We start from the raw sequence: 116,749 nt of genomic DNA, 5'->3' as shown, positions 1-116,749 counted from the left end.
CTCCCAAGGCCCCTTTTCAACAATAGCCTTGCAACCACCCAGTAATTGATAGGAGCTATTAATATTGCATGAGGACGCAAATTGCTGTTCACAGGCTTAAAACTGGTGGTCTCAACGCTGACATGGTTAATAGAAGCTGGTTGGGATTGAAAAAAAATATTTATGGTGCCCTCAGGAGCAATCAATAAAAGCATTTTGTACCAAGCTTCCTCCATTACACCAACATGTACTGCTGGGGGGTGGGGGGTGGGGGGAGAACAACAAACATTAATTAGGGGGACCAGAGGCTAAAACCTACAAAAGAACAGCTGCAGGAATTGAGAATATCTAATCTTTCCTAACTGAGCAGGAGGCTGGACTAGAAGACCTCTAAGGTCCTTTCCAGCTATGATTCTATTCAATTCTTATTCTATTCTATTCTGATTTCTTATTCTATATTATTCTAATACTATACTATTCTATTCTATACTATTCTATTCTATATTATTCTATTCTATATTTTTTTTCTTCTCTTCATTCTTCTAATTTTATTCTATATTATTCTATTCTATTCCATTCTATTCCAATTTCTTATTCTATTTTAATTCTGTTCTAGTCTGTTCTGTTCTCTTCTATTGTATTCCATTCCATTCCATATTCTATTCTATTCCATTCCATTCTTATTCTATTCTATATTATTCTATTCCATTCTATTCTTTTATTTTCTTCATTCTTCTATTCTATTCCAATTCTATTCTATTTCTGTTCAATTCTAATTCTATTCCATTCCATTCCATTCCATTCTTATTCTATTCTATATTATTCTATTCTATTCCATTCTTTTCTTTTTCTTCATTCTTCTATTCTAATTCTATTCTACTTCTGTTCTGTTCTATTCTTATTCTATTCCATTCCATTCCGATTTCTTATTCTATTCTATTCTATTCTATTCTTACTCTAATTCTATTCTATTCTATTCTGATTTCTTATTCTATATTATTCTATTCTATACTATTCTATTCTATACTATTCTATATTATTCTATTCTATATTTTTTTCTTTTCTTCTCTTCATTCTTCTATTCTAATTCTATTCTATATTATTCTATTCTATTCCATTCTGTTCCAATTTCTTATTCTATTTTAATTCTGTTCTAGTTCTGTTCTCTTCTCTTCTATTGTATTCCATTCCATTCCATATTCTATTCTATTCCATTCCATTCTTATTCTATTCTATATTATTCTATTCTATTCTATATTATTCTATTCCATTCTATTCTTTTATTTTCTTCATTCTTCTATTCTATTCCAATTCTATTCTATTTCTGTTCAATTCTAATTCTATTCCATTCCATTCCATTCTTATTCTATTCTATATTATTCTATTCTATATTATTCTATTCTATTCCATTCTTTTCTTTTCTTCATTCTTCTATTCTAATTCTATTCTACTTCTGTTCTGTTCTATTCTTATTCTATTCCATTCCATTCCGATTTCTTATTCTATTCTATTCTATTCTTACTCTAATTCTATTCTATTCTATTCTTTTCTTACTCTTATTCTATTCTATTCTATTCTATTGATTACACCCGTAATTAAATGCCCCTGCATGTTGTGCCCACGTGCGCATGCATGCTCGACAACCACCACCCCTCCACGCTGCCCCTCGCACATGCGCGCATGGCTTTCGTGGAGCCTGGGGAGGAGGGAAACAGCCTCTCCACGCCCTCCGGGAGGCCTCGCATGCCCTCAGATGTGGCTTGCCATGGGTTCAGCATTCACGGGTGTAGGATGTCCTGTCTTGGGTGGGGGTGGGGGGTTGGGCTAGATGACCTACAAGGCCCCTTCCAACTCTGTTAATCTGTTAATCTGTGTGATCTTCTAGTTCCTCCTTGGATCCAAGGACGAGCGATTTGTTCTGTTCCAACCCCTTTGATAAATTATGCATGCCGATGTTTGCCTCGTCCTTCGAGCGCTTGTAAAAGCCGCATTTGACACGGGCTTCTCTGTCCTTGAAGGGGGGAGCTGAGCTATGCCCACCACGGGAACATCGAGATGAAGGGAGGAGCCGAAGAAAGTTTCAGCGAGTCCGAAGGCTCCATCGAAAATGTTGAAGGACTTTCTTAAGACCCATGAGATAAAACGGACTCTCGGCTGGCTAATTGAGTGACTCCCGTTTCTTTATTTTATTTTATTTTTCTCCCCGTGCGTTTGTTGGAAAACAAACTTTTGAAAAAGGGAAGGGGGGCAGGATTTGCTGCAAAGGGACTCGGTGGCTAGAAGAACGGGAGTTTGCAATAAATCCGTCTTTTTCAGACTTGGCGATTTTAATGTGGGTGGACATCAACTCCTAGCATGTTTTGAAGTTAGTCAGATTTCAAGTCCCCCCCCAAAACCCCAATTAGTATGCTTTAAGATGGGCAAATTCAGTTCCCAAAATTCCCCAGCCAACCTGCTTTAAGAGGGGAGGACTTCCACTCCCAGAATCCCCCAGCTGAAAGTATTTAAGATATGTGGATTTCAATTCCCAGAATCCCCCAGCCAGCCTGCTTTAAGAGGGGTGGACTCCAACTCCCAGAATCCCCCAGCCAGCAGGCTTTAAGAGGGGTGGACTTCCACTCCCAGAATTCCCCAGCCAGCAGGCTTTAAGAGGGTGGACTTCCACTCCCAGAATTCCCCAGCTGAAAGTATTTAAGATATGTGGATTTCAATTCCCAGAATCCCCCAGCCAGCCTGCTTTAAGAGGGATGGACTCCAACTCCCAGAATCCCCCAGCCAGCAGGCTTTAAGAGGGGTGGACTTCCACTCCCAGAATTCCCCAGCCAGCAGGCTTTAAGAGGGTGGACTTCCACTCCCAGAATTCCCCAGCTGAAAGTATTTAAGATATGTGGATTTCAATTCCCAGAATCCCCCAGCCAGCCTGCTTTAAGAGGGGTGGACTCCAACTCCCAGAATCCCCCAGCCAACAGGCTTTAAGAGGGGAGGACTTCCACTCCCAGAATCCCCCAGCTGAAAGTATTTAAGATACATGGATTTCAATTCCCAGAATTCCTAAGTCAGCATGCTTTTAAGAGTTGGATTTCCACTCCCAGAATTCCCCAGTTGGAAGTGTTTAAGATATGTGGACTTCAATTCCCAGAATTCTCCAGCCAGCATGCTTTAAGATGGGCAAACTTCAGTTCCCAGAATTCCCCAGCCATCCTGCTTTAAGAGGGGTGGACTTCCACTCCCAGAATTCCATCCGGCCTGCTTTAAGACAGGTGCTTAACATATATTTACGACAGTTGAGGTGTCCTGGGGGCATGTGATCATCATTTACGTCTTCCCAGGTACCAAGCAAAGTCAGTGACGGAAGTTTGATTCGCTTCATGCTTGCCTGATTCACTTAATGACCGTGGCAAAGATAAAATTGGGTGCGACTCACTTAGTGACTGCATAGCTGAGCAATAGAAGCTCTAATCCTAATTGTAGTTGTAACTCAATGACCTGCAATTTTGTGTCTAATTTAATCAGGGAATTAAATTTGTCTGTTCCCCGATTTGCTCTTCAAGGCTGAACTGTCCTCAGGCTAATGTCAAAGGCAGGGAAGATACAGGAAGTCCTCCACTTACGACCGCAATTGGGACCAGAGTTTCCATTGCTAAGCAAGGAAGTCGTTAAGTGAGTCGCACCCAATGTTTCAACCTTTTTTCCCCACGGTTCTTAAGCAAATCACTGCTAGTTGTTAAGCGAAGCAGGCCGTCATTAAGTGAATCCAGTTTTTCCCATGCTTGTAAGAAGCCCCCCGGGAAGGTCGCAAAAGGGGATCCCGTGACCCCAGGACACTGCAACGCTCATGAACGTCATACATTTTGATCACATGCTCCTTTTGGGAATGCTATGATGGTCGTACGTGTGAGGACTGGGCATAAGTAACTTTTTCAGTGCTGCGTTAACGGAATGGTCACTAAACCATCATCATTTAACGACCCCATAATCCCTTTCGGAGTGGAGTCGGGGCAACTGAATGGAGCTGAGTGTTTTACTGGCCCGATGCCCTCCCTGTCCCCATTGCGGAGTTTTGTTCAGCCGCTATATTCTCATTGTGCCCAGAGAGAGAAATATCTGCCTCTACCTAGGATCGAACTCACAGCCTACAGGGACTTCAGGCCGAGGCATTGGAATCTCTAGTTTGGGTGCATAGAAAAAATGAGGAACGACGTTCAGTAGGACAAAAAAGCGAAACCCAAGTTTTGGGAATTCAGGTTATACGAGAATTGTACATGTTAGAGGAATCCTCAGTGGTCTCCAACCTCCAAGTTGCCAAGGTTGAAGACCAGTCTAGCTTCCTTCACACTCTTTCGGTTCAAAGTTAGGTAGCCCTTGACTTACAACGGTTCCTTTAGCGACCGAAGTTACAGGGGCAGTGAAAAAAAAGCGACTTGCGATGTTTTTTCCACACCTGGAATCCTGCACCTTTGGTTTTGGTGGCCAAAATATAAAAAAAGATGTTGAAACTTTGGTATAAAGTGCAGAGAAGAGCAACCAGGATGATTAGGGGACCGGAGGTGAAAATATACGATGAATGGTGGCAGGATTTGGGGTTTGGCCAGTCGGGAGAAAAGAGAAAAGAAGGAGGGAGGGGGGGATGTGATGGTGCGAGTATTTGAGGGGCTGCCACGAAGAAGAGGGGGGTCATCTTGTTTTCCAAAGCACCAGAAGGCAGGACGAGAAAAAAGATAGATGGAAACTGATCAAGGAATAGAAGGGAAGGGAAAAGAATCTGTTGGGTATGAAGTGGAATAGAATGGAATGGAATTAGAATTAGAATTAGAATGGAATATGATGGAATGGAATAGAATAGAATAGAAATATGGAATGGAGTAGAATGGAATAGAATAGAATAGTAGCATAGAATGAATATAGAACAGAAGATAGAAAATATGATAGCAATAACAAGATAGAATAGAATAGAAATAGAATATGATGAAATAGAATAGAATAAAATAGAATAGAAAATATGGAATGGAGTGGAATGCAAGAGAATAGAAGAGAATAGAAAATAATGGAATAGAATAGAATAGAGAATGGAATAGAATTAGAATAGAATAGAAAATATGGAGTGGAATGGAATAGAATACAATAGTAGCATAGAATGAATATAGAATAGAAGATAGAAAATATGATAACAATAACAATATAGAATAGAATAGGAATAGAATCTGATAGAATAGAAAAGAAAAGACAATATGGAATGGAATGGTATACAATAGAGAATAGAATAGAAAATGTGGAATAGAATAGAATAGCATAGAATGAATATAGAATAGAAGATAGAAAATATGATAACAATAACAAGATAGAATATGATGAAATAGAATAGAATAGAAAATATGGAATGGAGTGGAATGCAAGAGAATAGAAGAGAATAGAAAATGGAATGGGAATAGAATAGAGAATGGAATAGAATTAGAATAGAATAGAAAATATGGAATGGAATAGAATATAGAATAGAATAGAAAATATGGAGTGGAATGGAATAGAATAGAATAGTAGCATAGAATAGAAGATAGAAAATATGATAACAATAACAAGATAGAATAGGAATAGAATAAGATGGATTAGAATAAATAGAATAGAAAATATGGAGTGGAATGCAAGAGAATAGAAGAGAATAGAAAATATGGAATAGAATAGAAACCCACACAGCTCACTCTACGGCCACGCCAGCCGTCACCCCAGCTCAGTTCCACCGCGCATGTGTGTGTGTGTGCCTCCTGCTGGCCAGTGTGTTTCCGGTCTCTGCCGCGCACGCGTGGGGGAAGTGGCATGCTTTTTTTTTGCATGCATGCATAGGGGCGTGGGGCGCAGGAGACTGTGCACGCATTGCATTTTGGATGTCTTGGCACTTGGCGCTGAAAAGGTGAAGCCACCCCTGGAATAGAAGACTGAAGAAGGGAAGGGAAGCAACCTGGAGCTAAGACCATGAGGACAATTAACCAGTGGAACTACTTGCCACCAGAAGTTGTGGATGCTTCCTCACTGGAGGCTTTAAGGAGAGCCTGGACTGCCCTCTGTCAGGAATGGTTGAAAACAGAGGTGTCAAACTCAAGTTCATGGAGGGGGGCATCAGGGCTGTGTTTGACCTTGGAGGGTTTCGGGAAAGGGGGGGGTCTTTGGCCGTGCTGGGCGTTTGACACAGACATTTATTTATATTCTTTTATATATGATTTATATTCTGCCTTCATTATTTTACAAATAATTCAACACTGTAAAGTAGCGTCTCCTGCTTGAGCAGGGGGCTGGACTAGAAGACCTCCAAGCTCCCTTCCAGCCCTATTCTGATTGATTGAGTGACTGATTGGTTGAAATAGTCTAGGGTCTCCTGCTTGAGCAGGGGGCTGGACTAGAAGACCTCCAAGGTCCCTTCCAGCCCTATTCTGATTGATTGAGTGACTGATTGGTTGAAATAGTCTAGGGTCTCCTGCTTGAGCAGGGGGCTGGACTAGAAGACCTCCAAGCTCCCTTCCAGCCCTATTCTGATTGATTGAGTGACTGATTGGTTGAAATAGTCTAGGGTCTCCTGCTTGAGCAGGGGGATGGACTAGAAGACCTCCAAGCTCCCTTCCAGCCCTATTCTGATTGATTGAGTGACTGATTGGTTGAAATAGTCTAGGGTCTCCTGCTTGAGCAGGGGGCTGGACTAGAAGACCTCCAAGCTCCCTTCCAGCCCTATTCTGATTGATTGAGTGACTGATTGGTTGAAATAGTCTAGGGTCTCCTGCTTGAGTAGGGGGCTGACTAGAGACCTCCAAGGTCCCTTCCAGCTCTATTCTGATTGATTCAGTGACTGATTGATTGAAATAGTCTAGGGTCTCCTGCTTGAGCAGGGGGCTGGACTAGAAGACCTCCAAGCTCCCTTCCAGCCCTATTCTGATTGATTTGAGTGACTGATTGGTTGAAATAGTCTAGGGTCTCCTGCTTGAGCAGGGGGCTGGACTAGAAGACCTCCAAGGTCCCTTCCAGCTCTATTCTGATTGATTGAGTGACTGATTGGTTGAAATAGTCTAGGGTCTCCTGCTTGAGTAGGGGGCTGGACTAGAGACCTCCAAGGTCCCTTCCAGCTCTATTCTGATTGATTCAGTGACTGATTGATTGAAATAGTCTAGGGTCTCCTGCTTGAGCAGGGGGCTGGACTAGAAGACCTCCAAGCTCCCTTCCAGCCCTATTCTGATTGATTTGAGTGACTGATTGGTTGAAATAGTCTGGGGTCTCCTGCTTGAGCAGGGGGATGGACTAGAAGACCTCCAAGGTCCCTTCCAGCTCTATTCTGATTGATTGATTGATTGACTGATTGAAATGATCTAGGGTCTCCTGCTTGAGCAGGGGGCTGGACTAGAAGACCTCCAAGGTCCTTTCCAGCCCTATTCTGATTGATTGAATGCAGCTGGGGGGGGGGGGAGGGAGGGAACCTGGCATTAGCGCCACAAGAGTAATCATATCCCCTGTAATTAGCCACAATTAATGTCCGTTAAATTTAAAACATTTAATTTGCATCTTCAGCTCTGGTCAACTCATTTGTACTGATTAAGCCGGCTTTATGGAGCATGACTGACACAAACATATGTGTGGCACACACACACACACAAACACACACACACACACCAGACTTAATACTCAAAGGCTTAAAGTTGTTTACGAGCAGGAAAACTTCTTTTTCCATCCGCCTTAAGACTAATTGCAGGTAGTCCTCGACTCACGACCACAATCCGAGCCCAACATTTCCGTGGCTAAGCAAGGCTGTTGTTAAGCGACATTTTGCAAACTTCTTTTCGTTAAGTGAATCGCGCAGTTGTTAAGCGAATCCGGCTTCACTTTCCGACTGCTTGCCGGAAGCCATCTGGAAAGTTATACAAATAAGGATGGCACGACTCCGGGGACACCAAACCGTCATAAATACGAGACAGTTGGCAAGGGTCTGTATTTGGATCACCTGACCAAGGATGCTGCTGCAGCGGTCATAAGGGTGACACCTGGTTGTAAGTCACTTTTCCCACTGCCGTCGTAACTTCAAACGGTCAATATCTCAGGGGCTGCCCCAAAGAAGAGGGAGTCAAGCTATTCTCCAAAGCACCTGAGGGCAGGACAAGAAGCAATGGGTGGAAACTAATCATGGAGAGAAACAACTTAGAACTGAGGAGGAATTTCCTGATAGTTAGAACAATGAATCAGTGGAACAGTGAAGGGAGGGAGGGAGGGAGGGAGGGAGGGATGAAGGAAGGAAGGAAGGAAGGCCAGATGGAAACTAATCAAGGAGAGAAGCAACTTAGAACTGACGAGAAATTTCCTGATAGTGAGGACAATCAGTGGAACAGAAGTTGACTCCAGAAGTTGTGAACGCCCCAACACTGGAAGTCTTTAAGAAGATACTGGATAGCCATTTGTCTGAAATGGTATAGGGTTTCCTGCCTAGGCAGGGGGTTGGACTAGAAGACCTCCAAGGTCCCTTCCAACTCTGCTATTGTATTGTACATCAAAATAAGAGTAAACTCCAATTCCCTTCAATCACTGATGATGTTACCCAGTTGGGTTATGAAATGTCTGCAAGAAAACCACCAAGCTCAGAGAATACCAATACCTCCTCCACATCCCTCCTCCGTACTAGCACTGATGATGTTACCTAGCTGGGTCATGAAATGTTTGTAAGAAAGCCACCAAGCTTGGAGAGCACCAAGGACCCCTAATCAAAGAAGATTAGGGGCCTGGAGGCTAAATACCAATAGCAATAGCAGTAGACTTATATACCGCTTCATAGGGCTTTCAGCCCTCTCTAAGCGGTTTACAGAGTCAGCATATCGCCCCCACAATCCGGGTCCTCATTTTACCCACCTCGGAAGGACGGAAGGCTGAGTCAACCCTGAGCCGGTGAGATTTGAACAGCCGAACTGCAGAACTGCAGTCAGCTGAAATAGCCTGCAGTGCTGCATTTAACCACTGCGCCACCTCGGCTAGGCAGGGGGTTGGACTAGAAGACCTCCAAGGTCCCTTCCAACCCTGCTAATGTATTGTACTGTATGGTTCAGCGAGACGGTTTTTAATTTTAACTTTCCCCCACTTTACGACCTTTTTTGCCCCAGTCGTTAAGTGAATCAGTTGTAATGCGGTTGTAAACTGAATCCAGCCTCCCCGTTGACTTGGCTTGTCAGGAGGTCGCAAAAGGGGATCACGTGACCCTGGGACCCTGCAACCGTCATAAATATGAGTCAGTTGCCACGCCTCTGAATTTTGATCATGTGACCACAAAGACGCTACAACGGTCGTTAAGTGTGAACCATAGTTGTATGTCGCTACTTTCAGTGCCGTTGTAACTTCGAACGGTCGTCCTCGACTTTCAACCGTTCATTTAGTGACCGTTCAAGGTTACGGCGACACTGAAAAAGGCGACTTATGACCATTTTTCACACTTAACGACCATTGCAGCATCCCCGTGGTCACATGATCAAAACTCAGACGCTTGGCAACTGACTTGTATTTATGACGGTTGCAATGTCCGTGTGTGTGTGTCACGCGATCCCCCTTTCTTCTGACAAGGAAAGGCGGGGGGGCAGATTCACTTAACAACCATGTGACTAACTTAACGATTGCAGAGATTCACTTAACAACGGTAGCTAGAAAGTCCAGTGGGAAACCAGTTCCACTGAACAACCTGGGTTCCTCATTGCAACCTCAGTGATTCACTTAACAACGGTGTCAAGGAAGGTCGTAAGAGTAAGACCGGGCAAGACTCACTTCACCAATGTTTCACTTAGCAACAGAAGTTTTGGGCTCAATTTTTTTGGTCGTAAGTCGAGGATGTTCTATTATTTCAATGTCAAGCTAATGAATACTTTTGATGGGGAATTTTCTTTTTTCTGGTGCCGCAGATTTTCAGCCATTCTGTCCATCCATCAAGGCGCTCAACCCTTCCTGCCATCCAACACTTTTATGAGCTCGCAAATCATATAAACCGGAGTTCAGGAATGTCAAACCGAAGTTGTTGTTGTTGTTTTGTGTGCAAAGCTGCTGTGAGAGTTTGATGTCTCCTTTGAGAATTTAAATTTAAAGATTAAAAAAAAAATCAAGCAACCAGGATTAAAGGAGCTACTTGAAGTCCAAGTGAAAATCCGGTGAATATTGGATTGCCAGCCTAGGAATTAAATTAAAAAGGGGGCTGAAAAAATATGGTTCTTATGCCACAAATCCTTTGTTTTATTTCAACAGGTTTAAAAGCTGATGCGGTGCTAGCGGATTAAGGGGCAGGCAAAGGATGAATCCCTCCCTGGGGGAGATTTCAATGGGGATTAGGGGCTTCTGTGGGAGGGGGAGAAATTGGGAAGATGCTGCAGGCAGGAAAGTCAAAACCTCATCTCTTTTCTTTTTTCCTTTCTTCTATTATTTTCTTTTATTATTTTCCTTTACTCTTTAATTCTTTTATTCTTTTATTTTCTTTTATTATTTTCTTTTTTCTATTCTTTTTTATTCTTTTATTCTTTTCTTTTTTCTATTCTTTTTTATTCTTTTATTCTTTTCTTTTTTCTATTCTTTTCTTTTTTTCTTTTATTCTTTTATTCTTTTCTTTTTTCTATTCTTTTCTTTTTTTCTTTTATTTTTTATTCTTTTTTATTCTTTTCTTTTATTCTTTTATTTTCTTTTATTCTTTTCTTTTATTCTTTTCTTTTTATTCCTTTATTCTTTTATTCTTTTATTCTTTTATTCTTTTATTCTTTTATTCTTTTCTTTTATTCTTTTATTCTTTTCTTTTTTCTATTTTCTTTTTTCTTTTTTCTTTTATTCTTTTCTTTTATTCTTTTCTTTTCTTTTTTATTCTTTTATTCTTTTATTCTGTTATTCTTTTATTCTTTTCTTTTATTCTTCTTTTCTTTTATTCTTTTCTTTTATTCTTTAATTCTTTAATTCTTTTTTATTTTATTTTATTTTATTCTGTTATTCTTTTCTTTTATTCTTTTATTTTCTTTTATTCTGTTCTTTTCTTTTATTCTTTTATTTTCTTTTATTCTTTTATTCTTTTTTTATTCTTTTATTCTTTTCGTTTGCTCTTTTATTCTTTTATTTTTTCTATTCTTTTATTCTTTTCTTTTATTCTTTTATTCTTTTCTTTTCTTTTTTTATTGTATTTTTTATTTTATTCTTTTTTATTCTTTTATTTTATTCTTTTATTCTTTTGTTTTATTTTTTATTTTATTTATTTTATTTTATTTTTTATTTTATTATTTTTTTACATTTTATTTTATTATTATTTATTTTATTTTATATTTTATTTCATTTTTTTATTATTATTATTGTCATTACTTCATTTATTTTATACTATCTGATAACCTGGCATTGTCCAGGTATTTGTTTATAGGGGGAAAATGTCCAGACCAAACATAATTTCTAATGTTGGCTTCCCCTCCCCTCCCACACCTTACCAGAGGGAGCCCCCTTATGGAGTACTGTGAAGCCATTACCATGGCAACTCCACTGCACTGCACAGTAGAAATCATTTTAGGGCCGTGCAGTAGAAGCCATTTTAAGGCACAACATGCTGTATCTTAACAGAAAACACACCCCAAGAGATGTTAGGAGTGTCCTACCCCCACAGTATTTGTCTCCAGAGAGTAAGTCATCTGTGTACCAAGTTTGACTAAAATTGCTCAAGGCATTCCAGAGTTATTCTGAAACATACACACACACACACGTTTATATAGATATTTTCTGTATAGATTCTCAATCATTCAGATCCTGGTTGTTCCAAATATGCTTTTTCAGGAGGCAACTGGACAACCAGTTTCATAGCGTCCCAAGGACCTTGCAGCTTTCTTCCCCTCCCCTCTCCTCTTCCCTGCAAACCACACACTCTTCTAGCACTGATAGTGTTACCTAGTTGGGTCATGAAACGTCTGAAAGAAAACAGCCAAACTCAGAAGGCACCAAGGACCTTGGGGGGAAAAATGATAACCAGGTTACAGCAAACCTGGGGAAAATGCTGAAGGCTTTTCATTCTGCCAATCTGGTGGTTGTGGATAAATAGTTTTTTCACTGTTCCAAATTACCGTATTTTTCAGAGAATAAGACTCACCTTTTTCCCTCAAAAAAGAGGCTGAGTGGGTGCATCTTATACACCGAATACAGCATTTTTTGCCTCCCGAAACCCTGCTCCCTTCACCAAAATGGCCGTGCATAGCTTTTAGGAGTTTTTCAGAGGACTCCTGGGGGCTGGGGAAGGCAGACTTTTGCTCAATTTTGCTCCCTCAGCCCCCAGGTGCGCTCTATAAGCCTCCTAAAGGCTATCCGTGCCCTTTTTTTTGACAAAAAACGGGCCCTTTTTTGCTCGTTTCTGCCCCCCCCCCAACCAGGAGCACTCAACAAGCATCCTAAAGGCTATTCATGTCCTTTTTTGGGCGGGGAGGAAAGGGGGGCCGTTTTTGCAAAAACCGGGCCATTTTTGGGAGGTTTGCAGAGTGCAAAAACTTTTTTTATAAAAAATTTCCTCTTCAAAACCTTAGTGCGTCTTATACTCCGAAAAATATGGCAGCTGTTTAAACCTTTGGTTCGATTACCCAAGAATTATTCATGGAATGCAAAGGGGATTAAACTTAGCATGTGGCATCTGTGAGGTTGTGTGCCAATATCTGCAAGAGGGCGAGGGGCAGAGGTGGTATTTGGCCAGTTCGGACCGGTTCATCCAAACCCACAAGAGGAAATTGTGGGCGAATTGCTCCCCCTGGCTCTACTGTCCTATTTAGGCACATTTTCAAGCCATGCATGAAATCAAAGCCCATGCACGGAACGCCGAGCGCATGTGTGAACAGGGTTGTTCACCTGGTTCTAGGGGTGGGTTGTTGCCAGCATTACTGCCGGTTCGGTGCGCAAAAATTTTTGCTCCATGCACTTGCACATGCGCAGACTTAAAAAGGTGTGCGCATGTGCACAATGATAGAAAAGGGGGAGAAATTACATTTTTGCAATGAAGATTGTTCTGCACATGCGCAGAACAGAAAATCAAGATGGTGGCGCCAAGGATAGAACCTGTTCGGGCACGTGTCTGGCCAAGTTACTACCTACTTGGCCGAACCGGTTGGAATCCACCTCTGCCTGGTTCCGTTCCAATGAGTTGAGAGGAGTTTATACCTTCTCTTGGACCTTGCCCTTGATCTTCCTGTTCCTGTGCAAGAACATGTATTCTGTTGGCTGTTGTCAGACTCCCACGGGGCCATGTAGGGGTCATAGCTGACTCTATAGACAAAGTACAAATCCTAGGTGTTTGAGCTACGTTTGGTTGAAGTTTCTGAGGGTTATGCAATGACTGAAAATATCCTTAGGATATTGTGCAAATGTAGTGAGCTGTGTGTCTTCCACCAAATGTTAGTGGGTTAATCCTATTGTGTCCTGAACGATCGGTATCCTGTCCTTCTTTATCCCATCACTAGCTGATAATCCAGCGTAACCCGGGTATGTATTTATGCCAGTTCTGTATTACAGGGAGCCCCCTTGTGGAGAACTGCTAAGCTGTTACCATAGCAACTCTGCTGTACAGTAGAAGCCATTTTAAGGCACAACAGGCTGTATCTTAACAGAACTTGAATCCAAAATGCACACTTATCACTGTCAAAAAATACTGGGACTTGACACTATAGATATAATTCAGTCCCTTTCATTTCAGCGGCTCAGGCGTTTCAGAGTTATCCTGGAACACACGCACACAGACACACACACCCGCCCCCCGAGAGGTGTTAGGGGTATCTTACCCCCAGAGTATTTTTTTTTCCAGAGAGTAAATCATCTGTGGAGCAAGTGTGGTTAGCCTCCTACACAACCGTCCCTTTAACAACCGTTCAAATTTACAGCACTAAAAAGAGTGACATGACTGGTCCTCGCACTTACGACTGTCACAGCATCGACGTGGTCATGTGATCAAAAATTGGCTCCCTTAGAACCTGGCAGATACATATGAAGATTGCAATGTCCCGAAATCACAAAATTGCAATTTGCAAGCTTCCTAGCCGGCTTCTAACAAATACAATCCAATCAGGGAAGCCAGACTCACTTAACGTCCGTAGGATTCACTTAACAACAGCAGCAATTCACGTGATCAAATTCAGATGCTTGGCAACTGACTCATAGATATGACGGTCGCAGTGTCCCGGGGTGTGCGTCATGCAGTCCCTTTTTGTGACCTTTCGCCAAGTCGGGGGGGGGGAAGCAAGATTCACTTAATAACCGCGTTACTAACTTAATGGCAGCGATCCATTAGAGGATGGCAGCAAGAAAGGTGGCGAAATGGGACTCAACGCAAGACTTAACCGCTGTCTCGTTTAGCAACGGAAATTTTGGCCTCCGTTGTGGTTGTAAGATTGTAAAACGTTGTGGTTGTTAAACTACCCGTCCTGGACTATCTCCTAACAATTGTTGCTCAAAAGGATTGCGAAGTCAGGCGTGACTCGCCTAACGACTGTCTCCCTTAGTAACAGGCATTGTGGTGGTAAGTCAAGGACTAATTATAAGAGCCGAGGTGGCGCAGTGGTTAAATGCAGCACTGCAGGCTACTTCAGCTGACTGCAGTTCAGCAGTTCGGCTGTTCAAATCCCACCAGGCTCAGGGTTGACTCAGCCTTCCATCCTTCCGAGGTGGGTAAAATGAGGACCCGGATTGTTGTTGGGGGCAAATATGCTGACTCTGTAAACCGCTTAGAGAGGGCTGAAAGCCCTATGAAGCGGTATATAAGTCTAACTGCTATTGCTATTGCTACATTAGCACCTGAGGATGCCACGTAGGCACCACCAATCTGCAAAATGTTTATTTATTTATTTTTTAAAAAGAAGAGATTTCAGGTTCGTAAGATGAAACCAACTTGACAAACAATAAATAAATAAAGACACTTATAAAACGATAATGGAATACAAAATTTATGTCCGAAGTTGTAGTCTTCAGCAGTGACCACAGAGTTTTTGTAGCAAAACATTTGGTATCAAACATTTAACAATTCTGTTGCATGACAACCACCCACGGGCATGCAAGGATAAGTATTTCATTTAAATAGGCCTGTTATTTATATATTTATATGCTGTATAAGGATATATCTTATGTATAGGGGTCAATTTATACAGAGTTTTCGGGTAGGGAAACGAAAGGGTGTCATACAAAAATGAAAGCATCCACCACCACCACAGATCACGGGGGGAGTAAAAACCAGCCAGAGGAGAGAGGGATTTACACAACGTGCAAACGAGGGATGTGAAGAAGGAGGAGGAGGAGGAGGTGGTGGTGGTATTGCCCTGCCAGATCGAGATGGATCTCTTCCCGCTTCCAAAAGGGGGAAAAAACGGAGCTTCCTTTGTTCCTGTGCAGTTTTAAAATGTCAATTCCACGGGGGTAAAAATTTAGAAGGAGAAAAACAGAATTTGCCTTCTGCTCTCAAGTGTTGAAATAGGATTCAGAGATTGTCTTTCTTCAAACTTTGCCAGCTTACAGATGGCTGGGCTTCAACTCCCAGAATCCCCCAGCCTGCATGCTTTAAGATGGGTGGACTTCCACTCCCAGAATTCCCCAGCCAATATGCTTTAACACGGGTGGACTTCAATTCCCAGAATTCCCCAGCCTGCATGCACATGGATAGACTTCCACTCCCAGAATTCCCCAGCCTGCATGCTTTAATCTAGATAGATTTCCACTTCCAGATTCCCCAGCCAATATGCCTTAACATGGATGGACTTCAATTCCCAGAATTCCCCAGCCTGCATGCTTTAGGATGGGTGGATTTCCACTCCCAGAATTCTCTAGCCAATATGCTTTAACATGGGTGGACTTCCACTCCCAGAATTTCCCAGCCTGCATGCTTTAATCTAGATAGATTTCCACTCCCCAGCCAGCCTGCTTTAAGAGGGATGGACTTCAACTCCCAGAATTCCCCAGCCTGCATGCTTTAATCTAGATAGATTTCCACACCCCAGCCAGCCTGCTTTAGGATGGGTGAATTTCCACTCCCAGAATTCCCCAGCCAGCAGGCTTTAAGAGGAGTAGATTTCCACTCCCAGAATTCCCCAGCCAATATGCCTTAACATGGGTGGACTTCCACTCCCAGAATTCCCCAGCCTGCATGCTTTAATCTAGATAGACTTCCACTCCCAGATTCCCCAGCCAATATGCTTTAACATAGGTGGACTTCAATTCCCAGAATTCCCCAGCCTGCATGCTTTAAGACGGATGGACTTCCACTCCCAGAATTCCCCAGCCAATATGCTTTAACATGGGTGGACTTCAATCCCCAGAATTCCCCAGTCATAATTCTGAATCCCTAGAATTCTAGAACTGAGGAGAAATTTCCTGACAGTGAGAACAATTAATCCGGTGGAACAGAAGTTGCCTCCAGAAGTTGTGAATGCCCCAACACTGGAAGTCTTTAAGAAAATGTTGGATAGCCATTTGTCTGAAGTGGCGTAGGGTTTCCTGCCTAAGCAGGGGGTTGGACTAGAAGACCTCCAAGGTCCCTTCCAACTCTGTTATTCTATTCTATTCTAACTCCCCAAGTTCCCTAGGTAGTATGCTTTAAATGCATGGAGTTCGTCTCCCAGAATTCCCCAACCAGCCACGCTGGCTTAGGAATTGTGGGAATTGAAGTCCATACAGCTTTTAGCTGTTAAGGTGGAACAAAAGGGATTCCCTTTGGAGTGGATCAACGAAATTAAGATGCTAATCCTTAAAGCAGTGTTTCTCAACCTTGGTGACTTTAAGTCCTGTGGACTTCAACTCCCAGAATCCCCCAGCCAGCTATGCTGGCTGGGGGATTCTGGGAGTTGAAGTCCACAGGACTTAAAGTCACCAAGGTTGAGAAACACTGCCTTAAAGAGATGTGCTTTAATGATGCTGTTGGAGTTGCCATCTTTGACCCATGACTAGATGCTCCTAATCGGATCTAATACAGGTAGTAACTTAACAACAGTTTGTTTGGTGACTGTTCTAAGTTACAACGCTGAAAAAAAGTGGCTTTTGACCAATTTTTCACACTTACGACCATTATAACCTCCCTGTGGCCACACGACCAAAATTCAGATGTTGGCAACCGACTCATATTTACGACGGTCGCACTGTCCCGGGGTCCTGCGATTCCCCTTTTGCAACCATCTCACAAGCAAAGTCCGCGCGGGGAGCTGGATTCACTTAACAACCGAGTTACTGACTTACCCACGGCAGTGATTCCCTTAACAAGGAAGGTTGCAAAAATGGGCCAAATCTCACTGAACGGTCTCGTTTAGCAACCAGGATGTTGGGCTCCGTTGGGGGGGGGGTCGTAAACCGAGGACGGCCGTATTTGGAACGGATGAGAAGTTTTGAGCGGCTCTTTTTAGAATTTCGCACCGTTTTTGACCAACTGGAGGTAAAGCCGGGGAAACAGAAAAAAGGAAACGCTATTGGGAGTGTACAATGAGTAATTAGTTACACAGCCCTTTGTGGTTTTTGTACAGATTGTCAGGAAGGGCATCTACAGCACTAGGGACGCCAGAAGTACAGCAAACTTTCATTTGCACACACACACACACACGCACACACACACGCAAGCACACGAACCAAGAACTAAAATCGCCGTAAACATTAAACGCAGGAAAAGACCCTGCCACAAATTATCCAACCACTCAAAACCGGAATCTAGAGTGTTTTCTGTTACAGTAGGAGCATCCAACATTGGCAACTTTAAAACCTGTGGACTTCGTTGTGGCCCGCCAGTGGCCAGTGGATCTGGCAGCGGATTCGGACAGTGAGGAGGTTGGGGAGGAACCTGGGCCAGTCCTGGAGTCTGGGGGAGGCTCGGAGGAGGGGCTCCGTGTCGGAGGCAGAGAGGGGGCCAGGGCCGTATGCCAGTTATCAGCTGCCTTCGGAGTCAGACATCAGTGAGGCAGAAGAACAGCTGGAGCCTGTTCCCAGTGTGCGCATGCGCAGAGTTGCTGGATGAAGAGAAGAGCTAAAGAACAGGGGTTGACTTGGGAGTAAGGCCACACAGGTGGACCATGACTGGCCCAGGGGTGGGTTTCAAAATTTTTAGAACCTATTCTGTAGGTGTGGCCTGTTTTGTGGGAGTGGCTCGGTGGTCATGTGACTGGGTGGGTGTGGCTTGGTGGGCGTGTGACCGGGTGGGCATGGCCAACTTGGGAAATGTGGTGAAACACACTTAATGTTCTTGCTTAGCAACCAAAATTTTGGGCTCAATTGTGTTCATAAGTTCTCTTTCTTTTTCTTTTTCTCTCTCTCTCTCACTCACTCTTTCTTTCCTTCCTTCCTTTTGTCTCTCTCCACCTCCTTCTTTCTTTCTTTTCTCTCTCCCACTTCCTTTTTCTTTCTTTTTTCTTTCTCTTTCTTTGTCTCTCTTTTTTCTCTCACTCTCCCTTCCTTCCTTCCTTCCTTCCTTCCTTCCTTCCTTCCTTCCTTCCTTCCTTCCTCCCTCCCTCCCTCCCTCCCTCCCTCCCTTCCTTGTGTGTATCTCTTCCTTTCCTGTGTGTATCTCTCCCCCTTCCTTCCTTCCATCCTTCCTTTCTTCCTTTTGGAACAGGTTCCAAAAGGTACGCTAAATTTCACCAACCGGTTCTGGCATACCGGTGCGAACCAAGAGAAACCCACCCCTGGAATGGCCCCTCTCAGAGGACATAAAAGAGAAGCAAAAGGGGAGTGGAGTTTGCAGGAGACTGTTAGTTCACTTAATTGTTTCCTGACTCTCCGAGGCTCCTTGCCAAGTTCTGCAGATCTCAGCCTGGCAGCTCTCCAAGCCAGAGAAGGTCTGTGACCGTAAATCCTCCCTTGAAAGACTTTAGCTGGATGTGAAGGAGCAGAATTCACAGTCAATTAATAAAAGGGGTTTTTGTCCAGACCAGGAGTCGGCTTCATACTCTTGGGAAGCCTCGGTCAAAACAGACTTCAAGAATTCCCGTCTGGCTGGGGAATTCTGGGAGTTGAAGTCCACAGGTCTTAAAAGTTGCAAAGTTTGTACATCGCCATTTCAGAGAGTCAGTAAACCTGTCGAAACGTATTTAGAGGCCGACTTTTCAAGCCTGAATTTCGGAAGAGCCATATAAATCACCACTGTACTACATGCAGCGTTACTTTTCCCCAAACGCACATACACACACTCTCACACACACATACGCACAAACACACACAGGGTTCAAGGCATCCCAGAAAGAAAGAAAAAATCTTGCCAAACGACCAAGGAAACCAAACCACTTGGGATTGGAGTCACCGGAAAATGAGCCGTGCCCCCCCCCACCCCCTGCCCAGCCCATTTCTCCCCTCCGCCCTGGGAGGCCCTGGATGAATTGTGTGCGGTCAAGAAACCCATAATCCACAGCCAGCTGTCTCTCTCTCTTGGAGTTTGGTGGGGGAGGTCCCGGGTTCGAGGTCTGGACAGTCAGTCACTAAGCAGAGCTCCCGGTAATTCGTTGGTAAGCGTGTGCCACCGTTCGATTTTCTTATCCTTGTTTTTTAAGCAGTCGAACCAATGCTTCAGGCGTTCGCCTTTGGCGTTGATACCCAGAACCACGCCACCTGGAGGCAGAAAAAGGGAGGGAAGAGAAGGAAACACGTAACCAGGATAATCAAGGAAAGCCAGTTTGGTTTAGTGGTTAAGGCGTAGGCTAGAAACCAGGCAATGGTGAGTTCTAGTCCTGCCTTAGGCATGAAAGCCGTCTGTCTGTCTGTCTCTCTCTGTCTCTCTGTCTCTCTCTCTCTCTCTCTGTCTCTCTGTCTCTGTCTCTCTCTCTTTCTCTCTCTCTCTGTCAGCCTAACCCACCTCACAGGGTTGTTGTGGAAAAATAGGAGGAGGAAGGTGTATTGGATGTGTTTGATTGCCTTCGAGTTATTCGTAAAAATTATTAAAGGTAGGATATGCACAAGTAAATAAATGAATAAAACTAGAGTTGCACAATCTCATAGGGTGACGCATATCTTAGTGGATGCTGGCAGAGGAATTCTGGGAGTGGACGTCCACCTACTTTAAAGCATGATGGATAGGGGAATTCTAGCGTTCTGGCTGGGGAATTCTGGGAGTGGAAGCCCACCCCTCTTAAAGCATTCTGGCTGGGGGATTCTGGGAATGGAAGTCCACCCATCTTAATGCACCCTGGCTGGGGAATTCTGGGAGTGGAAGCCCACCCCTCTTAAAGCACCCTGGCTGGGGAATTCTGGGAGTGGAAGCCCACCCCTCTTAAAGCATTCTGGCTAGGGAATTCTGGGGGTGGAAGCCCACCCCTCTTAAAGCATTCTGGCTGGGGAATTCTGGGAGTGGAAGCCCACCCCTCTTAAAGCATTCTGGCTAGGGAATTCTGGGAGTGGAAGTCCACCCCTCTTAAAGCATTCTGGCTAGGGAATTCTGGGAGAGGAAGTCCACCCCTCTTAAAGCATTCTGGCTGGGGAATTCTGGGAGAGGAAGCCCACCCCTCTTAAAGCATTCTGGCTGGAGAATTCTGGGAGTGGAAGCTCACCCCTCTTAAAGCATTCTGGCTGGGGAATTCTGGGAGTGGAAGCTCACCCCTCTTAAAGCATTCTGGCTGGGGAATTCTGGGAGAGGAAGTCCACCCCTCTTAAAGCATTCTGGCTAGGGAATTCTGGGAGAGGAAGCCCACCCCTCTTAAAGCATTCTGGCTGGAGAATTCTGGGAGTGGAAGCTCACCCCTCTTAAAGCATTCTGGCTGGGGAATTCTGGGAGTGGAAGCTCACCCCTCTTAAAGCATTCTGGCTGGGGAATTCTGGGAGTGGAAGCTCACCCCTCTTACAGCATTCTGGCTGGGGAATTCTGGGAGAGGAAGTCCACCCCTCTTAAAGCATTCTGGCTGGGGAATTCTGGGAGAGGAAGCCCACCCCTCTTAAAGCATTCTGGCTGGAGAATTCTGGGAGTGGAAGCTCACCCCTCTTAAAGCATTCTGGCTGGGGAATTCTGGGAGTGGAAGCTCACCCCTCTTAAAGCATTCTGGCTAGGGAATTCTGGGAGAGGAAGCCCACCCCTCTTAAAGCATTCTGGCTGGAGAATTCTGGGAGTGGAAGCTCACCCCTCTTAAAGCATTCTGGCTGGGGAATTCTGGGAGTGGAAGCTCACCCCTCTTAAAGCATTCTGGCTAGGGAATTCTGGGAGAGGAAGTCCACCCCTCTTAAAGCATTCTGGCTGGGGAATTCTGGGAGAGGAAGCCCACCCCTCTTAAAGCATTCTGGCTGGGGAATTCTGGGAGTGGAAGCTCACCCCTCTTAAAGCATTCTGGCTGGGGAATTCTGGGAGTGGAAGCTCACCCCTCTTAAAGCATTCTGGCTGGGGAATTCTGGGAGAGGAAGTCCACCCCTCTTAAAGCATTCTGGCTAGAGAATTCTGGGAGTGGAAGCCCATCCCTCTTAAAGCATTCTGGCTGGAGAATTCTGGGGGTGGAAGCCCACCCCTCTTAAAGCATTCTGGCTGGAGAATTCTGGGGGTGGAAGCCCACCACTCTTAAAGCATTCTGGCTGGAGAATTCTGGGAGTGGAAGCCCACCCCTCTTAAAGCATTCTGACTAGGGAATTCTGGGGGTGGAAGCCCATCCCTCTTAAAGCATTCTGGCTGGAGAATTCTGGGAGTGGAAGCCTATCCCTCTTAAAGCATTCTGACTAGGGAATTCTGGGGGTGGAAGCCCATCCCTCTTAAAGCATTCTGGCTGGAGAATTCTGGGAGTGGAAGCCCACCCCTCTTAAAGCATTCTGACTAGGGAATTCTGGGGGTGGAAGCCCATCCCTCTTAAAGCATTCTGGCTGGAGAATTCTGGGAGTGGAAGCCCACCCCTCTTAAAGCATTCTGACTAGGGAATTCTGGGGGTGGAAGCCCACCCCTCTTAAAGCATTCTGACTAGGGAATTCTGGGGGTGGAAGCCCATCCCTCTTAAAGCATTCTGGCTGGAGAATTCTGGGGGTGGAAGCCCACCCCTCTTAAAGCATTCTGACTAGGGAATTCTGGGGGTGGAAGCCCATCCCTCTTAAAGCATTCTGACTAGGGAATTCTGGGGGTGGAAGCCCATCCCTCTTAAAGCATTCTGGCTGGAGAATTCTGGGGGTGGAAGCCCACCACTCTTAAAGCATTCTGGCTGGAGAATTCTGGGGATGGAAGCCCACCCCTCTTAAAGCATTCTGGCTGGAGAATTCTGGGGGTGGAAGCCCACCCCTCTTAAAGCATTCTGACTGGGGAATTCTGGGAGTGGAAGCCCACCCCTCTTAAAGCATTCTGACTGGGGAATTCTGGGAGTGGAAGCCCACCCCTCTTAAAGCATTCTGACTAGGGAATTCTGGGGGTGGAAGCCCATCCCTCTTAAAGTATGCTGGCTGGAGAATTCTGGGGGTGGAAGCCCACCCCTCTTAAAGCATTCTGGCTGGAGAATTCTGGGAGTGGAAGCCCACCACTCTTAAAGCATTCTGGCTGGAGAATTCTGGGGGTGGAAGCCCACCCCTCTTAAAGCATTCTGGCTGGAGAATTCTGGGGGTGGAAGCCCACCCCTCTTAAAGCATTCTGACTAGGGAATTCTGGGGGTGGAAGCCCACCCCTCTTAAAGCATTCTGGCTGGAGAATTCTGGGAGTGGAAGCCCATCCCTCTTAAAGCATTCTGACTAGGGAATTCTGGGGGTGGAAGCCCATCCCTCTTAAAGCATTCTGGCTGGGGAATTCTGGGGGTGGAAGCTTACCCCTCTTAAAGCATTCTGGCTGGAGAATTCTGGGGATGGAAGCCCACCCCTCTTAAAGCATTCTGGCTGGGGAATTCTGGGGGTGGAAGCTTACCCCTTTTAAAGCATTCTGGCTGGGGAATTCTGGGGGTGGAAGCCCATCCCTCTTAAAGCATTCTGGCTGGAGAATTCTGGGGGTGGAAGCCCACCCCTCTTAAAGCATTCTGGCTGGGGAATTCTGGGGGTGGAAGCTTACCCCTCTTAAAGCATTCTGACTAGGGAATTCTGGGGGTGGAATCCCATCCCTCTTAAAGCATTCTGGCTGGAGAATTCTGGGGGTGGAAGCCCACCCCTCTTAAAGCATTCTGGCTGGAGAATTCTGGGAGTGGAAGCCCACCCCTCTTAAAGCATTCTGGCTGGGGAATTCTGGGGGTGGAAGCCCACCCCTCTTAAAGCATTCTGACTAGGGAATTCTAGGAGTGGAAATCCACCCCTCTTAAAGCATTCTGGCTGGGGAATTCTAGGAGTGGAAGCCCACCCCTCTTAAAGCATGCAGGCTGGGGAATTCTGGGAGTGGAAATCCACCAACCTTAAAATTTCAAAAGTTAGAAAAACTCTGGCCTAACTGAATCATAACTGCTATTAGGTGGATTTAGGAAGGGGATGGAAACATAGCTGAGAGTGTGTGATGACATATAGAACCAGAGCCAATGGGAATTTGTGTGGCCCACTGCCAAACAGCACTGTGGGAGCCCAGAGTTCCAATCCTGAGCCACCCCCCATCCAATACTCAGATTTACCAATAAAATCGTTGGATTTGCCAATGTCGTAGTCCCAGACTGTAACCTCCAAGGTCTTCTTGGTCAAATCGCCATGCTTTATCTCGTACAAAAATTCCTACAAAAATGGAATTTAGATAGGAGGGAAATTATTCAGTCCATAATTAAACTGTAAACTTACACCAGAAATGAACAAGTCTCCTAAGCTTTTTAAACAAGGATGTGAGCTTTGGTCATCCACAATTAGAATATACAGAAGAACTGAGTTGGCAGGGACCTCGGAGGTCTTCTAGTCCAACCCCCTTGCTCAGGCAGAGGACCCTATACCATTCCAGACTAATGACTGTCCAATCTCTTCTTAAAAACCTCCAGTGTTGGAGCACCCACAACCTCTGGTGGCCAGTTGTCCCACTGATTAATTCTTCGAACTATCAGGAAATCATTGTGTCTTCCCTTCCCTTTATGGCAATACAAAAAGTCCATGAGGGTGAACCTATACAGAGCCCTCTATGTGGGCAGGAACGTATCACCAGTGGGTCTTTGCGGGTGCCGGAGTGACAGAAAACGGCCCAAAAACAGCAAAAAAACCATTCATTTTTCAGGCTGTTTTCAGGCTCTTTTCAGGCCATTTTGGGGGGCATTTTCAAGCCATTTTTCAGGCTGTTTTCTGGGCCTTTTCAGGCCTTTTTCAGGCTGTTTTCAGAGCCTTTTAAAGGCTGTTTTTCAGGCCTTTTTCAGGCTGTTTTCAGGGCCATTTTTAGGCTGTTTTCAGGCCTTTTTCAGGCTGTTTTCAGGGCCATTTTTAGGCTGTTTTCAGAGCCTTTTAAGGCCATTTTCCAGGCTGTTTTCAGAGCCTTTTTAAGGCTGTTTTCAGAGCTGTTTTCAGGCTGTTTTCTGGGCCATTTTTAGGCTGTTTTCAGAGCCTTTTTAAGGCCATTTTCAGGCTGTTTTCAGAGCCTTTTTCAGGCTGTTTTCAGAGCTGTTTTCAGGCCTTTTTCAGGCTGTTTTCAGAGCCTTTTAAAGACTGTTTTTCAGGCCTTTTTCAGGCTGTTTTCAGGGCCATTTTTAGGCTGTTTTCAGGCCTTTTTCAGGCTGTTTTCAGAGCCTTTTTAAGGCCGTTTTCAGGCCTTTTTCAGGCTGTTTTCAGAGCCTTTTTCAGGCTGTTTTCAGAGCCTTTTTAAGGCTGTTTTCAGAGCTGTTTTCAGGCCTTTTTCAGGCTGTTTTCAGAGCCTTTTTAAGGCTGTTTTCAGAGCTGTTTTCAGGCCTTTTTCAGGCTGTTTTCAGAGCCTTTTAAAGACTGTTTTTCAGGCCTTTTTCAGGCTGTTTTCAGGGCCATTTTTAGGCTGTTTTCAGGCCTTTTTCAGGCTGTTTTCAGAGCCTTTTTAAGGCTGTTTTCTGGGCCATTTTAGGCTGTTTTCAGAGCCCTTTTCAGGCCTTTTTCAGGCCATTTTTCAGGCTGTTTTCAGAGCCATTTTCAGGCCGTTTTTAAAGGCTTTTTTGGCCCATTTTTCTGGTTGTTTTCTGGGCTGTTTTCAGGCCTTTTCCAGGTGGTTTTCAGAGTCTTTTTAAGGCCATTTTTCAGAGCTATTTTCAGGCCATTTTCAGAGCCGTTTTTCAGGCCGTTTTGTTGGAAGAAATGTCCTTCTGGGTTCAGTTCCAAGTGGGGAAAATGACACTGGAGACATGGAGGCTGCTTGGAAAGATGGTTTAATGGTGGACAGGACCACGTGGCTTGAGCTCCTGCACAGAAAAGGGGGATCACATGCTTCCAGATGTTGAGTGGAGAAGAAAAGAGAGGGAAAAAGTTACTTGCTGGGATTTTTACACTCTCTGTTTGGCCCCACCTCTCTGTTTCCTGTTCCTGTGTAAGAAATGCATTCTGATTGGTTGTCAGACTCCCATGGGGCCATGCGGGGGAAACTCTTTAGGTTGTGCTTTGAATCCAAGTTTGGTTGAGTTCCTAGGTGCCCTGTGGTGAGTTGGGTAAAGGGCCAATATTATCATGCCTTAATCCCATCACCCTGGATCTAAGGGGGGGACCTCTTTGTTATGTAGAACAGAGTGGCTCAGGCATTTTAATGGCCCGTTAAGGAAAGTGAGGGCTGTTAAGAGTGAGCTTGTTTCCTGCCTAAAAACATGTTTCTCCGTTTCTGATCCAGCAAAATATAATATTCTGCCTTTTCAATATTTTCCAGGATATTTCATTTTTCTAGGAGAGGGGTGAGTGCTAACACACACACATATTTAGATGATAGATAGATAGATAGATAGATAGATAGATAGATAGATAGATAGATAGATAGACAGACAGACAGACAGACAGACAGACAGACAGACAGACAGACAGATAGATAAGGTAGGTAGGTAGGTAGGTAGGTAGGTAGATGGATGATAGATAGAGATGGATGGATGGATGGATGGATGGATGGACGAGAGAGGGATAGATAGATAGATAGATAGATAGATAGATAGATAGATAGATAGATAGATAGATAGATAGATAGATATGGATGGAAGTAAGGAAGGGATAGAGAAAGAGGCAGAGATAGAGGAAAATGGAGATAATAAATAGATAGGTAGATATGGATGGAAGGAAGGAAGGATAGAGAAAGAGGCAGAGATAGAGGAAAATGGAGATGATAGATAGATAGATAGATAGACAGATAGACAGACAGACAGACAGACAGACAGACAGACAGACAGACACTATAGATAGATGGATGGATAGATGGATGGATGGATGGATGGATGGATGGATGATAGGTAGGTGGGTGGGTGGGTGGATGGATGGATGGATGGATGGATTGGTTGATTAGAGGATTGCTTTCCAATCGTGACAACTTTAAGATGGGTGGACTTCAACTCCCTGAATTCCCCAGCCGCTGCATTGCAGGTTATCAAGTGATGTGTGTCTTAAAAATCCTTAGTAATGAAACTTAAATTGGCATCTAGTAGTGTGTGTGTGTGTGTGTGTGTGTGTGTGTGTGTGTGTGTGTCTCCCAGGAGTGGGTTCCTGCCAGTTCTAAGCTCTTCTATAGAAGAGGTTCCACAAATCTACCGTGCCGTTTAGAACCGGTTCCAGCTCCCTCCCCCCGCCCGTCCTCATCTGCACATCATCAAGATGAAGAGCGAGAGGAGGAATTCTGGGAGTTGAAGTCCACAAGTCTTAAACCTGTCAAGTTTGAACACCCCTGGGGTTTTTTTTCCCTAAAGGGTTAGGGGTGCGAGGGTCTTGCAACTTGACAGCTTTAAGACTTGCGTGCTTCAAATGCCAGAGTTCCTGAGCCAACATTTTGGTTACTAAGCAAGAGAGTTGTTAAGTGAGTTTCACCGCATTTTACAAGTTGGCCACGCCCATCCAGTCACATGGCCGACAAGCCACTCCCACAAATCAGGCCACACCTACATAAGAGGTTCTAAAAAAAAATTGAAATCCCCCACTGGTGTGTTTCCTACCTTCTTGCCTGCCTGGACACCTCCCCTCACAAACTGACATTGCTGATGCCTTCACCCCTCTTGTGTCTCCAACACAGAAGTGAGTTGCTACCAGTTCGTCCCAGATCAGGCGAACTGGTAGCGGCAGCAGCGGGAGGCTCCACCCACCCGCCCAGACACTTTTGCCCAGGGGCAGAACTGTCGCGCGATTGAGCGAGTGCGCACGACTCGGGCGAAGTGGTAGTAACATAAATTGCAACCCACCACTGCTCCAGCATACGTCGACAATTTTGAAAAAAATCCTTAGTAGTGAAACTTAAAATGGCATCTTGTACTGTGCGTATGTGCGTATGTGTGTGTCATATTTTCTTGCCTGCTTGGACATTGCTGGTGCCTTCACACTTAACTGTGTCTCCAACATACGTCGACAAAAACACAACAAAACAGGGATCTGCGAAAGCTAATCTGTTGCGATTGAGATTTGTTTAAACTCCTGCCCGACTTGTCTGGGTTTTTATCATGTTTCCCAATTTGCCGAACGTGACGCCGTGCCAGGCTGCCTCATAGACAGATACCCTTCGCACGAGTTTTTTTTTTAATATAGGACATATTAATCATCTCTTTCGCGGGTGTCTGTCTTTTCGCAGCTCCTTTCCCCTCCTGAACAGGAGCCGTTTCAATTAGCAAGCAACTGCTGCAAAATTTGGAGGTTCTGCATTTTGGAAAATTAAGCTTTGCTTCACGTGTGACTGGCTTGAAAGTGTGAAATGAAATGTGAACGAAACCAATTCCACCCCCATCCTGATTTTGAGACTCCGGAAGGTGCAACTTTGAGCAAGGAGACAATTCCGGGCAGAAGTCAGTTCTGTTCCTTTGCAAAATGGATATTTAGAAGGACTGGATCCAGATTTTAATATTTGTGCCTGAGCTTCAATTAGGAACTGTTCCTGGCGTTAAAATGATTTTGGGTTAAAAAGGGAAGAGCCCCAAGAGAATATCTTCAACTCAGGGTTGAATGGTTGCGAAGGAGTGTATGAATCAATATTGGCTGTTTTGCTTTTATTATGAATTGCTTATGTTACTATATAATTGCTACTGATTAAACCAGTATTTGCTGTTTGCTTCTGATATGATATCCTGCCAGAAATCATTTATGAAGAATTGAGCTTTGTTTTGGGCTTCTGCTTATATTATTGTACGCTGTCGGAAATGAGTTGTTTTCTAGCCTAGCAAATGGTAACCTTAATACTGGATGGCCTTAATGCAAATGTTATCTCACGGCTGCGTTTCGCTTCTCTTATTCTTGGCTTCAAAGTTAGGCACGTTCTTGAAAACATAGAAGAAATTGTTACCCCGGAATATCAGGCCCCATTGATAAAGGCACCAAACTAGGGAGTTTTCCTGGCTCATGAATCCTTAAAGCATTCTGCCGAAAGCCAACTTGGCCAAGGGGGGCTGCCACTCCCTACACAAGGCTATAGGGATACTCCATAGATAAGGTAGAGAGACAAAAAGGATGCTTTAAAGATCCCGTTGGTAACGAATCTTTGTCTCTGATTGGGTAAACTTTGTTTCTATCTGCCTAAAATGCATATAATACTCTGAGCCTCTCTTGCAGGGGGCGGCTATTCCTTTCATGCGTTGGTTTGTATGTTTTGGTCAAACACAATCCTGATGTGGCCCTCAATGAAATCAAATTTGTCACCCCTGCAGTAGCCCAAACTCTCTCTTACCTGGCTGACGATATCAAAACAACCAGCAAAGACTCATGGAGAAGGCTACTATCCTTACACTTGTTGGAAGTTAAAACCTACCGCTCTCCTAGAAAAATGAAATATCCTGGGAAATATTAAGAGATAAAGAGATAGCTAGGTGTTCTGACCCCCCCCCCCTCGTCCCACACCAACACACTCCAAGCCAAAGATACTTGGCGAGAATTTATTAACAGACAGACAGGTCCTTGGCAGCAATCCAAGACAGATAAGCCTTGGCAGCAATCCAGCCTGCCAGGCTCACAATACTGTTCTCCAACATTAGTTCCTGCGTTGACTTCTGCAAGAGGGCCGTGTGCACAAGCAGTCCTTTTACAGTCTGGAGAGGAGCCTAATTTCCACCAGCTGAGTGCAATCACCTCCTGTAACTGCGCAATTGTTCCTTACGCCTATTAGCTCTCCGGTGCCGGGCATCCAGGAACAACTCACTGCTGACGTCTGGATCACACTCCCTTGTCTCCTCCCCACTGGTCCAAGGCTCAGGCGCCTCCTGGTGGCCAACCAGCCTCTCCGCGCCCTGCTCGGAGTCGGAACCCTGTCCAGGGTCCTCCACATCCTCCAGAGCCGACTCATAGGGCCCCTCGCTGTCGGAGTCTGGTGGCAGCTCCAACGGCTCCTGCTGGGCCACAACGGCTAGGTCTATTCATAGGCAAATGCTCTCACCCAGGATCCAACAAAGGTAGGATTGGCCTTTCTTCCCATCTCACCAGTCGGCACCTGGGAAGATTACATCACCCAGCAAGACTCAACCAAGCCTGGGATTCAGGACAGCCTATAGCAGTGATGACAAACCTTTTTTGGCTCACGTGCCAAAAGCGGGGGTGGGGGTGGGAGTGCGCAAGGGCGTGCCACACCCATAATTCAGTGCACGACTCCAGCACGCATGCGCGCATGACCAGCGCTCCCCCCATTTTTTGCATGCTTTTTTCATTTATTTTTTTAAATACTTGTAAAACCTTTTTAAAACTTTTAATTTAAAAAAAATGAAACTAAAGGATAAAGAGGAATCGGAGTACTTCAAGACATGGGGAAGCTTTTACGATTGGCTAGAGGAAGGAAGCTAGAAAAGAGAAGGGAGAAGATACAGAACCCAGGCGAAGCACTGTTAAATGGAAAAGGGGGTGAAGAAGGGGAAAACAAAAAATAAAATATTAAATATATAAGTATATATACAACAGCGAGATACAAAGTGTGTGTGTGGGGGGGAAATATAGTTAGGATAGAATAGCAAAGGTAAGGGAATAAGAAATGATACTAAATTATGTCTGGGTTGGCGGAAATACCATCCCAAGGAAACATAAACTGAGATTTAAAATAGATACACCAACAACAATAGAAAAAGAAAGGGAGAGAGGAGGAGAGAATGAAAGGAAGACGGGGGAAAGAAGAAAGAGGTAAGGAGAAGAGGGTGGAAGGGAGAGAAAGAGAAGGAGAGAGGGTAGGAAGGGGAAGAAGAAGAGTAGGAGTAAGGGAGAGGTAAGGGAAGAAGGAAGGGGAAGGAGAGGAGGAAGGAAGGAAGAAAGTAGAGAAGGGAGGGAGAGAAAAAGGAAAGGGAAAGGAGAGGAGGATAGAAGGGGGAGAAAGAGAAGTAGAGAGGGTAGGAAGGGAAAGAGGAAGAGCAGGAGTAGGAGAAAGGTACGGGAAGAAGGAAGGGGAAGAAGAGGAGGAAGGAAGGAAGTAGAGAAGGGGGGAGAGAAAAAGAAAGGGAAAGGAGAGGAGGATGGAAGGGAGAGAAAGAGAAGGAGAGAGGGTAGGAAGGGAAAGAGGAAGAGTAGGAGTAAGGGAGAGGTAAGGGAAGAAGAGGAGGAAGGAAGAAAGTAGAGAAGAGGGGGAGAGAAAAAGAAAGGGAAAGGAGAAGAGGGTGGAAGGGAGAGAAAGAGAAGGAGAGAGGGTAGGAAGGGAAAGAGGAAGAGTAGGAGTAAGGGAGAGGTAAGGGAAGAAGGAAGGGGAAGAAGAGGAGGAAGGAAGAAAGTAGAGAAGGGGGGAGAGAAAAAGAAAGGGAAAGGAGAGGAGGACAGAAGGGAGAGAAAGAGAAGGAGAGAGGGTAGGAAGGGGAAGAGGAAGAGGAAGAGCAGGAGTAGGAGAAAGGTACGGGAAGAAGGAAGGGGAAGGAGAGGAGGAAGGAAGAAAGTAGAGAAGGGAGGGAGAGAGAAAAGAAAGGGAAAATAAGGTGGTATTATAACAGGAGGAAGGAATGGTAAACAAAGCAACCCAAACTGTATATTATAACCTATTAAATGAAATAATAAATGTATAAGAATGATAAATGTAAAGAAGAAGAAGAATTATGTGAATGTATACTTAAAATGGTATGTAAGAGAATAAAAAAATAAAAAATTTCTGGAAAAAAAAAAGAAAATCAAGGATAGAATCGGTTCGATGTCCGGCCGAGTTACTAACAACTCGGCTGAACTAGAGCCGAGGTGGCGCAGTGGTTAAACGCAGCACTGCAGGCCACTTCAGCTGACTGCAGTTCTGCAGTTCGGCTGTTCAAATCTCACCGGCTCAGGGTTGACTTAGCCTTCCATCCTCCCGAGGTGGGTGAAATGAGGACCCGGATTGTTGTTGGGGGCGACATGCTGACTCTGTAAACCGCTTAGAGAGGGCTGAAAGCCCTATGAAGCGGTATATAAGTCTAACTGCTATTGCTATTGCTGTTGCTAACTGGTCCGAACCAGTAGAAACCCACTTCTGGCACCCCAGACATGAGTGATGTCGAAGGCTAAGCTGAACCTGGCCATGCCCACCCCGGCCCCCAAGTTCAAACCCAGCTCTGATGCAGCCCTCAATGAAATCAAGTTTGAAACCCCAGAGGGTAGAACCACAGCCGAAATAACTAGTGGAACAGCTTGCCTCCAGAAGCTGTGAATGCTCCATCAGTGGAGGCTTTAACGAAGAGATTAGAGAGCCCTTTGTCTCCTGTTTCAGCAGAGGGTTAGACTAGAAGACCTCCAAGGCCCCTTACGACTCTGTAATTCTGTTCTTTTGAATGTTAGTTAGAAAAGTCTTTCTCAATCTTTACCACCTGAAGATGAGTGTGTCAGGCCTGCAGCCATCTTTCCTTGTGGGTCTTTGGCCTGCCACACTTTCTATTCTTCTACTATGCCTTTTTCTATTGTGGGAAAATGGGAGCTGGGGATTGTAAGGAGTTAGATGATAGGCAGCCATAACAACATTCTTTCTAGAAAGCCAAGGTCATCTTTTTGTCTTTGCACCTCTGCACCTGACCGGAACTGGAGGGGTGAAAGCTGCCAGCGTGGCAGTGGGAGATTGGACCATGGGATGGGCTTGTGGGTGTGGGGGCAAGATCTTGAACTTTCAACTGGGGGGGGGAACTGGGACGCTTTCAGATTCGTGTTTTCCCATGTGTGCCAACATGGCTCTCTTAATAATTTGGAACTTGGAGCAATACTTTGCCTTGGACTCTGATTTAATTTTGGATGCTGTTTGGAATGCTGACAGAGTGGACTTCAACTCCCACCAGCCGGCTGGGGAATTCTGGGACTTGGAGTCCACCCGTCTTAAAGTGGCCAACAACAGATTTACTGCTCTATTTCTGCTCATTGTTTCAGAGAAAGGCTTCCAGATATATTTAGAGATATTAAAATATATATATATTTGCTGCTCCATCCTTGTTACCATTTCAGAGGGAGGCTTAACAGTTAGATTCCATCCAGCCCAAATCTCACCCTTTGGAACAGGAAACATCCTGACAGACATACCTCATTAAATTCAGGGTTGAGCGTTTTCTTCTTCACGGCCGTCTTGTGCTTCGATTTCTTGTCCTCGTCCGGTTTCAAGTAGCTGCGAAGAAAAAAACATTGCAGTTCTGTTAGCTGGGCCAAAAAGTCAGGATTTAGAGAATAACAGAGTTGGAAGGGACCCTGGAGGTCTTCTAGTCCAACCCCCTGCTCAAACAGGAGACCTTACACCATTCCAGACAACTGGCTGTTCAGTCTTTTCTCCGGTCATGGAGCACCCACAACTTCTAGTGGCAAGCAGTTCCACTGGTTCATTGTCCTCACTGTTTAGGAAGTTTCTCCTTAATTCCAGGTTGCTTCTCTCCTTGATTAGTTTCCATCCGCTGTTTCTTGTCCTGCCTTCTGGTACTTTGGAGAATAAGTGGCAAGTTGAGAACCACCTGTATAATATCTGAGACTCCTTTGGATTCCTAGAATCAAAGTCAGAAGCTGTCTCAAAGTTTCTTCCTCCTGTTTCAGGTTTGACTCACCTATTGGTGAGTTTGGACCAACTACCAGGAGACAGTGAGTTCTAGTTCCACCTTAGGCATGAAAGCCAACTCGGTCGCTCGCCACCTTCTCCAGGATAGTAACAATCACTAACGAAACAGCTGTCTGTATGCGGTATTGCGTATTAACACCAACTCTCCTTTAGCTACGTCTAGGCCCCTAACCAGTGTTAGGTAAGCTCCCCGTTGGGAGAGCGAGTGCGTTCAGAGAAGCGTTGTGAGAGTTGTGTTGGAGAACACACAAACCAGCATACTGAGACACTGAGACACTGCAGTTTAAATAGGCATTTACTTTCGTGGAAATAAAGGTATCAGAGTCCATCAAACAGTCCAAGTCATACACGGATAAGACAGTCAGTCATCAACATCTTTCAGTTAAGGGATAATCCAATTAACATAGTCCATAATCATACAAACAGTCCGGTACACAAAGTTTGCTACAATAGCTCACGCTGATCACTATACCGCACTTCTAACAGCCAGCTTCCAAACACTCAGATCAGATCAGCATCTAACAGTGATTCTGGCTCCCTCTTATGGCCGATTGAGGAAACAGCAACCAATCACATTTACAGCATGATTTAAAGAAACAGGTATAGCATTGTTACATGATTTATATATTGCCAACCCAACCGTTATATTATATTCCTAACAGTGACTTTGGGCCAATCACCAGGAGACAGTGAGTTCTAGTTCCACTTTAGGCATGAGATAATTGGGTGACTGGGCCAATCACCAGGAGACAGTGATTATACTTTCACCTTAGGCGTGAGAGCTAACTGGGTGACTTTGGGCCAATCACCAGGAGACAGTGAGTTCTAGTTCCACCTTAAGACATTACAGCTAACTGGGTGACTTTGGGCCAATTGCCAAGAGACAGTGAGTTCTAGTTCTACCTTAGGCATGAGAGCCAACTGGGTGACTGGGACAATCACCAGGAGACAGCGAGTTCTAGTTCCACCTCAGGCAACTTTGGGGCAATCACCAGGAGACAGTGAGTTATATTCCACATTAGGCATGAGAACTAACTGGGTGACTTTGGGCCAATCACCAGGAGACGGTGAGTTCTAGTTCCACCTTAGGCATGAGAGCTAACTGGGTGACATTGGACCAATCACCAGGAGACAGTGGGTTCTAGTTCCACCTTAGGCATGAGAGATAACTGGGTGACTTTGGGCCAATCACCAGGAGACGGTGAGTTCTAGTTCCACCTTAGGCATGAGAGCTAACTAGGTGACTTTGGGCCAATCACCAGGAGACAGCGAGTTCTAGTTCCACCTCAGGCAACTTTGGGGCAATCACCAGGAGACAGTGAGTTATATTCCACATTAGGCATGAGAACTAACTGGGTGACTTTGGGGCAATCACCAGGAGACAGTGAGTTATAGTCCCAACCTTAGGCATGAGAGCTAACTGGGTGACATTGGACCAATCACCAGGAGACAGTGGGTTCTAGTTCCACCTTAGGCATGAGAGCTAACTAGGTGACTTTGGGCCAATCACCAGGAGACAGCGAGTTCTAGTTCCACCTCAGGCAACTTTGGGGCAATCACCAGGAGACAGTGAGTTATATTCCACATTAGGCATGAGAACTAACTGGGTGACTTTGGGGCAATCACCAGGAGACAGTGAGTTATAGTCCCAACCTTAGGCATGAGAGCTAACTGGGTGACATTGGACCAATCACCAGGAGACAGTGGGTTCTAGTTCCACCTTAGGCATGAGAGATAACTGGGTGACTTTGGGCCAATCACCAGGAGACGGTGAGTTCTAGTCCCACCTTAGGCATGAGAGATAACTGTGTGACTTTGGGCCAATCACCAGGAGACAGTGGGTTCTAGTTCCACTTTAGGCATGAGAGATAACTGGGTGACTTTGGGCCAATCGCCAGGAGACAGTGAGTTCTAGTTCCACCTTAGGCATGAGAGATAAGTGGGTGACTTTGGGCCAATCCCTGTCTCAACGCAATCCAGCTCACAAGTTTATTGTTGTTGGGAAAATAGGAGAGATGAGAATTAAATATATTATCTGCCTTGAGTTGTTTACAAGGAATGAATGAATGAATAAATAAATAAATAAAATAGTAAAGTAAAATAATATCAAGTAAAATCAAGTAAAATAAAATAATAAAATAAAATGTTGAAATAATATAATGAAATAAAATAATAAAAAATAAAAAATAAAATAATAGGAGAGATGAGGATTAAATATACTCTCTGCCTTGTTTACAATAAATAAATAAATAAAACAGTAAAGTAAAATAATATCAAGTAAAATTAAGTAAAGTAAAATAATAAAATAAATGTCGAAATAATGTAATGAAATAAAATAATAAAAATAAAATAAAATAATAGGAGAGATGAGGATTAAATATACTATTTGCCTTGAGTTGTTTACGATAAATAAATAAATAAAATAGTAAAGTAAAATAATATCAAGTAAAATCAAGTAAAATTAAGTAAAGTAAAATAATAGAATAAATGTCGAAATAAAATAAAAAATAATAATAAAATAAAAATTAAACCAATAAAATAATAAAATAAAATATCTGGGACACTTTGATCCCTGCCCAAACTGAGGATTGGACTAGATGGCCTTGAGGGGGCCCTCCCCACTCTAGGATTGAAGAGACTCCCATGTCCTTTCAGGCAAAATAAAACTGCAGCCATTAATTGAGGCACCAGAGTAAAGCAATTATTTTCTCTGGGGCTTTTAATTAAACAGAAGGAGCGCACCGTTTTATGGTTGCTTTGGCATTTAATCCTGCGGCTGTTTTAGCATCTCGCGGCTTTATTACCATATTTTATTTATCTCTTTTCCTTTGTCGTCCCCGCGTGGATCTGCGTTTGCGACCTCTGCCTGTGCTAAAAAATACGATCTTGTGGATTGCCTTATAAATCTACCCCTTGCGCTGCGAAGCTTGGAGATTAAAATGTTGCGTGCAATAAATCACGCTTGCCTGGCCCAAACGGCAGAGCTGAGAAATTGAGGAGAAAAATGAAAAGCTTGGATTTTTACCGAAGAGAGCAAGGTTGGGATCGCCAATCAAAGGTAAATCGCGTTTAAACCTTGGTTTGTTGAGCCAGCAGCAATGCGTTGGATTCACTCAATGGGCAAAAACATCCGAGACAAGATCTGTGCCAGGTTTCCAAACTATGCGCTAATTAATTTACGAGCTGACATTTGGGAATACCCCAAAGGTGTTTTTTTTTTCCAAGAGAAAACTGGACTTTCTGTTTTTTCTTTGAGGAAGGTTACAATACAATAGCAGAGTTGGAAGGGACCTTGGAGGTCTTCTAGTCCAACCCCCTGCCTAGGCAGGAAACCCTATACCGTTTCAGACAAATGGCTATCCAGCATCTTCTTAAAGACTCCCAGTGTTGGGGCATTCACAACTTCTGGAGGCAACTTCTGTTCCACTGAATAATTGTTCTGTCAGGAAGTTTCTCCTCAGTTCTAAGTTGCTTCTTTCCTTGATTAGTTTCCACCCATTGCTTCTTTTTCTACCTTCAGGGGCCTTGGAGAATAGTTTGACTCCCTCTTCTTTGTGGCAGCCCCTGAGATATTGGAAGACTGCTATCATGTCTCCCCTAGTCCTTCTCTTCATTAATACAATTACAATACAATACAATACAATAGCAGAGTTGGAAGGGACCTTGGAGGTCTTCTAGTCCAACCCCCTGCCTAGGCAGGAAACCCTATACCGTTCAAGACAAATGGCTATCCAACATCTTCTTAAAGACTTCCAGTGTTGGGGCATTCACAGCTTCTGGAGGCAACTTCCGTTCCACTGATTCATTGTCCTCACTGTCAGGAAATTTCTCCTCAGTTCTCAGTTGCTTCTCTCCTTGATTAGTTTCCACCCATTGCTCCTTGTCCTGCCCTCAGGTGCTTTGGAGAATAGCTTGACTCCCTCTTCTTTGTGGCAACCCCTGAGATATTGGAAGACTGCTATCATGTCTCCCCTGGTTCTCCTTTTCATTAACATACCCAGTTCTTGCAACCGTTCTTCATATGTTTTAGTCTCCAGTCCCCTAATCCTCTTTCTTGCTCTTCTCTGCCCTCTTTCTAGAGTCTCCACATCTTTTCTACATTGTGGTGACCAAAACTGAATGCAGTATTCCAAGTGTGGCCTTATCAAGGCCTTATAAAGTGGTATTAACCCTTCTCGTGATCTTGATTCTCTCCCTCTGTTGATGCAGCCTAGAACTGTGTTGGCTTTTTTGGCAGCTGCTGCCCACGGCTGGCTCCTATTTAAATGCTTGTCCACTAGGATTCCAAGATCTCTCTCACAGTTACTACTATTGAGGAAGCTACCACCTATACTGTACCTGTGCATTCTTCAGTTTTGATCAGATGGTGAGTAATGGAAGGATTTACACAGACAGCTGGTCATTTGCCTCCTTTCAGAGAGTCGTTAAGGCCACTTGGAGGAGATTTATCTGTGTCCTCAGGGTCACCTGAGCAATGGAAATGGGCGTGGAGCCTTCTTGGAACTGCTGAAACGATTGAGTGGTAGATTATAGATGATGTTGATGTGGTATCCCCAATGTACAGATCTGCACATGGCTCACTGCATTGTACTGACCAGCTTGACTGCAAGGCGTATAAATCTTGCCAACTTCCAGAATTCCCCATCCAGCATGTGGGCTTTAAATGGGAGTTGGCTGACTGAGGAATTCTGGGAGTTGAAATCCACAGAGTCAGGGTTCCGACGGATGCCCTAATTAAACCATGAGTCTCGAGCCAAGCTTCAAAAGAAATCCAGTTATTTATTCGGAGCAACATGACGGCAAACACCCAAGTGAAGCCAGCTCTGACCCCACATAGAGCCGAGGTGGCGCAGTGGTTAGGGTGCAGTACTGAAGGCCACTACAGCTGACTGTTATCTGCAGTTCAGCGGTTCTAATCTCACCGGCTCAAGGTTAACTCAGCCTTCCATCTTTCCGAGGTGGGTGAAATGAGGACCCAGACTGTGGGGGCGATATGCTGACTCTGTAAACCGCTTAGAGAGGGCTGAAAGCCCTATGAAGCGGTATATAAGTCTAACTGCTATTGCTATAATTTACAACCCAATTATGACCCTGTTTTCCCCCTTCCTGAATGTGTCATAAATCACATTTTCCAATGGAGCATTTTGCAGGCTGTAGAGATCACTCCCCTCCGGCTGCTGTGGGTAGCCTGGGAGACAGCCTTGAGAAAGATATGCCTGGAATGTGCTTCTGTTTGTGGCTGCCGTGTTGCGTCGTCAGTTCCCCCTCCCTCTTGCCTATGGCTACTCGAGAGCAAGCCAGAGATGCTTTCCGAGTTGACACACACATCTTAAAGTTTGGAGACCCCCTTGCTCTAAACCATGCTCACTTACGTTTTCACGTAGGGATCAGAGTAACCGTTGGCGTCCATGGCAGCCAAGTGCGCGCAGCGGACAATGCCGACTAGCAGGCCCTGTTTCTGAGAACTGTACTTTAACGAAACAAGGATCCGGCCACGTTCCTCCAGCGACTTGTCTTCCATTTTGTCCATCTGTGAAACAGAGAAGGAAAGGAAACAGCTCAGCCCTAAATTCCTGTGTCAAGCCTGCAGCCATCTTTCCTTGTGGATCTTTGGCCTGCCACACTTTCTATTATACTACTACGCCTTTTTCTATTGTGGGAAAATGGGAGGAGGGATTGTACGGAGTTAGATGCTATGTAGCCATAACAACATTCTTTCTAGAAAACCAAGGTCATCCTTTGTCTCTGTACCGCTGCACCTGACTGGAACTGGATGGGTGGAACTGCCAGCATGGCAGTGGAAGACTGGACCATGGGATGGGCTTGTGGGTGTGAGAGCAAGATCTTGAACTTTCAACTGGGTGAGGAAAACCAGGACGCTTTCAGATTCTGGTTTTCCCAGATGTGCCAAGATGGCTCTCTTCATAAATTAGAACTTTGAGCAATACTTTGCCTTGGACTCTGATTTAATTTGGAACCCTGAATATTCTGCTTCCAAGCCAGTGGTGGGATTCAAATAATTTAACAACCGGTTCTCTGCCCTAATGACCATCTGGGTAGACGGGGCTCGGTGATCATGTGAGCGTGGTCAACTCAATGTCACTCACATCAATGGGCACTTTGCCTTAGCTGTGACAATGGAATCAGGGTTAACCGGAGAGGCAGTTTCTGTAAGCAGGGCAACAAAGATGAGGCTAGAAACAACACCAGAATGTTTCCTTCCTGCCTTCCTTACAGGATTAGCCCTGTAAAGTGGGAAAAAACAAAAGATTTCTTCCAACAACTGGTTCTCCGAACTGCTTAGAAAGTTACCAACCGGTTCTCCTGAATAGGTGCGAACTGGCTGAATCCCACCACTGTTGCAAGCCCAATGTTCAAGGAAAAGATGATGCCCCAAAAGCAAAGCAGGATTCAAAAAAGCTGTGGAGACTTTAGAAAGAAGTGCAGAGAAAAGCAACAAAGACGATTAGGGGACTGGAGGCTAAAGTATATGAAGAACAGTTGCAGGAATTGGGTATATTTCTTGCTTAATGAAGAGAAGGACTCGGGATGACATGATAGCAGTCTTCCAATATTCGAGGGGCTGCCCCAAAGATGAGGGGACTGACCTATTTTGAAATGTTATAGGATTTCCGGCCCTAACCTGTGGGATGGACCACAGCAGGAGTCACCAACTTTTCGGACCTCAGGAACCACTAAATTCATAATTTATAAATCCCGCGGATCACTAATATGATCTGCCTAATGACCAGCTGGATGGGCGTGGCAGGGTGGTCATGTGACTGGGTGGGCGTGAACAACTCGATGTCACTCACATCGAGGGGCGCCTTGCCAGCCTCTACTTGCCACTCCTCGCCTGCCCGCCCGGGCTCCTTAGGGCCCCAACAGGAAGCCGTTGCTGGAGCTAAGCAGCCTCCATGAGAAAGAGTTGGCAAAACAGCTCAGTTCAAATCGGATCTGACCGAGAAGGAGGCTCAGCAGAAGCACCTCACTGAGGACTAGGAGCATAGGCTGTCCAAGCAGAGGGAAGACCTGCGGGAGCGCAAGGCCAGGTGCTGGCGCCTGGAGGCTCAGCAGGCTGAGATGGTCAGCCAATTCCAGGCCATGATGCAGCCCCACTGGAACGAGGCCCTCCGGCTCTTCGCCACCAGCGGCTCTTCCCTCCAGCCTTCTCCCAAAGCCCCCCACCAGGAGGCTGAAGCAGACCCCAAGTCGGAATTTCTGCCCCCCTCCGACCCGCACAAAAAGACCCTGAAGGGGGAGACTCTCTGCAGCAACACGTATCCGTCCCAGGGGCCGTAGTTTGAGGACTCCTGATTTAGTCCAATATAAAAAAGGCAAATCGTTTTTCTGCAGACCACCAAAATTTTCTTGCTGACCACTAGTGGTCCACGGACCACCAATTGGTGACCGCTGGATTAGAAGACCTCCAAAGTCCCTTCCAACTATCATTTTCTGTTCTGCTCCGTTACATTACGTTCCATTCCATTCTCTAAAGCACCACAAGAAAAAAATATTTGGAAAAATGATCATAGGCGTTCCTGGACTTACGACCATTTATTTAGTGACTGAAGTTGCAATGGCGCTGAAAAAAAAGTGACTTATCCCTGTTTTTCGCACTTACGACCAGCGCAGCTTCCCCACAGTCACATGATCAAAATTCAGATGCATACCAACTGACTTCTATCTCCTTAGTAGCTCTGGATTGCTTCTCTCCTTGATTAGTTTCCATCCGTTGCTTCTCGCCGTGCCTCCAGGAGCTTTGGGGATTAGATGAGCTTGAGGGTCTCACATCTTATGGCCTCTCTCTGAGCTCAGATGTTCAGGTCTGACCTATCTTAGAAGGCTTATCGTCCCATGAAAACCTCTCGTCATTTCTGCCGCCATATTCCCTTTGGATCTTTGGCCTGCCACACTTTCCCTTATTCTACTATGCCTTTTCTATTGTGGGAAAATGGGAGGTGGGGATTGTGCGGAGTTAGATGAGAGGTAGCCATAACAACATTCTTTCTCGAAAGCCAAGGTCATCCTTAGTCTCTGCACTTCTGCACCTGACCGGAACTAGACGGGTGGAAGCTGCCAGCATGGCAGCGGGAAATTGGACCATGGGATGGGCTTGTGGGTGTGGGGGGGCAAGATCTTGACCTTTCAACTGTGTGGGGAAAACCGGGAAGCTTTCAGATTTAGGGTTCCCCCAGATGTGCCAACATGGCTCTCTTCATCAATTGGAACTTTGAGCAATACTTTGCCTTGGACTCTGATTTAATTATGGATGATATTTGGAAGCCTGACACTCCTCGTTTTTTTCACGAAAGCCAATTACTTTTCTCCCCACACTCTACATCTTCTTGTGCGGTGCTTTAGCCCTACTCATCCTTCCCACCTCAGTGTTGCCTCCGACAGATTGAATCTCCTTGCCGGAATAACAATGCCCTCGTTCCAGGCAAGGTGTAGTCGAGATTAAAGCCGAGTGACATCGGAGCTGAGCACATGTTTAAAGGGATGTCGGATTTAATTAGGATCCTGCTCGCAGGGGCTCGTACCAAACAGGATGTAACGGTATGTGGGAATGATGTTGCAAGACCGGGTGTGGAGGTGGGGGGTGGCCAGGTGCTGCCTACAGAACAATCAGATAAGAGAGGACGTGGCCTGCAGCTATCTAACAGGCAGGGAAAGAACCTCAAAAAGGATTGTCCCTATAACTCAAAGGTGTCAAACTCAATTTCATTGAGGGCCGGACCAGGGCTGTGATTGACCTCAAGGGCGCAGGTGGGCGTGGCTGTGTGGCTGCGTGGGCGTGGCTAGCTTGACACCACTCCCCAAACTGCTGGCATGCTTCCTCTTTGCATTGGCTAGACCACGCCGAAGCCACGCGGGTAACCGGGCTGAAGTGACACAGGCCGGCCCCTTACATTTCCCGTGACCCCCCATTTTCAGCCTGGCGGGCCTCCCTGCAGCCTCCTGGGACCAAAAACGGGCCATGAGTGGGGCGCATGCACACACACCCCACATCCCATTTTGGGCCTATCAGGCCTCGCCTGCATGCGCAGCAGAGACCCAAAGACCAGCTGGCCGGTGGGAGGCATGTGCGCATGCTCGGTGGAGCCAAGCTGGGGCAACGGCTCGCGTGCCAGCAGAGAGGGCTCTGCATGCCACCTGTGGCACACATGCCATGGGCTGACCATCATGGATGTCAACTCATAAAGTTGCCATGGTGAGGAAAGGGCGGGGGAACGCATTCCATGCATATTTTCAGCTAGAGACGGATCTCAGATTACTGCAGCAGGCTTCGGAGGGGTGCACCTCATTGGCGAATGTGATTTATGACACAGACTGAGAGGAGGAAAGGAAGAAAAGTAAAGTTCAGCTATAACTCAAATGAGGATCAGATCTGATTGCAACAAGGTCTTGCCAAAATGGTGCTCCTAATAAATGACTGGTTTTCTTTTGAAACTTGGCTCGAGGCTCAGGAATCAATTAGAGCATCTTTCGGAAACCTGACAACGGATATAGATCCTTCCATTCAGTCAGAACGAAAGAAGCTGCCAAAGGGACACCGCGTCAGTCAGTTGCCAACCGTCTGGTTTGGATCATATGACCACAGGGATCCTGCAGCAGCCGTAGGTGTGAAAAAAACAGTCGTAAGTTAGCTCTTTGAGTGCTATTGTACCTTCAAATGCTCAATAAATGAATTCTTGTAAATCTAGAACTACCTGTAAGACAAATACCAGCATTCTGGTAACCCCTTTTCCCACTAAGAGATATTGTTCGAAAGAAAATAAAGTCCTTTTCTTCTCTGATCTGACATCATTCTCAGGAAAAATGAGAAGAGGCAGCTGTCAGGAAAAAACCCAATGAGAGTAATTAGTAGCTCGGCTGGACTACTGCAACGTGCTCTACTTGGGGCAGCCCTTGAAGAGCATTCGGCGACTCCAGCTTGTCCAGAATGCAGCCGCGCGAGCAATCGTGGGTGCACCTCGGTTCACCCACGTTACACCTATCCTCCGCGAGCTGCACTGGCTGCCTATTGGTCTCCGGATACGCTTCAAGGCGCTAGTCGTCACTTACAAAGCCCTTCATGGTATTGGACCTGGGTACTTGAGAGACCGCCTGCTGCCAATTACCTCCACTAGACCGATCAGATCCCACAGACTAGGCCTCCTCCAAATTCCATCCGCTGGCCAGTGTCGACTGGCGACTACCCGGAGGAGAGCCTTCTCTGTGGCTGCTCCGACCCTCTGGAGCGAACTCCCCGTGGAGATTCGAACCCTCACCACCCTCCAGGCCTTCCGCAAAGCCCTTAAAACCTGGCTGTTCCAACAGGCCTGGGGCTAAAGAGCTTTTGCCCCCGTCTCGAATGGTATAACTGTCGTGTGTTTTAAATTATGTATTGTTTTGTGTCATTTTTAATTTTGTCTGTATCACCCCTTCCCTGGTTTGAGTTGTGAGCCGCCCTGAGTCCCCTTCGGGGGAAAAGGGCAGCATATAAATAAAATAAACGAAACGAACGAACGAAACGAACGAACGAACCTTTGTGAGAAAGTGAATCAGGAGTCACATTGACTGAATTTCAGCCCTCTTGAGGATAGGCTTAAAAGCAGAGGGGGCTCCGTCCAGGGGCTTTGCGGATGAAATTGGGGGTTTGTAAAAGTGTCCTGCTTAATTTGAATTTGGGGAGAAAATGGGGTGGGGGGAGAAGAGGCCCCTGGGTCAAGGCAGGAAGACGCTCATCCTTCCGGCCATCAGCCTGAGATGAGAGGGAATGCAATCTCCTTACGCTTAAGTCCCACAGAGGGAGTTTCTCTTTGTCCTGGAATTGCTCATCCTGAACTCTTGAGCTGCTTCCAAGATTCCATTTTATGTCATTTCATCTTTTCTTTCTTTCTTTCTTTCTTTCTTTCTTTCTTTCTTTCTTTCTCACTCTCTCTCTCACCCTTTCTCTCTCTCACTCTTTCTCTCCCTCACACACACTCTCTATCTCTCTCATATTTCATTTTCTTTCTTTCACTCTTTCTTTCTCTTTCTCTCACTCTGTTTCTTTCTCTCTCTCTCACTCTCTTTCTCTCTCTCACACACACACTCTTTCTCTCATTTTCATTTTCTTTCTTTCACTCTTTCTTTATCTCTCTCTCCCTTTCTCTCCTTTTCTCTCTCTCACACACACACATACACACTTTCTCTCTTTCACTCTTCCTTTCCTTCACTCTTTCTTTCTCTCTTTTTTATCTCTCTCTATTTGTCACACACACACTCTCTCTCTTTCTCTCTCTTTCACTTTCTTTTTTCATTCTTTCTTTTTCTCTCTTCCTGTCTTCCTCTCTCTTTCTCTCTCACCCTCTCTTTCTCTCTCTTTCTCTCTTTCACTTTCTTTCACTCTTTCTCTTTCATTCTCTCTCTTTTTCTCTCATTTTCTTTCTCCCTTCCTCTCTTTCACTCTTTCTTTCTCTCTCTCTTTCTTTCTCTCTTTTTTCCTCTCTCTCTATTTGTCACACACTCTCTCTCTCTCTTTCTCTCTCTTTCACTTTCTTTTTTCATTCTTTCTTTTTCTCTCTTCCTGTCTCTCTCTCTTTCTCTTTCTCTCTCACTCTCACCCTCTCTTTCTCTCTCTTTCTCTCATTCACTTTCTTTCACTCTTTCTCTTTCATTCTCTCTCTTTTTTTCTGTCTCACTTTCTTTCTCCCTTCCTCTCTTTCACTCTTTCTTTCTCTCTCTCTTCTCTCTCTCTCTCTCTTTCTTCTACCCCAGCTCTTCCCTTTTCTTTCTCTTTCCTTCCTTCCCCCTCTGCCTATCTCTCTCCCTCTTCTTTTCCTTTCTCTCCTTCTTTTCGTCCTTCCTTCCCTTTCTCAAATCGCCGCCTGACATTCTGTGGCCACTCACCGGCAGCTGCTTCTCCAGGCAAATGTTGAATTTCTTAGTCTGGTTGGGCTTCAGTTTCTTGAGAGGAATCCTCGTTTCGCCAATGAACTCGTTGTGGCGGAACTTGTCTTCGTCGCAAACCGAGATCCTGAAAGGCAGAAGCGGGAGACGGGGGAACAAAGCCGTAATTCAGCAGTGCAAAAAGGGTTAATTAAAGCATCCATTCAGCACAATCTCTTCCTAACCGCCGCCATGGCTTAGCCTGGATTGTGAAAAGCGGGGATGGGCAAACATCCGAGCCGCGAAGGAGCAAGGGGGTTGGACTAGAAGGCCTCCAAGGTCCCTGTTATGATAGCAATAGCAATAGCAGTTAGACTTATATACCGCTTCATAGGGCTTTCAGCCCTCTCTAAGCGGTTTACAGAGTCAGCATAATTGCCCCCAACAACAATCCGGGTCCTCATTTTACCCACCTCGGAAGGATGGAAGGCTGAGTCAACCCTGAGCCGGTGAGATTTGAACCGCCGAACTGCAGATAACAGTCAGCTGAAGTGGCCTGCAGTACTGCACCCTAACCACTGCGCCACCTCGGCTCTATGACCCAGGTGGTTGAGGCAAGGGCCCAAACCTCCTGAGCTGGGTTCCCCAAACGTTCTGAGTTGGCAGCCCAAGGGCGGGAGGGGAGGGATAGACAGCACGCACCTTTACGCACACACACACACACATGCACAAACAGACGTCTGCAATGCAAACAGTACTGTGAGCAGGCAGGCAACGCTAGTGCCCGCATAAAGGTCGCAGTGACACTAGTCTGAGGGGGAGGGGGTGTTAATGCGCACATACATGTGCAAACTAGCCAGCCATTCCTCTATGGAGATCCTCTATCATATCCGAAGTGGGGCGTGGGAGGAGTCACAACTCAGTATATTAACACAGCCCTTTTGCCCAGAGACTGAGGTAAATCTTGAGGCCACACCTCCTCTCCTCCTCCTGACTTCCCCAGATTAAACTCAGTCTTCGGCCCAGAAGGAGCACTTTCCTGACTCTCCCTTCACTTCGAGGACCTACTTTCCACAACTCAATTATTTTTTCTGATCACCTCTCCTCATCCGTGCTTCACCTGCTGTTAGCTCTAAAGTGTTGCCGCTGTGCTAGCACAAACCCCGAGCGGCCGAACGGTTGCGGTGTGGGGGGGGGGGGAGGCCTTTACTTAACCACGAGGAGATCCAGCCATTGGGGGATCGCAGGAAGCAGAGAACCAGGCAGAGGACAGCCTTCCAGAGCTTCCTGAAGATCGGAGCGGCGGACTCGGACCGCAGGTTCGGCGGTCGCCATCTTGCATCGCGGCCATCTTGGAGCATGTAAGTGGAGTGTGTGGTTGGCGTGCCTGGTTACGGACGCCGCGGGCACCCAGAACCCACCCCTGGAGCCAGAAGGAGGTTGCAGGGGCTGGTATCCAGGGAGGGCCCATCTCTTGGTGGTGGGCCGGCGTTCGGGCCACAGATCGGCAGCAAGCTCGGGAAGCGCGCGGAGCCTTAAAGCGGCAGGACGCGCAGTCGAGTCGAGGTCAGTACAAGAGGAGGAGGTGGTGAGTAAAGCATGGCTGAGGCTTCGAGGAGCGGGGGAGTGGCAGGCCCTAGATCCCCAGGGGGGATCCACCATAATTTGCAAAAAAATTCGTTCCAAATCAGACAATGTGATTGTCTGGATTTGTTTTCTCATTTTGTCTCTCATAGTTGAGGTCGAACTTATGATGTCAATGTCTCATCTTTTTAAGTGGGAGAACTTGCACAATTGGTGGCTGACTAAATACTTTTCTGCCCCACTGTATATACCGCTTCGCGGTGCTTTTACAGCCCTCTCTAAGCAGTTGACAGAGTCAGCCTCTTTCCCCCAACAATCTGGGTCCTCATTTGACCCACCTCGGAAGGACGGAAGGCTGAGTCAACCTTCAGCCGGTCAGGATCGAACTCCTGACTGTGGGCAGAGGCAACCTGCAATACAGGTAGTCCTTGACATACAGCTACCATTGAGCCCAAAATGTCCGTTGCTAAGACATTTCTAAAGTGACTTTTGCCCCAGTTTACGGCCTTTTTGGCCACGGTCGTTAAAAGAAACACTGCCACTGCTATGTTAACAACATGGTTGTTAAGTGAATCTGGCTTCCCCATTGACTTTTCTTGTCAGAAGGTCCCAACAGGGGATCACGTAATCCCGGGTCCCTGCGACCGTCATAAATACGAGTCCCTTGCCAAAGGTCTGAAGTTGGATCAGCTGAGCATGGAAATGCAGCAACATTGGTAAAGTGGGGAAAACGGTCGTGAGTCACTTTCTTCAGTGCCGTCGTAACTTGGAACCGTTACTAAATGAACGGTTGGAAGATCTTTCTTTTGGCTCATGAGAGGAAAATCGCCACAAATGTCCCTTTGCGGTTGCCAGTTTGGCATGTTTGTGTGTGTTTTTGTGTCTTTGTGTCTTTGTGTTTGTGTGGGTATTTGTGTGTGTGTGTGTCTTTGTGTCTTTGTGTTTGTGTCCTTTTGTTTGTGTGGGTATTTGTGTGTGTGTGTTTGTGTCTTTATGTTTGTGTGTGTCTTTGTGTGTGTGTGTCTTTGTGTTTGTGTGGGTATTTGTGTGTGTGTTTGTGTCTTTGTGTTTGTGTGGGTGTTTGTGTCTTTGTTTATGTGGGTATTTGTATGTGTGTGTGTTTGTGTCTTTGTGTTTGTGTGGGTATTTGTGTGTGTGTGTCTTTGTGTCTTTGTGTCCTTTTGTTTGTGTGGGTATTTGTGTGTGTGTTTGTGTCTTTATGTTTGTGTGGGTATTTGTGTGTTTGTATCTTTGTGTTTGTGTGGGTATTTGTGTGTGTGTTTGTGTCTTTGTGTTTGTGTGGGTGTTTGTGTCTTTGTTTATGTGGGTATTTGTATGTGCGTGTGTTTGTGTCTTTGTGTTTGTGTCTTTGTGTTTGTATGTGTGTTTGTGTCTTTGTGTTTGTGTCTTTGTGTTTTTATGTGTGTTTGTGTTTGTGTGGGTGTTTGCGTGTGTGTCTTTGTGTCTTTGTGGGTGTTTGTGTTTTTGTCTGTGTTTGTGTTAGTGTGTGTGTTTGGGTGTTTGTGTGGGTGTTGTGTGTGATTGTGTGTTTGTGTGTTTTTGTTTGTGTTTATGTCTTTGTGTATGTTTGTGTCTTTGTGTTTGTATCTTTGTGTTTGTGTCTTCATATTTCTGTGTGCATTTGTGTTTGTATCTTTGTGTTTGTGTGTGTCTGTGTGTCTTTGTGTTTGTGTGTGTGTTTGTGTTTGTGTGTGTTTGTGTCTTTGTGTCTTTGTATTTGTGTCTTCATATTTGTGTGTGTGTGTTTGTATCTTTGTATTTGTGTGTGTCCTTGTGTTTGTGTGGGTGTTTGTGTGTGGATGTGTTTGTGTCTTTGTGTCTTTGTATTTGTGTCTTCATGTTTGTGTTTGTGTTTGTATCTTTGTATTTGTATGTGTCTTTGTGTGTGTGTGTGTGTGTGTGTGTGTGTGTGTTTATGTGTGTGTGTGTGTGAACCTCTCCTGTGCACACTGCCTCTCCTGCCAGTGCAGGTGGAAATAATGCTCAAAATAGGGGCCCTGTCAAAAGGCCTCTTAATTACAGCCTCCAAAGGCCGCTCTTGTTTGCCTCCCATCAGCCACAACTGGCGAAAAGGAAAACTCAGCACAATTAAGGATGATTAAAAGTGACAGCCCGTTCCGCAGGTGGGGAGGGGAGGGAGGGAAGGGAAGGCCTCCTTGGAAGGGAGGGCAGAATCTACGGAGTGACCATCCGGGGCTTTGGAGGAAAGGAGGAAGGGGAATGGGATTAAACAGAAGAGGATAAGAATTGGAAGTGGAAATGGAACAGGATAGGAAAGGAAAGGAAGGGTAGGATAGGATAGAGAATGGAATGGAATGGAATGGAATAACATTAAGAACAGAATGGAATAGGAATAGGTCCCTTCCAACTCTGCTATCGTATTGTATTGTAGAACATAATAAAACAGAACAGAACACATAATGGAATGGAATGGAATGGAATGGAACGGAACGGAACGGAACGGAACAGAACAGAACAGAACAGAATAGCAATGGGAAGGGAAGGGAAGAGAAGAAGATAATCTATTGAGAATGGAATAGAATGGAATAGAATAGAATTAAGAACAGAATGGAATACGAATAGGAATAGGTCCCTTCCAACTCTGCTATCGTATTGTATTGTAGAACATAATAAAACAGAACAGAACACATAATGGAATGGAATATGAATGGAATGGAATAGAATAGAATAGAATAGAATAGCAATGGGAAGGGAAGGGAACGGAAGGGAAGAAAATAATCTATTGAGAATGGAATGGAATGGAATAGAATAGAATAGAATTAAGAACAGAATGGAATACGAATAGGAATAGGTCCCTTCCAATTCTGCTATTGTATTGTATTGTAGGGCATAATAAAACAGAACAGAACACATAATGGAATGGAATGGAATAGAATAGAATAGAATATAGAACAGAATGGAATACGAATAAGAATAGGTCCCTTCCAACTCTGCTATCGTATTGTATTGTATAACATAATAAAACAGAACAGAACACATAATGGAATGGAACGGAACGGAACAGAACGGAATAGAATAGAATAGAATAGCAATGGGAAGGGAAGGGAAGGGAAGAGAAGAAGATAATCTATTGAGAATGGAATGTAATAGAATGGAATAGAATAGAATAGAATAGAATTAAGAACAGAATGGAATAGGAATAGGTCCCTTCCAACTCTGCTATCGTATTGAATTGTAGAACATAATAAAACAGAACAGAACACATAATGGAATGGAATAGGAATAGAATAGAACAGAACAGAGAATGGAATGGCATGGAATGGGAATGGGGACAGTATAGTATAGTGTAGTGTAGTGTAGTGTAGTGTAGTGTAGTGTAGTGTAGTATAGTATAGTATAGTATAGTATAGGTGTTCTGACCCCCCCTCCCCTCCGACCTGCAAATCACCCAGACACAGGCCTGGCTGTTTGCGACTCTTTAATCACGGCTTTATCAACTCCTTTGGCTGAAGGCCCAGACACGATTCGCATGCAAGACTCGTTGAAAATCCAACAGGCACAGATCCACGACAGACAGAGTATTCCAATACAGTTTCAAACGGTTGTGTCTTGCAAATGACTCCTCCCCACTTCTTTACTTATATACTCTCTTGGGAGGGGCCAAGCCACAACCACCTGGGCTTCATTATCGTCTCTTGAGTCTGCCTCCGCGGCTGCTGCTTCCGTTTCTCCGCCCTTCTCTGTCTGGCGTCAGGAACAAACAGTCCTCCCCACTGCTCCGTGCCTCAGGCGCCTCCTGGTGGCCAACCAGCCTCTCTGGTCCCTGCTCTGAGTCTGAACCCTGCCCAGGGTCCTCCACATCTTCCCCGGCAGACTCATATGGTTCCTCGCTATCCGAGTCCATCAGGAGCTCCACCGGATCCTACTGGGCCACAACACATAGGATAGACTAGACTAGAATAGGGTAGAATAGAAAATTTGTTTATTGGCCAAAGTGTGATTGGACATACAAGGAATTGGTCTCCAAGGCAGAGGTCCTCAGTATACATCCAAACAACCAACTAAAATCAACATAAGTTAATTATAGCAGAAGGACAATAGTAATGGAGGGTTCCACCACAAAACCGCGGTCGACTAAAGCGCGTTCGACGAAACCGCGTACCTGACGTCATCACAGCGCGACGAAAAAAGCACGCTGTGAGCGCTAAAGCTAACATTAACCCCTAAACCTAAACCTAACCCCCCGAAACCTAACCCTAAACCTAACCCTAACCCTAACCCTAACCCTTAACCTAACGCTAAACCTAACGCTAACCCTTAACCTAACCCTAACCCTAACCCTAACCCTTAACCTAACCCTAACCCTAACCCTTACCTTAACGTGAATCGGCTTGCTTTCAAAGCACTTTTTAAAGCGCCCTTTTTTCTCCGCGGTTGCTGTTGTCGTGCTGCTGATGGCGTCAGCGACGCGCTTTAATCGGGCGCGCTTTAGTGGACCGCGGTTTTGTCGTGCCACGCTAATGGAGCAATACTGCATGGATAAATATCCTTAGACATAAGACAGTGCTGTGGGAATTTAGGCATTTAGCAGAATGACGGTGTTGAGGGGGGGAAACTGTCTCTGTGCCCAGGTATTTTGGCACGCAATGCCCTGCAGCGGGCATCCCGAGGGGACATTTTGCATTCCTTCGATGCAGAATGTGGCATGTGGGGAACAGAACAATTTGTATGGAGAACTTGGGCTGGCTAAATTGCTTCCTTGCCTGGAGAAATAGCAGAATTGCAGATTAAGAATTCTCTTGAGCAGTGTTTTTAACCTTGCTAACTTTAAGATGGATGGACTCCCACTCCCATAATTCCCCAGCCAGCATGCTTTAAGATGGGCGGACATCAATACCCATAATTCCCCAGCCAGCATCCTTTAAGATGGGTGGACATCAATACCCATAATTCCCCAGCTAGCATGCTTTAAGATGGGTGGACTCCAGGTAGTCCTCGACTTACAACCATTCATTTAATGACCGTTCAAAGTTGCAACGGCACTGAAAAAATGTGATGACCGTTTTTCACAGTTACAACCTTTAAAGCATCCCCATCATCATGTGGTCAAAATTCAGATGCTTGGCCACTTGTTCATATTTATGACGGTTGCTGTGTCCCGGGGTTACGTGAGTCCCCTTTTGCGACCTTCTGACCAGCTAACTCCAAGGGGAAGCCCTATTCGCTTAACAACTGGGTTACTGGGTTACCAACTGCAGGGGACTCACTTAACAATGGTGGCAAGGAAGCTCGTAAAACGGGGAAGAACTCACTTAACAAATGTCGCAACAGAAATTTTGGGCTCAATTTTGGACCCAAATTTTGGGTCAGGCCTGCAGCCATCTTTTCTTTTGGGTCTATGGCCTGCCACACTTTCTATTATTCTACTATGCGTTTTCTATTGTGGGAAAATGGGAACTGGGGAGTGTATGCAGTTAGATGATAGGTAGCCATAACAACATTCTTTCTAGAAAGCCAAGGTCATCCTTTGTCTCTGCCCCTGACCGGAACTGGATGGGTGGAAGCTGCCAACATGGCAGTGGGAGATTGGACCATGGGATGGGCTTGTGGGTGTGGGGGGAAAGATCTTGAACTTTCAACTGGGTGGGGGAAACCGGGAATCTTTCAGATTCGGGTTTCCCCAGATGTGCCAACATGGCTCCCTTAATAAATTGGAACTTTGCCTCGGACTCTGATTTACTTTTGGATGCTGTTTGGAACCCTGAGAATTATATTTCCCTGGATGAGACATTGAGAAACATGCTCTTGGAGACAGAAATTCGGCCCCAGATCCCCCCCCCCCCCATCAGATATTTTGGTGCCAGCTTATCTACAAGACAAAAGACCTTCAGATCCAGGATGATGGGACTATCCTTCAGGGCAAAGCCTTTCAGTCACAATAGGAATTGCCCTTCATTGTATCACCCAGCAAGATTCAACCAAGCCTGGGACGCAGAACGGCCTACAAAGTTAGTTATGACCCCCACATAGCCCCAACCAGTGGTGGGATACTACTGGCTTAACAACTGGTTCAGCGATCGCGTGCTTCGCGCGCGTGCGCAGTTTTAACAAAACATGCCTTCCACGTTACTACTGGGGAGTATCACAGCTGAGGTGCGCCTATCCGCTATGCCAGGCGAATCAGCTGAGAGGATATAGGTAAGTAAAGCGTAGGGACGGGTGGGCGGGCCCAGCGGATCGTCAGAATGAACCGGTTCACTCCCCAGCTGATCGTTGGAGCTACCGGTTCGTCCGAACTGGTCTTAACTGGCTGAATCCCACCCCTGACAACAACCAATAGAATACATTTCTTGCGCAGGAACAGGAAGCTCAAGGGCAAGGCCCAAGAGATGGTATAAATACCTCCCTCTCCTTCCTCCATGTGTTCAGCTTTACCAGGACCTCAAAGCATGTGGTCCTGTCCACCATTAATACCCTCTTTCCAAACAGCACCCATGTTTCCAGTCTCTTTCCCCCCACTTGGAACTGAGCCCAGATGGATATTTCTTAGGGGTTTTTCCTCTGCCTTTTGATTGCAATCAAGACCCGAAATTCCCTCGGAGACGGGCAAAGAACATTTCAATAAAAGCCATTAATTCCTAATAAAAGAGAAAGGGGGGAAAAAATGTTGAAAATGATTTCTAAAGACGTCATTTCCCTCCAGGCCAGCTGCATTTTCAAGGAAAATTTGGATTTATGGATCTTTTGGCACAGAAAGCCCACACTGAAGGGTGAACATGAAGATTTCAGAGCTACTAATCTATCGTAGAGGGGGTCCAACCTTGGCGACTTTAAGACTTGTGGACTTCAACTCCCAGAATACCCCAGTCGGCCACTCACTGGGTCGAAATAGTCTCTATGGCCACAGCCCCGTTTTGGGGAGCAGCATGGAAATAACTTTTGTTTAATTAAAGGTTTTTTTTCTACTTCCCAAACGAACGTACAAGAGACAGCTTGGTGTAGTGAATTAAGGCACGAAAGCCAACAGGGTGACTTTGGGCCAATCACCGGGAGATGGTGAGTTCTAGTATCGCCTTAGGTAGGAAAGCCGACAGGGTGACTTTGGGCCAATCACCGGGAGATGATGAGTTCTAGTATCGCCTTAGGTATGAAAGCCGACTGGGTGACTTGGGGCCAATCACCGGGAGATGGTGAGTTCTAGTATTGCCATAGGTATGAAAGCCAACTGGGTGACTTGGGGCCAATCACAGGGCGAGATGGGGAGTTCTAGTATCACCTTAGGTATGAAAGCCGACTGGGTGACTTGGGGCCAATCAGCGGGAGATGGTGAGTTCTAGTATCACCTTAGGAAAGCCGACTGGGTGACTTGGGGCCAATCACCGGGAGATGGTGAGTTCTAGTATCGCCATAGGTATGAAAGCCGACTGGGTGACTTGAGGCCATTCATTGGGAGATGGTGCTTTCTAGTATCACTTTATGTATGAAAGCCAGCTGGGTGACTTTGGGCCAATCACCGGGAGATGGTGAGTTCTAGTATCGCCATAGGTATGAAAGCCGACTGCGTGACTTGAGGCCATATACTGGGAGATGGTGAGTCCTAGTATCGCCTTAGGTAGGAAAGCCGACTGGGTGACTTGGGGCCAATCACGGGAGATAGTGAGTTCTAGTATCCCCTTAGGTAGGAAAGCCGACTGGGTGACTTGGGGCCAATCACTGGGAGATGGTGAGTTCTAGTATCATCTTAGGTATGAAAGCCAACAGGGTGACTTTGTGCCAATCACTGGGAGAGATGGGGAGTTCTAGTATCGCCTTAGGTAGGAAAGTCGACTAGGTGACTTGGGGCCAATCACCGGGAGATGATGAATTCTAGTCCCATGTCAGGTATGAAAGCCGGTTGGGTCACTCTGGGCCAATCCATCTCTCTCCATCCAAGCCACCTCACAGGGTTGTTGTTACAGGGTAAATATGAGGAAGGATATTATGCATGTTTACCACCTTGCATTGCTTATAATAAAGGCTGGTTAATAAGGAAAACAACAAAATAAAAACCTAATAAGTAAAACCATGGATCACCTGGTGGTTTCCTATCCCTATCTAGTTCCTTTTCAGTGAAGACGGAACCAGAGAAATGCTACTGTCCTGTGGAAATCACTTCAAGTTTGAGAATCTGAATTTTGCTGCTGGTTCGGGGGCAGCTCGGTGCACTTAACAGCCGTGTCCCTGACTTCACAACGGCAGCGATTCATTTAACAACGGTGGCAAGTCGAGGTCTACCCCGCAAAGTAAATTCCATGGGTGCTAATGAAAACGGCGCCCGAATAGAGAATAATGCTTATTATAATGCATCTATAATAATAGAGATTATTATGTTAACCCTGAAGCTGGCCTGGCTGAACCCATCTTGGAGCCTCACAATGGAGCTGAGGGACAGGGAAGGGGTGGGGGATTAGAGATAGCTGTGGCTGTGGCTGTGTAGTCAAAATCAAGTTGATAAGAATTGAATCACTAACATGATCGCCGACGTCCAATGACGGATATGGCATAAGAAGAAGAAGAAGTCGAAACAAAATATTTTCTCTTGAGAACCAAGGACGTTCTCACACTGGTGGGAGGAAGGTGGAGCGATGTCACCAGGCAACCAGACAGCGCCTTGATTGGACCATGTGATTGATCTTTTGGGATTGGGGGTGGGGAAACTTTCATGTTTAATGAGCCAAAAACCGTGTGACCCTTCAGAGTCGGTTTTCACCAGATCCGTGCCAATATTGTATTTCCAATAAAGCTGTCCTTCGAGGAATCTACCAGCCTCGGACTTTTTGCTTGCAATGGATGTATTACTTGGAACCCCGGCACCGGAAATAATGCTCTCCGTGTTGTCTTTTCCCTTCTATTTAAAAAAAGAAAATCAGGATATTTTTATCTGCGCGAATAGCAAGATATCGGAGGGCGAGCGAGCTGTCAGCATTCAAACCCCGAGTGCTATTCTGAGAGGATTTTTTCTCTCTCTCTCGACTCTCTTCATCTTAAAATGACACTTTCATATTTTTCCCCGGCAGCTCGTTGGAGCCACTTCAAAATCCCATTAGTCTCTTGTTTTCCACAGATGCTATGAGAGGATTTGGTTACTGCTGAATTTTATTTTCATTTTATTTTTCATGTCGCGTACAGATCCGTCCCCCACTTACGACCGCCAAGGAGGCCAACGTTGACGTCGCTCGCGGTTGAAGTGCGTTCCGGGAGCCTTGCCCCGTTTTACGGCTTTTCTCGCCGGATTCGTTAAGCGAATCGCTCCGGTTTTTCAATCCGTCACGCGATCTTTCTTGCCGCCGTCGTTAAGGGACTCACCGTGGGGAACACGGTTGTTAAGCGAATCCAGCTTCCCCACGGACTTTACTCATCAGAAGGCCGTAAAAAGGGATCGTGTGATCCCAGGGATGTGGCAACCGTCATAAATGTGAGTCGGTTGTCAAGCATCTGAATGTAAATCACGTCACCCTGGGGATGCTGCAACGGTCGTAAGTGTGAAAAGTGATCGTAAGTCACTTTCATCGGTGCTGCTGTAACTTTGGTCGCTAAATGAACTGTTGTAAGTCGAGGACTACCTGTATTAAGGAAACTTAAAATATTCCGTTTTAGCCAAAGCAGTGTGGATCTGCAGGCTGAGGAGACTGTAATTCTGGGCATAATGATGGTCGTAGCTTGAGGACGACCTCTCTACAGCTAGTCCTCGACGTACGACCGCCGTTGAGCCTAATATTTCTGTTGTTCGGTGACACAGTTGCTAAGTGAAATTTGCCCCATTTTACAAACTTTCTTGCCGCGGTCGTTAAGTGAATCGCTGCAGTTGTCAAGTCAGAAATACCATTGTTAAGTGCGCCTGGCTCCCCCACTGGTCGCAAAAGAGGATCACCTGACCCCAGGACGCTGCAACCATCATAAATATGAGTCAGATGCCGAGCGTCCGAATTTTCTTCACCATGGGAATGCTGCAATGGTCATAAGCGTGAAAAATGGCCATAAGTCACTTTTTTTTCAGTGCCGTCATAACTTTGAACGGTCACTAAATGAACTGTTGTAAATCAAGGACTCCCTATATATATTCCCAATTTAGCCTGTAATTTTCCAGAAGTGTCCTCTAAATTTAATCTGTTTTAAAACCCAGCCTCCTGATCATAGCAAGCAACATATGTTCGTTCACACAACTGCAACACACAAACCCACAACAAGGGAAAGAAGCTGCATAGGAAGAGGCACAGCACAGGAATCTAACAATGAGGACTAGTCGCTTTAGAGAACCACCACGAATTCAGACACAGCCCGTGCTGATGTGATCTGCAACTCGAATGGCGAATTTAGAAAAAGGAAGAGGATTAGATTCCTGCCCCGCTTTCAAAGTACAGGGAGTCCTCGACTTATGATTATTCACTTAGTGACCATTCGAAGTTACAACGGCATTGCAAAGAATGACCATTTTTCACACGATTGTGGCAGCATCCACGTGATCCTGTGAGCAAAATTCAAACGCTCCGCAATTGACTTGTGTTTATGACGGTCGCAGGGTCCCGGGGCCACACGATCCCCTTTTGTGATCTTCCGACAAGCGAAGCCAACGGGAAAATCAAATTCACTTAACAACCGTGTTGCTAACTAAACCACTGCAGAGATTCGCTTAACAATGGTGGCAAAGAAAGGTCGTACAATGGGGCAAAACTCGCTTAAGAAATGTCTCGTTCAGCCATGGAAACTAAACCACTGCAGAGATTCGCTTAACAACTGTGGCAAAAAAAGGTCGTAGAATGGGGCAAAACTCGCTTAAGAAATGTCTCGTTCAGCCACGGAAACTAAACCACTGCAGAGATTCGCTTAACAACGGTGGCAAAGAAAGGTCGTACAATGGGGCAAAACTCGCTTAAGAAATGTCTCGTTCAGCCACGGAAACTAAACTACTGCAGAGATTTGCTTAACAACGGTGGCAAAGAAAGGTCGTACAATGGGGCAAAACTCTCTTAAGAAATGTCTCGCTCAGCCACGGAAATTAAACCACTGCAGAGATTCGCTTAACAACGGTGGCAAAGAAAGGTCGTACAATGGGGCAAAACTCGCTTGAGAAATGTCTCGCTCAGCCACGGAAATTAAACCACTGCAGAGATTCGCTTAACAACGGTGGCAAAGAAAGGTCGTACAATGGGGCAAAACTCGCTTGAGAAATGTCTCGCTCGGCCACGTAAACTTTGGGTTCTGTTGCGGTCGTAAGTCGAGGACTGCCTGTAAAAGAGAAAACCTTTCACCCCTTTTTAAAGCAGGAGTGTACTTGTTGTGTGTTTGTGCGTGTGTGTTCGCTTGTGAGTGAACCTCCCCTGGAGGGCAGGAGCCGGTTGAAATTTGGAGTTAACAAGATTGTCCCTTGTTTCGTAACAGGCTGTGGGGATCCGGAGCTGATAAAAAGAGAGGTGGACAAGGAAGAGTAATAAAAACCAGGCGGGAAATGGAAGAAAAGAAGGGGGGAAATTTTTCATTTTCTTTTATCTCCCAGGAGTTCGCCTCCCTGGCCTTCAATTTCACTTATTGTCGGCAAGGGAGAACCCAGGGCCAAGCAGGTTGTTTTAATTTTATTTTTTTTTCCAGGGCAAAACTGGAGCTTCGGAATTGATGGTAAGTTGGCTTTTTTTCGGCCACCTGGGAAATCAAAGATGACAGCAAGAATTTGTCGCCTCCTCCTCCTCCTCCTCCTCCTCCTCCTCTTCCTCCTCCTCCTCCTCCTCCTCCTCCTCCTCCTCCTCCTCCTCTCAAATTCAGTTCAGTCCCAAGCCGAGAGAAAGACAATGGAGGGCGGAAGCCGATTGGAAGGGAGGTCCATTTATTGATGAAGCAGAACCACAAGGTTCTAGGGCAGCTGCCCAAAGAGCCGAGGTGGTGCAGTGGTTAAATGCAGCACTGCAGGCTACTTCAGCTGACTGCAGTTCTGCAGTTCGGCTGTTCAAATCTCACCGGCTCAGGGTTGACTCAGCCTTCCATCCTTCCGAGGTGGGTAAAATGAGGACCCGGATTGTTGTTGGGGGCGATATGCTGACTCTGTAAAACCGCTTAGAGAGGGCTGAAAGCCCTATGAAGCGGTATATAAGTCTAACTGCTATTGCTATTGCTGTTGCTATAAAGGGCTGAAGGAGTGCATGGATCTTTATAGTTTCCGTAAATCTGAAGTTTGGGGTTTTGTGCAAAATGGGCTTTGTGTTCCAAAAGAGTGTTGGGTTATTCTTATTTGCGGCTGATGGCTAGGTCCTGTGTAGGATTTTTTGGGTGAGGGGCTGCTTGCTCTAATCCTGTCACTCTGCATGGAACTCTGGGTCACTCTGGCCCAATCAACAGGAGATGGTGAGTTCTAGTCCCGCCTTAGAAACGAAAGCCGGCTAGGTGACTTTGGGCCAATCACCACGAGATGGTGAGTTTAGTCCCGCCTAAGAAACGAAAGCCAGCTAGGTTACTTTCGCCCAATCACCAGGAGATGGTGAGTTCTAGTCCCGCCTTAGAAACGAAAGCCAGCTAGGTGACCAGGAGATGGTGAGTTCTAGTCCCGCCTTAGAAATGAAAGCCAGCTAGGTGACTTTGGGCCAATCACCCGGAGATGGTGAGTTCTAGTCCCGCCTTAGAAACGAAAGCCAGCTAGGTGACTTTGGGCCAATCACCAGGAGATGGTAAACTCTAGTCCCGCCTTAGAAACAAAAGCCAGCTAGGTGACTTTGGGCTAATCACCAGGAGAAGGTGAGTTCTAGTCCCGCTTTAGGCATGAAAGCTGCCTGAGTGATTTTGGGCCAATAACCAGGAGACGGTGAGTTCTAGTCCCGCTTTAGACATGAAAGACAGCTAGGTGACTTTGGCCCAATTGCCAGGAGATGGTGAGTTCTAGTCCCACCTTAGAAATAAAAGCCAGCTAGGTGACTTTGGGCCAATCACCAGGAGATGGTGAACTCTAGTCCCGCCTTAGAAACAAAAGCCAGCTAGGTGACTTTGGGCTAATCACCAGGAGAAGGTGAGTTCTAGTCCCGCTTTAGACATGAAAGACAGCTAGGTGACTTTGGGCTAATCACCAGGAGAAGGTGAGTTCTAGTCCCGCTTTAAACATGAAAGACAGCTAGGTGACTTTGGGCCAATTACCGGGAGACAGTGAGTTCTAGTCCCGTCTTAGAAATGAAAGCCAGCTAGGTGACTTTCAGCCAATCACCAGGAGATGGTGAGTTCTAGTCCCGCCTTAGAAATGAAAGCCAGCTAGGTTACTTTGGGCTAATCACCAGGAGAAGGTGAGTTCTAGTCCCGCTTTAGGCATGAAAGCTGCCTGAGTGATTTTGGGCCAATAACCAGGAGACGGTGAGTTCTAGTCCCGCTTTAGACATGAAAGACAGCTAGGTGACTTTGGCCCAATTGCCAGGAGATGGTGAGTTCTAGTCCCACCTTAGAAATAAAAGCCAGCTAGGTGACTTTGGGCCAATCACCGGGAGACAGTGAGTTCTAGTCCCGCCTTAGAAATGAAAGCCAGCTAGGTGACTTTCGGCCAATCACCAGGAGATGGTGAGTTCTAGTCCAGCCTTAGACATGAAAGCCAGCTAGGTGATTTTGGCCCAATCACCAGGAGACTGTGAGTTCTAGTCCAGCCTTAGACATGAAAGCCAGCTAGGTGACTTTGGCCCAATCACCAGGAGACGGTGAGTTCTAGCCCCGCCTTAGGCATAAATGATGGCTGGGTAACTTTGGCCCAGTCCCTGTCTCTCTGCCCATCCAACCTCACAGGGTGGTTGTTATGGGGGGGGGGGGAAGAGGAGGAAGATAGAGTAATGACATCCATTTCCCATCTTGAATTACTTGTCAACATTAATCAAGCCAGGCTAAAAATCAATCATTAATCAATACAAACAAACAAACAATGACACAATCCCTTTTCCTGTTTTAAGTTTGCGCCGAACTTAAAACTTCTTCCCCCCCCCCCCCCCCCCGGATGGTAGAAGTAGACCCCATCCCCAACCGAGGTGGCGCAGTGGTTAAATGCAGCACTGCAGGCTACTTCAGCTGACTGCAGTTCTGCAGTCCGGCTGTTCAAATCTCACCGGCTCAAAGGTTGACTCAGCCTTCCATCCTCCCGAGGTGGGTGAAAATGAGGACCCGGATTGTTGTTGGGGGCAATATGCTGACTCTGTAAACCGCTTAGAGAGGGCTGAAAGCCCTATGAAGCGGTATATAAGTCTAACTGCTATTGCTATTGCTATCCTCATAATTCACATAACCGCAAAAAATAAATCAACGGTGATTTCTGAAATTCCTTCCCTTCCCTACCCATTCTGACAATTTCCCTTAATTCTGGGCGAAACATCGAGACGCCCCACAGCCGCCAAGAACCTGGCCGATCATCTCCAAAAACCAGCTACACCGAATTTGTTCTCGACGATGAGAAGAGAGAAAACTGCCGTGTTTATGAGAAATTATCTGGAGCAAACAGACCTCAAGGGAAGAGAAGGGGGGAAAGGATGTTTTAATCTGATTTTCCAGGCAGCTGGACTCAGCCGATAGGAAATCCTGCTTGGGACAGTTAGCAACAGTGGGAATCCGAGTCTCTGTTTACAATTAAAACTCCATGGCGGAGATCTGATTAAGTGCCCCCTCTTTTTTTAAGGGGGTGGGTGGGTGGAATCACATTAAGGTAAATGAGGTAATCACCCTGGCTTATTCTGGTTTTATTGGCACATTTTTTTCCCCAGTTGGTGGGGAGATTAGGGCCAGATTTCGACAGACATTTCAAAAATCAGATTTTGCTGTGGCATCAGGTTCATGCGGGAGGGGTTAATTGGATTTACAGAAGGATATAGTCGCTGATACAAGTACAGTGACTTAAATCCATTGGTAATAGGTATAGTTAAATAAAAATTGATAATGATAGCAATGTATACAATGTTGAGCTGTTATGATAAGTAATAATTGGATATGAGAAGGGAAGGTTAGAAATATTTTTGGACTATATATAAAGATTATTAATAACAATAATAATTATAATTAAAAAACAAAACTATATACAGTTAAGTTTTAACTAATAGGGGGACAATGTTATGATATAGGATATAGTTAAATAAGGAAAGGATAATGGTAATAAATTATATACATGGAGGATTAGAAAAGTTTGGTATTAAATATTATGGATGTTTAGCTGAAACAGGATATGAGGACTTAATGTTAATGGAGGATTTTACAAATAAGTTAATTGAAATGCCAGCATGTGGTTATGTATTGAATCTTGGTATACTTAAGGATGAAGGAAGTTTAAATAACTGTAGTCAAATAAAAGCGGAGGTATGATGATGTTAATGTAGTAAATATTTTAGTTAAGATATCTGAATTAACATGAATTATATTTGATGACGGTGGAAGAGATGCACAAAAGCTTTTTGTAACCAGCTGATATACTTTCTACAATATATGTTTGTCTTGAAAATAAATAAATATTTTTTTTAAAAAAAAGTACAGTGACTTATGAATACAACAGATACAATGACTTATCACCACCAAAATTAGAGACATCACCCTGCCAACAAAAGTGGGTAATTTGGGAAGTATTTTACCAATGGTTGGAGTTTGGAAATGAAGAAAACTAAAAAAATAAGTAGATAATACACGTAGATAAAGATATAAAACGGTTAGTCTGTGTGCGATAAGAATAATGGTGTTTAATGTTGATATGTTATTACTAGAAGACAGTGAGGAGAAAAATGGAGAGTTTTAATAATGTTTAAATGCTCGATATATTATCATGCTAAACGTAGGGAAATAAGGTTTATATGAACGTGAAAGTTTTGGCAAAAGAGGAACGATGTTGCCAAGAGATGTTGATACCCAGACGACACACTGCATAAAGAAAGATGAAATGTTTATTTTTGCAATTGAAAAATAATAAAACTCTTTAAGCAAAAAAGTGTGCATAGTCACGGCGATGGTTTTCCCAGTTGCAATGGATGGCTGTGAAAGTTGGACCACGAGGAAGGCTGAGGGCCAAAGAATGGAGGCCTTTGAACTCTGGTGCTGGAGAAGAAGACTCCTGCATTGAGTCCCTTGGACTGCAAGGCCATCCAACCGGTCAGTCCTAGAGGAGATCCACCCTGACTGCTCTTTAGAAGGCCAGATCCTGAAGAGGAAACTCAAAGGCTTTGGCCACCTAAGGAGAAGGAAGGAAGGACTCCCTGGAGAAGAGCCTCATGCTGGGAACGATGGAGGGCAAAAGAAGAAGAAGGGGACGACAGAGACGGAGGTGGCTGGATGGAGTCACTGAAGCAGCCGGCGTGAGCTGGCTTAATCTATCTCTGTAATTTAGGATTTCTCAGGCTTGACAACTTGAGATGGGTTGGACTTCCACTCCCAGAATTCCCCAGCCAGAATGCTTTAAGGTGGGTGGACTTCCACTCCCAGAATTCCCCAGCCAGAATGCTTTAAGGTGAGTGGACTTCCACTCCCAGAATCCCCAGCCAGAATGCTTTAAGGTGAGTGGACTTCCACTCCCAGAATCCCCAGCCAGCATGCTTTAAGAGGGGAGGATTTCCACTCCCAGAATTCCCCAGCCAGAATCCTTTAAGGTGGGTGGACTTCCACTCCCAGAATCCCCCAGCCAGCCTGCTTTAAGAGGGGAGGACTTCCACTCCCAGAATCCCCCAGCCAGCCTGCTTTAAGAGGGGAGGACTTCCACTCCCAGAATCCCCCAGCCAGCCTGCTTTAAGAGGGGAGGACTTCCACTCCCAGAATCCCCCAGCCAGCCTGCTTTAAGAGGGGTGGGCTTCCACTCCCAGAATTCCCCAGCCAAAATGCTTTAAGAGGGGTGGACTTCCACTCCCAGAATTCCCCAGCTAGAATGCTTTAAGATGGGTAGACTTCATCTCCCATAATTCCCCAGCATCTTTAAGAGAGGTGGACTAATTCCAGCCACCTGGAGATTTCTGGGAATTAAAAATCCACTCCAGCAGAATACACCAAAAGGACCGAAATATCAAGTACGGGGTCCCAACCATCTCCTTGACCCTTTCATCCCAGCTAAGGATCCCATCAGTGCCCTCCAAACGGAGATCCCAGAATCCTCAGCCGGTCTGGGCCCCAGGCGTTCTGGGAAGTTTATTTCTAATCTGGCACCAAATCGGAGGAGACCGTCAGAGATTAAAGGAGAACTCAGAGAGAGAAATAATCAACTTTATCCTCCGGTTTTGTTCTCAATTCCCCTCTTAGAGCCTCTGGAGAAATTAAGGTCTGTTAGTCAATTATTTGTGAAGCTAAAGCGATTAAAGACTCGGTAGAAACTTGGTTAATAGGACAGCCACAACAATTTTTTAAAAAAGGGAAAAGGAAGTACAGATAGAAAAACAGCCACGGGGAAATGGAGGCCTAATGCAGGATGCTGGTTGAGGTCCGTGATGGCAAATCTATGGCATGCATGCCACAGGTGGCACACAGCGCCCTTGCCATCTTCACTGAAATTTTTGTACTGCCCAGGGTTGGGTCAGAACTGGGATTCAGTACCCCTAAGAGCTTCCCAAGCCTGGAATAGCTGATGAAGTATTTTAATGGAGATTCGGGTTAATGTCAGGGTTCCAAATAGCATCCAAAATTAAATCCGAGTCCAAGGCAAAGGATTCCTCAAAGTTCCAATTGATGAAGAGAGCCATGTTGGCACATCTGGAAAACCCGAATCTGAAGCTTCTTCCATTCCCCCCCTCCCAAGTTAAAGTTCATGATCTTGGCCCCACACCCACAAGCCTATCCCATGGTCCAATCATCCACTCCCATGCTGGCAGCTTCCACCCATCCAGTTCCGGTCAGGTGCAGAGGTGCAAAGACAAAAGATGACCTTGGCTTTCGAGAAAGAATGTTGTTATGGCTACCTAACATCTAACTCCGTACAATCCCCACCTCCCATTTTCCCACAATAGAAACGGCATAGTAGAATAAGAGACAATGTGGCAGGCCAAAGATCGAAAAGGAACATGGCTGCAGGCCTGACAGCCCTCTCTCCGGCAACACGAGCTGTCGCCCCAGTTTAGCTCCACCGGGCATGTGTGCACGCCTCCCGCCGGCCAGCTGATTTTTGGGTCTCTGCCAGTGGTGGTTCGGTAGTGGTAGTTCGCCAAACTGGTAGTGGTTTGGAGGCCTGGGCTGCCATGTCCCTGAACAAGTTCTCCCTGTTGTTTTTTGTTTCTGTGCATGCGCAGAGCAATTTTTATTGCACTGCGCGCGCGGCGCAGCTATCAGCAAACTGGCAGTTGCGGCTGCTGGAACCCATCCCTGGACTCTGCAGTGCATGCACGGGGGGAGGGACGCATGTGGGAGATGCATGCGCAGAGGGGGTCAGGTGCGCATGTGCAGGGGGCGGAGGTGCGCAGCTGCAGCCCATTTTTGGTCCCAGAAGGCTGCAGGGAGGCGCAGGAGGGCGGGCCACCCGGGAGGGGTGCATTATGGGTGTATTTCAGCACGCAGCAGTGGTGAGTTTCTGGCGGTTCGCCCCGGTATGCGTGTACCGGTGCCTGCCGGAAGCAGCAGCCACCATACCGGAATGATGCTTTGGAGGGCCTGCCCTCCCACCCTCGTTCCTTACCTGTATTTTCAATCTAATTTCAATTTTAATGGATTTGTATGCCGCCCAATCCCGGAGGACTCCGGGCGGCTTACATAAAAACAGTTTAAAAGAGAAGATATTAAAATTTTAAAATATAAGACAGAACGAATTAAACAACATGCACTCGATCTTAGTGGGGCTGAAGGTCAATCAAGATCAGCAGCCCAGGCCTGCCGGAACGGTTCCACCACAAAACCGTGTTCGACTAAAGGGCGCTCGACGAAACCGCGTAGCTGACGTCATCACAGGGCGACAACAGCGCGGAGACAGAAGCACGCTGTAAACGCTAAACCTAAAATTAACCCCTAAACCTAAACCTAACCCCCTAAACCTAATCCTAAACCTAACCCTAACCCTTAACTTAACCCTAAACCTAAACCTAAACCTAATCCTAACCCTTAACCTAAGCCTAAACCTAACCCTAACCCTTAACCTAACCCTAAACCTAACCCTAAAGCTAACCCTAAACCTAACCCTTACCTTAAGTTGAATCGGCTTGCTTTCAAAGCGCTATTTAAAGCGCCTTTCTTTCTCCATGCTCGCTGTTGTCGCCCTGTTGATGACGTCAGCGACGCGGTTTAATCGGGCGCGCTTTAGTCGAGCGCGGTTTTGTCGTGCCACGGCCGGAACAGCCAGGTCTTAACAGACTTTCGGAAGGCCGAGAGAGTGGGGAGGGCCCGGATTTCAGGGGGTAGGTCGTTCCAGAGGGCCGGGGCTGCTACAGAGAAGGCTCTCCTCCGAGGAGCCGCCAGGCGACATTGTGCAGTCGACGGCACCCGGAGAAGGCCCGCCCTGTGCGATCTTATTGGGCGCTGGGAGGGTATGTGGCAGTAGGCGGTCACGGAGATATCCAGGTCCTAAGCCATGTAGGGCTTTAAAGGTAATAACCAGCACCTTGAAGCTGTGTTCGGAGACCAATAGGGAGCCAGTGCAGCTCACGGAGGATAAGTGTAACATGGGTGTATCTAGGTACACCCAATATCGCTCGCGCAGCTGCATTCTGGACCAATTGTAGTCTCCGAACACTTTTCAAGGGCAGCCCCATGTAGAAGGAAACATGCCACTTGTAAGGACATGTGCAGCGTATGGCACCTGTGCGACGCTCCGCCGAGCAGCTGGAGCATCACAGGCAGTGGGTGCGCATGCGTGCGCAGCGCCCGTGCTGGACGCCCGACCCCGCTTTTTGCAGCGACAAAAAGGTTAGTCATCATTGGTGTAGGGTTTCCTGCTTGGTCAGCGGGTTGGACTAAATGACCTACAAGGTCCCTTCCATCTCTGTTCATCTGTATCTGTATGTCTCCCCTGGTCCTTCTCTTCACTGGACTAGCCTTGCCCAGTTCCAGCAACCGTTCTTCGCATGTTTTAGCCTCCAGTGCCCTAAAATCATCTCAGTTGCCCTTCTCTTCAACCAAGACTGTCTCGCAGCTGACCTCGTGCTTTTCGAAATGAATTTTCTTTCTTGTCTCTTGTTTTTTTCCATCGCAGGCGAGCGACTTCTCTCCACGCTCGGCTGGACTTAACCTGCAATCTGGCGGTAACGCAGGATGTTTTAACCTCATTACCGGGTTCATTTTGGTCTGCCAACCACCGCCGAGGTGGTCGCAACTCCTGGCACGGCGAGGAGAGAGTTCGGTCAGTCCCATTAAGAGCGACTCCATTCATTTTCTCCACACCGAGAGACGTTCGAAGCAATTAATTTTTCTCTCGGGCATTTCGGGGCAAAGAATCGATAGAACTCATCAGGTTTTTCATGTGCGTTTTAAGATGGGGGGGGGGGGGGGCGGACACCAAATGGCAAATTGGACGATCCGCCGAAAAATAAAATAAAATTAAAAAAATCGATCCGCAAGGAGCCAAGAACTACTTCCACGCAGCCATGAAAAACGATGTGGCGGAGAGGAATTTTGGGCTCTTAGGAAATTCAAGCGCATGAATGCACATGCAGGCGAGTCCTCGGCTTACGACCCAATCGGGATCGGAATCTCCCTTGCTAAACACGACGGTTGTTCAGTGAGTCGTGCCTGATTTGACAACGGCGCTCGGCCTCGAGTGTTAAGCAAGTCACCACCGCGGTTGTTAAGCGAATCAGTTGGGCATTAAGCGAATCCAGTTCACCCTGCCCTTGTCTCAGCTATGGAGCTCCAATTTTGGGGTTCACCCTGCTTGCTTCTCCTGACCCCTAATCTCCCATTGCCATGGCCTTTCATCTCCTGCCGTGGCCCGCCAGCGGTCAACACAGCTGGCAGCAGATTCGGACAATGAGGAGGTTGGAGAGGAACATGGGCCAGTCCTGGGTTCACCGACAAAACCGCGCTCGACTAAACCGCGCCCGACTAAACCGCGTCGCTGACGTCATCAACAGGGCGACAACAGCGCGGAGACAGAAGGACGCTGTAAACCCTAAACCTAAAATTAACCCTAAACCTAAACCTAACCCCCTAAACCTAATCCTAAACTAACCCTTAACCTAACCCTAACCCTAACCCTTAACCTAACCCTAATCCTAAACCTAACCCTTAACCTAACCCTTAACCTAACCCTAACCCTAAAGCTAACCCTAAAGCTAACCCTTAACCTAACCCTAACCCTAAAGCTAACCCTAAACCTAACCCTTACCTTAAGTTGAATCGGCTTGCTTTCAAAGCGCTATTTAAAGCACCCTTCTTTCTCCGCGCTGGCTGTTGTTGTCGCCCTGTTGATGACGTCAGCGACGCGGTTTAATCGGGCGCGGTTTAGTCGAGCGCGGTTTAGACGGGTCACGCCAGTCCTGGACATCTCTGTGGTCATGTGGCTGGCATGACTCAATGCCGAAGGCGCACGGAACGCTGTTCCCTTCCCACCAAGGTGGTTCCTATTTTTCTACTTGCATTCTTGACATGCTTTCGAACTGTTATGTTGGCAGAAGCTGGGACAAGTCACGGGAGCTCACGCTGTAATGCGGCACTAGGGATTCGAACCGCCGAACTGCTGGTTTTTCTGATCGACAAGCTCAGCGTTTTAGCCACTGAACCTTCTTACAATTATAGGATTTAGGGGTTCGCTTGCTCTTCTCCTCCCAACCCCAGACACCCTCTGCCCAGCTCCCCTAAGGGAAGAAACCCAGATGGGCTGATGCCTCCAGCAGAGACAGACCAGACAATCCTGGTTAATAATTCATGTCTCATATATTTGCCGAAAACCCGTATCAGGGAATGGAGTGATAATTGCCTGGCAGCTCCAAGTTCTTCTCAATAATACATGATTTGCTTAAGGGCTCAGAAGCTGGTTTGTTGCAGGCTCTTTTTCCACTGATATAGTATACATCAGCCTGTTTGGGATGTAGAAGAGTCGGAAGTAGAGGAGAGAAGAAGATAGGAAGAGAGGGATAGAAGAGAGGGTGAAGGGGAAGATGAGGTGTATCGTGACCCGTCAAAACCGCAGTCCACTAAAGTTGCGCCCGATCAAAGCGCGTACGTGACGTCATCAGCAGCGCAACAAATAAAATTAAAAATAAATTAAATTAAAATTAAAATTAAATTAAAGCAAGCCGATTCACGTAAAGGTAAGGGTTAGGTTTAGGTTTAGGGTTAGGGTTAGGTTAAGGGTTAGGGTTAGGTTTAGGGTTACGTTAAGCATTAGGGTTAGGTTTAGGGTTAGGTTAAGGGTTAGCGTTAGGTTTACCGTTAGGTTAAGGGTTAGGTTTAGGGTTAGGTTTAGGGTTAGGCTTAGGGTTAGGTTTAGGGTTAGGTTTGGGGGGGTTAGGTTTAGATTTACGTGTTATTTTAAGTTTACCGCTCACAGCGTGCTGTTTTCGTCGCGCTGTGATGACGTCACGTACGCGCTTTCGTCGAGCGCGCTTTAGTCTACCGTGGTTTTGTGGTGGAACCGAGGTGTATAAGGAGGAGTGGTAAGGGGAGAGAGTAGAAGGAGAAAGAAAGGGGAAGTAGAATAGAAAATGAAGGAGGGAAGACAGGATATAGAAGAGTTGGAAAGTAGAGGAGAGAAGAAGATAGGAAGAGAGGGATAGGAGAGAGGGGGAAGGGGGAAGATGAGGTGTATAAGGAGGAGTGGTAAGGGGAGAGAGGAGAAGGAGAAAGGAAGAGGAAGTAGAGTAGTATGGAAGCGAAATACACCAATGAGAGGAAGAGTGGGAAGCAGAAGGGAGAAGAAATGTGGGAAGGGGGATAGGAGAGAGGGTAAGGGGGATGATGATGAGGAGGGTGAGGATAAGGAGGAGTGGAATGTAGAGAGAGGAGAAGGAGAAAGGAAGGGGGAAGTAGAGTAGGAAAGGAAGATGGAGGGAAGAAAGGAGGTAGGAGAGAGGTAGAAGAAAGAGGTTTATGGAGAGTAGAAGAGCTAATAATGGGTGTTAATCTTTTTGGAGCGTTGAGGACAAGAGGAACTGATGTAATCATTATTTAATACTATATGATACTGGCTATGTATAGTATACATGTGATTGTATGTTATGAAAATGGAAATAAAAATATGTTTTAAAAAAAGAAAAGAAATCATCCTGTTTGGACAACGCTAAAAGTTACACACACACACACACACACACACACACACACACACACAAACACTTCACTTGTTGTTTTGCATAACACCAGCTTTGGAGCTGTCATATTTACAACTTTGCACCTTATTTGTTAATTAAAGATTCGTACACACATATGGTATTTAAAGCAAGAGTGTCACCCCCCTCCTCCCCGAAGCCCACCTGAATCCCCACCCAGCCAGGTGTCGATTTTCTCCTCCTGGCAGATTTGCACAAGATTGCGATCTTTTAGCAAGTGGAAACGGGACACTTGACAGCATCTCAGGTCGTGCAAACATCTGTCACCTGTTTCCGGAGCGTTTGACGGATCGCCGAGGTGGGGATGATGAAATGCGGGATTGGAAATGCCGGAGAAGATGCAGCAGAAACAGCTTCGGTCTAATTGGGTTATGCAACCTTCCCTCCTTGTTAAAAAGGGGGGCGCTCTTATTTTGTGGCTCCAATAAAGGAGAATATTTGTAGCTCAGGGTTGAACTGGGGGGAGATGGGGGGGGGTCCTTGGTGCTCTCTGAGCTTCCTTGTTTTCTTTCAGACGCTTCGTGACCTGACTAGGTAACGTCATCAGTGCTAGAAGGGATGCGGGGGTTACAGAGAGGAGGAGGAGGAAAAGGAAGGGGAGGAGGAGGAAGTGGGAGCAAGGAGAGAGGGGAGGGGGAAGAGGAAAAGGGAAAATGTGGGAAAGGGGAGGCGAAAGAGGAAAGGAAAAGGAGGAGAAGGGGGAGGGGAGGTAGAGGAAAAGGAGGATGAGAAGGAGGATGAGGAAGAGGAGGAAGAGGAAAAGAAAAGGAGGAGAAGGGGAGGGGGAGGTAGAGGAAAAGGAGGAGAAGGGGAGGAAGAGGAAGAGAAAAAGGAGGAGAGGAGGAGGGGAGGTAGAGGAAAAGGAGGATGAGAAGGAGGATGAGGAAGAGGAAAAAGAAAAGGAGAAGGGGAGGGGGAGGGGGAGGAAGAGGAAAAGTATGAGGAGGAGGAGGAAGAGGGAGAGGAAAAGGAGGAGAAGGGGAGGGGAGGTAGAGGAAAAGGAGGTGGAGGAAGAGGAGGAAGAGGAAAAGAAAAAGGAGGAGAAGGGAGGGGAGGAAGAGGAAAAGGAGGATGAGAAGGTGGAGGAGGAGGAAGCATACGGGGAGGAGGAAAGGAGGAAGTGGAGAGAAGAGAAAAAGGAAGGAAAAGAAGGAGGGGGAGAGGGAGGGGAGGAAGAGAGGAGCAACAAAAAGAGGAGGAGGGGGAAAAGGAGGGGGAAATGAGCAGAGGGGAGGGGGGAAAGGAGGGGAAAAGGAGGAGGAGGAGGACTGTAGGGTCTTTCTTGCTCTCTGAGCTTGGTGGTTTTCTTGCAGACCTTTCATGACCCAACTAGGTAACATCATCAGTGCTAGAAGGGAATGGGGTTTGCAGAGACAAGGAGGAGCAGGAGGAAGAGGAGGAGCAGGAGGAGGAAGAGGAGGAGCAGGAGGAGGAAGGGAGGGGAGGAAGAGGAGGACTGTGAATTCCTTGGTGCTCTCTGAGCTTGGTGGTTTCCTTGCAGACGTTTCATTACCCAACTAGGGAACATCATCAGTGCTAATGTTGCTCAGTTTGGGCAATGAAACATCTCCAAGAAACCACCAAGCTCAGAGGGCACCAAGGACCCTCTAGGGGAGCCCCTGATTGTGAATTTCAGCTAAGCAGCTCAATCTACAGGTAGGAACCTTTGCTGCTACGGAAGGCAGTTATTAAAAGAGAGTTTTGCTCCGTTTTATGACTTCTTGCGAAGCAAATCGCTGCCGTTGTTAAGTGAATCACCCGGTTATGAAACAAATTTGGCTTCCCTCGTTGACTTTGCTTGTCCAAAGCTAGCCGGAAAGGTTGCAAATGGAGACCCCGGGGCACTGCAACCGTCATAAATACGAGTCACAATTGCCAAACGTTTGAATTTTGCTGGCGGGACCACGGGGAGGCCGCAACCGTCACAAGTGTGAAAAATGGGCATAAGTCACTTTGTTTTCCCCCAGCGCCGTTGCGACTTCGGTCACTAAGCAAATGGTCGTAAGTCGAGGACTACCTCGAAGCCCCCTCCCCACTAAAAACAGCCACCATCCAGTCCCTTCCACCTCCTCGCCTTTTTTTTCCTCCAGAGATTTCTGGGGAAAAATAAATAAAATTAAAATTAAAGTGCTTGGCATGCATTTGCGTCTTTGCTTCGCAGCACACCTAAATTTAGTTTTCTTTCAAATACGCAAGGGAAGGTGGAGAGGGGGGGGGTGGAAAAGAGGAAGTCGGCGTGGCTGGAAGGAAGAGGGGGAAAAATAAACACAGATGGGAGAGAGGTGGGAAGAGAGAAGGGAAGAGCAAGAGAAATGAAGAGGAGAGAGGAGGGTGGGCCCATTCGGAAGTCTGCAATGGGCCATGCAAGATTTTAGTTCTCGTTTGGGGGGGGGGAGCATCACCTGGCCCTCTCACCCTTGTATAATTCATTAATAATAATAATAATAATAATTTAATAAATTTGTATGCCGCCCAATCCCGTAGGACCCTGGGCGGCTTATAGAAACAGATAAAAGTTCCATTCATTAGGGTGAAGATCTCTTCCTGACTCCTTGCCAAGTAATTGCTGCTACAGCGTGGCGTTTAGAAGATCTCGGCCTGGCAGCTCTCCAAGCCTGATAAAGGTCTGTGGTTGTGAAATCTCTTGGCCGGGACTTTGCTGGAGAGGAATTCACTTTAAACTAAACAAAAGGGGTTTTATTGGACGAGGAGTCGGCTTCATGATCTTGGGAAGCTTGGTCAGAACAGGAATAATGGAATAACTGAGTCGGAAGGGACCTTGGAGGTCCTCTAGTCCACCCCCTGCATGCAACATTGCAAAGTGCCAGGTTCAGGACTACAATAATGGAAAACCCATTTGGAAGGGACCTTGGAAGTCATCAAGTCCATCCCCTGCCCAAGTAAGAGACTATAATGCCTTTATAAAGCCTTGGGAAGGCCACACTTGGGATACTGCATTCAGTTTTGGTCACCATGATGTAGAAAAGATGCGGAGACTCTAGAAAGAGTGCAGAGAAGAGCAACAAAGAGGATTAGGGGACTGGAGGCTCAAACATAGGAAGAACGGTTGCAGGAACTGGGTACGTCTAAGAGAAAGAAGGACCAGGGGAGACATGATAGCAGTCTTCCAATATCTCAGGGGTTGCCCCAAAGAAGAGGGAGTCAAGCTATTCTCCAAGGCACCTGAAGAACAAGAAGCAATGGGTGGAAACTAATCAAGGAGAGAAGCAACTTAGAACTGAGGAGGAATTTCCTGACAGTGAGAACAATCAATCAGTGGAGCAGAAGTTGCCTCCAGAAGCTGTGAATGCCCCAACACTGGAAGTCTTTAAGAAGATGTTGGATAGCCATTTCTCTGGAACGGTATAGGGTTTCCTGCCTGGGCAGGGGGTTGGACTAGAAGACCTCCAAGGTCCCTTCCAACTCTGCTATTGTATTATATTGTATTGTAATTGTATTAATGAAGAGAAGGACTAGGGGAGACATGATAGCAGTCTTCCAATATCTCAGGGGTTGCCCCAAAGAAGAGGGAGTCAAGCTATTCTCCAAAGCACCTAAGGGTAGAACAAGGAGCAATGGGTGGAAACTAATCAAGGAGAGAAGCAACTTAGAACTGAGGAGAAACTTCCTCACAGTGTGAACAAATTAATCAGTGGAACTACTTGCTCCAACACTGGAGGTTTCCAAGAAGAAATGGGGCAGCCTTTGATCTGGAATGGGGTAGGTTTTCCTCCCTGTGCAGGGGGTTGGACTAGAAGACCTCTGCGGTCCCTGCCAACTCTGATATTCCCCAATAGATCTCATCAGCCTACAAATGCATAATAAATAAACAAACAAACATGAAACGCATCGATCTCAGGGGTTTTCACCCGAGTATCCTCATCCCTTGGAAGAATAATTCCCAAAAAAATATTTGCCAAGAGAAATCTTTGGCCGTGCGAGAAAGTCTTTGAGCCTCCTGTTGCCCACTGCAGGGTGTTTCTTTCAGCAACCCTCCTTGGGGGTGTGGGGGGGTTATCTTTCCGGAGCTTCGGTTGCCATGGCAACCCCGCGAGGATGCCCATCGCCTCCTTCCCCATTCCGCCAAGGCAGGTAATTAAAACCGCGAGATCCCGGTCCTTCCCCATCTCTGCCTGGGTAGGAGAACCAGAGGCTTTCTCCCCATTTTTAATTTTGAACAAAACGATGCGATGCTCAGATAGAACGAGGCAGGAAGACCATTCGGGGAAGAGGAGAGGGACGAATTGACAGTGTCTCCTGTGCTGTAAAAAAAGAAAATCAACACACACACACACACACACACACACAAACACACACACACACACTTGACTAGATACTCTCTGGGATCCAGCTGTGTTTGAAGATAGCCCGCAAGGGAAGTTGATAAAAAAAGGTCAAGTCAATTCAGAAGAGAGCTGGAAGGGACCTTGGAGGTCTTCTAGTCTAACCCCCCCCCTTACTCAGGCAGGAGACCCCATATTGTTCCTGACAAATGGCTGTCCAATCTCTTCCTGGAGCGCCCACAACTTCTGGTGGCAAGCTGTTCCCCTGGTCAATTGTTCCCACTTCCCGGGAAACTTCTTATTTCTTGGGTTCTCCTTGATTAGTTCCCATCTGTCGCTTCTCGTCCCGCCTTCTGCTCCTCCTTTTTTGTGGTAGCCTCTGAAATATTGGAAGATGCTCTCAGAAATAAGTTGACCCCCATCCTCTTTGGGAAAGTCCCTCAAATACTGGAAGACTGCTATCATGTCTCCCCTGGTCCTTCTTTTCATTAAACTAGACCTCCCCAGTTCCTGCACCGTTCTTCATAGGTTTTAGTCTCCAGTCCCCTAATCCTCTCTCTTGCTCTTCTCTGCACTCTTTCTAGAGTCTCCACGTCTTTTCTACTATTGGTGGTGACTATTCTGTTCTGTTCTGTTCTATTTTATTCTATTCAGGAAATTCCTCCTCAGTTCTAAGTTGCTTCTCTCCTTGATTAGTTTCCACCCATTACTTCTCGTTCTGCCCTCAGGTGCTTTGGAGAATAGCTTGACTCCCTCTTCTTTGTGGCAGCCCCTGAGATTTTAGATTTTTTTTTTTTTTTAGATTTAGATTTTATTTGTGATTTATAGGCCGCCCTTTTCCCTGAGGGGACTCAGGGCGGCTTACAATTCATGGGAGGGGGAGTGCAAGACAAAACATAAGACAATACGTGAATGAGAAAAAAAATAAAGCAATAAAACACAACTTTCATTCAACATTCGGGTGGGGCGAATTAGAATCTTATCCCCAGGCCTGACGGGATAGCCAGGTCTTGAGGGCTGTGCGGAAGGTCTGGACGGTGGTGAGGGTGCGAATCTCCACGGGGAGATCGTTCCACGGGTCGGAGCTGCTACTGAGAAGGCTCTCCTCCGCGTAGTCGCCAGTCGGCACTGACTGGCGGATGGAACTCGGAGGAGGCCTAATCTGTGCGATCTAATCGGTCGTGAGGAGGTAATTGGCAGAAGGCGGTCTCTCAAGTACTCAGATCCACTTACCATGGAGGGCTTTATGGATGGTAAGTAGGACCTTGAAGTGCACCCGGAGATCGACAGGTAGCCAGCGCAGCTCGCGGAGGATAGGTGTTATGTGGGCGAACCGCGGTGCGCCCACGATCACTCGCGCGGCCGCATTCTGGACTAGCTGAAGTTGCCGGATGCTCTTCAAGGGCTGCCCCATGTAGAGCACGAGATATTGGAAGACTGCTATCATGTCTCCCTAGTCCTTCTTTTCATTAAACTAGAAATACCCAGTTCCTGCAACCGTTCTTCATATGTTTTAGCCTTAACAGAATAAGAGTTGGAAGGGACCTTGGAGGTCTTCTAGTCCAACCCCCTGCCTAGGCAGGAAACCCTATACCGTTTCAGACAAATGGCTATTACCACTAAAAGTTGGTTCCTATTTTTCTACTTGCATTTTTACATGCTTTCAAACTGCTAGGTTGGCAGAAGCTGGGACAAGTCATTTCATTTCATTTATTGAATTTATAGGCCGCTCAATCCCGGAGGACTCCGGGCGGCTTACAGAAATGAAAAATATTAAAAAGGATTAAAACAATAAGATACAACAAGATTAAGGAAAAAAAAACACAACATGCACCCAATCAAAGGGAGGCTGGACCTCAATCAAGAGGTCAACAGCCCCAGGCCTGCCGGAAAAGCCAGGTTTTGATAGCTTTACGGAAGGCCATGAGAGTGGGTAGGGTCCGGATCTCTGGGGGTAGCTCGTTCCATAGGGCCGGAGAGGCAACAGAGAAGGCCCTACTCTGAGGCGTCGCCAGCCGGCATTGTCCAGCTGAAGGCACCCGGAGAAGGCCCATCCTGTGCGATCTTATCGGTCTTAGGGAGGTATGCGGCAGGAGACGGTCTCGTAGGTATCCGGGTCCTAGGCCATGTAGGGCTTTAAAGTCACAGGAGCTCACTCCATTACGCGGCGCTGGGGATTCGAACCGCCAAACTGCCCACCTTTCTGATCAACAAGCTTAGCATCTTAGCCACTGAGCCACCGCGACCTTTTGATGGACTATAACCTAATATAAATGTGCATTATTATTATTATTAGAAATACATAAGTTGACTGAATGTGATAATGATGATTAATTTTATTAGTTTCATGTGTATTAGAATGTATGACAACCAGGTTCCACATTGTTCACGCATTGATTTGATATATATTTTTTTAAAATAAAAAAACTTGGGAGAAAGAATTCAGAAAAGTGGATTATATTTCTTTTTATATTCAAGGCCATCCATCCAGGTGCAAGAGTCCTTGAGTTTGAGCCTAAAGTCTTTTATTCAGTTCTGCTCCATGTAAACCAGCTACTTTGACTGACAAGCCATAATTTAGGGTTTAAGGTTAATGCAAAAGCCCAACACAGTGGCTTAATCATCCAACGAAGCTTTCGAAGGCCACATTGAGGGGAGACGTAAAGTTAAATGGACATAAAGTTAAAATACTGAAAAGCAGGAACTACATTCTGTCAAAGTTTGGGCAGAGATTATATTTTATCTTAATTGCCACAGCCCTTTTCTTGGCAGTGTTTAAATGGTGAACACCATCGTTTAAAATTCGTTTCAATTTATTTTTCCGTAGCCTTTTTTTTTTTGGTCTCCGTGCAGCACAGATTTTCCTCAGTGACTTGGAAATATTTTGTTAATTGCTCTTGAAGAAAAGTACTTTTAAAAAAAAAGAAAAATAAAATAAAAATCAGAACGTTTGAAGGAAATGGCTTATTGCAATGAGTAAATTCAGACCCTGTTCCTTATTCCCAAATTCTCAACCCGCCCACTCAGTTTAGCCTGTCACGTAAAACACGTTTCCAATGATGATCTAATGTGAGATAGAATAGAATAACAGAGTTGGAAGGGACCTTGGAGGTCTTCTAGTCCAACCCCCTGCTCAGGCAGGAAACTCTACACCACTTCAGACAAATGGTTATCCAACATCTTCTTATAAACTTCACAGTGTTGGACCATTTACAACTCCTGGTGGCAAGTTGTTCCACTGCTTAATTGTTCTCACTGTCAGGAAGTTTGTCCTTAGTTCTAGGTTGCTTCTCTCCTTGATTAGTTTCCACCCATTGCTTCTTGTTCTACCCTCAGGTGCCTTGGAGAATAGCTTGACTCCCTCTTCTTTGGGGCAACCCCTGAGATATTGGAAGACTGCTATCATGTCTTCCCTGGTCCTTCTTTTCATTAAACTAGACATACCCAGTTCCTGCAACCGTTCTTCATACGTTTTAGCCTCCAGTCCCCTAATCCTCTTTCTTGCTCTTCTCTGCACTCTTTCTAGAGTCTCCGCATCTTTTCTACTATTGGTGATGACTATTCTGTTCTGTTCTGTTCTATTCTTTCCTTGTTCTGTTCTATTCTATTCTATTCAGGAAATTCCTCCTCAGTTCTAAGTTGCTTCTCTCCTTGATTAGTTTCCACCCATTGCTTCTTGTTCTGCCTTCAGGTGCCTTGGAGAATAGCTTGACTCCCTCTTCTTTGTAGCAACCCCTGAGATATTGGAAGACTGCTATCCTGTCTCCCTTAGTCCTTCTTTTCATTAAACTAGACATACCCAGTTCCTGCAACCGTTCTTCGTATGTTTTAGCCTCCAGTCCCCTAATCCTCTTTCTTGCTCTTCTCTGCTCTTCTTTTTAGATAGCAATAGCAATAGCAGTTAGACTTATATACCGCTTCATAGGACTTTCAGCCCTCTCTAAGCGGTTTACAGAGTCAGCATATTTTTAGATAGAGTTAGGATCAAGCTACCAAGGTTGCCAAAAAACCTTTGCAATTTGGCATTGCATTTGGCATTTGGCAAGGGGTGTGAACCAGCAGTGCCTGGCAGGAACCAAAACGCCAAAACAGTCCTAGGTTGCATTAACACAGGGGATAGAATCAAGATCAGGTGTGTGAATAGCACTTTATAAGGCCTTGGTAAAGCCACACCTGGAATACTGCGTCCAGGTTTGGTCGCCACATTATAAAAAAGAGACCAGAGGTGGTAGACCAATTCACCCAAACCAATAACGGAAATCGCGCCCCAGCTCTGTGCCGTCCTATTAAGGCACGTTTTTTTTGCATGTGTGGAAGGTGTGTTTGTGTGAGCAAAGCACATGCGTGGAAGGCCAGTTCCATGTGTGGAAGGGGTGCAGGCGCTCGCGAAGCGAGTGGTCGCACATCAAACCAGTGGTAGCAATATGTGAAACCCATTGCTGGTTGAGACTCTAGAACAGTGTTTCTCAACCTTGGCAACTTGAAGATGTCTGGACTTCAACTCCCAGAATTCCCCAGCCAGCATTCGCTGGCTGGGGAATTCTGGGAGTTGAAGTCCAGACATCTTCAAGTTGCCAAGGTTGAGAAACACTGATTTAGGAAGAGTGCAAGGAAGAGCAACGAAGATGATTAGGGGACAGGAGTAGCTGGAAACCTGCATCCAGTTTTGGCCACCACATTACAAAAAAAAGATGTTGAGACTTTGGAAAAAGTGCAACTAAGATGATGGAAGGGCTGGAGATAAAAACACACGAAGAACGGTTGCAAGAGTTGGGTATGTCCAGTTTAATTCAAAGAAAGACTAGGGGAGACAATCTTCCAATATTTGAGGGGCTGCCCCAAAGAAGAGGGAGTCAAGCTTTTCTCCAAAGCTCCTGAGGGTAGAACAAGAAGTAATGGGTGGAAACTAATCAAGGAGAGAAGCAACTTAGAACTGAGGAGGAATTTCCTGACAGTGAGAACAATGAATCAGTGGAACAGAAGTTGCCTCCAGAAGCTGTGAATGCCCCAACGCTGGAAGTCTTTAAGAAGATGCTGGATAGCCATTTGTCTGAAACGGTATAGGGTTTCCTGCCTAGGCAAGGGGTTGGACTAGAAGACCTCCAAGGTCCCTTCCAACTCTGCTACTGTATTGTATTGTAATTGTATTAATGAAGAGGACTAGGGGAGACATGATAGCAGTCTTCCAATATCTCAGGGGTTGCCCCAAAGAAGAGGGAGTCAAGCTATTCTCCAAGGCACCTGAGGGTAGGACAAGAAGCAATGGGTGGAAACTAATCAAGGAGAGAAGCAACTTAGAACTAAGGAGGAATTTCCTGACAGTGAGAACAATTAATCAGTGGAACAGAAGTTGCCTCCAGAAGTTGTGATTGCTCCAACACTGGACGTTTTTAAGAAGATGCTGGATAGCCATTTGTCTGGAACGGTATAGGGTTTCCTGCCTAGGCAGGGGGTTGGACTAGAAGACCTCCAAAGTCCCTTCCAACTCTGCTATTGTATTGTATTGTAATTGTATTAATGAAAAGAAGGACCAGGGAGACATGATAGCAGTCTTCCAATATCTCAGGGGTTGCCCCAAAGAAGAGGGAGTCAAACTATTCTCCAAGGCACCTGAGGGCAGGACAAGAACCAATGGGTGGAAACTAATCAAGGAGAGAAGCAACTTAGAACTGAGGAGGAATTCCCTGACAGTCAGAACAATGAATCAGTGGAACAGAAGTTGCCTCCAGAAGTTGTGAATGCCCCAACACTGGAAGTCTTTAAGAAGATGTTGGATAGCCATTTCTCTGGAACGGTATAGGGTTTCCTGCCTAGGCAGGGGGTTGGACTAGAAGACCTCCAAGGTCCCTTCCAACTCTGCTATTGTATTATATTTGTATGTTTGTTTTGAAAATAAAAATATATTTAAAAAAAAGAAGATGTTGGATAGCCATTTGTCTGAAACAGTATAAGGTTTCCTGCATAGTCAAGGGGTTGGACTAGAAGACCTCCAAGGTCCCTTCCAACTCTGCTATTGTATTGTATTGTGTATTGCAGCAGTGGTGGGTTCCAGGCGGTATTTGGGTTGCCCCAAATAAGAGAGAGTCAAGCTATTCTCCAAGGCACCTGAGGGCAGAACAAGAAGCAATGGGTGGAAACTAATCAAGGAGAGGAGCAACTTAGAACTAAGGAAAAACATCCTGACAGTGAGGACAATTAACCAGTGGAACTACTTGCTCCAACATTGGAGGTTTCCAAGAAGAAATTGGGCAGCCTTTGATCTGGAATGGGGTAGGTTTTCCTGCCTGTGCAGGGGGTTGGACTAGAAGACCTCTGCGGTCCCTACCAACTCTGATATTCCCCAATAGATCTCATCAGCCTACAAATGCATAATAAATAAACAAACAAACATGAAACGCATCGATCTCGGGGGTTTTCACCCGAGTATCCTCATCCCTTGGAAGAATAATTCCCCAAAAAAATATTTGCCAAGAGAAATCTTCGGCCGTGCGAGAAAGACTTTGAGCCCCCTGTTGCCCACTGCAGGGTGTTTCTTTCAGCAACCCTCCTTGGGGGTGGGGGGGGTATCATTCCGGAGCTTCGGTTGCCATGGCAACCCCGCGAGGATGCCCATCACTTCCTTCCCCATTCCGCCAAGGCAGGTAAATAAAACCGCGATCCAAGCAACCTAGAACTAAGGGGAATTTCCCCAACACCGAGAACAATTAACACAGTGGAACTGCTTGCCACCAGAAACTGTGGGTGCTCCATCGCTGGAGGTTTTTAAGAAGAGATTGAATAACCGTTTGTCTGAAAGTGGTATAGGTTTCCTGCCTAAGCAGGGGGTTGGGCTAGAAGACCTCCAACCTCCCTTCCAGCTCTATGATTCTACTTCTATTTTCAGATGTTGAAAATAGAAAACCAAGTTTCCTATGATTTTTTTTTTAATGGCACTAGTTCATGCTGACTCCTCCGGCCAGTAACGAATGCCGAGACAAGCTTAACTGGAATGTACTTTAATAGCAAGATACCAAAACCTCGGTGGCTGAAAGCCAAGCAGAACAAACAAATAAGGACCTTGACATCAACTCAGACAAACTCAGGCAGCAATAAACACAGATAAGGCTTGGCAGCAATCCAGCCTGCCAAGCTCACAGTAATGTCCTCCGACATTCAATCCTGCGTTGACTTCTGCAAAGAGGGCCGGGTGCACAAGCAGCCTCTTTTATAGTCTGGAGAGGAGCCTAATGACCACCAGCTGAGTACAATCACCTCCTGTAATTGCGTAATTGTTCCTGACGCCTAGTAGCTCTTCGATGGCGTGCATCCAGGAACAACTCACTACTGGCCTCCGGCTCACTCTCCCTTGTCTCCTCCCCACTGGTCCAAGGCTCAGGCGCCTCCTGGTGGCCAACCAGCCTCTCCGCGCCCTGATCGGTGTCGGAACCCTGTCCAGGGTCCTCCACATCCTCCAGAGCTGACTCAGAGGGCCCCTCGCTGTCGGAGTCTGGTGGCAGCTCCAACGGCTCCTGCTGGGCCACATCACTGACGTTAGGAAGGAATGATCTCTCACAGAATCCCGTGGACTTAGATTTCAAATTCTGCCAATGATTCCTGTGTAACTGCAAACGGTTTGCACAGTTTCACATCGACGCCATTGAAATTCATCCACAATCTAGGGTGGCGCACGTTCTAAAGTCGTTTATCTGGCCTAGAAAACCCTGGCGCTCTAAACTCTTCCTCTGAATCTTGACGAGGTCAGCATCGCAGTTCATTAACACTCAGAAGGTGATGAATGAATTCACAGGTGCCTGTGAAGGCGAGAAGTTGACACCATGTTTTATACTGGCTGCTTTAGATTCAGTGGAGGCCCGGAAGAAAGTTCACAGGAGGACAAAGAGGCATCGGGAAGCTGGAAGCTTCAAAACAGGGAGGAGAGGTGGGGAGTTCAGTCCGATGTAGTGTCAGTGGTGCCTCCGATCAATTCGTAGGAAGGAAAACCCTTGACTACATTGATTTAGAGAAAAGGCACTTTTACTAAGAAAGAACTGAATCAGTGGTGGATTCCAGCCGGTACAGCTTGGTATGGCCGTACCGGTAATAGTCGGGAGGCGTGGCCACCATACCGGTATGGTGGCTCATTTGGCCCACCTGCCCGGCCGTGTTTCTTACCTGTTTTTAAGGCAACCGGCCGATTGCGCACCCGCGCACAGCGTGCGAGGCCTGCGCAGCCTCCGACGAGCAGTTGGTCGTCGCAGGGGCAGAGGAGTTTGCATGCATGCGCAGCACACCTCTGGTGCATGCACAAATGGACCAGGAGCAGCATACCGGTAGCAATGGTAAGAGCATTCCACCACTGAACTGAATGCGGCGAAAGTCGGGCAAGGTCTGAAGCAAATGCGTGCGGAAAGACAAATTGAAAATAGCCCTAGAGCCCACACCTCAGTAGTCCTCAGCCAATCATCATTGTCCAATCATCAGCCAGGAAGATGTTTTGAGAACATCTCTAGTCCAGGTGCTCCAACGTGCATGTCGTCCCCAGGACAGTTGGCCTTGAAGATGTTAAACAACCCTCCGCGTTGGTTCTCAACCATTCCACTCCCACACCACCTGCAACCATTTGTTTAATGACCGTTTGAAGTTACAATGGCGCTGAAAAAAAATGACTTACATAAGTCCTCACACTTATGACTATCACAGCATCCTCACGGTCCAGCGGTTGCAGTGTCTTGGAGGTCCTGTGTGACCGTTGTTTGTGAACCTCCCAGATGGTTTCCAACAAGCAAAGTCAATGGGGGAAGCCGGATTCACTTAACGACCGCATGATTCACCGAACAACTGCAGTGATTCAACTGTGGCAAGAAAGGTGGCTGAAACAACCTCACAAACTGCCTTGCTTAGCAACGGAAATTTTGGGCTGAGCTGTGGTCGTAAGTCGAGGACTATCTGTTGAGGAAGTCCTCGACTTACGACCACAACTGAGCCCAAAATTTATGTTGCTAAGCAAGACAATTAAGTGAGTTTTGCCCCGTTTTACAACCTTTCTTCCAAATTTGTTAATCCCTCCCGTCACATGATTAAGTGAATCTGGCTTCCCCATTGATTTTTGTCAGAAGGTCACAAAAGGGGATCACGTGACCCCAGGGCACCGCAACTGTCGTCGTAAATACGAGTCAGTTGCCAAGTATCAGAATTTTGATCACGTGGCCACGGGGACGCTGCAACGGTCGTAAGTGTGAAAAAAGGTCCCTTTCTCCGCCCCCATTGTGACTTTCAACAGTCAGTAAATGAATTGTCATAAGTCGAGGACTTCCTGCATTCCAAAATACTCCAGGCCCCTTTCAAAGCAAGGATTGTAACTTCTCTTTATACGTCAGTGATGGGTTTCAGGCGGTACGGTACGGGCGTTCCGGTGGTAGCAGCCACCGTACGGAACAGTGAGTCATTTGGCCCACCAGCCTGCCCAGATTCCTTAATGCTTTTTGATGCCAACAGGCCAATTGCGCACGTGCGCACAGTGTGCGGTGCCTGCGCGACCTCCAGCAAGCAACTGAGTGTCACTGGGCAGTGGCGTGCGCATGGGTATGCAGCGCACGTGCCCGACAAGGACGCCTGGCCCCGTCGCAGTGTACCGGTTGCAACGAGATCCGGAACCCACGACTATACAATACAATACAATAGCAGAGTTGGAAGGGACCTTGGAGGTCTTCTAGTCCAACCCCCTGCCTAGGCAGGAAACCCTATACCGTTCCAGACAAATGGCTCTCCAGCATCTTCTTAAAGACTTCCAGTGTTGGGGATATTCACAACTTCTGGAGGCAACTTCTGTTCCACTGATTAATTGTTCTGACTGTCAGGAAATTCCTCCTCAGTTCTAAGTTGCTTCTCTCCTTTATTAGTTTCCACCCATTGCTTCTTGTTCTACCCTCAGGTGCCTTGAAGAATAGCTTGACTCCCTCTTCTTTGGGGCAGCCCCTGAGATATTGGAAGACTGCTATCCTGTCTCCCCTGGTCCTTCTTTTCATTAAACTAGACATACCCAGTTCCTGCAACCGTTCTTCATATGTTTTAGTCTCCAGTCCCCTAATCCTCTTTGTTGCTCTTCTCTGCACTCTTTCTAGAGTCTCCACATCTTTTTTACATCTTCTTAAAGACTTCCAGTGTTGGGGCATTCACAACTTCTGGAGACAAATTGTTCCATTGATTAATTGTTCTAACTGTCAGGAAATTTCTCCTGGGTTCTAAGTTGCTTCTCTCCTTGATTAGTTTCCACCCATTGCTTCTTGTTCTGCCCTCAGGTGCCTTGGAGAATAGCTTGACTCCCTCTTCTTTGTGGCAACCCCTGAGATATTGGAAGACTGCTATCATGTCTCCCCTGGTCCTCCTTTTCATTAACATACCCAGTTCCTGCAACCATTCTTCATATGTTTTAGTCTCCAGTCCCCTAATCCTCTTTCTTGCTCTTCTCTGCACTCTTTCTAGAGTCTCCGCATCTTTTCTACATCGTGGCGACCAAAACTGAATGCAGATATTCCAAGTGTGGCCTTACTAAGGCCTTATAAAGTGCTATTAACCCTTCACCTTATCTTGATTCTGTTATATATGTATCCCGTTTCAATATTATGCACTCCGTGTCTCCTTTGCGTTGAAACTATGTTGGAAGAGCAGCAATTTGCTTTTAAACCAATTTTCTAAAAAAAATAGGGAGCTTTTCAAAAAAAACACAATTAAGCACCAACAGCCTCCGCGGGAGCCCAGGGAACAGTGTTCAAGTCCTCAGCTGTCTTAACCACTGATTGCAAAATATAATAAGATGAACAGTCCTTCCGAAAAAAAGGAAAGCAAATGTTCGGGGAGCCAAGAGGCCCTGCTGATTTATGCCACAGTCTGAGCAGTCTTGGTGGAAGCGACGGCAAAAGTTTCTAGTCCTCAACATTTCTAAAGGCAAAGAGAACACAATGGAAATGGCACAGCAGACCTTTCTCAAAACCAGTGCTGGCTGAGGATGATGGGAACTGCGGTCCGCACGTGGCGGGCGGGCGGGCAATAGGTTATGTGATTTTTGTGGAAAGCGGAAGCAATGTGAGACGCACGCTTTGCATTCCGGGAAAATTACTGGTACCTGTTTTTACCAATTTTGTACGCTTCCTGTCCTTGTAGCAATATAGCAGTTAGACTTATATACCGCTTCATAGGGCTTTCAGCCCTCTCTAAGCGGCTTACAGAGTCAGCATATTGCCCCCAACAACAATCCGGGTCCTCATTTTACCCACCTCGGAAGGATGGAAGGCTGAGTCAACCCTGAGCCGGTGAGATTTGAACAGCCGAACTGCAGAATTGCAGTCAGCTGAAGTAGCCTACAGTGCTGCATTTAACCACTGCGCCACCTTGGCTCCTGCCAAGGAGTGAGGGAAGTGAGGTAGGAAGTGAGTCAGGGAAGTGAGGTTGGATACAGGTAGGGGTAGTCCTCAACGTAGGACCAGAATTGAGTCGGAAATTTCTGTCGCTAAGCAAGACGGTTGTTAAGCGAGCTTTGCCCCGTTTTACGACTTTTCTTGCCAGAGTCGTTAAGTGAATCTCTGCGGTTGTTGAACTAGTCACGCGGTTGTTAAGTGAATTATGTCTTCCTCCTTGACTTCGCTTGTCAATCGGTCGCAAAAGGGGACCGCGTGACAATTTACTTGGTGACAATTTTGTCAGGGTTCCGACAGATGCCCTAATTAAACCATGAGCCTCCAGCCAAGCTTCAAAAGAAATCCAGTTATTTATTAGGAGCAACATGTTGTTAGAAGCCAACTCTGAGCCCACCTAATTTACGGCCCAATTACGGTCCTGTTTCCCCCCCTCCCTCCAGGTTTTCTCTTAAATCACATTCTCCAATGGAGCACTTTTGCAGGCTTTAGAGATCACTCCTCGCAGCTATGGGTAACCTGGGAGACACCCTTGAGAAAAGATATTCCGGAATGTGCTTCTGTTTGCAACTGCCATGTTGCTCTTGTCAGTTTCCCATCCACCGTGCCTATGGCAACTCGAGAGCAGGCCAGGGATTGCTTTTGGAGTTTGGCAAATTCAAAGTTACAACGGCACTGAAAAAAGTAATTTACGGTCGTTTTTCACACTTACGACCGTGGCAGCATCCCCCACGATCATGTGACCCAAATTCAGATGCACCAACCCATAGTAACGACGGGGTCATGTGCTCCCCTTTTGAGGCCGTTCGACGAGCAAAGCCGACAAGAGAAAGCCGGATTCACTTACCAACCGTGTGACTAACTTTATGATGGCAGTGATTCACTTACCAACCGTGTGACTAACTTTATGATGGCACCGATTCACTTAACGACAGCAGCAGGAAAAGTCATAAAGTGGGGCAAAATGCGCCTAAGATTTCTCTAGCTCAGTGTTTCTCAACCTTGGCAACTTGAAGATGTCCGGACTTCAACTCCCAGAATTCCCCAGCCAGCGAATGCTGGCTGGGGAATTCTGGGAGTTGAAGTCCGGACATCTTCAAGTTGCCAAGGTTGAGAAACACTGCTCTAGCTTAGCCACGTCAATATTGGGCCTCAATTGCGGTCGTAAATCGAGGACCTCCTCTAACTAGCCTGCTGGAAGATGGCCATTTCTGACCGCAATATTTTTCTTTCTTTTCTTTTTTCAAATTTCAAATATTTTCCCCCCCCCCTTCCCTCTTTCAAAAATGCCACTCAAGCTCGGAGCTGTGATTCTTTCGCCTACGCTTATCCAACCTGCCACAACCTCCCTACGCCAGTCTCTTTAATCTTGTGCCTCCGTTGGCCCATGTGCACTTCTGCAGGAGATAAAAGTGCCCGGGGAAAGATATCGCACCCGTTGCTCCTTTCCCCCATATATTAAGCAGCTGTCACGGGGATTTATGGGCGAGAGCCTGGAAAGCGTGCAAAAGGGAAAAAAAAATGTAAGAGAATAGGAAAGAGGGGAGGAATGGGAAGAAGAGGGGAAGGGTAAAGGGGAGGAAGGGGAAGGAGAGAAGGGAAAGGAGAGGAGGAAGGAAGGAAGGAGAGAAGAAAGAGAAGAAAGGGGGGTAGGAAGGAGGGAGGGAAGCAAGGAGGGAAGGAAGGAGAGAAAGAGAGAAGAAAGGAGAGAAGAAAGGAGGGAAGGAAGGAGGGAAGGAAGGAGAGAAGAAAGGAGGGAAGGAAGGAGGGAATGTAGGAGAGAAGGAAGGGGGGAAGGAAGGAGGAAAGGAAGGGGGAAAGGAGAGAAGAAAGGAGGGAATGTAGGAGAGAAGGAAGGGGGGAAGGAAGGAGGAAAGGAAGGGGGAAAGGAGGGAAGGAAGGAGGGAATGTAGGAGAGAAGGAAGGAGGGAAGGAAGGAGGGAAGGAAGGAAGGAGAGAAGGAGAGAAGAAAGGAGGGAAGGAAGGAAGGAGAGAAGGAGAGAAGAAAGGAGGGAAGGAAGGAGGGAATGTAGGAGAGAAGGAAGGGGGGAAGGAAGGAGGAAAGGAAGGGGAAAAGGAAGGAGAAAAGAAAGGAGGGAAGGAAGGAAGGAGGGAAGGAAGGAGAGAAGGAGGGAAGGGGAAGGAGGGAGGGAAGGAAGGGGAGTAGGAGAGAAGAAACGAGGGAAGGAAAGAGGGAGGGAGGGAAGAAGAAGTAGGACCGTTGTAAGATAAGATGGATCTATGGGACGTTAAAAAAGCAATCTTCAAGTATATTGTCAACAGTAGGGGAAAAATTGTTATAAATACATATTACTAATAACAGTTATGAGATCATATAATTGTGAATGTATATATGAAATTGATAAAATAAAATAAAATATTTTAAAAAAAAGTATAACCTGGAATGCGTGCAAAAAAGGATGGCCAACGATTATCCTGAGCTGCTGCTGAGAAAGCATGTTGGGGAGTCCGGGATGAGAAGACTCAGAATAAATTATGGGTCTAAAGGCCACATGCAAAGTTTTGATTTCATGAGCCCGGAGAGAAAAAAAAACGGGATGAGATCTGAAAGCAAAGCTTTTTTTTGCAAACGGAAAATCTAAATTCTACAAAGCCTGCAAGGCAGAGGTGAAATTCAGCAGGTTCTGACAGGTTGTGGAGAAACCGATAGCGGAAACTTTGAGTAGTTCGGAGAACCGGCAAATACCAGCTCGATGGAGTTGGAAGATAGATAGATAGATTGATTGATTACATTTATATGCCGCCCTTTCCCCCCGAAGGGGACTCAGGGCGGCTCACAATTCAAATCAGGGAAGGGGGTACAGACAGGGAATAAAAAAGACGAAACATAACAATACATAATTTTAAAACACACAACAGTCATACCATTCGAGGAGGGGGGCAAAGGCTCTTTAGCCCCAGGCCTGTCAGAACAGCCAGCTTTTAAGGGCTTTGCAGAAGGCCTTGGAGAGTGGTGAGGGTTCGAATCTCCACGGGGAGTTCGTTCCAGAGGGTCGGAGCAGCCACAGAGAAGGCTCTCCTCCGGGTAGTCGCCAGTCGACACTGGCCGGCGGATGGAATTCGGAGGAGGCCTTATCTGTGGGATCTAATCGGTCTATTGGAGGTAATTGGCAGCAGGCGGTCTCTCAAGTACCCAGGTCCAATACCATGAAGGGCTTTATAAGTGACGACTAGCGCCTTGAAGCGTATCCGGAGACCAATAGGCAGCCAGTGCAGCTCGCGGAGGATAGGTGTTACGTGGGTGAACCGAGGCGCACCCACAATCGCTCGCGCGGCTGCATTCTGGACAAGCTGAAGTCTCCGAATGCTCTTCAAGGGCTGCCCCATGTAGAGCACGTAGGTTTGAAAGGGAGGCAGGGGTCTGGGTAGAAAGCTTAGAAACTGGGTAGTGGAAGAGGATAGAGGTGTGGGAGAAGTGCTCAGATTGAATAGCCAAGAAGCATGTGTAGATCGAGATAAAGATTTAAGAGAGGAATTGGGGAGGCAAGTCAAGAGTAAAAGCATAGCAATTAAAGTATTGAAGCGGGAGAGAAACGATGGATAGATGACTTTTCTCTTTTTCTATTCTTCTGATTTGCTTTTCCTTTTCTCTCTCTCTTTTTAGGTAGGTGACATGATTAGAAGTTAGATAGGATAGACAGAAAAAGTTTGTTAATAAAAGGTGACATGATTAAAAGCTAGAGTAAGTGATAGAAATAAGAGAAGGGGGAATATTAGGGTATACGCTTTATAATAATAAAAGTAATCAGATACAACATGGAATAATTGAATAATGGTGGACTATAAGGTAAAGGTTCCCCTCGCACATATGTGCTCGTCATTCCCGACTCTAGGGGGCAGTGCTCATCTCCATTTCAAAGCTGAAGAGCCAGCGCTGTCGAAAGACGTCTCCATGGTCATCTGTCCACTCACCAACCCATCCATCTATCCATCTATCTCTATGTCCATCCATCCATCCATCTATCCATCTCTATGTACATCCATCCATCCATCTATCTATATATCTCTATGTTTGTCCATCCATCTATCCATCTATCTCTATGTCCATCCATCCATTTATCCATCCATCCATCCATCCATCCATCCATCCATCCATCCATCCATCCATCTATCTATCTCTGTCCATCCATCCATCCATCCACCCACCCATCCATCTCTATGTCCATCCACCCATCCATCTATCTCTATGTCCATCCATCCATCTCTATCTATCTCTGTCTATCTGTCCATCCATCCATCCATCCATCCATCCATCCATCCATCCATCCATCCATCCATCATCTATCTATCTATCTATCTATCTATCTATCTATCTATCTATCTATCTATCTATCTATCTATGTCCATCTGTCCATCCATCTATCTATCTCTATGTCCATCTGTTCATCTATCTATCTGTCTGTCTGTCTGTCTGTCTATCTATCTATCTATCTATCTATCTATCTATCTATCTATCGATCTATCGATCTATCGATCTATCGATCTATCGATCTATCGATCTATCGATCTATCGATCTATCGATCTATCGATCTATCGATCTATCGATCTATCGATCTATCGATCTATCTCTATGTCCATCTGTCCATCCATCTATCTATATGTCCATCTGTCCATCCATCTATCTATCTCTATGTCCATCTGTCCATCCATCTTCCCACCCACCCACCAGGGGGGTCACGTGATCCCCTTTTGAAACCTTCTGATGAACAAGTTCCATGGGGGTTAGCACAATGGCACTTAGACTTATATACCGCTTCACAATGCTTCCCAGCCCTCTCTAAGCAGTTTACAGAGTCAGCATGTTGGCCCCAACAATCCAGGTAGTAACTTAACAACTGCAATGATTCACTTAACAACTGTGGCTACAAAGGTCAATGTCAACTCGCAAAGCATCTCGAGTTGCCATAGGCAAAGGGAATGGGGAACTGACGACGGAGCACGGCAGCTACAAACAGAAGCACGTTCCATGCATAACTTTCTCAAGGCTGTCTCCCAGGTCACCAGCTGCAGCCGGAGGGGCGTGATCTCTACAGAACTGACGACGGAGCACGGCAGCTACAAACAGAAGCACGTTCCATGCATAACTTTCTCAAGGCTGTCTCCCAGGTCACCAGCTGCAACCGGAGGGGCGTGATCTCTACAGCCCATTTAAAAAGTGCTCCATTGCAGAATGTGATTTATGACACACCCTGGGGGGAAATAGGGTCATAGTTGGGCCGTAAATTACGTGGGGTCAGAGCTGGCTTCACTTGGGTACTTGCAGACACGTTGCTCCTAATAAATAACTGGATTTCTTTTGAAGCTTGGCTCGAGGCTCATGGTTTAATTAGGGCATCCGTGGGAGCCTTGACAGTCACACAACGAGGCAAACTCACTGAACGACTGTCTCGCTTAGCAACAGAACTTTTGAGCTCCCTTGTGGTCATATGTCAAGGTATGGTAAACAGGTCAATTGGTTCCAGCTCAACAAAAAGAGGCAATGCAATTTTTTTATACATCAATGTTTACATGCATATTCATGAGATATGCCAGGGACAGATAATCATATACTTATAATTTAAATTGACGGTTCACAGAGTCGTTAAGAGAAAGCAGAGGATAACCAAAACTCCAAACATTCTTCCAAGAGATGAGCTGACATCGGCAAAAACAAGATTTAGCTTCTTAAAAAAAACTTGCGCCTTTTTCCCGCGGACAAAAGTTTGTTTCTCCTCATTTTGCAAGGAAGAAAATTAGCAGGCTCAAAAAATTCCCCAGCCGTAAACGACAGACATCTTTGTCTCACATTAAGTGGATCTGGGACAAACGAAGCGCCTCCAGGTATCAATTTGCAATTAAATTGAATATGGCGTTATTCACACGTACAAACTCATTGCAAACCTCTCTGGAGTCCTTAGTCGCTTAAAGTGGTACCGTGCACAGGTGGGTCCTCGACCTACGACCACAATTGAGCCCAAACCTTCTTTTCTTCAGTGAGACATTTGTGAAGTGAATTTTGCCCCGTTTTATGAACCTTTCATGCTGCAGTTATTAAGTGAATTGTTAGAAGAGAATAATAGAAGGGACCTTGGAGGTCTTCTAGTCGAACCCCATGCTTAGGCAGGAAACCCTATACCGTTTCAGACATATGGCTATCCAACATCTTCTTAAAGACTTCCAGTGTTGGGGCATTCACAACTTCTGGAGGCAACTTCTGTTCCACTGATTAATTGTTCTCACGGTCAGGAAATTCCTCCTCGGTTCTAAGTTGCTTCTCTCCTTGATTAGTTTCCACCCATTGCTTCTTGTTCTACCCTCAGGTGCCTTGGAGAATAGTTTGACTCCTTCTTTGTGGCAACCCCTGAGATATTGGAAGACTGCTATCATGTCTCCCCTGGTCCTTCTTTTCATTAAACTAGACATACCCAGTTCCTGCAACCGTTCCTCATATGTTTTAGTCTCCAGTCCCCTAATCATCTTTGTTGCTTTTTTCTGCACTCTTTCTAGAGTCTCAGCATCTTTTCTACATCGTGGCGACCAAAACTGAATGCAGATATTCCAAGTGTGGCCTTACCAAGGCCTTATAAAGTGGTATTAAGACTTCACGGGATCTTGATTCTATCCCTCTGTTTATGCAGCCTAGAACTGTGTTGGCTTTTTTGGCAGCTGCTGCCCACGGATGGCTCCTATTTAAATGGTTGTCCACTAGGACTCCAAGATCCCTCTCACAGCTACTACTGTTGAGCAAAGTACCACCTATACTGTACCTGTGCATTTTGGTTTTGTTGCCTAAATGTAGAACCTGACTCTTTTCACCGTTGAATTTCATTTTATTAGATAGTGCCCAATGTTCAGGTTTGCCAAGATCCTTCTGTATCTTAAGCCCGTCTTCTGGAGTGTTGGCTATTCCTGCCATCTTGGTGTCATCTGCAAATTTGATGAGTTCCCCATTTATCCCCTTATCCAAATCATTGATGAAGATGTTGAAGAGTCCTGGGCCTAAAACAGAGCCTTGGGGTCCCCCACTGCATACTTCCCTCCATGAAGATGCAGTTCCATTGAGGACGACACGTTGAGTGCGGTTGGTCAGCCAGTTACGAATCCATCTGGTGGTGATGCTGCCTACTCATCGCAGTTGTTAAATTAGTAATATGGTTGTTAAGTGAAACTGGCTTCCCCATTGACTTTACTTGTCCGAAGGTCGCAAAAGGAACCACATGACCCCGGGACGTGCGACCGTCATAAATATGAGTCAATTGCCAAGCATCACATGCTCATGGAGGGATGCTGGAAGGTTCATAAGTGTGAAAAAATGGTCTTGAAAAGCCACTTTTTTCAGTGCTGTTGTAAGTTTGAACAATCCCCTCGTTGTAAGTCGAGGACCACCTATATATTGGAAGTCCTCGACCTATGGCTACAATTGAGCTTGAAATTCATCTTGCCAAGTTGTTAAGTGAGTTTTCCCCCATTTCACACCTTTTTTTGCTACGGCTGTTAAGTGAATCGCTGCAGTTAGAGACATGGTTGTTCGGTGAATCTGGCTTCCCCTTTGACTTCGCTCCTCAGAAGGTCGCAAAAGGGGATCGCGTGATCTCACACAGCAACGGTCGTAAGTGTGAATCGGTAGCTTAAACATCCAAATTTTGATCGCGTGGATGCTGGATCCAACAGTCGTAAGTGTGGAAAACAGTCCTAATTCACTTATTATGAGCCAAGGTGGCGCAGTGGTTAAATGCAGCACTGCAGGCTACTGCTAGATCAGCAGTTCAGCGGTTCAAATCTCACCGGCTCAGGGTTGACTCAGCCTTCCATCCTTCCGAGGTGGGTAAAATGAGGACCCAGATTGTTGGGGGCAATATGCTGACTCTCTGTAAACCGCTTAGAGAGGGCTGAAAGGCCTATGAAGCGGTATATAAGTCTAACTGCTATTGCTATTGCTATTGCTATTATTTCATTGTAACTTTAAACAGTCACTAAATTAATGATTGTAAGTCAAGAATTATCTGTACCCATTTTTTAAGTTATTATTATTGTAAAATGGATGGCATGCGCCGTACATCTCAAGCTTCGAGCAGCCTCAGTTATTTACAGCTAACTAATTCTATATTAGCAAGTGATAATTTCCTTGACATTTCTAAATCCCCCGAAGGGTATTTTACGACTGCATTTTAAAACCCTGATTTGTATTTTATTACTCCGTTCTCAGGTTTAAAACATCCTCCACCCTTAAACCGCCTCATAAAAATACAAAGCAGGGACGTTTAAAAAATGAAAATCCCCTTGAAATTAAAATCGAGTTTACCGCTTCGATTCCATCCAGCTGTCATGCTTCAAAGTGCTAAATTAGGAGGTTGCAAAGTTAGGAGCTAATCAAAATGGAAAATTTGCATTTTCAACCCGTGCCGGGGCCCGCCAGGAATCACCCCCATTCTCTTTCCAGGTAAGTGAATTTAGTTTTTGCAAAAAGCTGAGAATTTACCGAGATGAGAAAGTGAGGGGAAATATGTTAAGTAAGTAATTGGCTGGGGAAAGGATAGATAAATCATCTTTTAAGCTCCCGGCATTGTCTGGGAAAAATCTATTTTGCGCTTTGGGGAAATGGTTGAATTGAATTGAATTTTATTATTTGTATGCCGCCCTTCTCCGGGAGGGACTCAGGGCGGCGAACAACTCAAAAGGGGGGAAAGGGGAACATAGAACAGAATACAAGTGATTAAAACAGGCAAGAATCACACAACCACACAAGTCGAGAGGGGAGGGGAACTCATCAACCCCAGGCCTGCCGGCAAAGCCAGGTTTTGACGGCTTTTCGGCTTTTCGGAAGGCCTGGAGAGAGGTGAGGGTCCGAATCCCTGCGGGGAGTTCGTTCCAGAGGGCCGGAGCTGCCACAGAGAAGGCCCTCCCCCGGATAGTAGCCAGGTGGCATTGGCTGGTAGATGGCACCCGGAGGAGGCCAACCCTGTGAGATCTAATGGGTCTGTGGGAGGTAATTGGCAGCAGGCGGTCTCTCAAGTACCCAGGTCCAATACCATGAAGGGCTTCATAAGTTACGACTAGCACTTTGAAGCGTATCCGGAGACCAATAGGCAGCCAGTGCAGCTCGCGGAGGATAGGTGTAACGTGGGTGTACCGAGATGCACCCACAATCGCTCGCGCGGCTGCGTTCTGGACGAGTTGAAGTCTCCGAATACTCTTCAAGGGCTGCCCCATGTAGAGCGCACTGGACAGCCACTGGACAGACCAAGATCCATCTGATTGGTCTTGATACAATCCATCAAAAGGAGATTTAAAACACTTCAAAAGCCTGACCCACAATTTCGCAAGTCGAACAGGGATCTGGCAGTCCTCGACTTATGACGGCTCATTTAATGATGGCTCGAAGTTACAACGGTGCTGGGAAAAGCGACTTGCGGCCAAGTGGCAGCATCCCCATGGTCACGTGACACTTGGCAAACGACTCATACTTATGACGGTGGCAGTGTCACGCGATCCCCTTTGCGACTTTCTGACAAGCAAAGTCAATGGGGAAGCCAGATTCACTTAACAACGGCGTTACTAATTTAACAAGTGCAGTGATTCGCTTAGAGAAAGTCATAAAATGGAACAAAACTCACTTAACAAATTTCTCGCTTAGCAATGTAAATTTTGTCCAGAGGGGAGCCAAATTCACTGTCTCATATTTATGACCGTTCCAATATCCTTTGGCAAGTGATCCATATTTATGACCGGGGTTGTGTTCCTCGGTCATGTGATAACCTTCTGCGAATTTCTGACAAGCTGAGTCAACGGAAAAGCCAGATTCACTTAACAACCGTGTTAAGAACTACAGTGATTCACTTAACAACCATGTTAAGAACTACAGCGATTTACTTAACAACTGTGTTAAGAACTACAGCGATTCACTTAACAACCATGATAAGAACTACAGTGATTCACTTAACAACCGTGTTAAGAACTACAGTGATTCACTTAACAACTGTGTTAAGAACTACAGTGATTCACTTAACAACCGTGTTAAGTACAGTGATTCACTTAACAACCATTAAGAACTACAGTGATTCACTTAACAACCATGTTAAGAACTACAGCGATTCACTTAACAACCGTGTTAAGAACTACAGTGATTCACTTAACAACCAAGTTAAGAACTACAGTGATTCACTTAACAACTGTGGCAAGAAAGGTCGCAAAATGGGACAAAATTGACTGAACAATTATCTCACTGAGCAACAGAAACTTTGGGCTCCATTGTGGTCGTAAGTCAAGGACTACCTGTAATGGTATGGGACAGGGGTGTCAAACTCAAGGCCAGTGGGTTGGATCCGGCTCACAGGGTGCTTAGATCTGGCCCGCCCGTGATCCTCCAGATCCTGGCAGAGGCCTCCAGCCACCACAGGGACCACTGACACCAGTGATGTTGAGCTGCCCCCCCCCCCCCGAGGTCAAACGCAACCCTTACGCGGCCCTCAATGAAAACGAGTCTGACACCGGTTGGTAAGTGAGAACGGCCTTGACAGACGGAGGAAGAAAAGCTGCCTAGGGAACAATCAGATAAGGGACAGCTGAGCCCTCAGCCGCATAACGGACGGAGGAAGAGATCCAGAAACGATTTCTCAGGCTATACAAGAGACCGAGGGAGATTCATACCTTCCGACTTGCGAGATTCGGTTGATGCAGCCTGATAATAAACTAGAATTCACTCACCTGGTCGTGGTCCCCTGTCTGGTCTACCTGGGAGGCTGACGCAGACTCACCTGAGCGTTTTGCGGATCATGTCTTCGTCGGTGATCCCGTAGTACGTGAGGGTTTCATTCCAAGTGGGATTTAAGGTATTCCGCAGTGTTTTGGTCCTCAGTTTGTTCGCCTGAGGCAGGGCGGGGGAGAGAGAAAATACGATAAATCAGTTTATATGCATAACTCAAGGCAGCGAACACACAGAACTTTCTTTCCTCCTACCATTTTCCTCACAACAACCCTGTGAGGTGGGTTGGGCTGAAACAGCGGTGGGTTTCAGCTGATACGCCTTGGTACGGGCAGCAACCACTGTACCGGAACAATATTTAAGCCAACTGTGCGATGTGCGCATGCATGCGCAGCGCATGGTGCCTGCCCAATACCCTGCCGAGCAGCTGGAGCATCGCAGGGCGGTGGGTGCGCATGCATGCGCAGCGCCCGTGCCCATGGTGGATGCCCAGCCCCGTCGCAGTGTACCGATTGCGACGGGATCCGGAACCCACCACTGGGCTGAAAGCAAGCTTTCGTGCCTAAGGGCGGGACTAGAACTCACTGCCTCCTGGTGATTGGGGCAAGGGTTACCCAGACGACTTTCATGCCTAAGGTGCGGCTAGAGCTCACCGTTTCCTGGCGATTGGCCCAGAATCACTCGGAAGCTTTCATGCCTAAGGCTGTACTAGAACTCACGGTCTCCTGGTGATTGGCGCAAAGTCACTCAGCTGGCTTTCATGCGTAAAACAGAACTAGAATTCACAGTTTCATGGCTATTTGCGCAGTCACCCAGTCCGCTTTCATATCTAAGGCGGGACTAGAACTCACCGTCTCCTGGTGGTTGACCCACAGTTACCCAATCAGCTTTCATATCTAAGGCAGGACTAGAACTCACCATCTCCTGGTGATTGACCCACAGTTACCCAATCAGCTTTCATATCTAAGGCGGGACTAGAACTCACCATCTCCTGGTGATTGATCCGCAGTCACCCAATCAGCTTTCATATCTAAGGCGGGACTAGAACTCACCATCTCCTGGTGATTGACCCACAGTTACCAAATCAGCTATCATATCTAAGGCGGGACTAGAACTCCCCATCCCCTGGTGATTGACCTACAGTTACCCAATCAGCTTTCATATCTAAGGCAGGACTAGAACTCACCATCTCCTGGTGATTGACCCACAGTTACACAATCAGCTTTCATATCTAAGGCAGGACTAGAACTCCCCATCCCCTGGTGATTGACCCACCGTTACCCAATCCGCTTTCATATCTAAGGTGGGACTAGAACTCACCATCTCCTTGTGATTGACCCACAGTCACCCAATCAGCTTTCATATCTAAGGCGGGACTAGAACTCACCATCTCCTGGTGATTGATCCACAGACATCCAGTCAGCTTTCATATCTAAGGTGGGACTAGAACTCACCATCTCCTTGTGATTGACCCACAGTCACCCAATCAGCTTTCATATCTAAGGCGGGACTAGAACTCACCATCTCCTGGTGATTGATCCACAGTCACCCAATCAGCTTTCATATCTAAGGCGGGACTAGAACTCACCGTCTCCTGGTAATTGACCCACAGTCACCCAATCAGCTTTCATATCTAAGGCGGGACTAGAACTCACCGTCTCCTGGTGATTGGTCCAAGCAGGCTTTTGTGCTTAAGGATTGTCTAGAAAGTTACCATCAGAAGTTGAACACAACTTGCAGAGTACCTAGTCCTCAACATACACATATTTGTTTAGTGACTGTTCAAACCTATAACCAAAAAGTGACTTAAGAACATTGCAGCATTCCTACACTTAACTTAAACAAAATTGAGGTGTTTGGCAATATACCTCTCTTAACGATATCATATTCAGGGGCACATGATCACAATTTCTGATCTTCCCAGCCAGCTTCCAACAAGCAGCATCAATGGGGAAGCCAGATCTGCTTAACGACCGTGTGAATCAACTGCAGTGATTCACTTAACAACCGTGCAAAAAAAAACTCCCAAAATTAGGCGTGTTCTCGCTTAATATACATTGCCTGGTGTAGGGAAGGTGAAGTCACAACCGCAGTCGTAAGTACAGGTAATCCTCGATTTAAAACAGTTCATTTAGCGGCCATCCAAAGTTACGACAAAAAGCGACTTACGACCGTTTTCCACGCTTTTGTAGCATCCCCACAATCACTTGGAATAAAATTCAGAGGCTCGGCAACTGGTTCGCATTTATGACAGGCGCAGCGTCCCGGGGGGGGGGGAGTCACGCGATTTCCCCTCTTGCGACCTCCTGGCAAGCAAAGCCGCCGGGGAAGCCTAATTCACTTAACGACCGTGTTGCTAATTTAACAAGTGCCGTGATTGACTTAACAACTGTGTGTGTGGGGGGGGGGAAAGATCATAAAACGGCGCAAAAACACAGTTAAGAAATTTCTCACTTAGCCACGCACGTTTTGGGGTCAGTCGCGGTCGTAAGTGGAGGACTAACTGTATTTGCTGCAGAATTCTGCAGCATGCAGACTTTGTGCCCTTTGAAAATGCCAAAGAAAATATACGGCTTGAACCAAGAAGCTGCCAAGCATTGTGCCATCCTAAAAAAGGAATTGACCTTTCTTGTAAAGAAGACATATGCAGTCAGGGCCCTCTGTAAAACTCCGCACGGGGCGGGATGTGAGAGTTAGCGGGGTGGAATGGCAGTTAAGGAGAATATAATAGGGTTCCCGGCCCTTTAAAACGACTCCGTAACTCAGCCTAATAATAATAATAATAATAATATATTGCTGACATTCAGTGGAATGGCTGCTCTAGTTTATTTCCTGGAGTTTTGTTCCGTTCTTGAAAATAAGCATCCATTTTCAAGGGAGAGTTTTATCCTTGCCCGACTCCAGGAGTTTTGAGAAGGCTCGGCTTGTTTTGACCCTTCCTGTGGTGGGTATAGGATAGGATGGGATGGAATAGGATAGCAGTGAATAGAATAGAATAGAATAGAGTAGAGTAGAGTAGAGTAGAGTAGAGTAGAGTAGAGTAGAGTAGAGCAGAGTAGAGCAGAATAGAATAGAATAGAGTAGAGTAGAGCAGAGTAGAGCAGAGTAGAGCAGAATAGAATAGAGTAGAGTAGAGTAGAGCGGAGTAGAGCAGAATAGAATAGAATAGAGTAGAGTAGAGTAGAGCAGAGTAGAGCAGAATAGAATAGAGTAGAGTAGAGTAGAGTAGAGTAGAGCAGAGTAGAGCAGAGTAGAGCAGAATAGAGTAGAGTAGAGTAGAGTAGAGTAGAGCAGAGTAGAGCAGAATAGAATAGAATAGAGTAGAGTAGAGAAGAGAAGAGTAGAGCAGAATAGAGTAGAGTAGAGTAGAGTAGAGTAGAGTAGAGCAGAGCAGAGCAGAGCAGAATAGAATAGAGTAGAGTAGAGTAGAGCAGAGTAGAGCAGAATAGAATAGAGGAGAGGAGAGGAGAGGAGAGCACAGTAGAGCAGAGTAGAGCAGAATAGAATAGAATAGAGTAGAGTAGAGTAGAGCAGAGTAGAGCAGAATAGAATAGAGTAGAGCAGAGTAGAGCAGAATAGAGTAGAGTAGAGTAGAGCAGAGCAGAGCAGAGCAGAGCAGAATAGAATAGAGTAGAGTAGAGCAGAGTAGAGCAGAATAGAATAGAGTAGAGTAGAGTAGAGCAGAGTAGAGCAGAGTAGAGCAGAATAGAATAGAATAGAGTAGAGTAGAGCAGAGTAGAGCAGAATAGAATAGAATAGAATAGAGTAGAGTAGAGTAGAGCAGAGCAGAGTAGAGCAGAATAGAATAGAGTAGAGTAGAGCAGAGTAGAGCAGAATAGAATAGAGTAGAGCAGAGTAGAGCAGAATAGAATAGAGTAGAGTAGAGCAGAGTAGAGCAGAATAGAATAGAGTAGAGTAGAGCAGAGTAGAGTAGAATAGAATAGAGTAGAGCAGAGTAGAGCAGAATAGAATAGAGTAGAGTAGAGTAGAGCAGAGTAGAGCAGAATAGAATAGAGTAGAGTAGAGTAGAGCAGAGTAGAGCAGAATAGAATAGAGTAGAGTAGAGTAGAGCAGAGTAGAGCAGAATAGAATAGAATAGAGTAGAGTAGAGTAGAGCAGAGTAGAGCAGAATAGAATAGAATAGAGTAGAGTAGAGCAGAGTAGAGCAGAATAGAATAGAATAGAGTAGAGTAGAGTAGAGTAGAGTAGAGCAGAGTAGAGCAGAATAGAATAGAATAGAGTAGAGTAGAGTAGAGTAGAGTAGAATAGAATAGAGTAGAGTAGAGTAGAATAGAATAGAATAGAGTAGAGTAGAATAGAGTAGAGTAGAGCAGAATAGAATAGAATAGAGTAGAGTAGAGCAGAGTAGAGCAGAATAGAGCAGAATAGAATAGAATAGAGTAGAGTAGAGTAGAGTAGAGCAGAGTAGAGCAGAATAGAATAGAATAGAGTAGAGTAGAGTAGAGTAGAGCAGAGTAGAGCAGAATAGAATAGAGTAGAGTAGAGTAGAGTAGAGCAGAGTAGAGCAGAATAGAATAGAATAGAGTAGAGTAGAGTATAGCAGAGTAGAGCAGAATAGAATAGAATAGAGTAGAGTAGAGTAGAGCAGAGTAGAGCAGAATAGAATAGAATAGAATAGAATAGAGTAGAGTAGAGTAGAGCAGAGTAGAGCAGAATAGAATAGAATAGAGTAGAGTAGAGTAGAGTAGAGCAGAGTAGAGCAGAATAGAATAGAATAGAGTAGAGTAGAGTAGAGTAGAGCAGAGTAGAGCAGAATAGAATAGAATAGAGTAGAGTAGAGTAGAGCAGAGTAGAGCAGAATAGAATAGAATAGAATAGAGTAGAGCAGAGTAGAGCAGAATAGAATAGAGTAGAGTAGAGTAGAGTAGAGTAGAGCAGAGTAGAGCAGAATAGAATAGAGTAGAGTAGAGCAGAGTAGAGTAGAATAGAATAGAGTAGAGCAGAGTAGAGCAGAATAGAATAGAATAGAGTAGAGTAGAGCAGAGTAGAGCAGAATAGAATAGAGTAGAGTAGAGTAGAGCAGAGTAGAGCAGAATAGAATAGAATAGAATAGAGTAGAGTAGAGTAGAGCAGAGTAGAGCAGAATAGAATAGAATAGAGTAGAGTAGAGTAGAGTAGAGTAGAGTAGAGTAGAGCAGAGTAGAGCAGAATAGAATAGAGTAGAGTAGAGCAGAGTAGAGCAGAATAGAATAGAATAGAGTAGAGTAGAGTAGAGTAGAGCAGAGTAGAGCAGAATAGAATAGAGTAGAGTAGAGTAGAATAGAGTAGAGTAGAGTAGAGTAGAATAGAATAGAGTAGAGTAGAATAGAGTAGAGTAGAGCAGAATAGAATACAATAGAGTAGAGTAGAGTAGAGTAGAGCAGAGTAGAGCAGAATAGAATAGAATAGAGTAGAGTAGAGTAGAGCAGAGTAGAGCAGAATAGAATAGAATAGAGTAGAGTAGAGTAGAGTAGAGCAGAGTAGAGCAGAATAGAATAGAATAGAGTAGAGTAGAGTAGAATAGAGTAGAGTAGAGTAGAATAGAATAGAATAGAGTAGAGTAGAGTAGAGTAGAGTAGAGCAGAGTAGAGCAGAATAGAATAGAATAGAGTAGAGTAGAGCAGAGTAGAGCAGAGTAGAGCAGAATAGAATAGAGTAGAGTAGAGTAGAGCGGAGTAGAGCAGAATAGAATAGAATAGAGTAGAGTAGAGTAGAGCAGAGTAGAGCAGAATAGAATAGAGTAGAGTAGAGTAGAGTAGAGTAGAGCAGAGTAGAGCAGAGTAGAGCAGAATAGAATAGAGTAGAGTAGAGTAGAGTAGAGCAGAGTAGAGCAGAATAGAATAGAATAGAGTAGAGTAGAGAAGAGAAGAGTAGAGCAGAATAGAGTAGAGTAGAGTAGAGTAGAGTAGAGTAGAGCAGAGCAGAGCAGAGCAGAATAGAATAGAGTAGAGTAGAGTAGAGTAGAGCAGAATAGAATAGAGGAGAGGAGAGGAGAGGAGAGCACAGTAGAGCAGAGTAGAGCAGAATAGAATAGAATAGAGTAGAGTAGAGTAGAGCAGAGTAGAGCAGAATAGAATAGAGTAGAGCAGAGTAGAGCAGAATAGAGTAGAGTAGAGTAGAGCAGAGCAGAGCAGAGCAGAATAGAATAGAGTAGAGTAGAGCAGAGTAGAGCAGAATAGAATAGAGTAGAGTAGAGTAGAGCAGAGTAGAGCAGAGTAGAGCAGAATAGAATAGAATAGAGTAGAGTAGAGCAGAGTAGAGCAGAATAGAATAGAATAGAATAGAGTAGAGTAGAGTAGAGCAGAGCAGAGTAGAGCAGAATAGAATAGAGTAGAGTAGAGTAGAGCAGAATAGAATAGAGTAGAGTAGAGCAGAGTAGAGCAGAATAGAATAGAGTAGAGTAGAGCAGAGTAGAGCAGAATAGAATAGAGTAGAGTAGAGCAGAGTAGAGTAGAATAGAATAGAGTAGAGCAGAGTAGAGCAGAATAGAATAGAATAGAGTAGAGCAGAGTAGAGCAGAATAGAATAGAGTAGAGTAGAGTAGAGCAGAGTAGAGCAGAATAGAATAGAATAGAGTAGAGTAGAGTAGAGCAGAGTAGAGCAGAATAGAATAGAATAGAGTAGAGTAGAGTAGAGCAGAGTAGAGTAGAATAGAATAGAATAGAGTAGAGTAGAGTAGAGCAGAGTAGAGCAGAATAGAATAGAATAGAGTAGAGTAGAGTAGAATAGAGTAGAGTAGAGTAGAATAGAATAGAATAGAGTAGAGTAGAGTAGAATAGAGTAGAGTAGAGCAGAATAGAATAGAATAGAGTAGAGTAGAGTAGAGCAGAGTAGAGCAGAGTAGAGCAGAATAGAATAGAATAGAGTAGAGTAGAGTAGAGTAGAGCAGAGTAGAGCAGAATAGAATAGAATAGAGTAGAGTAGAGTAGAGCAGAATAGAATAGAGTAGAGTAGAGTAGAGCAGAGTAGAGCAGAATAGAATAGAATAGAGTAGAGTAGAGTAGAGCAGAGTAGAGCAGAATAGAATAGAATAGAGTAGAGTAGAGTAGAGCAGAGTAGAGCAGAATAGAATAGAATAGAGTAGAGTAGAGTAGAATAGAGTAGAGTAGAGTAGAATAGAATAGAATAGAGTAGAGTAGAGTAGAATAGAGTAGAGTAGAGCAGAATAGAATAGAATAGAGTAGAGTAGAGTAGAGCAGAGTAGAGCAGAGTAGAGCAGAATAGAATAGAATAGAGTAGAGTAGAGTAGAGTAGAGCAGAGTAGAGCAGAATAGAATAGAATAGAGTAGAGTAGAGTAGAGTAGAGTAGAGTAGAGCAGAGTAGAGCAGAATAGAATAGAGTAGAGTAGAGTAGAGTAGAGCAGAGTAGAGCAGAATAGAATAGAATAGAGTAGAGTAGAGTAGAGTAGAGTAGAGCAGAGTAGAGCAGAATAGAATAGAATAGAGTAGAGTAGAGTAGAGCAGAGTAGAGCAGAATAGAATAGAATAGAATAGAGTAGAGTAGAGTAGAGCAGAGTAGAGCAGAATAGAATAGAATAGAGTAGAGTAGAGTAGAGTAGAGTAGAGCAGAATAGAATAGAATAGAGTAGAGTAGAGTAGAATAGAGTAGAGTAGAGTAGAATAGAATAGAGTAGAGTAGAATAGAGTAGAGTAGAGCAGAATAGAATAGAATAGAGTAGAGTAGAGTAGAGTAGAGCAGAGTAGAGCAGAATAGAATAGAATAGAGTAGAGTAGAGTAGAGCAGAGCAGAGTAGAGCAGAATAGAATAGAATAGAGTAGAGTAGAGTAGAGTAGAGCAGAGTAGAGCAGAATAGAATAGAATAGAGTAGAGTAGAGTAGAATAGAGTAGAGTAGAGTAGAATAGAATAGAATAGAGTAGAGTAGAGTAGAGTAGAGTAGAGTAGAGCAGAGTAGAGCAGAATAGAATAGAATAGAGTAGAGTAGAGCAGAGTAGAGCAGAGTAGAGCAGAATAGAATAGAGTAGAGTAGAGTAGAGCGGAGTAGAGCAGAATAGAATAGAATAGAGTAGAGTAGAGTAGAGCAGAGTAGAGCAGAATAGAATAGAGTAGAGTAGAGTAGAGTAGAGTAGAGCAGAGTAGAGCAGAGTAGAGCAGAATAGAATAGAGTAGAGTAGAGTAGAGTAGAGCAGAGTAGAGCAGAATAGAATAGAATAGAGTAGAGTAGAGAAGAGAAGAGTAGAGCAGAATAGAGTAGAGTAGAGTAGAGTAGAGTAGAGTAGAGCAGAGCAGAGCAGAGCAGAATAGAATAGAGTAGAGTAGAGTAGAGCAGAGTAGAGCAGAATAGAATAGAGGAGAGGAGAGGAGAGGAGAGCACAGTAGAGCAGAGTAGAGCAGAATAGAATAGAATAGAGTAGAGTAGAGTAGAGCAGAGTAGAGCAGAATAGAATAGAGTAGAGCAGAGTAGAGCAGAATAGAGTAGAGTAGAGTAGAGCAGAGCAGAGCAGAGCAGAATAGAATAGAGTAGAGCAGAGTAGAGCAGAATAGAATAGAGTAGAGTAGAGTAGAGCAGAGTAGAGCAGAGTAGAGCAGAATAGAATAGAATAGAGTAGAGTAGAGCAGAGTAGAGCAGAATAGAATAGAATAGAATAGAGTAGAGTAGAGTAGAGCAGAGCAGAGTAGAGCAGAATAGAATAGAGTAGAGTAGAGTAGAGCAGAATAGAATAGAGTAGAGTAGAGCAGAGTAGAGCAGAATAGAATAGAGTAGAGTAGAGCAGAGTAGAGTAGAATAGAATAGAGTAGAGCAGAGTAGAGCAGAATAGAATAGAATAGAGTAGAGCAGAGTAGAGCAGAATAGAATAGAGTAGAGTAGAGTAGAGCAGAGTAGAGCAGAATAGAATAGAATAGAGTAGAGTAGAGTAGAGCAGAATAGAATAGAGTAGAGTAGAGCAGAGTAGAGCAGAATAGAATAGAGTAGAGTAGAGCAGAGTAGAGCAGAATAGAATAGAGTAGAGTAGAGCAGAGTAGAGTAGAATAGAATAGAGTAGAGCAGAGTAGAGCAGAATAGAATAGAATAGAGTAGAGCAGAGTAGAGCAGAATAGAATAGAGTAGAGTAGAGTAGAGCAGAGTAGAGCAGAATAGAATAGAGTAGAGTAGAGCAGAGTAGAGCAGAATAGAATAGAGTAGAGTAGAGTAGAGCAGAGCAGAGCAGAATAGAATAGAGTAGAGTAGAGCAGAGTAGAGCAGAATAGAATAGAATAGAGTAGAGTAGAGCAGAGTAGAGCAGAGTAGAGCAGAATAGAATAGAATAGAGTAGAGTAGAGCAGAGTAGAGCAGAATAGAATAGAATAGAATAGAGTAGAGTAGAGTAGAGCAGAGCAGAGTAGAGCAGAATAGAATAGAGTAGAGTAGAGTAGAGCAGAATAGAATAGAGTAGAGTAGAGCAGAGTAGAGCAGAATAGAATAGAGTAGAGTAGAGCAGAGTAGAGTAGAATAGAATAGAGTAGAGCAGAGTAGAGCAGAATAGAATAGAATAGAGTAGAGCAGAGTAGAGCAGAATAGAATAGAGTAGAGTAGAGTAGAGCAGAGTAGAGCAGAATAGAATAGAATAGAGTAGAGTAGAGTAGAGCAGAATAGAATAGAGTAGAGTAGAGCAGAGTAGAGCAGAATAGAATAGAGTAGAGTAGAGCAGAGTAGAGCAGAATAGAATAGAGTAGAGTAGAGCAGAGTAGAGTAGAATAGAATAGAGTAGAGCAGAGTAGAGCAGAATAGAATAGAATAGAGTAGAGCAGAGTAGAGCAGAATAGAATAGAGTAGAGTAGAGTAGAGCAGAGTAGAGCAGAATAGAATAGAATAGAGTAGAGTAGAGTAGAGCAGAATAGAATAGAATAGAGTAGAGTAGAGTAGAGCAGAGCAGAATAGAATAGAATAGAATAGAGTAGAGTAGAGTAGAGTAGAGCAGAGTAGAGCAGAATAGAATAGAATAGAGTAGAGTAGAGTAGAATAGAGTAGAGTAGAGTAGAATAGAATAGAATAGCAATGGGAAGGGAAGGGAAGAGAAAAGAAAAAGATAATCTATTGAGAATGGAATGAAATGGAATAGAATAGAATAGAATAGAATAGCAATGGGAAGGGAAGGGAAGAGAAAAGAAAAAGATAATCTATTGAGAATGGAATGAAATGGAATAGAATAGAATAGAATAGAATAGCAATGGGAAGGGAAGGGAAGAGAAAAGAAAAAGATAATCTATTGAGAATGGAATGAAATGGAATGGAATAGAATAGAATAGAATAGCAATGGGAAGGGAAGGGAAGGGAAGAGAAGATAATATTGAGATTAAGAATGGAATGAAATGGAATAGAATAGAATCTGAATAGAATAGAATAGAATAGAATAGAATAGAATAGAATAGAATAGAATGGAATGGAATAGAATAGAATAGAATAGAATAGCAATGGGAAGGGAAGGGAAGAGAAAAGAAAAAGATAATCTATTGAGAATGGAATGAAATGGAATAGAATAGAATAGAATAGAATAGAATAGCAATGGGAAGGGAAGGGAAGAAAAGATAATATTGAGATTAAGAATGGAATGAAATGGAATAGAATAGAATCTGAATAGAATAGAATAGAATAGCAATGGGAAGGGAAGGGAAGAGAAAAGAAAAAGATAATCTATTGAGAATGGAATGAAATGGAATAGAATAGAATAGAATAGAATAGCAATGGGAAGGGAAGGGAAGAGAAAAGAAAAAGATAATCTATTGAGAATGGAATGAAATGGAATGGAATAGAATAGAATAGAATAGCAATGGGAAGGGAAGGGAAGGGAAGAGAAGATAATATTGAGATTAAGAATGGAATGAAATGGAATAGAATAGAATCTGAATAGAATAGAATAGAATAGAATAGAATAGAATAGAATAGAATAGAATGGAATAGAATAGAATAGAATAGAATAGCAATGGGAAGGGAAGGGAAGAGAAAAGAAAAAGATAATCTATTGAGAATGGAATGAAATGGAATAGAATAGAATAGAATAGAATAGAATAGCAATGGGAAGGGAAGGGAAGAAAAGATAATATTGAGATTAAGAATGGAATGAAATGGAATAGAATAGAATCTGAATAGAATAGAATAGAATAGCAATGGGAAGGGAGGGAAGGGAAAGGAAGGAAAGAGAAGGGAAGGGAAGGGAAGGGAAGGGAAGAGAAGAGGATAATCTATTGAGAATGGAATTAAATGGAATAGAATCTGAATCGAATCGAATCGAATAGCAATAGCAATAGCAATAGCAATGGGAAGGGAAGGAAGGGAAGGGAAGGGAAGAGAAGAGAAGAGAAGAGAAGAGAAGAGAAGAGAAGAGAAGAGAAGAGAAGAGAAGAGAAGAGAAGAGAAGAGAAGAGAAGAAGATAATCTATTGAGAATGGAATGAAATGGAATGGAATAGAATCTAAATAGAATAGAATAGAAAACAGTGAATATGATAGAAATATAGAATAGAATAGAATAGAATAATGGAAGGTGAATTGAACTGAATGAAACCAAATCGAATAGGAATAGGAATAGAATCTTTATTGAGAATGGAACAGAAGAAGAGAGGAGAGGAGAAGAGGAGGGGAGGGGAGGAGAAGATAATGGAATTGGATGGAATGGAATAGAATAGAATAGAATAGAATCTTTAATGAGAATGGAGAAGGGAAGGGAAGGGAAGAGAAGAGAAGAGAAGAGAAGAGAAGAGAAGAGAAGGGAAGAGAAGAGGTAAGAAGAGGTGACCGGGTATCTCTGCTTTGTGACTTCCACCTTGATCCCTGTCAAACTCACCCATCCAACCATCTTCATCCCAACCATCAGATTTACCGCTCAGCTGTGAAACCAAACTGATTAAGCCAATCAGTTAGATCCATGATGGGTAAGAGTGAATCAATCAGAAAAACAGACTGGCCCAATTAACCTTGATGAAGCCGACATAGGACTGTGATTGCTTAAATGCTGTGAAGGATCCGCGAGAGACAACAAGGAAGGAATGCGCTGCCAGAGGTTTCGGGGACTGCAGAATAATTCAGCCAAGATGGCAGCCTTTCCCTGGTGATCAGGTGATCAAAACCTGGGCAGTTGGCAACTGGCATGTACTTACGACAGTTGCACTGTCCTGAGCACCCGGGACAACCATTTGCAGCTGGTTTCCAACGAGCAAAGTCAATGAGGAAAGCCAGGTTTGCTTAATGACGACACGATTCACTTAACAACTATATGGGTTCCCTTCATAATTGTGGCAGAAATGCAAAACTCGCTTAACCATGAGCCATGATGGCATAGTAATTAGGCTGCAGTATTGCAGTATTAACTCTGCCCACAGCCACGTTGTTCGATCCTGATCGGCTCAAGGTTGACTCAGCCTTCCGTCCTTCCAATGTCAGTAAAATGAGGACCCAGATTGTTGGGGGGGGGGGCAAGAGGCTGACTCTGTAAACCGCTTAGAGAGGGCTGTGAAGCACTGTGAAGCGGTATATAAGTCTAAGTGCTATTGCTTGCAAAGGAAGGGAAGGAGGGAGGGAGAGAAGAAGAAAATAAGGAAGGAGGGAGGGAAGGAAGGAGGGAAGAAGGAAGGGAGGAAAGGAAGGAAGGAAGGAAGGAAGGAAGGAAGGAAGGAAGGAAGGAAGGAAGGAAGGAGGGAATCTGTGGTGGCACGGTGGTTATAATGCAGTATTGCAGGCAACTCTGCCCACATCCAGGAAGTTCGATCCTGACCAGCTCAAGATTGACTCATCCTTCCATCCTTCCAAGGTTGGTAAAATGAGGACCCAGATTGTTGGGGGGCAAGAGGCTGACTCTGTAAACCGCTTAAAGAGGGCTGTAAAGCACTATGAAGCGGTATATAAGTCTATGGGCTATTGCGTGCAAAGGAAGGGAAGGAGGGAGGGAGAGAAGAAAAAAATAAGGAAGGAGGGAAGGAGGGAGGGAGGGAAGGAAGGGGGGAAGAAGGGAGGGAGGAAAGGAAGGAAGGAAGGAAGGAAGGAAGGAAGGAAGGAAGGAAGGAAGGAAGGAAGGAAGGAATCTGTGGTGGCACGGTGGTTATAATGCAGTATTGCAGGTAACTCTGTCCACAGCCAGGAAGTTCGATCCTGACCAGCTCAAGATTGACTCAGCTTTTCATCCTTCCAAGGTTGGTAAAATGAGGACCCAGATTGTTGGGGGCAAGAGGCTGACTCTGTAAACCGCTTAAAGAGGGCTATACAGCACTATGAAGCGGTATATAAGTCTACGGGCTATTGCTTGTAAAGGGAGGGAGGGAGAAAGGGAGGGAGAAAGGGAGAAAAGGAGGGAGAGAGGGAAGGAAGGAAGGAAACTGAGAAGGAAGTGAAACGAGAAGGAAGGAAGACGTGGTTATATCGTGATTAGAATGCAATATTGCAGGCTAACTCTGCCCACAGCTAGGAAGTTCGATCCTGACCGGCTGAAGGTTGACTCAGCCTTCCGTCCTTCCGAGTTGGATTAATGAGGACCCAGATTTTGGGGGGCAAGAGGCTGACTCTGTAAACTGCTTAGAGAGGGCTGTAAAAGCACTGCGAAGCGGTATATAAGTCTAAGTGATATTGCTCGCGAAGGAAGAAAGGGAGGGAGGGATGGGAGAGGGAGGGAAGAAGAAAAAATGAAGGAGGGAAGGAAGGAATCCGTGGTGGCACGGTGCTTATAATGCAGTATTGCAGATAACTCTGCCCACAGCCAGGAAGTTCAATCCTGACCAGCTCAAGGTTGACTCAGCCTTCCATCCTTCCAAGGTCGGTAAAATGAGGACCCAGATTGTTGGGGGCAAGGAGTTGATTCTGTAAACCGCTTAGAGAGGGCGGTAAAGCATCAATGTTCCAGCATCTCAGGGGTTGCCCCAAAGAAGAGGGAGTCAAGCCATTCACCAATGCACAAGAAGCAATGGGTGGAAACTAATCAAGGAGAGAAGCAACCTAGAATTAAGGAGAAATTTTCTGACAGTGCGAACAATTAATCAGTGGAACAACTTGTCACCAGAAGTTGTGAATGCCCCAACACTGGAAGTCTTTAAGAAGATGTAGAAAAGATGCAGAGACTCTGGAAAGAGTGCAGAGAAGAGCAAGAAAGAGGATTAGTGGACTGGAGACTAAAACATAGGAAGAACGGTTGCAGGAACTGGGTAGGTCTAGTTTAATGAAAAGAAGGACCAGGGGAGACATGATAGCATCTTCCAATATCTCAGGGGTTGCCACAAAGAAGAGGGAGTCAAGCTATTCTCCAAAGCCTTTAAGTCTTTAAGAAGAGACTGGAAAACCACTGGTCTGAAATGGTATAGGGTCTCCTGCTTGAGCAAGGGGTTGGACTAGAAGACCTCCAAGGCCCCTTCCAGCTCTGTTATTCTATCCCATTCTACTATGAAGCAGTATATAAATCTGCTACTGCTATTAACAACTGTCTCGCTTAGGAGTAGAAATTTTGAGGTGGTAAGTCGACGGCTCCCGGGGATGAAAATATCATCATTTTTTACGATTTAATTCACTCTCTCGTACGCTTCGCATCCCTCTTCTTTGGAAGACGGATTCCTTTTGAAAGCAAACAACGTTAGAACCGGTGATTTAATCAGATTTGCAGAACTGATCCGTTTCTTCCACAGGGGTAAACTTTAAATTAGTAAGGATGATGGAAAGAAAGGTAAAGGAATCGGAGAAACAAGAGAGAGAGAGAGAGAGAAGGCAGGGAACCTGCCATTATTAACGACGAGTAATTTTGCTTAAACAAGGATATCAAAGGTGGCTGGGCTGTGATCGTCCCCTCTGGCTTTGTCATTATTTGCAAGGATTGGATTAGCAGCAGATCAGCTCCAGAAATTTTTTTAGTAATTTACTTCAAAGCATGTCATCATCTCTTGGCTTAACCTATTTCAAGACATGTCAGAAAAAAGGAAGTAGGTGAGGTTTACTCATTAACTCCACCGCCGAACTTCTAAAGGGAGAAGGAAAATTCTAAATTCATTGAATGTGATGATTTTCGGCTTGGGGGGTGGGGGGTGTACCGAATACTCAATTAATTTACTCAGTTAATTGGTAGCTTCCCCCCCCCAAAAAAAACATATACAGGATGTCCTCGACCTGTGACCAGAATTGAGCCCGAAACCTCTGTTGCTAATAGTCTGCTATTAAGCGGATTTTGCCAAATTTTAAGATCTTTTTGCACCAGTTGTAAACAACTGCCTTTGTTAAGTGAATCACACAGTCGTTAAGCGAATCTGGCTTCCCCGTTGAATTTGCTTGTTGGAAAAGGAGGTAAAGTAGGTGATATTTACTCATTAACTCCACCGATGAGCTTCTAAAAGGAGAAGGAAATTTTTTAAAATTTAATATCACGGTTTTCGGCTTGGGGAAGAGTATTGAATAATTAATTTACTCAGTTAATTGGTAGCTTTTCCACCCAAACATGTAGACATAGACCTCAACTTACGACCACAATGGAACCTGAAATCTCCATTGCTAAGCAAGATCGGTGTTAAGCGGGTTCTGCCCCATTTTGCAACCTTTTTGCTCCAGGTGTGAAGAGAACCCCTTCTGTTGTTAAGTGAATCATGCAGTCGTTGAGCGAATCTGGCTTCCCCATTAACTTTTCCAAATGCATATTTTTCTGTGTATTTTAGAGAAACCTGGAGCAAATATATTTATTTTATTTTATTTATTAGACACATTTATATGCCGCCCAATCCCGAAGGACTCCGGGATATATGTCTGTTTGTGTGTATGTGTGTGTGTGTCTGTGTCTGTGTGTGTCTGTGTATGTTCCAGCATTGAGGACTATTGCAGCGGTGACGGGATCAGAATCTGGACATTTGGCCGCTGGTTCATATTTACGACGGCCGTGGAGTCCCGGGGTCATGGGATCTCGCTTGTCAGCGACTTCTGACAAGCAAAGTCCGATTCAGTTAACAACCTCTGACCAACTTAACAACTGCAATGGTTCGCTTAACAACGGTGGCGAAAAAGGTCATCGAACGGGACAAAACCTGGCCATTTTCTTGCTTAGCGATGGAAACTTTGGGCTCGGTTCAGGTCGTAAGCCGAGGACTATCTCTAAGCCAGATAGCAGTACCACTTATATAGATTTAAATACCGCTTCATAGTGCTTTACAGCCCTCTCTAAGCGGTTTAGAGTCAGCCTCTTGCCCCCAACAATCTGGGTCCTCATTTTAATGACCACGGAAAAATGGAAGGCTTGAGCCACTCAGGATCAAACTTCCTGGATGTGGGCAGAGTTAGCCTGCAATACTGCATTATAACCACAGTGCCACCATGGATTCCTTCCTTCCTTCCTTCCTTCCTGGTAATGGACCTGGGTACTTGAGAGACCGCCTGCTGCCAATTACCTCCCAAAGACCCATTAGATCACACAGAGCAGGCCTCCTCCGGGTTCCCTCCACCAGCCAATGTCATCTGGCTACTACCCGGGGGAGGGCCTTCTCTGTAGCAGCTCCGGCCCTCTGGAACGAACTCCCCGCAGGGATTCGTACCCTCACCTCTCTCCAGGCCTTCCGAAAAGCCATTAAAACCTGGCTGTGTCGGCAGGCCTGGGGTCGATGAGTTCCCTTCCCCTCTCGAATCGTGTGGCTGTTGGTTGTTTTTAAATGCCCTGTATTTTTGTAGTTTTTGTGTTTTTCCCTTCTCCTCCTTGGGTTTGTGCGCCACCCTGAGTCCCGCAGGAAATAGGGCAGCATATAAATAAAATGAAACTCGAAACTTCCTTCCTTCCTTCCTTCCTTCCTTCCTTCCTTCCTTCCTTCCTTCCTTCCTTCCTTCCTTCCTTCCTCTTTTCTCCATTCTCCTCCATTTCTCCCTCTCTTTCTCTTTACTTTGCCTTCCTTCCTTCCTTCCTTTTATTCCTTCCTTCCTTTTTTTCCTTCCCTCCCTCCCTCCCTCGCACTTAGACTTGTATACCGCTTCACAGTGCTTTACAGCCCTCTCTCTGCAAGTTACAGAGTCAACAATATTGCCCCCCAACAATTTGGGTTCCTCGTTTTACCGACCTTAGAAGGATGGCAGGCTGAGTCAGCCTTCAACCGGTCAGGATCGAACTTCTGGCAGCCGGCAGAATTACCCTGCAGTACTGATTTTAACCACTGCACCGTCACACAGCTCAGAATGTTTCGGCAGTTTTCTATTGGAGGATTAGGATGTCGGCTTCTCTGTTTTCCACACAGGTGCATTGTTACCCTTAACACGATGCTGACCTTTTTCACAGCAAATCTGCCCGGTTTTTTACAACCTCCGTCCCAATTGTTCCCCAATTACGCCAACGTCTTTTCCCTCGTCTGCCACTGCTAGGCCTGCCCCTGTATATGTAGTTAGGATTTTTCACACGCAACATTTTAGAGTCGCTCACATTAAAAAAAAAAAGGAAATAGGTCAAGCACAGGAGAAATTGCCTGTAGAGATTGCTCGAGTGTGTGTTTTGTTTTTCACACCAGTGTTGTGGCCTGCCAGTGGCCAGCAGAGCTGGCAGCAGATTCAGGCAGTGAGGAGGGTTGGGGAGGAACCTGGGCCAGTCCTGGAGTCTGGGGAAGGCTCGGATGAGGGCTCCGTGTCGGAGGCAGAGAGGGTGGCATGGCCGTCCGACAGTTATCAGCTGCTTTCAGAGTCGGATATCAGTGGGGCAGAAGAACAGCTGGAGCCTGTTCCCAGTGTGCACATGCGCAGAGTTGCCAGACGAAGGGAGCAGCTAAAGAACAGGGGTCGACTTGGGAGGAAGGCCACAGGTGGACGGTGAATGGCCCCTCCCAGAGGAAATACAAGAGGAGCGAAAGGGGAGTGGAGTTTGCAGGAGACTATTAGTTCGATTCATTGGTTCGTGACTCTCCGAGACTCCTTGCCAGGTTTTGCAGAGATCGGCCTGGCAGCTCTCCAAGCCAGATAAGGTCTGTGACTGTAAATCCTCCCTTAAAAGACTTTGCTGGATGTGAATGAGCGGAATTCACAGTCAATCAATAAAAGGGCGTTTTGTTGGGACAAGGAGTTTGCTTCAGAGGGGGCCGGGGCCGTCCGACAGCTTTCAGCTGCCTTCAGAGTCAGACATCAGTGAGGCAGAAGAACAGCTGGAGCCTGTTCCCAGTGTGCGCATGCGCAGAGCTGCCAGAGGAAGGGAACAGCTAAGGAACAAGGGCCGACTAGGGAGTAAAGCCACAGGTGGACAGTGAATGGCCCCTCCCAGAGGAAATAAAAGAGGAGTGAAAGGGGAGTGGAGTTTGCAGGAGACCATTAGTTTGCTTAATTGGTTCGTGACTCTCTGAGGCTCCTTGCCAAGTTCTGCAGATCTCGGCCTGGCAGCTCTCCAAGCCAGATAAGGTCTGTGACTGTAAATCCTCCCTTGAAAGACTTTGCTGGATGTGAAGGAGCAGAATTCACAGTCAATTAATAAAAGGGGTTTTTGTCGGGACAAGGAGTCGGCTTCAGGCTCTTGGGAAGCCTCGCTCAGAACAGTGACCCCCCACACCGAGTGGAGAGATTTTATTTATTAGATTTTATTTTATTTATTAGATTTATAGGCCGCCCAATCCCGGAGGAGGGAAGGATGAGGAAGAAAACAAATCAACAAGCTGTTTCTGAAGCCGATTTTCCACGCCTGACTTAAATTTTTGTCTTTCCCTCCACTCGCAGAACGGAGAGAGTGGAGAGGAAGGGATGATAAGAGAGTCAACAAGCACACAATGGGTAACATTGTGCAACCCGTTTGCAGCTGCTAACACATTGCTTTCTATTGTGAGTGCAGGTACGCAACGGAGCCCTTAATTTCTGTTGCTAGGTGTGACATTTTTAAGTGAGTTTTCGCCCTATTTTACAACCGTTCCTGCCACAATTGTTAAGCGAATCACAGCGGGTGTTAAGTTAGTAATACGGTTGCTAGGCGAATCTAACTTCCAAATTGAATTTGCTTTGCAGAAGATGGCAAAAGGCGACCCCAGGACACCGTCGTAAATATGAGTCGGTTGCCAAGGCATTGGTGACCATGGGGATGCCACAATGGTCATAAGCGTGGGGAAATGGTCACAAGTCACATTTTCTGTGCCGTTGTATAACTCTGAACAGTCACCGAATGAACTACCTGTATTTTCCAATGTGTGTCTGCTTACTCTCTTGCAATCCCTTTCTCTCCAAAGAATATACATAGAAAATTTTTTATTTTCCATTTTCATAATATAATCACATGTATACTATTACATAGTCAATATCATGTTGTATTATGAAGTAATTACATCAATTCATCTTACCATACAAAAAACCAGTTATTGGCTCTTCTGCTCTCCATACACCATATTTATACCTTATCCGACACTTTCTTCCCCCTCTCTCCTCCCCCTTTCTACATCCTTTCTTCCCTCCTTCATTTTCTACTCCACTTCCCCTTCCTTTCTCCTTCTCCTCTCTCCCCTTACCACTCCTCCTTATACACCTCATCTTCCCCCTTCACCCTCTCTCCTATCCCTCTCTTCCTATCTTCTTCTCTCCTCTACTTCCAACTCTTCTACATCCTGTCTTCCCTCCATCATTTTCTACTCTACTTCCCCTTCCTTTCTCCTTCTCCTGTCTCCCCTTACCACTCCTCCTTATACACCTCATCTTCCCCCTTCACCCTCTCTCCTGTCCCTCTCTTTCCTATCTTTCTTCTCTCCTCTGCTTCCAACTCTTCTATATCCTGTCTTCCCTCCATCATTTTCTACTCTACTTCCCCTTCCTTCCTCCTTCTCCTCTCTCCCCTTACCACTCCTCCTTATACACCTCATCTTCACCCTCTCTCCTACCCCCTCTCTTCCTATCTTTCTTCTCTCCTCTGCTTCCCACTCTTCTACATCCTTTCCTCCCTCCTTCATTTTCTACTCTACTTCCCCTTCCTTTCTCCTTCTCCTCTCTCCCCTTACCACTCCTCCTTATGCACCTCGTCTTCCCTCTTCACCCTCTCTCCTATCCCTCTCTTCCTATCTTTCTTCTCTCCTCTGCTTCCAACTCTTCTACATCCTGTCTTCCCTCCATCATTTTCTACTCTACTTCCCCTTCCTTTCTCCTTCTCCTCTCTCCCCTTACCACTCCTCCTTATACACCTCATCTTCCCCCTTCACCCTCTCTCCTATCCTCTCTTCCTATCTTTCTTCTCTCCTCTACTTCCAACTCTTCTACATCCTGTCTTCCCTCCATCATTTTCTACTCTACTTCCCCTTCCTTTCTCCTTCTCCTGTCTCCCCTTACCACTCCTCCTTATACACCTCATCTTCCCCCTTCACCCTCTCTCCTGTCCCTCTCTTCCTATCTTTCTTCTCTCCTCTGCTTCCAACTCTTCTATATCCTGTCTTCCCTCCATCATTTTCTACTCTACTTCCCCTTCCTTTCTCCTTCTCCTCTCTCCCCTTACCACTCCTCCTTATACACCTCATCTTCCCCCTTCACCCTCTCTCCTGTCCCTCTCTTCCTATCTTTCTTCTCTCCTCTGCTTCCCACTCTTCTACATCCTTTCCTCCCTCCTTCATTTTCTACTCTACTTCCCCTTCCTTTCTCCTTCTCCTCTCTCCCCTTACCACTCCTCCTTATGCACCTCGTCTTCCCTCTTCACCCTCTCTCCTATCCCTCTCTTCCTATCTTTCTTCTCTCCTCTGCTTCCAACTCTTCTATATCCTGTCTTCCCTCCATCATTTTCTACTCTACTTCCCCTTCCTTTCTCCTTCTCCTCTCTCCCCTTACCACTCCTCCTTATACACCTCATCTTCCCCCTTCACCCTCTCTCCTATCCTCTCTTCCTATCTTTCTTCTCTCCTCTGCTTCCCACTCTTCTACATCCTTTCCTCCCTCCTTCATTTTCTACTCTACTTCCCCTTCCTTTCTCCTTCTCCTCTCTCCCCTTACCACTCCTCCTTATGCACCTCGTCTTCCCTCTTCAC

At 45.6% G+C, this 116,749-nt stretch overlaps 2 protein-coding genes across 2 annotated transcripts in view; one reads left to right on the top strand and one right to left on the bottom strand.

The window, feature by feature from the left end:
* The window catches only part of TEX14 (testis expressed 14, intercellular bridge forming factor), an 85,720-nt gene extending 83,579 nt beyond the window's left edge, over positions 1 to 2,141 (top strand). The window contains 1 exon segment of the mRNA XM_087719104.1: positions 1,998 to 2,141. Within this exon segment, the coding sequence (XP_087575230.1) occupies positions 1,998 to 2,106 (109 nt within the window). The 3' untranslated portion in view covers positions 2,107 to 2,141.
* Positions 2,142 to 19,278: 17,137 nt separating this feature from the next.
* On the bottom strand, positions 19,279 to 96,021 carry LOC148044831 (double C2-like domain-containing protein beta). The gene is made up of 6 exons (XM_087717080.1): positions 95,912 to 96,021; positions 44,756 to 44,882; positions 38,251 to 38,408; positions 32,359 to 32,440; positions 23,451 to 23,547; positions 19,279 to 19,527 (listed from the first exon to the last, which is right to left on the bottom strand). Exons 1-6 carry the CDS (start codon positions 95,929 to 95,931, stop codon positions 19,391 to 19,393), a joined length of 621 nt encoding a protein of 206 aa, XP_087573206.1. The 5' UTR covers positions 95,932 to 96,021; the 3' UTR covers positions 19,279 to 19,390.
* Positions 96,022 to 116,749: the final 20,728 nt, after the last annotated feature.

Source organism: Thamnophis sirtalis, unplaced genomic scaffold, assembly GCF_051295495.1.
Source record: "Thamnophis sirtalis isolate CommonGarterSnake01/CBP01778 unplaced genomic scaffold, rThaSir2_p1.2 scaffold_6, whole genome shotgun sequence".
NCBI classification, from domain to species: Eukaryota; Metazoa; Chordata; class Lepidosauria; order Squamata; family Natricidae; genus Thamnophis; species Thamnophis sirtalis.
The sequence above is the reverse complement of the archived record's forward strand: the minus strand, read 5'-3'. Positions and strand labels throughout refer to the sequence as shown.

What these genes read in the sequence shown, in the direction of transcription:
- LOC148044831 (XM_087717080.1), bottom strand. Translation starts at nt 95,931, where the DNA reads ATGATCCGCAAAACGCTCAG. An exon ending in TCTGATCCCTACGTGAAAAC is followed by an intron (nt 32,441 to 38,250) that starts GTAAGTGAGCAT and finishes TTTTCTTCGCAG; the next exon opens with CTACTTGAAACCGGACGAGG. An exon ending in TCAACCCTGAATTTAATGAG is followed by an intron (nt 23,548 to 32,358) that starts GTATGTCTGTCA and finishes CCATTTTTGTAG; the next exon opens with GAATTTTTGTACGAGATAAA.